Genomic DNA, 142,630 nt, shown 5'->3' with positions numbered 1-142,630 from the left:
AGGATGGATTGCAGTGCCAGATTGCTCTCTTCACTGAAAAACATATAACGATCTTCTTTTTTTCAGTGGGAAGGTCTGTCTTTAGAGTGGAATTTCAAAGTGAGGTCCCCTTTCCTTGCAATTGGCATCTGTTTTAAAATAAGTAGAGGTTAGGCAGCTTACAGTTAATAGTACAAGTACAGTATTTTATTTACTACATGAACCGCAATAAGATTAATTAATTTTAATTATTTTGACATAACTATGAGTGCATGACACTGTTTTTTTTCCTCTTAAGCTTAGAAATAATAATAATCCCTCACCAAGCTGCCCTTTTACAATGGTAATTCCTCCTCTTTTCACCGAGGTGTCAAACCCTTGGGAAATCTGTGTTGTACGCAGAGGAAAAGGTACTTTCACTTGTTTAATTTTCAAACTCAAGTTAACAAAATGACAGTCTTGTGAGTGCATTCTGATTCTCAGAGCAATCCAGCAGCTTTGTGTTAGTGTACAGGTTTTTCTCAAGACAGTGACTACTTTCTGAAGTTCTGCATCAGCACAAAGTGGTTGATGCATGCCTGAGCTAACTGCCTTTTGGGGCAAGTTTTATTTTGAAGTAGAGTGAAAGTTTAAGAGGCTCTTAAGCACAAACAACAGAAAATCATTTCATGCAGGCAATTCTAGAAGACCTTTACTTCAATAATTTCATATTAAAACTGCTCTAATAAATGAGCATTTCTACTGCTCGTCCTTTTAATTTTCCTTAGCTGATTATCTGCTTCGTGTCTTCCCACACTCTTCAGTGTGATCTTCAGAAATTCTGGTCTGTCCTGCTGGATGAAAACATGGAATGCAGTTGTTAGCAGGATCTGGTATACACACGGAAGAGGCTGTTGGAAACCTGAGGGTTTAAGCACTAGGCACTCTTTCAGCAGTGCCTAGGCATTGTGCTACCTCAGAAAGCATCGTACTAAGGATTTAACTTAGAGGAAATTCTTCATGGGGTTTAGAAGCTGCTCAGTCATGAAGCTTCAGCCAGCTCCTGAATACAGAGCAAGCTGACTTTGGGTACAACCCCTTGGTGGGAGGTCACAAGAGGGACGTACTGAAGAACCGTGATAGCCTTGCCAGAAGATATGTTAGGAACCAGTATCTGGAAAGAGCCAAAAAGAGCATGAGGCAGGTCAGCGTTTGATACCTCGTGAGCTAGAGCTGACAGACCAATTTAATACTTACTCTTGGGAACATCTGCTGTGACAAAAAACTCTGAAGTTATTCTGCTGATGCTTTTTTGTCCCCCTAATATGCAGTGGATGTATCCATATAAGTTGGCAGCCTGAAGGGAGATACCAACTATGACAAGAGCCTGTGGACAGACAAAACAAAGAAATGAATACAGTGCCACATTTGTAGATTGTGTGCATGGAAAATATATGCATACATGTTATCAAAAAGGAATGTCCTTTCAAATAATGAATGACGTTAAAAGAAATGTGTTCATATTAAATACAGTCATCTCTAAAAAGTGACTATGAAAAGCATTATAATCATTTTTTTTCTGGCTAAAGTTATTCTGCATCTTGAAACATTTAAGTTTGCATTAAAAAAAGAAAAAAAAGCACCTATCCAACTGATACCCAACTTCTTTTAAGCTTGATTTGTATCTAAAAGCTTCATAAGTAGATACACAGCAGGCCTGCAGAAGTTTGCTGACAAATGCCTCAGTAGACAAGTGAGATCCTGTAGCTTGCAGATTTGCAAAGAGAATGTATCAATAGAAATGAATGAATATCCATCATTAGCAGGCAGTAAAATAAGCAGAACCGTGGGTGGTGCTGTAGGCTCAGAGTAACTTAAGTTTCCTGGAAGCTATTGCATTTTCATTTGTGGAACTTGGTTTCCCGATATAGGAGTGACATGCATCTTCATTGCTAGTCTGGGTCCCTGCTCCACCTAGCTCTTTGATCAGCAAACAATAACTGGTTTTCAAAACTAAAGGTGGAGAAAGGCTGCTAGTTTAATTTTAACTGTTGTTTCTTTAATGATGCCATTCGAGCCACTATAAAGCAGTTAATTATTTGCTCATATCTATAGATTAATTTCTTATTCTATTAAGTAATAAAATGTGATCTCAGATATTATTTGTTACGTAGCAGTATGTGTGCAAGGGCAAACACTTCATAGAAAAGCTTAAAGGGGAAAACACGAAGATCTCATAAAGTCCCTTAGCATAATGCAACATATGGGGTACATATACTGGGGAAAATAAAGCTGCTGCAGCTAAAAGCAAGACTACAATACTGCCAGCCTTTTATGATGCTCTAGGGAAATAGCTGACAGCTGATAACATAGTAAAGCCAGGCTGAAAGTTCCATTCCTGAGCTGAGGGCTTGATTGCAGAAAACTCTTCTGATTTCAAGCTCTTAATGGGATTTTTGTAATGTTGGAGATCTCAGTCCAAAGATTTTTGCAAAACTACAGATCTGGGTTTTCCCTCAGCTAACACTGCTTGTCAGCTGTCATTCATTCTGTAACCCCAGACTTACCAGCCATTTCATCTTCAGGGAAAACAAGGTGCTGAAGAAAAACACTATCCAAATTACTGGGCAGATAATGAGGCCAAGCCAAAAGATTCGAGCTTCAGCTTCAGTTGAGGCAGCTATTGTAGGCACCTACAAAGGAAGTGATGAAACTCAGTCACAAAAACAAAACCCACAATAAATAACAAACAAATGAGGATGAAATGACAAGTTACTTCTTTACATCAATTTATTACATTTAAGTTCAGTTTGGCAATGGATTCCTACTAAGGCCTGAGAAAAGTGTGAAACAGAAGACAGTGTTCCAAACAGAGCTTTCCATAGGTGTACCCATAATTACCCACAGAGTACCCAGCAGTGATGCTGCACCAGCACTCACTATTCAGGGGAAATACAAGCTGAGAATTCCACACCTGGAAGACCTAAAAGGCTGCAGCTCTCTAAAGAAAAGGGCGGGCAGCTGTGATGTTCAGAATGGTTACTGTCTTCCAGCACACTTCAGCTGCTGGTAGGATTTCTAGGTTGAATTCTGTCCCAGCAGCAGCAATGCACCAGGTATTGGTTGCTGGTTGGTCTGGGTGACTTGTAATATTTCTAAGCAAGCCCACACCACAGAGATCTTAAAAAGCCACCAGAGGACTGGCAAGAGAGGGAGCTCTGGACTGCATACTCCAGGACTGTGCCATGATAAAGGAGTTATCATCAGTAAACCATGACAAAAATACAATCTGCCCTAGTTATACCTTCCTTCCTCTGCTATTGTGATTCTTGTGTTAATCAAACTGTTTGCCAGAAGTTTTTGAAGGCTTGAACCTACAGAGGTGAGTTGACTGTGTACTTGTAGGCTGACTGACGACCTGCAGTAAGTGAAGTAGGCAATGCACTTCTTCATTTTATGGTAACATTAAGTGCCAAGAATGCTCTTGCTGCCTTTGTCTGCTCCACAAAACTGTGATACATTGGAGGTCTTCCAGCTTCTCTGCTTTTTTTTTCCCCTGCTTTCCTGCAGAGTTGCTTGCATTCCAGATTTCACTTAAATCACTGGCAGAAGGCCGACGTCTGTTACCTTACTGCCACACTGCGGGCTGCACGCCTGCCAGTACACACCCCAACCGTACGCAGGGCTGCTAGGGGGCACTCCGGTCCTGCATGCATGGTGTGCATGCATGAAAGCGATGTCCTGCTGAGCAGCACTCGGGTGTTGTTCAACCCTACTCTGGTGTGGTTGCAGTGTTGAACACTGTCAGGAAACAAGTGTGGAACTGGCAGTCTCAACTCTTAGCAGCAATGCCAAATGCCATTTGATGCCGTTTCTTTGCTCAGCACTAGCAGTGTTAGAACAGCCCAGAATCTGGGTGATACTGCCCATGAGCGTGATTAAAAGGTAGTAACTTTAAAGAAATGAATTTGAACTATTCAGCCTTGCTTTCAACATAGTTCTGTCCTGAAGATAATTCTGTTTTGTAAATAACTATGGGAAGACATTCATTGTAAGTTGTTCTCATTAGAAAATAAAATAGTAGTACTAACATAAATGTGTCATAGGTAGAGAACTACGGTATGAATATTTATTCTGCCAATGCCTATGATGAAAATGTTTGCAAGATCAATTTCCTGCTGATTGCCAGGATCTGACACTCTGGTGTGATTGCAGCCAAATACTTACAATGTCTTATAAAGCACCTGGATAAAAAGGAACAGTTAAAAGATGCTCTATTTGATCCTTTTTTTTTTTTTTTTTTAATTAGTATGGATATTACAAGATTTCTCATGCATTCTGTTTGTTGTGTGCCTTTTATTATCATTCTTACCTTTTTTGCTTCAAATACCCAGTGACTTCTTCCATCTTCATCAATCTGGTTCCACCAATGTAAACCAACCAAGAGTCTCCCTGTCACATTCTAGTGACAGAAACAATTGTTTGCATTAACCAGCTGCATCATTCATCAGAAAACATTTAAAATAAAGACAAGCATATCTGAAAATGGTATTTCTTATCGAATACTAAACTTGCTTCTAAAGGCTATGTCAGTTTGTGCACAACAGTCACTAAGGACAGATGAGTTAATAGAAATGGAGAGGCCCATTCTCATAATCTGATCATTAGCACAATCATATTAAATTAGATAAGAAATAATAGGGTGCATCTTTCCTAAGTCGGTTACTTGGATAAGACTGATTAATTCTTACTGAGAGAACCCCAACCAAAAAACAAAAACAAAAACAAAAACAAAAGGTTATAAGCAAGTGAGCTGCTTGGAACCAAGCAAACAACTACATTAAGGAAGTATTTTTGAGCCTGGATCAATATTATAATTTTTCAGTATGCTGGAGACACATCAGTGCTTCTCTTAGGATTAAAACCTTGTTCTTCATTGCCCCCCTGGGGACGCTGAGTTGACCCCACCAACATAACTGTGCCATCACAGGGCACTGGTGCCGTGGCTGGGCACCCTGAGGGCTGCGAGGCACAGCTGCAGCTGTAGACACCCACAGGGTCCTTTGCCATCCTCACTCAAAACTGATCTCTATTTTTTCCTAGGAATATACAAAGTATACAAACAAATCGCTTGTGGCAAGGCTACTTTCTTACCATGTTAGTAACTTGCCTCAGTGACTAAGATGTGTTGAAGTCTTGAATAAAATGGGCTAGACCCATTTACTAAATTATCAGATCACAATGTTTGTCTCCATTTCAGTACATATCTTCTCTTTTTATTAATGGTATATATATATATATATATGTGTATATATATATTTAATGGCATAACAGTACTTTCAAAGGTAACTACTGTTCAGGGTCTTCTTACCTTAACTGACCAGAAGTCAAAGGATAGGAGAAGGAGAATAGTGACAAAACAGGCAACAAAGCTGTTGCTGAACCAGTCACAGAACAAGTAGGTAATAATAGCACTCACTCGGAAAAACAGGTGGAAAAAGGTAGCCAGTGGGTGCCTGGGAAAGCAACACAGAGCACTTAGGAAGTTATAGGACAAGAAGGAAAGTTAGTGCAGTTAGTGCATATGTGAGCAGCGTAGTACAACTATTCCTGGTCTACAGTGTCATCTCAGTTTGCAGCTGTTATCTCGGATGTTGATGAAGTATCAAAGTGATGATACTTCCGATAGCCAACCTCCACTCTACAGTTAAAAGATGGCAAGTGTTGTGTGTAGTAATGCTTCCTCAAGGAACAAAGAACAAATGCTGCACTTCCATGAGCTGCGGTACTGTGTGGAGGAATCTAGTGGTTGTATTCAGCACTGCACTCCCAGCTTCTCAATTCGTGTCACAGAGCACGAAGGAATTAATCCAGATAGATCTTGCATCTTTGAGAAGTGCTCTGAAATCAAGACCAGCAACTCTCTGGAGTTACACTGATATAAAATAACTGAATGAACCTTCTTATGCAAATTTGCTCTACAACAAAATTGAGGGAAATTTCAGTAGAAGAACTAACTGTACAGAACTGCACATTGGTCTGTATAGGAAGATACAGGTTTGGGGGAATGCTATAGTATGCACAACCAATTTTCAGGGTAATATGCCATGTGCAAAACTTTATTCTGTACAGTTGTTTCTGTGAGTTTAAAATGACAATTAAAAGCCATTCCACGTGAGTAACTTCTTGAAATTATAATGATTTTTTTTCCCAAATATTTCTATATATGATTGTTTCATTAAGCCTTCGTACCTCTTTAAGCAACTAACAGTAGTATGGCCCAAACCTTCATTAACTATCTATTTTATTTCTTATATTTTTTTATTCAATTATGTATAAATTTAAATGCGATCTAAATTATAATCGTTACTGTGTATTTCTTTATTGTAATACTATTACTCTGTACCTATTTATTGTAGAAATCAACTATTATCTAATGGAAATACTGTGCTTGTAGTAAGCACGCTTGACTGGAGAAGCAAGAATGGCACGCAGCTGAAGCTTATATTTACTCCTATGGTTGCACTAACCACAAACTTTCCAAAAGCCTCTGACTTACAGATAAACTTGTGACACGTGAAATGAAAGGGCTTTTTTTTCTTACACAGGCGGAAGGAATACTGAGAGCTGCCAAAAGCAGATCCTGCCTTGGTATTTCTTGTTCAACGTGATGTAAGAGTTCAGCTGCACAAATAGTGCACTGTAGTAATAAAGGCTGTTTGTAGACCGCAGCCCCGGAGACCATCGGGGCAGACAGCTTTTGTAGTTATGCTGGTGGAACTCTGGTGGAGAAGTTACAGTGCTTTATTTTGGAAGTGTGACAATGCATTACTGCTCTGATGACTGACTTTGTATGGTGTTTCCTGACAACCAGTACGTGAGGAGGAGGCACCCGTTTGTTACAGCCCTAAGTGCTTTTTATGGGGACTACAGATTCAAACCCCTCATGAAGATAAAGCTGCTCAGCCCAAAGACAGACCTGAAGTTCTAGGGGAGGAAGAGGTAAGCTTCTCAGCAGTGGCATGTTGTTCTCTGGATTGCTCCCTCAGCTACAGAAAGCGTGCACAGATTTATGCTAATAAAAACATTCTGAAACTAAACGAATCCAGTTCATACCATTCGCTTCCTTATCTAGCAGAAAAAACATGTGTTTCCCTAATTCATAGCCACCAGAAGAAGCACAGAGCTTCTACCATATAGGAACAAAATTTTAACAAATAATCCAAGATAAAGTAAACTGTTCAAGCATGAAGGTAAATCCTCTGCATGCTTTTTGACATAAACTATACAGCTCTGAGTGAATACACTTTCAACTGTACTTTATACACCTTTTAAAATACAGTTTCCAGGATGAGAATAGCAATTAAGAAATTGTATGAACTAACATGATTTCTTGTACTAATGGAAGACAGTGTAGGCTTCAAAAGCACACCAACTTCTCATGAGACTAAATTATCACCAGTTATATTATTAATGACTTTGTTCCATTTGTGAAGATGATGCCTATTAGGATAGAAATGTACTCCTACAGATTTAGTTGGATCCTGTATTAACGGATCATCTGGGCCAACCTGAAACAGAAGTGAGCATGTGCTCCTACTCGATCCTGATCAAATATTTTAATACTGCACAGAGCTGCAGAGGTTGTGCAAATGAACCCTCTCTTTCCAACAGAAGCAGCCACTGACTGCACCATTATCTGTGCACCTTTTGTTTCTAAAGGGCACTTGCACACACCCTGGAGAATCACAAATTCACAACTTGTCATGGCTTGTGGAAGCTCTAACCAAGATCAAGGTGTATGAAAGTGGGATAAAATTAAATAAAAGCAAATGACTGGAGTATGTCATTATGCCTTCTTATAGGCAGTGAAGTTCTGCAGCACATGGGTGTGTACCAGGCTTATCTGCACATGACTGCTCACATAGAAGTTTGTATTTCTGAAGAATCTGAGCAGTTTCATTTCTGCATTCTACATCACAAAATATTTCAGTCAGAGGTTATCCTTTAGCATTGTCCTAATGAGGGGAAGAAAGAAGAGCAGTCTCAAGTGAAATAAGCATCTAAACAGAGCCCACTGTGCTATGGTTATTGGAGAGCATGAACCTGCAGAACAGAGCTCTACAGCACAGTGCTGGTGCCACAGGCCTGAAACAAGTGCTTCAGCACAGTTCCACTTCCCACCAGACTCCAGTTTGTTCCACAGTGAAGCTGTGCCTGCCACATACAAGACTTGGAAGTTTTAGTTCCCAGCTTAGTCACCTCCATTCAAGCCACACGCTCCAGGACTGCACCATAATACAAAACAGAATACAAACCTTCCTCAAACCTGCTGCTAAGGCAGAGAACACAGAACAGTTCTGGGAATGCTAATACTGTGTCATGGCTGCTCAGCACGGAGCCGGATTGCTGCACTTCTGGTGCAGTGGAAGGGCTGAGATGCCCCACCAGACACTAGTAAAGCTGAGCAATTGTACTGTAAACCTGCATGACTGTTTGTGTGCCTCAGACAAGCTGTGCAAGCTTAGTGTCCCTTATTTTACTTTATTTATGCCTACAAGACATGTTAATGTTGCAGTGTATCACAGACATCTGGGGATAGTGGAAGAGAGCAGAAACAACTGAAGGGGGTTATACGCAGTGCATGTGTATGTGCAATTCCCTTTGACAGCTGTGGAAGCAGGTCCAGAGGAGGGTCATGAGGATGATCAGAGGGCTGGAGCACCTCTCCTGTGAAGACAGGGGCTGAAGAAGTTGGGCTTACTTAGCTTGGAGAAATGAAGGTTCCGGAGAGTCCTCATTGCAGCCTTCAGAGGATCTTATAAGCAGGAGGGGGAGTGACTTTTTACACAATCTAATAGTGACAGGACAGGAGGGAATGGCTTTAAATTAAAAGAGGGAAAAAATAGGTTAGACTTTAGGAAAAAAAAAATCTTTATTCAGAGGGTGGTGATGCACTGGCATAGGTTATAGGTTACCCAGAGACGTTCTGGGGGTGCCCCAGGCCAGGCTGCGTGGGGCCCAGGGCAGCCTGATCTGTTGGGCGGCAGCCGGCCCACGGCAGAGGTTGTTTTTTAGGTCCCTTCCGACCCATCTGTGATACACCTCATCCTGTGACAGCCTTTTGGCGGCCGTGTTTCCGCGGTACTGGCGGCAGGCGGCCACGCAGGGCGCTGGGTCGGGGCCTGTGCCACCCGCGGCCGCCCCATGGGGCCCGCTCCCCGTTACCTGATTTTGGCTTTCTGCAGCGCCAGCTCCTCCTCGGTGCCGAAATCCAGAGACACATCCTCGGTGTCGTCCATCAGCGCCTGCGGCGGGGACCCCCACATCCCTCCCGTCAGCGCTGAGGGGCGGGGAGGCCGCGCCGCCGCCGCCCACCGCAGCCCTCCCGCGCCTCTACCTGCTTCATGCCGGGTGGTTGCCGGCGGCCGGAGGTGTCAGAGGGAGAAGGATCCCGCCGGACCCGGGCGCGGCCCGCTCAGGGCTGAGGCGCGGCGGAGCTTCGCTGCGTTGCCTGGGGGAGGGCGGGAACGCGGGGTCGCGGGCTCCTCCGCTCCCACAGCCGTCCCCCCCACCCCCGAGGGCGGCCCGGCCTGCAGCGCGGCGGCGGCACTGAGAGCCCAGTGCAGGGGGTTCCGTCCTTTAGCGAAAGGGTTTTATTGACGGCGGCTCAGCTGTAAGGCGGCAGCGCGGAGGAAGGAGGCGGCTGCCGAATATGGGAAGGGGAAACAAAGCGTGTGGGGGCTCCAACCGCCCCCTGTGCAGCTGTGCCACTGCCTCATTGCTCCTTCTGAGAAGAAATTCCTAATATTCATCCTGAACCTCCCTGGTGCAATGTGAGGCCATCACGTCTCACCCTTTTGTGGGAGCAGAGGCCGACCCCCAGCCGATCACAGCCTCCTTTCTGGAGCTGTAAGAACCTTAAGGTCTCCCCAAACCCCTTACTCTCCAGACTAATATCCAAATGAAACACTGTAAGTCCAGAAGCTGAAAAGGTAAACATTTAAATAGCATTAATTGGAAAGTAGTTCTGTGCAATCCCCAGTATTAGTACAGTTCTTGACAACTAATGTATTGGAAGATCTGGTAGGGCTATTCTCAGTAGAATTTCCAATTAACACAGGTTACAGAGAGATAGGTGAATTCTACAAGTGATAACATTAATGTGGTAGTTGCTTTTTTTTATTTTTTTTTTTTACCTTGGTATGGTTAAATCGGCACTTCCTAATGTCGCAGTAAGCACACCAGAATTGCATTAAATATTTTAACAGAGCATGTAATGGGATTAATTATAGCTATATATTAGCCTATGACATATATAGCCTATGCATAGCCTATAGACATGGGAATAACTGGGAACAATTCCACTCCCAAGGAAGAGAGAGAGAATCTCTGTGGCCTATCATCAGGTACAGTTACTAAATAATTCTATGCGTGCCTGAAGTTGACGCATGCATTATTACTGTACCAACAGGCACTGTGTCTTACAAGAAAGGTGCTGCAAATAAATTAAATAGTGCTGGCTTCTAACACTGAAGTAGTTCCAGAATTGTGGTAGCAAAGATATTAAGTAGTGAAGGTCTCCCCTCTCTCTGACTGCCAGCTTGGTTATCTAAGCTTCTGTATCAGCTCTTCCTTCACGTGTCACACAGAATTGCTGAACTGTTGGGGTTGGAAGGGACCTTTAGAGATGGAGCCCAACCCCCATGCACAGTTCTGCCAGTAAGCTGAATTGTTTGAATTTAGTGACTCAGTAATCTTGCTGTATTGCCTGAGTCATTTAATTTTTATTCCAGAGCCAAAGAAAATATCACATTAGGTTCCTTTTCAGGAAAAACAGTACTTCTATGGGAGAGGTGAGGATTAGCCAGTTACATTAGATATCTGATTTACTACTGTTACCGCTATTTGACTTCAGTAGTAGCAATGGAATGATACAACTGAAAATAAGAAACAGAACCCATGGTTCGGACTGTTCTTTTAATCTTAAAATGGATAAATGGCTCTTTACTTTTCCCTCCTTCCAGTTCTTGTCCCAGTGACTCACTACAGGGGTTATCTGTTTTCCTGACAAACTCTGTTTGATAATGCCTCAGATGACTGTCATTATATCATGCGAGTGACTGTATTGAAATTCTCTTTAAAGGTATGTCAAAATATGTTCTGTGATTATTGGAGGCATTGTATGGGTTATCATCTTCTTTTAAAGTAAGTTAGAAGCTAGAAAGAATCCTTGGTCACTAGAGGAACTATTGGACAAATGACTTCTTCAGGCTTAGAAGTGGTCTGCAGTTTACTGCTATAAAGTAATTCATTTGGGAATTATTAGAAGATTTCATCTAATTGCTAAGATATATAGCATGAAACGGTTCACAACTGTATCACTTGCTGCTGTGAATTTGCCATTAATCAATGGGCAATTCTCACCCAGACCAAATAATGGCCTTCCTATTGTAGAGCATTATCAGTGCTACAGACTGTGGGATTCTCCTGTAAAGGCATGCTGGAAAAAGGGTGAAGGGTGGAAAAGATCTGGTAAGATCTAACAGATCTAGAAGATCTGGTAGCAGTTTTCTGCCTGGTCATCTTATTTACCTTTTCAGCGCATAGTCTGTGTCAGTTGTGTTGCTGGCAGAACTGATAAACCTGACTCTCCTCCCAGTCACGGCCAAAACTAGTATCAAGAGCCTGACCCAGCAATTTCTGCCTGAATGTAGTACCGCTCTGTTCTTGTGTTGTTTCATGTGAAAGTGGTGCTGCACCAAGACAGAAACATGGCTCAGCACTCACAGATGTGGTTCCATGGCTCTAGGCTGAAATCAAAGATGTGTAGCTGTAGGGCAGATAATTCAAAAGGATGGAATCCAGAGGAGATATCACAGAGGACGGTATATTTCCATAAGAATTTACATAGATGGCACACAGACTACTGGTAAGTAAAGGATAGCTCACCTTTTACAATGGTTGAGGCTCACCAATGACTCCACACAGGAGGGATCTCCAACAAGAGATCCTTCCCTGGTGGTGGTCAGCCCTTAAATGGGGTCTGGGAGAGGTGGAGCCAGACTCCACCCCTTCCAATCACACAGGTACATTGCCTTCACCTGTGACCCTGTGGCTGACTCAGTGCTCACCTCAGGTGATCAATCAGTGGTTTAGGCCATGATTCAACAGTTCCCATACAATGGACAAATACAATGGACTCCTGCAGACCCAGGGGAGGCCTTCTTTGCTTTCTCATGAAGCAGATTGTGCATAGCTTGTCTGACAAATCCCATACAGAAGAAGCAGCATGTACTGTAGCAATGAAAAAACAATATCAGCAGAGACCAGACATTATCAGAATATAAAAGTAGTGCAGGGACCACTATTGAGTGGGATCCCTTCTCAGCTATACTGAGACCTCCACACCACACCCACTGATGTCTGGGCTGACCATCAAACATCAGACTGCATTACCCTTCCCAACAATCCCTTCCATGTTATTTGTTGTATGCTTTGCTAAAACCATTTGTTTGGGGAGTATATGTTTGGAATTGCTATCTGCTGAGCCTTTGCTGACTGAGACTGTAATTGCTTCAGGACACTGTATTAAATAAATGTATGGGTAACCACCTGATTGTGGTCAGTGAAGTGTGTTAACTGAACTCTGTGCGACAACACTGACAATAAGGCAGGGAATGGAGCATGATAGAAAATCTGTGGGACACCACTGACATAGACCGGATAAGAATCTCTGATGTTCTTTTAAGTCCTTTCATGTACAGTAAATACAACCTGCTCTAAATGATAATCTGATGTTTTGTTGACTCGGATAACTGAAGTCAGCTGGTTTCTTGTAATGCTTTGGAGTATTGCCTGGAATCTACACTGGCATAGATTCAGAGTCTTGCCCTTTAAACTGCATAAGGAAGTTTAGAGTAACTCTGTGGTAGTAACTGTAGCTTAAGTATCTCAGTTACAGCTTAATACTCAGAGGAAGCGAATGCTTGAAGATACTGCTTATTTAAGAATGACTCTTACCTCGCTTGTGTTAGATACACAAGTCCAGTTTGATGTGGGATAGGTAAAATGCTTACTTTTTGAGGAGATAGATTGGCCAAATTGCAGAAAATGTTGAATAGATAAATTTCTATTAGTGCATAGTTCTGTTTAGATGCAGACATGCTTGCTAGACAGTTATTCAACCACAGCTTTTAATGGCAAAGTCTACTTCATCTTTTGTTGTAGACGCCGTGGTTAAGTGGCTTTTGCTATGTTTGCTTGTTCTTGTTCTTATTTTTTCCAAATTTGTAGTTTTGAAAGGGAGAAATAATCTTTCTCAGGAAAAAGAAGAATATAGGGGAAAAAAAAAACATTAAAAAAGAGAAGTGAAAAAGAGTTCCTAATCCACTAATGCAGTGGAAGGAGAAATCTCTATTTACAATTCTTAATTCATTTCACATGCAAATTTCTGTGAATCAGACTAGTACCAACTTCTGTAGTGTTTCTGTTCAATAGTAGGTTTTCTTAATTTGTTAATCTTTTTCTGGTTCATTGGATAGCTTCAGCTCCCTAAAATTCCTTGTACTCAGTCACAGAGAACTTGACAAGGTATCCAAGGGATCTGTGCTGTTTCTATAAGCCTATGTCACACGCAGAGGTGGAAGCACTCAGGATTGTTCAGTCCCTGAGATAAGCCATAGAAACACTGTTTTGGAGCGAGGTCCAGCACTCTGACTTGCACATTCTTTTCAAGATACACCAGATGCTACTGGAGGTGACTTACCCTACATGCAGTGCACAGCTCTGAGCATCTTCTGGGGACAGTGGCCCAGACTGTTGAAGCAGAAACAAAAGCATGGTGCATCTCTGTCAGCAGTGAGCTATGAGCTCCTTCTCAATGGAATCTGTGCTCAGGGAGAGACCACAATTTCCTCTGCTGCCCCAAAGATGCCAACATTCAGCCTCATGGCTCAGGAGAGAAGGAAGCTTGAGGCCCCCTCAGCTGTTCCCATGAAAGCTCTTCTGCCTGACTCACAAACTGGAGGCTGAGGAATCTGCTTCTCCTATGGATGGGTCTGAATTCATGATCCACAGATTAATTTATTTATTAAATCAGAATCTGAAAATAATCTCCAAATAAAGTTATTGAAATACATCTTTGAATAAAGGCAAGAACCCAATCCTGCTTGTTTCTCTGAAGGAGTTAACTTCTGATTTCATCCTCTGAGCAGGATAGAACAACTTCAAAAGAACACTTTGAGAGCTCCGTGTCCCTCTCAGCCAAGTAGCCCTGAGGTCACACTGCAGAGCTGTAGAAACATGAATCTGAAGCTCCTGAAGAAGAATGCTGTGTGACTCCATGATCATCAGATTCACCGCCTGCAGTTACAAGAAAAGGAGCGCAGCTACTGGAATGAAAGTAGCAGTAAGGGCTTTTTTTTACAAGTGGCTAAAGATAGAGCTACTGTGACTGATGTGTATTGTAGTGTCTTTTGTGTCTAAAATGTGCTGGCTGACAAAAATCAGAAACGCTGCAGGGAAGCCCCTAAAATATATGATTTTGCCAACTGTCAGTGGAGTGGTTTTGCCCAGTTTTCTCATCTCCATCATTGTGAAACTTGACACAGAGCTGTGGTTTTGAACATGTGCTTTTTCTTGTTGGTGTGGGTTTGCACTTGAGTCCTGTTTCCCATTCTTGCTCTATTTTATTTCAATGTAAAGAGGAATTACAGTTTTCATCACCTGCTCAATGTTCTAGTGTACTGGACTGATTATGCCAAATCCAAGTGATGGTGATAGAAGGAGTATTATCTCCCTTTTTCATCTTTTTCTTCAATTTTTGTAATTGCTCTCAGCTATAGAAGACATTTTATAACAAGATAATAATTTAGATAACATTTCTTTAACTACATTAATACTGCTGTACACTGTTTATCCCAAAACTACCAACAAGAGATTTACACAGTTGCATGACCCTTGCAGACTCCTTGAAAACCAAGAAAAGAATAAGAGCTCCTTCCTGTCTCTTCCTCCTGTAGGCCAGGAGGCAGCTGGATGCTGCCACAGGTCCTGGTACTCACAGTGTGTTTGCGGAGCATGCAGCTGCAGGCAGCTGCTACCAAAAATGCTATGCACTCCATGGCATGCTGACAAATACTGTGTCCTTAAGCTATTACTTTTCCTGCATGTGACAGATGTTATCTTCTGTTCCTAAGACATGTAGGAAAGGTACCTCTGAACTTACAGTGGTGGCTTCCCTACCCTCAGAAGTGTCACAGTTTCTTCCTCAGCCATCGTGGCTATACTGTTCCTGTGGAAAATTTTCCTGAAAGTCCCCTGAAATTTCTCACCTTATCTCTACCTCTTCCAGGTAAAAACATCAATGCCACTTGCACAGCTATTCTTAATTGTGATGATTGCAATGATGATGCTTGCAGTGGGGAACAAGACAGATCTGTAACATCTTCCTAAGAATGAGGACAAGTCATTTCAGGAATGTTCCCCACATGTTACTGTTCCTACAGTGCAAGTGTGAAAAGCTACACTTACCCTTCTGGAACTGCCATACGTAGGCAGGACTGGTTATCCAAGAGGTGAGAACATAAGGCTGTGAACAAACATCAGGCAGCTTTTAAAACAAAGCATCTCTGAAAGAGAATACCAAAGGAAGAAAGTTTTTGCCTGGGGGAACCACGAATTAAGGAGTAGGTGGACAGTTTATTTGTGAACTCAAGTAAGTCATGTAATGTAACTAAAATGATGTTCTCTAGGAAGTATTCCCTGGCTCTACAAGTGAGGAGGCTATTGAGGATCAAATACTGATAATCCTTTCAGGACATCCTTACATTTCACTTTCCCAGTCACTTGTCTAAGGATGTGGAGAAGTCCATGAGAAATGACAGTGCCACTCTGCAATCAGCTCCGGAGCTCCACTCAGACAGCACAGATGACTTGGAACAGGTACCAAATCTGCCGACACTTACATCATAGAGGTCCAGCACCAGTATAAATCACCAGTATGAATTGCAAGATAGGATAACAGTGTGCATATAAACGTTTAGTGCTTGTTTTGAACACCAGCAAATTTTTGTTAATTTAGTTTTCAATTCTTGTTTCACAGATATTCACAGTCTGATCTTTGCACATGCTAGACTGGAAGTTTCCCATCTTCTGAGTTCTTAACCTCAGACCTCAGTTTAGAGAATTATATTCTGGGGAAGCGATCAGTATGAGCAGCAGTGCCATAGAGGGCTCCATACAGAACCTGCAGTGCACCCAGTACAGTCCTGCAGCCCAACATAGTAGTGTCTGGGAAGCAATATGTTAGGTAATGTTAGAGCCATTGGTACTGGAGGATTCTGAAGGACTTCTGCATGTCAGTGGAGGCTCAGTGGTTTCTGAGGTGAAAGTGGGGTTGTAGAGAAAAGATTTGATATTTTTTATAAATAACCTCCGGGGAAGAATAACAAATTAAAATATCTTCCACAATATCACATCTGTACTTCCATACTAGAAGTAATTTTCTTAATAGACATAAAAAAATAAATTAAGAGCTGCAAATCTTGGAAGATTTACTTAGGAAATTCTGCGTGCATGTGCATGATAAAAAATACAATAGCAACCAAAGTCTCCATTCTAATACTCACTCAAAGTTTCCACAGACCAGCTCTGCACAGTGTAGCAAAATGTGAGGAGATGCCAGCAACTAGATAATTGAGAGAGCATTCTTGGATGCTGATGGATGCTGCTGCAAAGTCCTGACTGATTTCAGTGGATACTCAAAAATTCCTCTAATGTAGTCTGAGCTGTTGTCTATGGTTTTTCAATCAGCTAGTGACTCTGGCATCTCTGGCCATAAAAAGGATTCAATACCAGGATTTTCGTTTCAGATTCTTCTATGCAGACTGAATAGCACAGACAGACTGTTGGTTGAGCAATTTTTCATAGCCTGAAAAGTCCATTTAGCAATTTTCCTTCTTTTCTGACTGCAGCGATTCAAGCTGCACAGTGCAGTGGTATCAGCACGTCAGTACTTTGTATCACAGACTAATGTGTTTATTCATCACACAGCATCCCTGCTGAAGGATTCTCATTAACTAACACATACATTAAAGTAAGTAAGTGATGTGACATAGTCAGGGTATCTCTTTTTAAGGATCACAATGGTAGTCTTCTCTGAAAGTCCAAAGGAAAGGAAATCTAAAAAGGAAATCTAAACATTGGCAACGTGAGAAGCAACGAATAGCAAAAATGTATAGCCTGGGTTAGTTCTCCTTTTTCATACACATTGTTTGTGTTATGATACATTTTAAAGAGGAAAGTTAGTTAGAAAGGAGAACTTGTGCTTTTGGTTTCTGTGTTGAGAGGAAGTATCACTTCTAAGTAAATATTAATCTTCAGCTAATTTTGAAATCCAAACAGCCATAGCAAAATATTGGCAATTAATTCCACTATTTTTCCTAGGTGCAGTGAAGCAGCTGGAATGTACCAATGTAGGCTAGCTTATGGCCTTTGGTACCTGGCATTGCAGTGTGTCATGAGCCTCAGCACATTTTACCTGCATCAAAATGGTAAGAGAATGATCTGAATTTACAAATTCAAAAACAAAAACAAAAATAGAAATCACATATTTTGTTAAAATAGCAAATTAGTAGTGCTAGAAGTTGAGTCAAGTTTTCAAAGCTTAATGCCACTGTAGTCCCCTTCCCCTCATTTTGCTCATAGCTACTACAAGGTAATCAGTTTTAAAGTCAAATGCAGAGAGAAATTCTATCGCATGATTTGCTTGATATCTTTTCCTACAGCCCAGCAAAAGCTGGGGATGTTTCTATAGAAAACATGCTTCCCACCAGGTAATGATCTTGAAGATACTTTTGGAAAACAGGAATCCTGAAAATGCATGGGAAGAGTAAAACAGGGATCAGTTATAATCCCTATACTCAAATACCTGTGCAAAGGCGATCCTACTTTTGATCTGTCACACATGCAGCTTAAAATAAAAAAATAAAAAAACACAATATTGCATTTGGGTTGAACAGCCTATAATCACCTCTTTTTGCTGGGCTTTCTCTGGGTATATTTGCAGGGAGAAACTGCTGCAGATGTGAAACAAAATATCTGCTTTCCTTGTGCTTAAGTGACAACCTCAGTGGTGTATCACAAACTATTTGCTTTCTTGCTTGTCTGCATCTGGAGGGAACTATCCCATGGACAGGCGTTCTTTGCCCATAAAAAGGAGTCCACCCACACAGGTTTTCTGTATCTAAGTTTTGCAGAAGGTGAGGTGCTTCAAGTCAAAGATTTGAAGAGACAGGCAGAGAATTACAGTTTAAATTCACTTTCTTCTTTTAATACATGGCTTCCTGTGTTCCTCCCATCCGGGAGAATTCTTAGTCATGAGTGCTGCCAAGAAAGGCCTTGAATATGACTGATGATGCCAAAAAACCTTTCTGAAAACCTCTACGTCCAAATAATGGAGACATTACTTTTTCTTTTTTTTTTTTTTTTTTTTCCTTTAATCTATCACACCCATTCAAGAGCACAGATGTCAGGAGCAGTTGAGATTGGGGCTACCTCTCTTCCCCATGCTGCAAGACACTCACTGATATTTGCTGTGACAGTAAGCCTTTCCCAGCTTTCTGGAGGGCAGACCTTCAGCACAGGCTGTGCTCCACAAGATGGTAATGTACAAATGTAGACAACTGATTCAGTACAGTTCTGTGCTGATAGGTGATTTTTTTCAGTGAAACTGAGGAGCAAATAAAGAGAAGAATATTTGGTACTTGAATCCTTATTCCATACTTGGCCTGCATGCTTGTTTAGCAGTCACATAGTAGACTGGATGTTAAAGATCCTGTCTATAAGCCTTCAAACAGCCCTAGAAATTTTGCTCCAGAAGCTGTACATTTAGCTATAACAAACAGACACTTAAAAACAACGTAGAAAAAAATATATCTATAGCATAAACAGACTTGTCAGTAATAAGTAATTGTTTATTTAGCCACTGCCATCTCTATAACTCCTTTTACTTGTATTCTAAAATATAAACAACACTTAAAAATAAGCTGCTGCAATAGTATATATAGATCAGTAAATAAAAACTTCTAAGTGAAGTTAAGAAAAATGAATCAGCTTTAAGAAGCTCTTACTCTGGGCTACATTAGGCAAAGTATTGCCAGCAGACAGAGGGAGGTGATCCTTCCCCTTTGCTTGGCACTACTGAAGAAGCACCTGGAGTGCTGTGTCCAGTGCTGTGCCCACCAGTATAGGAGAGACCTGGACATACTGGAAAGAATCCCAACATAGGGCCATAAAATTATGAAGGCATTGGAGTTGATAGAACCAGGGCTGTTCAGACTGGAGAAGGCTCAGGGCAGTCTTATCGATGTCCATAAGTATCTGAATGGAGAGGGTCTCTGGGTTTTGCCCATTGCTTCTTGTCTGGGCACAGCACCACTGAGCCAAGGCTTTCTATCCTGGTTCTAATTCATTTGGCTTTCCTGAAAGAGGAATTTATTCACAACCTAATCTCTAATTCTGAATTAGAATCTCCACATTTTAAGTCTATCACTTATGCAAGGGTATGTTTGAAGCTTTTGTACTGTTGTGATTTAGCTGTGACTTTGGTGGGCCTACTAGTGTGCCCACACTCCACCTTTACTGGGAGACACAGATACTGCTATAGTAGTCCTCTTTAATGAGACAAACATTTTTGATACATTTTTTTTCTTTCAAGTTTCTGTGTTGCTGATTTGGAAAATTATCTTTTATTAATACTTTTAGAATAAGTTATTTGTTCTTGGATGTGTTATTTAAAGGCTAACTCAAATGAGGAAACACCTCTGCTATTGCAGGCCAGAGTCTCTCAACTTTTTTTTTTAATTCATCTTTTTGATGATGACTGAGTGAATTTTTTATTTTAGTTGAAGTTCATATTTTGTTCAAACCTCCTTCGAACATCTTCAGATCCAGGTATAAGTCTTCTTGAGGAGATTCTGCCTAGAATAAGGAAGATTAGTTTGGGTGCTACAGCTCCTAATGACTGTTCATTACTTAAACCGATGCCAAAGGAAGATGTGATTCCCAAGGAGTATCCCCAGTCCTTGCTCCATGAAAAAGACAGAGAAGACCTTGCTGGGAAGATACTGCTGACATTTATGGGACAAATGAGATCTGTATTTGGACACTTTGGTTCCCCACTATTATTTAAACCTCTGTGGCAATAAACCTCAAAACATTACAAATAATGAGCCAACAGGAAACAAGTTCATATCTGGTAAATCAGATTTTTCATTTTGCATTGTTAAAGATTTACTTTCATTTATCGCATTGTGACATAGTACAAAGTGCATTAGTGGAGAGCAGGAGAGGAAGAGAACAGAATGTAACCAACAGCAACTAAAAACAGATCCGCCCATTCAGGGTATCTCTCCAATAGTCATTTACACAGTCAGACCATAATAAAACTTAATCTTTGATATCTTTGCAGGACAAGAAATGCAAAGTAGAGCAAGCAGACAGTGGTAAGGTCAGCTTTTGTCTACTGACATCTCAACCATTGATAGTCCCAGCAGCATTTGTTCATGACCCATCTGACAACTCATGGTGAGGATGTCACTCATCTTTTTCAAGCATGTGTGGGAAGAACATTCTCCATTGCAAATTTCAGCCACCTATATGTACCAAAATTACAATATCTATAAGAGGCTGCTGCTAATTTTAAGGAGAGGGAGTACTTAATTGCTTAAGAAGCTGGATTCAAATGTTCTGAGGCTTTTAATGGGCAGAAGGAGAAATAAAAATGTGAAGTCCTTATAATTGTGAGGTAATAAAATCACTTAATTTTTAAGTCTTACCCATTGGAAGATTAACACTGTATACAATGGAGAAAACAAGTAGTGCAGGGACAATCCTAACAGATTTCTTGGTGGACATGGTCTATCTATTGTGAAACAGAACAGTTTAATTGCATTACTCAGAATGACTTCTACAAAACAAAATAATTCTAAAAGGATAAAAAAGAATAATTAGTAGAATATACATAATACAGTAAAACTGATGGGAGGATGTTGGCTGCAGTGTAGGGCTATGTGTGAAGTTTTTCCTCTCCTATAATACAGTATTGGGCATCACTTTTCGGAGCATTGCTGAAAATACAAGAAGAAATGACAATGAAAAAAATAAGATAGTTCATTAGAGGGAAAATACTGAACTAGAAGGTTTTAGTGCTGTTCTTACATTCAAATTAATATCAAGAAGTCATATTTAAATGTAGAATATCTCAGCAAGTAGCATAGGGTAACATAAGCTGGGATTGTATATAGTCTGCTTTTAATTAAACCCCTGAAGTGCTTGTAAACACATTCACTGCTTCTCATTTTTGTAATGGTCTTCCTAAAATCTCCATTCAAAATTCATAATCCTGTTATGCTTGGCTCTATATCTCTGTCAAAAAACTTGGATTAATTTGAAACATGACAGAGGGAAACCAAAGTATATCAGAATGAGCATTAGTATTCACCCATCATGTATTCAACCTTGTCACTATTCTCTAGATTTTGTAATTAGGAATAGAGCTTAAAGAAGTAGCTTCAAAGAAATACGTTTGTCAGGAAATGACTCAAACTATTTGACTAATCTTCCTTTGAAGCATTTTTTTTTATTATTTTTTCCAGTCTGTTCATTTTCAGATATATGTTCAATGACTTTCACTTTGCAAAGACAGCACAGGTCAGGAACAGGCTGATGCCAGCAGGTCCAGAATAAGGCTCTTGAAAATTTCTGGTGAGAAAGTCTCAGGTTTCCTCCATTTTCAAAGTGCATCATTTACATCAGTTTTGGAGTGCTTCCAATAAACTTTTGGTACACTCTGCTTGTTCCTTTTGCTGTAGGGCAGCTTATCTTCATTTTGAATCAGCAAAAACTGAAGCACAGAAGCAGGTGCTCACCTAAGGAGTTTAGGCACTTCTCAGCTGTCTTACAGCCTCCTGTCTTCTTTACACTGTCTCTAAGGCCATCATTAGAGATTAGTTCATTAGATGAACCAGTACTCTGATTTACTCCAGCAATTCATAAATGTTCCTCTCCCTCACACCCCAGGCTGTGAGCTGGTCCTCTCCTCAGGCTTCCTCTAAACAAAAATAAAATCAAGCCATGGGGTGGAAGTGCTGGGAATCTGGGGAGTGAATTATCCTTTGCATCAGCAATTTTTGGAAATTGGGTCTGTCACAGAATGGGGAGTGGTGGAGAGCTGAAGGAGATGGCGGGCACTGCTAGGTGGTGGCACACAGCTGCTCATGAATGATCTCATCGTTTGGGGGAAAAGTAATAACGCTTTGGCTTTTTAGGTGGTATTCCACGTGGATGCTGAGCCTGAATAGAATTTCTGGGAAAACACCACATTTGAACACATAATGAGAAGATACACCTTAAACATGTCTTGAGTTCAGATTTATCTTTGGGCTGCAAGTTTCCTTCATCCCACTTTACAACTGATTTTGTAATTGTTTCTCACTTTTAGGGAGGGGAATCAATTATTTTTCACTGAATTCCCTCAAAAGCCTGTGTTGCCAGGAAGCAAGGTGGTTTTCATTACTCTTCAACCCAACGCCTACCCCAAGCAAGTGAGGATATCACTGAAGGCACAGCCCAGTGCCTGCAGGTTAGCCCCAGACATCAAGTATGTGCTTTGGAAACTGCAGGAAAATTCCTACCCTTTCAAAATCTGCCTACACATAAACCCCACATCTTGTAAACATGATCCCAAAGCATGGAAAAGAAGAAGTGCTGGAGAAGTATTTTGAGGCTGTGGACAGTGTACATCCTGGTCAGGATTCTGTTCATCTGGTCATTCTGACATCACTGCGGTTACAACTATAGCTGCAGCCTGCCAAGTGTTCATGCCCAGGAAGAGAACAGAAGGCTGCGGAGGGACTCGGCCAAGTGAATGGGGCAGTTTCTCAGCCAACAAGTTACAGGCACTCTGCTGAGTTCCCTGAGGAACAGAGGTTCCCGTGCTTCTTCTTGGTCTTGAACCTCAAGAGGAAACCATGGTATGAAATTCTTTTCTGCTGTTTCGAAGCAGCTACAGTTGTGCTCAAAGTGGGCAACCTTTTTACTGTAGTTATATGAATTGGAATTACAGCAAACAGCTGAACTCCTTTGTTCTCCAAACTTTCATTCTTGAAGCACGTTGATTACATCAGGGGATTACAGCCTCAGAAGCTGATGAAGTTTACCTACGGGACTGATAAAAGAGCTTGTGATTTGTGGGGTTGTGCTGCACGTTAGAAGAAGATTAACAATAATCCTTTTAACTGTTTGTAGGGGTTTTCCTTGAAATGACTTTATTAAAATCATCTGCTCCCAGGAAGGAAACAGCATTATCTCTTCTAGATGAACATGTTCCCACGGAACATAGTAGAAGTGGACCTAAAGGAAAAAGGCTTATACAGCTCAGCAGCTGCTTTGCTTATAGGACCTGCTGCTGCCTTGTGAGGAAGCTAACAGTTACCAAGCAGCTGAACAAAAACTTGCAAGTCCTGGATGCCAATAACATGATGAAATCTCACTGCCTTCCTTCCCCCTTCAAACTCTGGAACTTCATCATAAGCTATCATTTTTAAGAAGCATTTGCTCATTTGAGAATAAATTATCTTTTTTAAGCAATTTCTAACTTGTATAGGTCTTTGCACAATAATATATATATATAAATAGGAAACAGGGTTGCACTGCCACACAGAAGCAAGTATAGGCATTGTGGTATAAACAGTCATTAGGTAAGCTAGTTTTCATCTTTGTCCTATGCCAGATAGGCACCGTCAAGGCGTGACTCAGTCTGAGATTCATTAGATGAATAAACACTGTCTGCCAAATGTTGGTACCAGCAACCTCTGAATATCATGTGTAAGCCAGACAAGTTTTATGTTGTGTAGAGCACCGTTCTTGTCAGTTTGGACCAAAGGCAAAAACCACTTGCAGAAAGCACCAAATTAGCTTTGTTTTGGTAGTCTGTAACCATGTGAAGGATACTTTCACTTCTGTTTGAGCAAATGGAGCTGCAAGGTAAAAGTTCTTGCATGCAGCTTGCTTTATTCTTTCCAAGGGACTGCTTAACAGCATGACTTTGGGACAGATTTGAACTGAAAAAAAACCCAAAAAACAAAAAAAAATTGAGACTTCTGGGGAACATCGAACCTTGTTACGCCAACTCTCAACCAGTTTTGGTTTCCAAGTGGATAAATCGTTCCATTCCTACCAAGCAACAAGTGCGGAATCTTCCTAACTGTGGCATGCGACAGGTACCAGCGCTTATTGCATAGGGCTGCTGGAGGGAAGCTTCCTCTTAGTTTTCCTCTTTGGAATTCCCCTAAGCCTCTAACATCTCAGCTATGACTCGCCTGGCTCATTTCTTCCTTATTTCTATAGCCCTGAGCAGTGAGAGCAGCTCTCCTGATGTTCTGGTGCTGAATCCAGATTGGAGGAACAGGAACCACCTGCTTTCCTAAGGTCAGTTTTTCCTCAGTTCTCAAATGCTACGCTTTTGTCATAGTAAATTCATCTTATGTTACCTGCTGCACAGATCCGTAACTGATTTGTGTGTCAGTATCTGAATTTGTATTGATTGAAGTATTCTTAGGATGAAATCCAAATTTGAGGGGGTGAAATTTTTGAGAATTTTTAGTCATGTTAATTGCTTGAAAACGTGTAGTTTCAGGTTTTGAGAGGAACATGCTTGTTCTTTGTATAGATACTGTTTAAATGGAAAGTGAAACTGTGGAGTGTTGGAATAAACTAGCTTGTTTCCATTCTTCTGACTCCGACTAGAAAACGTTCAGGTTTAGGAGGGCAGAGGTTCTGAGTTGGAGGAGGTCTCCGAATATAAAGGTAGTTTGTCTGCTCAGAAATAAGCAAGGTGTCTGCTGTGCCACTTTGTATCACCTCCCTGCTGAGATGGGAGAGATGGGCACAGCTGTGACAGCAGAGGCACTGCTGGGTTCAGAAGGCAAATTCTGCTCTCAAAGATTTTCTCAACTCTGACACCTGCAGGACAGCACGCCATCAGCCTGCCCGCACTTAGCTAAGGCTGATAATGTTTTGGGGCTTGTTTTTCTAGTCTGTTATTTGTCACTAGACAATGAAGTTCACAGAAGGGCAGAAAATCCTTCTGGCTGACATCTATACTTTCTCAAATTTCTTTGAACTCATCTGAAGGAGACAAAGGAGAGTAAGGTAGGACATAGAGCAGGTTGTTTTCCAGTGTCATCTCAGTTCTTTCATTTTAAACCACTGCGTAGGTAAGAAGTCTTCTGTAGGTAGAAGTATTATCTTTTGTTAAATCTCATAATACAGCAGGAAAAGGTAATCAGGTTTTTGGACATATGCTTCTCACAGATTTGAAGTAGAACCCCGGACTTCCAATGCTAAATATACGCTGGGCACTATTATCCTTGGCTTCCTAGTCTAATATGAAAATTGAATTGTAGGGCAGGGTCCTTCTGCGCCTGAAATGACTTTTTCTTTTTAAATTTTCTTATCCTCTGTACTTGTGGGAAGATTGCTTTATTACCTGTCAGTCAAAAGAGTTCAGGAAAGAAAACCTCCTGACAGATCTTCTCAGAAACATCTTTCTCATTTTTGAAAAAAACCTTAACATTACTGCTTTTGTGTAAATCTTCTCTTTCCTCTTAACTACCACTTGGTTTTGGCTGGTAGCAGACTTCATTCCCTGGTGTCAATTGGTAAATCACAACTGTTCCCCTTATTTACAGAAATCTAAAATGCACCATCTAATTCATAAGACTCTTGTATGTGATTTAAGGGAGCACCTTCTGCTTCATTAATTGGATTCTTTGTCCTGGTACAGTGATGCTCACTATTTCTTCTACTGCTTTACATTTGTAATTCTTATTGCTTTGCTTGCACTGTAAAAGAGTGCTGAACAAAACCCACCAAGAGTCTTCCAAGTGAATCAAATGGCTATGCTGTATTTGAAGAAGACAGCACTAACATGGATGTACTCTGAGTCATCATAGAGTTAATACAAAGGGGGTACAGGGAATTTAGGGATGGAGTTAGAGTTAACAGGCTGCTAGGGAAATGAGGTGTTATTTCAAAATTAAAATTAAAAATAAAAATCAGTCTTCACAAGCACCCAATCAGCAAAGGATAGCACCTTCTGAAAGGCCTGGAAATACATTGGGAAGCACATCCTGTCTTCTTCACCTAGAACTTTTGTTCTGTGCAGAGGCCAAAAGCAAATATTAGTGCTGATGTCCTATGGGACTTTGGGCCACTGTCATCTTCCTCAGAGAGCTGGCTCCAGCATTCACAGCTCTAACACATGAATTTTGGTGAAACTTTTTAGTCCTCTGATGTGAAAGTATGCCAAATGCTCATTTTGGCAGCACCGTGCAGGACCCAGGGGACTGTATAATCAGTAAACTCATGTATGAAACAACCAGGAAAGTGACTGAGCAGTACATTCACCTACGGCCTCAGAGGGCTGCTGGATTCCATGGGATGCTGTGTGTAAAAAAGGGGAAGTCCTGGGAAAGCAATTGCTGTTGTAAACATGCTTAGTAATGTTGGGTTTCATTTTCTGTGCTTCTGTTAAAACATGCAGCCAAGCACTCACTACCCAGAGGCGTAAACCTGCTCGCCTATGGCACACCCTTCATATAGCAATCTTCCTCTTTCCAAAACTCCCTTCTTTTTCCCTGAAGCTTTAGGCAGAATGCTTTCCATGGTCTCACCATTACTTTAATGCAGTAGCACAACTGTTATTAAGGGTTTTTTAGTTCAGCAAAAGAAACCACAGCATCTGAAATCCAGTGTAGATAGTTGAAAGGCAGATTTGTGTAGATTTATGTCAGCCCAACGCAATGAAGAAAAAAAGGGTAAACTGATGAAAAGGATTGAGAAAGTTCTTCATTTTTGAAAATCTTAATTCTTCCCAAGGCAGAATGCTACATTTATGTTACTCTTGTACTCCTGGGTTGTAGCTCCTCTTACTTCTTTCTAGCTGGACTTTGCACTGGCAAGGCTTCTTCTTGTCTGCTTCTTGACAGCTTGACCTTGTAATGAAAAACACTGGGATAGCTGATGCTGGAAGGAGCTCAGCTGCTCCAACACTGCTGCTCAGGCAAGGCCACCCAGAGCACTCTGCCCAGGGCCATGGAACAGCAGCGCTTCTGCTGATTGTCTCTCTGTCTCTACCTATGATCCAATATAATTTTGGGGCTAATGTTTCAACAGCATTATTCACAGTGTGAGAAACCAATATTCTGTGAGGCTCGATTGTGTTTAGATTTCATGTTAATTCAACACGGAGTGTGACAACATGAAATGCAGCAATAATTTGAGAAATTAATGTGATATGTTTATAACCTTCTTCTTGGTTCTCATTAAGGTTTGTCAACTTCTGCTTTCCATTTATAGTCAGTCAATAACCTCAGCTCTTTGTAATGTTGATAATGTAATGAGGCCACACAGTATGAAAAAGGAGAAGTACCTGTTTGTAGGTCACTCCTACACATAGGGCCTTGCTATGTCCACCTGCTCTCCTAAGATTTGGCTATAGTGTCTTCAGTGAAAGAATGCAGAGAGGTACATTTCCAAGCTGCACAGTGGGACAACTTCACCCAGGGCTGGGAGGGAAATGAGGATTAGTTCATAACAGAATATCTTGCGGTTGTGTGACTGGTTCTGCTTGCTGCCTTCACCTCAAAATATGATTCTTGATGCCAGTCTGAAACTTCTCATGGTTGCAGTGTGTGAGTAGGTATTTTAACAGGGTGCAGACTGGAAATTTGCTGGTTGTCCATTCATGTTGGTATCTGAGTATTACGGTGGATTGAATGATTTGGACCAGCAACCCAGGGAGCATTCATATCAGAGATCTGTAAGCACTGAGAAGCCAATATTTGTTTTGGAAATAGTTTGATAAAGATGGTGAATAACCAACATGTACACTTATTCTACTGTCTGTGGAATGTTTGAGCTTATGGTGGTGCTTGCTGCACTAACTGGAAGCACATAGAAGGGATTTAAAATGAGGTGGAGGACAGATAAACTTTATATAAAGAAATGCAGAAACGAAGCATATCTCAGTTCATATAGAAACGTGGGATTATATTTTTCTATTATTTCCAGTGGTGAGGGAATGTCTCCTAGTGCTGTCCACAGGTCTCAGGAAATGGGATGTACCATCCCAACCAGAAGCTGCTGACCCTGAAAAGAATTGGACATAGCAGTGCAGAATGGGGTCCTTATTCCATTCTCTTCATTGCAGTCTTCTCGTTCCCTCAATAACTGCTGGATCTGTGCTTGCAGCACTTATATTCTGATGAAGTTATAGAAGTTGCAGTTGATTTAGTACTTGACAGGTTGTTTTGGCACAAGTGGTCAGACTGCAGTATCGTGCTCTCTTGACTGAAGTGAAAAATGGGCGAGGCTCACTGCAATCTGCATCTAGGTCTATAATTTTAAGTCAGTGTTATAACTTCACTTGAGATTTATCAAGCAGTACCACCTCCAGTGCCTTCTGTTTTCAATGCCTTGTGACGAACAGAAAGCCACACTAAAAGCTAGACTTTTACTCTTGGTTGACATTAATTGTCTCTGTCATAGCTAACTGTTTTGTGATCTGATTTCAGAAAACAAGAGACAAATCATGGATCCAGCATCTATGTCTGAAAATGGCTATCTTGATTTGCTGCTTTGTGATATTGATCCAGTGCATCTATTTACATTCTCAGATCCTAAGTCATCTGGAAATGAATGTGAATTCTTTGCAGGTTAGTAATACACTAAAAAGTACTTGAATAATTCATATATAAGTCATTGCCATCTCTTCAAGTTCAAGTGGCCATCCAGTAGCAGTTTGTTCTGGTGGTTGGACTAAATTCATTAGGTGCTTTGTTTTACAATATGATAATTTTTTCTGTATAAGTATATAATACAGTGACTGCTTCCAGAAACTACCTTGTATTTAAAGGCAGGTGCAAGGTGCTAAACCTGATCCAGAGCAATTCCAAACATCAGTGCCAACTGGAGAGTGAATGGATGGAGAGCCTATCTGAGCTGAAGGATTTGGGGGTATTAGTGGATTAAAAACTCAACGTGAGCTGACAATGAGCACTTGCAGCCCAGAATGTCAATCCTGATGTATCCTATGCTACATCAGAAGTGTGGTCAGAAGGGTGAGGGAGGTGACTCCACCCCTGTGAGACCTCATCAGATTTCTGAGTTAACTGTAAGATACCGAGAGTTCAGTTCTGTTCCTAGTTAGCCAACGTGCACCAAAAAGCAAAAGCCTTACGCTGAAATAATACATCTCCTTTTAAATCATGTCCTGTTTTCTGTTATTTTTCCTTGGCTATGGTATTAAGCCTTATTAAACCAATGGCAACTCCTTTTTCATTCTAGATCCTGAAGTTGATACCTGCAACTATGAACAACTCAGTAATATGGATTTCCTGTGTACAATGGAAAATGATGAAAATGGGGATGAGTTGTATCTTTCTTCCAGTGCCAGAGATGCTTATGCTAGAATAGGTATGAAAGCTTCTTCTTTTTTCTTTTTTTAAGCTCTTGGTATCTTAACATGACTATCCTTTTCTACAGATCTGATATTGCTATTTCTTACAATTTTCACTCTAATGCAGTGGGATATATTCTTGGGTCCTCATGCATAGTAAGTCTAACCATGGTATGGCTTATATTCAAGGGTCCTCATGCACAATAAATCTAACCATGGTACCTAAAACCGTGCATTGTGGGGAAACAGATGAACAGCAGTCTGTGGTTGTCAGGGGAAAATCGATCTATTAATGGCTCCTTCTGCTTCATACTTCCTGTCTCCACTTCTCCTTTCTCATGTTCTTTGTTTCCTGAGCAACAATTTACAAGAAAATCTTAATTTAACTCCTTTATTTCAGTTATACTTCAGAATTCTGTGAATGATAGTAAACAGTTTTTACTGTGAAACTTACTGTGGCATTACTGTTTTCCTGTCTGTTTTCTTCTTGGTAGCTGAATTAGCAGAATACGTGCTCAAGGATCAGCATGAGAAGCAGGTGGAAGATGCTTTTGGTAAGATTTGTATGGATGAGTTTTATCTTCTTCACGACAGTGTTCTGGATAACAACTTGTGCTGTACTTCATGCTCACAATTAGAACACTAGTAAGGTTTTTGTCATCAGGTATCCTCTTCCACCATCAGCTTGCTTTCACCCAGGAAAGTTGTCCAGATGAATTCTGAGGATATTTTTTTTTGTTGTTTTGCAGGATTTTCTCAGCTAGCAGTTATATCTGTGGCCAAACTGCTGATCACCTCACCATAGCAATAATGTAGGCTCTGCTCGACTGTCTAGTGCAGTATAACTATATATATCTATATATCTAGTGCAGTATAACTATAGTTCAGTATAGGCCTACAAGAAGCATCAGACTTACCAGCACTCGACACAGATGATTCATTAAGCCTGACACACCAAAAGGACTTATGTGTATAAATTCAGTTCATGCATCCTTATTTCTGTCTTAGGATGCACAAGGTTGCCTGAGAAACCATGTCAGATTTTGCTTCTCCCAGATCAACACAGCAAGGGTATAAAATATATGTAGACAATGATATCTTCATATCAGTACCTGACCTGAGATATTTGCTTGATATCTTGAACAAAATCATTGTGGCACAAATGTTTACTGTTTTAGAGAATCTATGTTAATGTGTGGCTGCTGAGAAATATGTAGATTCAGAAAGATTCAGAGTATCTGCACATCCTCTTTTATGCTTGGGGGAAGTAGTTTGGAATCACTTGATAAAGGTCATATAATATCCAGGACAATTAATTCTGGCTACAAGAGGCCAATGTTACTTTTAAAATCTTTTGTGCTGTTCCCTGGTGTATTTAGAATTTATAGTGAAGAGGTTGAACCTAATGGCAAAATTGGTACTGATCTTAGAGGAAATTAAATACAATATTAATATTTATGTATTTTTCTGTAGAAGAATGGTACAGACAGCTTCACAGTTTTATAACATGAAGATCAGTACCAATATAAACCAAAAATTTATAACATCTAAGATCAGTACCAATATAAACAGTTTAGAACCCTTTACTCTTCCACTAAAACAATCTTCTTCATATATATAATGAGTAAGTATCTTTACTGTTACAAGATCACACAAACTCTCTAATATAGCTATGATCCAGCTATGATGTTTAATTCTCTGCTCATAATTAGCAGTGTTTTGGTAGCCACTGAATTTGTCACAGTACATTGTCTTCACCCTGGAAACTAACATATGGTGACAAAATCTATGGTCAGAGTTCTGTAGGCTTTCTAAATCCTATAGATTTGGGTATGTTTTGCAGCATGTTTTATTTGGAGCATGTTTCATCATTGTAGTCTTCTCATGTCATTCTGCCACTTTTATATCCTCCTGTCACATTTCTAGGAGAACAAAGGTTGAGATTTGCAATATTTCATCTTTTTAGCAGGGAACCTTATTTTGGATGAAATGGCTCTTGAAAACACTGAGAAATTCACTGATGTAAAGATGCAGAAATGTCACAAAAGAAGTAAGTAAGAACAGTGAGAGCCTGAAAGGCTCTAGAGTTTGGATTCTAAGTTTGCATTACAGTACTTTGGTTCTATATGCAGCCTCAGTGCTTTTCTCACGTAGTTCTTCAGTTCTTCAGTGACACAAGCAGGTGTGCTTCCTCTGACTTTTCCTATCCTGTATGGACATTGAGTGAAAACTCAGCCCAGCACATGCTTGCCAATTTGCAGAATCTGTTTCTCTTTAACATGACATAAAGTATGTTATATTTCATCCCCCCCCAACTTTTTTTTTTGTCATCCATGTGAGAATGTTAACTTTGTTCTCAGTGTATCTACAGCTTAGCAAGCATCAGTTCAACTATTCCAGCTTTATCAGCAAGAAAAACAACAAAACTATTTTATTTCTGTCCAAAACCAAAATTTATAGCCTAATTCAAACTTCAGGATCACAGTAAATTAATACAAGTAAGAGTATTCACATTCATGTTTAATATATTGGCAGTTCTGAAGTAGATGAAATGAAACTGCTAGCATCTCTTTATACTTTAAATAATAATTTTATACAGTGGAAACTTAAAATCAACAAACTGAATTTTCTTTCTATCATTTACTGTCACCTTTCTTTCTTTCAGCCTTTTCAGGCTCTGCAGAGAGTTACTCTGATGCTTCAGAACCCAAATACAAGAAAACTGGTAAGATACAGGCTGAATAGGAAACGATTATTGACCATACATTGTCTCATGTTCCATAGTGCCTTCCTGGGTTAGATGTTGTAGGTCTGCCTTGTTGAGAAGATCATCTGTCATGGATTTAATGATTAGCACAGTGGTGCATTTTCATGCTTCAGTGCTTCCAGTAGTGTAGAAACTGCTGTAGGATCACATGCTTCTTATCATGCATCAGTCCAACTCATGATAGAAAAATGACTTTGTGTCTAGAGAGGCACAACTGAATTTTTCTAAACCCACTTGAGGGCAGAAAGCAGACCAGTCATGAACTGGAGCAGTAACAAACTTTGTAACTCCTCGTGTACACCTTTTATTTATGATGGGTGTGTGACTCTAAACAAGAGGATCAATACCAGGAAATGCCAAACTGTGGCTTAGTGTAACACTTCACAAAAATCCAGTGAAACATCCTAGTAAAAATAACAGCTCCTTGGCCCAGCCCGCATTCTACAGTTCTCTACGCCAAAGTAATCAGTCAAAAAGGCAACATTTCTAGATTGTCAGACCATCTACAAGATGTGGCCAGCAAGTGGCCAGCAAGCAGGCTGTAACTTGTTTCCAAGGGAAAAGCAGTGCTCAAGTTCTTACACAGCTGTAGGATAAATGTCCTCAGGCATAACTAATCCAGCAAAATATTCTTTCAGAATTTATGTGAAATCCATCACCTTTGGAGAAAACTACAGTCAGTTCTGAGAATAGGGTGTGGCAGAAACAAAGGAAGTCTGCAGGTCACTTCAAAAGAAATGAGAACATTTCATTTGATAAGAAACTTTTTATAAGCAAATGAAAGCATTCAATGCACTTGAGCCTCCCTGCCCATTTGTCCTCTTCTTGATTAAAAAAAGTGCTGTGGGCAAGTTGTAACTCTTATAACTCAAGCAAAGTAGAAGTTTCTTGGGTGTTTGACTGTTCTTTGAAAAAATCCTCTTACCACAGTCTTACAAGCTTCTAAGCACAGCATCAAAATCCTCTCTTTATTGTACCTAAACCTCTCTCATCTCATGCAGAGTGTGTGTCCTTGAAGCCAATTTAACACTTTGTTGTGCCATATCTGTCAGTCATTGATGTGTAGGACTGTTCACATCTAAACATATCTGAAGGTTTCTAGAAAGAAGACAGGCCAGGAAAGATAAAGAAAATGAAAAGTGTGAACTGCTGAAAATAAATAAATAAATAAATAAAAAAGTGAACTGCTGCAGAATTTCATTTACTCTTTAGGGTTTGCTGAATAAATTTTGGAACACTATTTATTATTTTTTTTCCACAACAGAACTGATATGACATCTATTATCTATTATTAATATCTATTATGATATCTATTGATCAATTTTAAGATGTCTACTGATACCTCTTCTATGTCCCCCTTAGCTTCTAGCAATGAAGTAACTTTTTCCTATTGTTGTTGTTGTTTTGTTGTTTGTTTCTTTTAATTGTTTAAGTGGATACCCCTACAGTACCAGCAGGGAATGGATGTTTCCTAACGATGTCTCTAGATGGGCATTCATCTAATTCCACCTCACTGACTCATCAGCACACGTCCTTTTCTGTTCCAACTATCAATGCATTGGGAAGCTTTGTAATTCCTGGTATGTACAGTACAGCTGTACACTCATACATTGGTTGTTTTGTTGTATCTTTTGAGTTTGATCATTGACCATGAACAGTAGTAGAGAAAACAATACGGCAGCCTCCTCAGTCTGAGACTTAAAACTGAGACACTCAGTAATAGAATGAAAATATTAAAGATAAATTGCAAGTATTTTACCCCTAATTGAATAGAATGAATCTTCTGTTTAACTGGAGAAGTGCAGATTAATAAAGAAGAGATCAGAATTAATTAATATAAGCTAATATAGAGAAATATGTATTGGCCTCAGAAGAATAGGGAATAATAAAATTTTCAGAGTGAGCTTGTGTTTAGTTCCAATTTCTTTCTCATCCATGTGTTTGTAAAGGGCTGCTAGATAATTATATTTGAAGTGATAGATGCTATTAGTGTATTTGCAACAGCAGGCCAAAATCTAGTGTGGAATTTTTTATCAAAAAGTGAATAATTATCCAAGAGATGGGCCGAGTTGTCACCTTGATTTGATCATGTTGTATATAGCAGAAGGTGTGCAGGCTGCACTGGCAAGAGATAATGACAAAGACAGTCTAATACCTCTTGCTGTTAAGACTATGCTGGAAATGAACCCAAAAGCTTTGTTTAAGTTGGAAGCCTGAAAGTATCGATGTGAATCTAGTTGAGACAGCACAAATTAGCAGAAGAAATTTTGTCACACCCACACAAATTCAGGGCTATGTATGATTGAGTTACAAACATTCCATCAACAAAAAATCCCTGGTTTAAGTTCAGAGGGAGAACGCTCACTAAGTGCTTGTACAGCAGTTCTGTGCAGAGGAGGGTAAACATTCATTCACATACGTAGTATCTATACATTTTCTCTCTTCTTGATCTGTGGTCTGTACATTTATGAATTTTGTCCTGAGTACTTTGGCTTAATGGTATTAGACTTTGTCTTTTGACTGTCAAAACACTGTGGTCACCAAACACTGGGTAATCCCTGTATTTCCCATTTATCGTAGCTTCTAAGAATTTATTCCGATGGGTTCTGCATCCCTCATGTGATCCATGTACTGTGAAAAAACATAAGGTCATAAAGTTTTGTTTCATAAAATCTCTGCTGGAAGTATTTGCCCAGAAAGTACAAGAAATGATAATTATCTCTGAGAAGGCTATTTGGTTTTTGTTTTTAGAAACTTTTTGGAACAAGAAGACTTTGAAAAAAAAGAAAGTAATGACTCTGCTGTTAGTTTCAGGGTCTTCGGTACCTTTGATTCCGGACTGTCTGCCACTTGGCATGAAAGACAACAGAGAGAACATAGACTTTGTGGATCCTGCTCAGCAGAAAATTAATTATTTTCTTGGAAATGGTACATCTAATGCTATTAAGTATCCGGGTAAGAACAGTAATCTTTTATCCACATAAATAGGCAGAAAGTACTGGAAAGTCATTGTTAACAAAGTACTGAACTCCCTCATTTCAGTCACTAATATCTGTGATACACTAAAAAGTGTCATTTGTTTCTTGCCAGCACTGACTTCCTCCACTGAATTAATGGTATCCCCAAGTTTTCAAGTTAATTTAAGTGGTAAGTATAACATCAGTTTGTATATGTACAGTACTTGGATTGTGGGAGGGAACACACTGCTTTGTATTCAAAGCCAGTTCACCACTGCTGGTTTACTGAAGTTGACCTTATTCAGGAAAGTAAAAAATAGTGGCATTTCCTCCTTTATACTGATCAGTGGCTGCTAAGTCTAGTCCCAAGTATGAGGCAGGTAGGGCTTGTAGAGCTCCAGGGTCAATTATAAAAAAATCAGTTTTCTACATAGGAAAATCTTACCTAGTTTAAACTATTACAAAAGCCCCATGTGTTTGAGCACCATCAGAACAGGAAGCTATGCCATTACTGTCTTTGCCTGAGCATCTTAAGTGCTCTGTGCTGGAACCCATACTGCAGTCAGCTTTTGTAAGACCTGTAAAAGCAAGGTTTTACTTAACTAAATGATACAGAAGCCCAATATACAGAAGGGCTTATTAAAAAGTTAAATAAATAAATCGGAGTCTTTTTCAGGCTGTAACAGTCCCACCTGGGGTAGCAGCCTCTCCTCTGCAATTGTCTTCCAACTGTCAGAGAGCAGGGAGATTTGTTTTCAGCAGTTCATCTCTACGAAATCTGGCCATTACAGCTGCTCGCAGTTTAGTACAAGTGCTTCGTTGCCCTCTGGTGGCTAACCCAGCACATAAAAGCACAATTTTGAAGGGATTAATAAGCAAGCGCTCCAAGGTATGGGAATAACACTAGTAAATGTTATATACTGCTTTTACTTTTGATGACATAAACCATTCCTATGTGTGAACGCGAATTTTTGCACGCTGACATTTGAAAAATAAGCAGTGGATGCCACCTTGGTATGGTACTACTTCTGCTTCACACTGTCAGAACAGCTGTCATCTTGTTGAGTGCCACACTGCCTTGGTTCAAATCAGCTGAAGTGTACTCCTGTGAGCCTTTCTTTCCCCTTTCTCATGTGAAACAAATGATAATATTTTCCTGACAGTACATGGTTTATGTTGCAATGAACTTGAACGCTTGGATTAATATTCTTATTAAAATTAGTAAAGCTGAATCAGTAACCATTTGATTATCTTTCTCAAGTATATTGTTGTATTTCTCCAGGCTTAGAAATGTTCAATGAAGTCCAAGTTCCTGTGCTTCTTTCTGAAAAAACTTCAAGAAGACCGAGTGAGTTTATACCCTTTGAACTTGAAACTTCCACAGTTTGCTGTATTTCCTTCCTTGCAGAATAGAAGCTTGCTTTAGGAATTATCATTATTAACAATTCATTAAGCTGTTCCAACTGTCTTCAGCTCAATACCTGCTTTTAAGATCTTAGACTTTTATGCCTTAGGACATCTGGCTACATTTCCTACCCAGGAGATTAGTGTCCTTAGCTGTTTTATCATATGCATGGATATATATCTCCAGAGTGACTCAGTTCTTAGCTGTAAAGGTATCTGTCATTCCTGCACTCTTAACTGAAGTAACTGGAGTTGGATAAATCCAAGCCTATATGCTTTATGGGAGCTGATGTATTTTGACCATATTACAATCATGTTCTTAAAGCATGCTGCAGCAATGTTGTCATTTTTGGTTTCTCCAGTTTGCATGTGTGTTTTTTTTCTCTAGGGTCAGTGGAAGCTTTCTGTACATCACTTATGGATTATTTCCGAGATGTATGCAAATCTGTGTCTGTGGAGCGTGAAATGTCTCTTGATCACATGTATATTGATGGTACACTTATGCAAAGCCAAATTGAAACCAAGCCTGGGAAGAACAGTGTAAAATCAGTGGAAAAGGATTTGGTAAATTATAGTCAGCAAGGAAAGGAAAAGGCAGTCCTCAAAAGAAGACAAATATTTGAAATACCAGGAGCTAAAGAGTTGGAGACTAAAGTGATTGTGGTGCTGGGAAAAGCAGGAATGGGAAAAAGCATTCTTGTTCAGAAGATCTGCCAGGACTGGTCCAATGGAGAGTTTCCTCAGTTTGAATTTGTCTTTTGGTTTGACTGCAAAGAAATAAGCTTGCCTGAGAAGTGGTACAGCTTGAAGGATCTACTTCTTGATTTTTTTGTAAAACCTCAGGAAGGAAGCAAAGAGATCTTTGAGTACATACTTCAAAATTCTACTAAAGTCCTTCTGGTTTTTGATGGTTTGGAAGAGTTGTGTGGCCATGAGAATTTTCCTCATTGCTCAGCCAGGCAGCCTAACAAAGACTTGTGCCGAGTGAAGGAGCTGCTTTCAGGACTCATCCAAAAGAAGATACTCAATGGCTGTACTTTGTTACTTACAGCAAGAACAAAAGACAAGGTGTGCCAGTATGTGTCCAAAGTGGATAAGCCTATTGAAATAGTAGGATTCTCCCCTTGGCAGAGAGAGCTGTACATAACCAAATACTTTGAAGGATTACCCTCATGCGATAATGCACTGAATTTAATCAAAGAGAGTGAGTACCTCTTCAGTCATTGTTACAGCCCTGTTATGTGTAGATTTGTTTGTTTTCTCTGTGAAACAGTACTTGAAATGGGAGACAAAGGCCTTCCTTCAACTCTTACTATGCTCTACCTGAAATTTGTTCAGCAAAAAATAATGCCTACAAGAACAGATGTTACAGATGTTACACTCATGCAAAATCAAGAGGATCTTGCTACACTAGCCTGCATTGCCTGGTACCTTGGAGAGAAGCACCAAAGTGCCATGAAAAGTGATCTTCTTCCATCTAAGAAAGTTAGAGAGTTTGCTCTGAAATATGGATTTTTCCTGCCGTTTGCATTCCCCAAACATTCAGGTACAGGAGAAGAAGAATTTGGGACCATGTTCTCTGATTTTGTCATACAGAATTTCTTGGGTGCACTTCACCTTATGTTAGCAGAAGGCATCAAGGACAAAAGTCTATTAAAGTACCTGTCTTTTCCATCCAAAAAGAAAAAGCCTTATAACTGGTTACACTTAGTGCCTCGATTTTTGGCTGGATTGTTGTTCCTCCAGGATGACACCTACTTCTTCTCCCTTTCAAACAAGGGTGTAAAAAAATCTACCAAGAAGCAGAAAATGCTCCTGAAGTACATTAAAAGGTTGCAAATAAACAACCTCTGTCCAGAGAGGTTACTTGAGCTTCTGCACTGTATTTATGAAACACAAAACAATTATCTCTTGCAGCATGTGGCCTTAAGGCTCAGAACAGACCTGTCTTTTCTGGGCATTGTTCTTACACCACCTGATGTCCACGTACTGTCCTCTACTTTAAAAAGGTCAAGAAAAGAATTTTCCTTGGATTTGCAAAACAGCAGTATTGACATGCATGGGCTAAAAGGCTTGGTCAGCCTGAAGAATGTGACATCATTCAGGTTGGTCATTCTCTGTAGATAGCAAGTGTCATTCATAAAGCTGTGTGTAGATGATGCTCCCATGAAGCAGCAGTCATATCCATTGATTCACATTTCATCACTTCACAGGGCCTCCCTCAGTGATACAATCAGGCTATGGAAATATTTAGAACAAACAAAAGACTACGAACTGCTGAGAGTGTCAACAGAAAAATTTGTTCTTGATCCCTTTAAGGCAAAGACGATGAAAGACATCAGTGACCTTTCTGACCTTGTGGAAATGCAGGAGATAATAATCAATTGGTAAGCTTATTTATGATCAAGATCCCTCTTAAATTCTTTTTAAAGCACTGTTTTGGTTATTAAAATGTTTATTGTGCTATATTCTACTGTGATTTATTTAGTGTGCAAGATGCATCTGGTTGCAGCAGCTATGAAATTCCTGCCATAAAAAACTTGAGAAAACTAGAATTTGCGTAAGTGAAATGCTTCTTTGTTGATTTTTATGTGATTACATTTAAGACTGAGTCATGAGGATTGTCTTTAGTGTGTCTTTAGTTCATGGTAAAACATAAAGTAAAACCCATTTATTTACATTTGCTCATCTTAACTACATTTAGTAATTTATGTCCAAATAAAAAAAGTGTAATTTCTGGATCCTGCAGTGATACAGATCAACGTTGTTCTATCAGTTTTGTTTGATTTTACCAAAATATAGCTTCTTATAATCAGATGCAGATCTCATGTCAGGTTGCAATATATGTTGATTGTGATCTAAATGCCTGGGTAATAGTTTTTCACCAGAAATATTCAACTATTCAATCTGACTCTTCTGACATCAATCTTCTGCCCCGTCTGAGCATAAGCTGTGAGAGGAAAAGGTCAGAGAATGCCTCCCAAATTAAATATGTAGTACAGTTTTCCTGGAAGGAAGGAGATTGACTTGGAAACATTGTCTTGAAAAATGATGTTTATTAACTGTAACTTTTTACAGACTGTAAAACAGCTTCCAAATGTAGATTTTTCTCCCTTCCACTGCTTAAAAGTATCCTGTCTTAGAGTGTTAGGTATTTTGGGAAGAATGTAAACCAGTGCAGTGGAGAATTCTCACCAGGTCTTCATCTCGTTCTTCGCATCTGACCTAATGCAGAACTATAATTCTGGGCCTCACTTCTGATTTTATGATTCTTTCTCTACTCAATTCCATCCCTACTTTAATTTTATTTTAAAATTCTGGTTAAAATTCCATGCCTTTTAATTAGGCAGATTTTGTTCTGATACAAAAGGAATTCTAAATGAGATTACCATCTGAGGGACAAATTTGATGAGCAAATGCCTGGAGCTGGAATACTATAGTTCCATTTGTGCTTTAAGCTGTAGTAGAATGTTGATCTTAAATTAGTTTGAATTGCCAATAATTGAAAGAAAAAAAAAGAGAATGTTTTTTCATTTCTGTTATCAAGATTATAATACTTAAAATGATAAATCTGCAAAAGTAGAAAAAGAGAGCAGAAACATATGAATTTTAAACCAAATGAGAGTAGTCTTGCAAAGAGCATTAAAATTGGCAAATGCAGGTACTGCTTCTGTGCAAACCACCTCTGTGCAAACAGCTTTGCTCTGTCTGACTTTGACTTTGTTGGTCCTCATCCAGAAGCTTCAGAGCAGAAACACTACTGCCGACTGTAGGGAATGGTTGTTTCTGAGGAAGGTGAACTATCTGCCATCTGGGGCTGCAGAGGAAGAATTTATCAAATTAATAACTTCTACTGTTTCTTTTTTGACCATGAAACAACTGCTGCATGTCGACATCTGTTTATTTTTCTCCAGTCTGGGTCCAGTGTGTGGCCTCCAAGGATTCCTAAAACTCGTGGAAATTCTTGCAGCATTTCCATCACTTCAGCATTTAGAGTGAGTAAAGCTGAAGATTAACCTTGCTAATGCTACTCCTCAGCAGCCCATGATGAAGAGGGAGGTTGTTTACCTAAGAAACACTTCATTTGCAACAGGACTGCTTATTCTGATGAACAAACTGAACAACAAAAACATTCAGTGAATACAACTGCAAAATGTGAACTAGGGCCCTTCAGCTCTATTAGGGCACTCAGTAGTGGCTCATTTGATAGCCCCTCTTTCACCTCCCTGTGTATTACCCAGTGATTAAAAGCCTATGAGGTTGCTTGCAGTGCCCCACTGCTTGCCCATGTGTTTTTTATTTCTCCTTACTGGTTCTGTAAAAGACATTAAAAAGACATACTCAGCTAGTATCTGGTTTCATTCTGCCCATGCATCTTCATGCTGTCTTTGTCCTTTTCTTTATCAGGAACAACTTATTAGAAATAGTTTTAAGAATTCCAGTTACTACTAACTCTCTTTTATGACAAACAAGTTATCTTCAAATTTTAAACTGCTTTACACTAGAAACAATGGTAGCTATAATAGCCAATATTTGGCATCCTGTCTGTGGGAAAATTACTGGGCTTTGAGAATGCCTTTAGTCAGTAGTTCAGCCCATGAGCCATTTCTCTTTATCAGTTCTTTGTGTGACATCTTAGGAAATCAACAGGGCTATGAAATTGAAACAAGCCCAATGTATCCTAGTGTTGTCTGTCAGATCAGAAGGTGAACCAATAGCTGAAATTGTGATTACTGAAAACTCTTTCCACCTGGATACCTGAATGAGGAAAGCTTCTAATGCTCCATACCTGGCAGAGTTGCTGTTTAGGTAGGGATATGTGGCTTCTGCTGCATTTTATCAGTTTTGTGTTTCCATGTGCACAGGAAATCTCATTTCAACATAGCTGGAACACAGCAATTTCATAACCATTTTAATAATCTTCAGCATATGGTAGAAGTAAGACATTAAGTGCTTCCATTTGCATATCAAAGGAAATGGGTCAAACCATTCAACTAGGCTGCACATCTGAAAAGCAGAAAGCTGCTTATTAGAGAAGCTGTGTGACGTTTCTTGCTGATTGAGGACACTGCTGAGAAGCAGGTACTCAAGACATACAGAATGGACTCTAAGGTGAAAAAACAAAAAAAAATATATTAAAAGGAAACCTAATTCTCTCATTTTGTCATCATCCAGCCTTGATGCTTTGAGTGAAAATGGCATAGGAGATGAAGGAGCGAAGAGTCTGTCTGAAGTCTTTCCAACACTGACATCACTGGAAACATTAAAGTAAGTTTCGAGGTTAGAAATTCAGATTTTTTTTTTTAAGAAGTAGATTTAACCCAAAGAGCATAGGAAACTGTCTGTTAACAATTACAGGCAAGATACACATGGCATGATACAGCAATTAATCTATGGACACATTTAATCTGTATATTCATTAGAGAAATACTTTAACACCGTGGCAATTACTCATTTCCTTCCAAGGTTTATAATTTGTCTTTTTCCCTGCATTTGCTCTGAACAGAATGTGTAAACTGCATTAGAAAATAAAAGATAGGATGCATATGAATTATTGAAATGTTCTGTCAGAGCTTCCTCAACAATTAAAACAATGCAGGGAAGAGCAACAAGAGCCAGGCCAAGGCAGAAACATGGTTAGGGCCACAAATATCAAAAGGCGAGAGGAAATAAAGGAAGTGAAGTGAAGTTGAGATTCAAGGAGTGTTCACCTAGCTGCTTCTGACTTTAATGAGGGAGTGGGAGAGAATCACATTGCCAGCACCAATCACCACCTCATACAATGAAGATTTTCCTCTGCTGATGCTACAGGGGACTGAATTTTTCAGTGGAAATTGCAGTTTGCTGTTGTCTTTTCTTCCCTTTCAACTTCTGCTCTAGAAACCATCCAATTTCACATTCCTCTGAGGCCATTAGTCTACCCACTGTAAATGCGTGGGTTTTCTTCCTCTTTTCCTTTTTTTCTTTATTTTTATTTTTATTTTTACTGCTCTCCATTTTTCAGAAACTTGCCAAATTTAACCAAGAGGATAATCTTGTTTATAGGAAAAAATTCTTAAAATTCAGCCTTGTTCCCTTGTTTCGAAGCAAAGGTTTCAGGGTAACTTAAGGCTTTATCATATTGCATTGTAGCATCAAATTTGTAGCTATAAACTCTAAAAATCAATTTGTTATATATTGTAATCAATTACAATAAATGTACTCAGCTAACAAAGCCATCCCATTTACTGTAGCTTGTCACAGAATAAGATAACAGATGTGGGTGCAGAGAAATTAGCTACAGCTCTTCCCTCCTTGTCTTCATTAACGACACTAAGGTAAGTGGTTGTGTCCTGTTGGGTTGTTTAATACAACATTCCTCGCTGTATCCATCAGAAATTACTGTAAAGAGAATAAATTTGCAATAGACAGGCTTTTGATTTCATTCTTGCACAAAGTTTGTAGGGATAAGGTAAATGTTTGACTCAGTGAAAACATACAGAAATAATCTTAGGAAAATAACAAGGGCTATGCTGGTATTTAAATCCAATTCACAGCACTCATTGATCAGTAAAAAATACAAATATATACAAATATACACCCAGGATCATGGTCTATTACAAGCTTATGCAGAGCTTGCAAAGCCAGCAATGATAGTACATCTTTGCAGATAGCTTACTAATGGTCCATCCCACAAAGTATTTGGCACAGGCATGAATGAAGTGCCACAGGGCAATGCAGGGAAACCAGTCTGCAGTTCTGGAATAGTTTGTTCTTGTGGAAATCTTTTGAATGTAGCGTGCCAAAGCTTTAATCCTCATTTTCTTGCAGACTTTTAATTCACTCTGATGTGTCTGGAATTTCTCATTATTCATTAAAAATCATCGACCTGTTCTTGCTGTAGCTGTGTATGCTGGAGGATATATATGGCCATGTGCCTTGATATAGAAAATATGAAACTGTTTTAAAGATTAACTGCAATTAGGTAAGGATAACCACAGAGGTTATGGAGTCTCTTTCTCTGGAGATGTTCAAGACCCACCTGGACGCCTACCTGTACAACCTGGTCTAGGGAGCTGCTTTGGCAGGGGGGGTTGGACTAGATGACCTCTAGAAGTCCTTTCCAACCCCTACAAGTCTGTGATTTTGTGATATCTGTAACTCTTTGATCTAATAGTGAGTCTGTTTACAATGTCCATTATTCAATTGTAACTATATTGGTTTTGTTGTCTGCAGCTTGTACAATAACAGCATTTGTGATTTTGGAGCAGAAAACCTTGCAAAAGTTCTCCCTGCAATGGCTTCTTTGAGAGTGCTAGAGTGAGTATGGAATCTATTGAAATGGCCCAGGAGAGATGATCTGTGCAGATGTTGAAAATTCAGACCTTCAAGCTATAGGCAAAGGAGACAGAAAAACTTTTTTAGTGTGGTTATGCAATGCATAGAGGCTGACATTTGTTGAGACAGAAAATTATGGGAAGATTATGCGGTGATCCTTGATCTGCATTTGCCTGAAATTCTGGAGTGCAGCAGAAAATTCTTGAGAGGACTGATGTGATTCTAGGAAATGCTCAAGACTTGTCTTGGTGCTGCCTATCCTTATAGGGCAGCTGTGCTTCATTCCCAGCCTCATGTGAAAGGGAAATGTGCTTATTTGGAGTACAGATAGTCAGGGTTTAATGAGCAGTTCACCGTAGATGCTGTGGAACCACTTGAGGCCACCACAAGAGAAGTAACTTTCTAGTTTTTTAAATACTTGGTAATAAATGATTTGGGTTTGTTTTTTTGAAACATGGATCTATTTTCTTCTTTTTTTTCCCTCATCCACAGATACACTCCTATGTTATTTTTGCTTTTGAATGAAATGTCTGATGGCACTGCCACGTGACCTGATCTGGATTAACAAGGTGTTTGGTTTTTCCCCCCTCAGCGTTCAGTATAACAAAATAACAGGTGTTGGAGCCCAGCAGCTGACTGACAGCCTAAGAAAATGCCCCCATATAAAAAATCTGGTGTAAGTCTCTTGCTATATTGTTTGCTGTATCTTAAGTCTGATTAGTCAGATTTACAAGAGGCAATAAAAGAAATCTCCAAAATACAGAAGTATTCACACGAATGTTAAAAATGTACTGCTGGTTTCAGCAGCTTTAATTCCCCATTGCCGCAGGCAAGCAAGCTTGTTCAGCTTTAAGGTCAGTTTGCACGCCACCGTTTATCTTCTGCTTTCCCAGTGTAGCTGGTATCTGTGCTGCAGGACTTGTATTTGAAGGATAGACAGTGAGCAGCCATCATTACAGGCTAAATAGACTGAAGCTGCCAGTGCATGTTTAAAGAATGGGAGTTTGATAGGAAACTAAAGAACAGTTATGGAGACAGAACTGTAGTGTGTCCTATAATCAGAATCAGGCATTTTATGGGGGAGTGGACTTCTTTGGAAGGAAAATGTATTTTCCTTTGTTTCGTAGCTTAAATAATGACTGGAGGGAGGGTGGGGAAGAAAAGCCAAAGGAAAACTCCATTATCTCTAACAACAACAACAAATACATATATATATATATATAATTATATATAATTATATAATATAATAAATATATTAAATATGTTAATATATAATAATGATATATAAAAATAATAATTATAATATATATATACCAAAAAACAAAACAAAACAAAACAAAAAAAACCACAAAACAAAACAAAAAGCAGAACCCCCCCAAAAAAAACTATGGAATGAATTGTGTTTTAATTTTTTTTTTCTGAACTTGCTCTTACAGGATGTGGAATCCTACAATTCCATATGGAGTTCTTGAACACCTTCAGCAGCTGGACTCTAGGATCAGTGTGTAGTTCAGATGATCCTACCTACAAAGGTAATGTAAATCCTGGCTCCTTGAGACAGCCAGATTTGGTTTGTGGTAGATTCTCGTAGGTCTGACTGGCAGCAGGAACAGCAGCAGCATCTATGTGGCTACATAAACAGATGCTGGCATATCTCTTTATCACACCCTTTTCCCCCATTCATCTCGATCCCCTATTTCCCTAATGCCAGCACGAGCAGACTGCAAGAGCTGTGAGGATAAGAGTGAATTTCATCAAGAGCTCCTGGTTCAGACCAGTTTGGTGCCTGGCAGCAGGCCTGCTAACCTGCTATCTTTTGTTGCACAAAACTAAATAGCTCTGCATTCTTCTCATGAGTTCTGTACTCTTCAGAGGTTGTTTTGTGCTGTTTTTCACTGAAGTCTTTTAATTTCTCCTTTGTTTAATACAAATCCACCACAACTGTTTTGTCTCCCTATGAACCTGTGCCTGTACTGTATTCAGAGCAAACCATTAGTTTCTATATTCCTCTTTGTCAGTACATTTTGTGGTTTGCCCACTCCACTGGCTGCCACTTTCACTTCATTGATTCTGCCTGCGCAGTCTCAAGGAACCTTGAAATAAATGCCTCCTTAGCAAAGAATACTTTGCTGATGATCACCAGGATTGGACCGCCTTGACATCACTGGTCTGACAAACTGCAGCAGGCAGTTATAGGAAGTTATGATTTCATTTAATATTTCTACTCCCAGTTTTCTGCTACGTGCTTTCTCTTGCTCTTGTAAAATAATAATAATAATGCAGGATGAATCAGTGAGATGATCTCTGCAAGGATGAAGAAGTCAGTCAGATCAGACAGCAGAGACTCTCCAGCTTTCCTTCAATTGGCCAACATCACGCTGCAGTGATTGCAAGGCTGCAGCTGTTCTGAATAGTCCTTCAGTTGTCTTTGGCTCCCAAAGCCATGCAGGAGCACCAAGGTTTTGTATGACTATTGCTCTCAGTGCACTAATCACCACATGCAGATTTAGTTATTTTTATAGCTCTCGTCAGACTACAGGTTTTGGAGGGCTCAGGTGCCTTGCCAGCTTCACAAACTAGCTTTATACAGCAGAACAGAAAAGCTGTAGTGATGATTAATAGCTGACAGCACAATAAATTACCAACTCCTTGTCATGGTGAAAAATATACCTACCTGGGAGAGAAGATGTTAAGGATCACAGCACTGCTGGGAAGCCTCATAAAGGCAAAGTTTCCTCTAACTCCTTGCATCTTCCACAACCATTCTCTTGTGTCTGCAGTGCCTTTTTGTGGTACAGGTTGCCATGTCAGTGTAGTACCTGAGCATGTGAGAAAGCCTTTATCTTCATTACCACTGAGGATTGGTAGCATCAGGAAGTCTGGATCCTGTTTCCCATCTGGAAACATCCAGCACCCACAGACAACTGTCATGTTTCTTCAGAGCACGTATCTGTAGTCTTGGCGATGTTAATGGCGATTAGCTGATGTGCTTGCATCTGACGTACTGTTTCCATTGTTTCACAGGTAACATAGAGAAGAGGGGAAGGTCTCTTCTGTGTTTTCCTATCTCACCACTTTATGAAACAGGAATTAAATGCCAATTTTTATGACGGTGGAAACATTAAAAAAAAAAAAAGTCACAATGAACCTTCTTGGTCATGCTTGAAGTGGGTGAATGATGGTTCAAATTTTTAAGGTCATTTAAAATGCTTTTTCAAAACTCAGTTGTGTTTCCACTGCATTGTTGAACAGTTAAGTAATATCATTTCACAGAAGAACATCTGGATAATTTTCAAATTTAAAAGTGAAGAGGAGTCACCTGGTCATTGGCAGTTGAAAATTCTATTGACTCTTTGAAGTGTATGCTGCAAGCTACTGCACCTGCAACATCTGAAGTAGTGAGAGATGAAAACTAATTGTTTTGTGGTGCCACTGATAAATGCATTTAAGTTTGTTTTGATTATGGACCACAAAAGTTGGAGTTTTCTCCTAAATCCAGATTAAATGGAAGTGTTTGGGTCAGAAGCATAAGAAAAAAACAGTCTAGAAAACAGTCTGAAATTGTAATGTTATCCTTGGGAATCTAGAAGTGGTTCTTTTCTTCATGCTCATTACTTATGCTGCCTTAAAGGTATTTTTTATCAAATACTGTCTTGTTACAAAGAGTCAAAAAGACTGGAGGGAGAAAAGAGAGAAAACAAAACTGAAAAACTATCAGGGATTTTTCTGATGATGTGACAGAAATCCAATTATACACTAATAGCCCAGTACACAAAAATCCTCAGAGTGACGTTCCTTAAAGGTTCCTACTCTGTCACGACTTTGCAAATGTGAGCGTTTTTTTCTATTTTTGAGTGAAATAATTTCACTCAGTATGACATTCTGGGTTGTAAAGTGTCAGCTAAAGTATTTGTTTATAGAATTCTGAGAAGCTGAAAATAAAAGTTGTACTTCTGAAACCAATTCTTCTTCTCATTCATATACCTAAACTGAGAGACAACAAAATGCACAAGCATCTACTTTATACTTGAAAATGAAATCACTACCTTGTGTTCTTGATGTGGTCTGCTTCTACAGAGTTATGAAGAATTGGGCAATGATAGGAAATCACTTATTTCAAATAATTATCATGGATCTTCTCTGCTGGCTTCAGTGTTATTTGAGCCAAATCCTGGTCCTGATGAAAGCAATAGCAAAACAGTAGTCTCCTTTCTTTTTCTTTTCTTGCGCTTCAGCCTTCTGAACACAGAAAAAAATATTATAATTGTACAGAGGCAACTGTGAGGACTAGCACTCTGGTCGCATGTCTTTGCAAGCTGGAGATGGGAAAACAAAGTAGGATGGTAGAAGTTAGCATACGCTGTGCTACAGATTGGCTGTGTACCTCATTTTGTTAGCTTGGGGTTAGATCAACAATCTCATTTAAGTCTCTTTTGCTAGGAAGCACTGAAAACATTGACCAAGAATCTTTGCAAATGAGCATCTCTCAACTCACCTTCCAAATATTCTGCTACTTGGATTAAAAACATCCCCAATTTAAACAGTTCAAAACCTCAATCTTAAGTCTTTCCAGCAAATTACGTTTCCACTAACATTTCTGCATCTGCAGAATCCTGACAATTTAAAGAAAGAAGGAAGGTCTTCTAATTTGTTGCTTTTGTTCATAGAAGTCAGGATCCAGACCTAGTATGTGGAGGCAATAGTACAAGAGAGCAAAGTGAAAAACACTATGGAGAATACAGTTCTCACGAGAAAATTATATTTTCCTTCATCATCTGCTTCAGTCTTCCAGTTCTAGCCAGAAATGTGGAAAAATCTCATTTATGTCCCTCTCTTTAAGCTGCTTGAACGGGAAGTAGCTTGAGCTAAATTCGGTGTGACATTCCCATCAGCCTACAACACTCCAGCCACGCAGAGCTACGGGTGACCCTCCTCCTGGCTTCCTTGAACGACACTTTGGATGACAAATGCCCCTGTAGGGATATATTCTGCAGACAGGCTTCACTGTGACTGAATCTAAGAATATGCTAACTGTTATGGAGGCAGCTGAATGTTACAGCACTCTGCACTGCTAAAATGGTGTTGGGAATACTACTGTTCTCTTAGTGAGATATGTATGCTTTTAATGTAGATTGTAAATTGTGATGCAGTGTTTCAGTCATTTTTATACACATTTTTGGAAGTATTAATAAAAGTGAGTATTCTTTTTTACAGTAGCTTGCAATACTCGTCAAAAATCATTTTGGTTTTTCTCTTTGAAACATTGGGAAACCACTGCTGATTTCTGAACATGATGACAAGCTGAGGGCTCCTTTATTCCATGCTAATGGCAAGCAGCGTGCAAGGGAGGCAGTGTGGCCTCTAAGTGTGCTAGCACTTACCAGTTCAGTCATCTGGAAATGGATAAATAATGCTTTCTGAACAGGCCACAAGATCTCGCAATGCCAACTTGTAGACTGTGCACCCAGAGGTATAAGGTATAAAAGTGAACTGACTGAAGTTGCCTGCTAATAACAGAAAAAAATCATAGAATCATAGAACGGTTTTGGTCAGAAGGGACCCCAAGGATCACCAAACTCCAACACATTTGGGACTTTTTGCAGTTACAAGTTTTTAAATCAATCAAGGTTCAGTGTCTGGATGCTCTTGTGTAACAAAGCTCATGGAAAAAAAGGCTTTCAACTGTTCAGTGCCTTGTGTGTGGAGGACCAAACTGACTGGCTACCCTAAAAAAGCTACTTCGATCAAATCTGTGTTCCAAAATATCCTTTTAGGACAAGATGAATGCTTATTTTGTCTCTTCGGTCCCAAATTCTTTTTCTTACATCTGAAGCCTTGCTAAAATGCTCGGGCTTGTTTTATGATGGCAATCAGATCTACTTCCAATCTGTGCGCTTTCTCCATCGTAGAAATATCTAAAGTCGAGCTGTTCTGAGAAATCAGAAGTCTTGATCTTCAATTCAGAATCACCAAAGTGAATTACTTGGTGGAAGTCATATTCCTTATCCTGCACATCATGCGGCATAAACCCACTGCAGAGAATGATTACAAGCAGCAGATGCTATGTAAGTACTAAACCACGTCCTTACAATGGCATACGTGCGACCCTGAATAACTGGTGTAAGCTATTTCTGAGTAGTATGAAAGTCAAACTATACAGCCAGCAGGCATGCTGCCTTCAGTAGCAAACTTCAGTACTTCTTGAGTTAGTCTCGAATGGGCACTCAAACACAAACTTAAGTCTTCAGACTGGTCTGTTCTTTACACAAGTGCATACATGAAAATTCAGAAATGTTCTTGATACATCACTTTGGCTTAGTAAATACACTGATATGAAAACTTGGCTTTGAAAGATGTGTACTAAGGCAGAACCTGTACAATACCTTTTTTTTCCCCCTATACATTATATGGTTCCTGATATTTCAATTCTTGTCTATTTTTTAAATGTTTTCCATGTAGAAGGACTTTCTGTGTGCTGGTCATCTCAATAATCAGGAACTACATTCAGCATGGAAAGCATATTTACATTATTTTCGGTTCAAATGGAAAAAGAACCACTCCAACAAATGACTGTTCACTCTTTCATGGAAAAGGTCAGTCTTTATTGTATTGCTTTCAGATCTGTACATAGGAACATGAACTTAATCTGCAAATTATCTTGTTAGATAATGAATCCACCTAACAAAATCCAGTCTCTGATCTGTTTCAAAGCTCACAATTTAAAGTCTCATACTAGTGCAGTTCTTGTCATAATACTGCCCTGAACAGAACCTTGCAGCACTCCTGGATATGTTCCCCTGAGAGGCCACAGATGTGGAACTACAATGTGTGAATGTAAAACTTGCTTAAGCAGCATGAACAGTGTGTCCATTCAGGTGAAATGGTACTTATTGAAAAGTTTATCAAATCTGAGTAATATCTTGATTTTCTGTTATAAGAGAACATAGCTTATACCATTTGTTCACACAGTCCATCCCCAAATTACCTATGGAAGCCCAGTACTGTACACGAGTCACAGAAGGTAGTGCACACTCAAGAGGCAATGGTCATGGGGAAAAAGTCACAGCTGACAAGGTCTGATAACAACTCTTCACGTTGTCCCCTTGTCCTTCTTTTCACCTCTATGTTTCAGAGTATAGTTTCTTTCCATTACTTGATCCATTAACCTGGTCATAATCCATTTCAGCTGTTTAATGAATCTGTTTAAAAAAGAACACATTAGAAATACAGGGTAACCCTCCAGACCCACGCTGAACAAAGAAGTCACTGTGTGTTAGATACAGCACCATGCCATCTGTTTCTTTCAAAAGTAAATAAATAAATCGTTCAACTTTTTAAGGTATTCAGGTGCTGCACTGACAGCAAAGAATCCCAGAAGGACCTCATAACATAGAGTGGGCAAAAAAAGGGCAGGTGACCTTAGATGATGTAGTATAATGCCATCTAACTAAGACAGGGGAGATTTAGGTTAGATATTAGGAAGAAGTTTTTCATACAGAGGGTGGTAAAGCACTGGAACAGGTTGCCCAGAGACGCTGTGGTTGCCCCATCTCTGCAGGCATTCAAGGCAAGGCTGGATGTGGCTCTGGGCAGCCTGGTCTAGTGGTTGGTGACTGCCCATGGCAGGGAGGTTGAAGCTCGATGATCTCTGAGGTTCTTTTCAACCCAGGCCATTCTAAGATTCTATGAATGCAGTTACAGAGAAATAATCTACACTTGCCTATGTGACCCTGGGGTTGGAGCTGACAACTACAACTAGGCATCACCACCACCAACTCCCTGAGCTCAATATCTCAGCCATGGCACCCAAAAAAGCCAAGAAAACTTTGGACATCATCATGAAGAAGATAGCAAGAAGAAGATGGCAAGTACCATAAAGACCACTGTGTGCCTACATTGTGAGTGCTATGTGCACTTCTGGTTTCCACATTTCAAGAAGATCATAGAGCAGCAAAGAATGTAGAGAAGATCCGCAGAACTGTAAAGATCCAAGGGAAGGAGCAGCTCATTTCAGGTTTGAGAGGCAGCATTTCCCATGTTCCTCTGTGCCATTTAGTAGATGCTAAGCCAGGAGCGAAAAGCACTTCCGTGGTCAGTGAGGTCATTTTCTCAAATGCTTAACACTACAGTACCCTGCTAACAGCAGTCATATGCTCAATATCCTGGCTCTCAAACTAAGGGGAATAGCAGTTCTAGCAGGTTACAAATGTGACGGTTATCTGAACAAACACAGCAGGTAGTTCTGAGAGATGGTTGGTCTGCGCTGCAGATCAAATCCCCAGCTGACTTAAAAACAGCACAGCAAAATGCACCAGCCTTCCAAAGCAAAGCATAAAGCTGTTGAACAAATGTTTCAAATACAGCTGCAGGGCTGCTAGACCAAGACTTGTGGTGCCAGATATTAAATGCAACGTGAATGATAAAATTGACCTGGATATTTAATCTTATGTTTCTATTCAGCCAATTATTTCTGTCTTTCAAATTTAACAGAAAACTAAAAAAAAAAACCCCACAAAAAAAAAAAAAACCTGGAAAATCCAAAGATAACACGCTTTTCAAATCTCAGAACCAGCCATCCAACAGCCTGAAAATACCTGCCAGCATGTAATAGCACAGCTGGAATAGCACGACTTTAGCATGAGAAGAAGAAATGCAGTCACAGTATTTTTGTTAATTCCATGTATGAAGTCATTGCTCATGACTGGGGCTGCACCAAAGGAAAGGCAGTGATTGTGCTCTGCATCCTGGCACTCTTTACTTTCTGTTTCACAGCTTTCTAAAAGTTTTTCAGATACCATGGCATATTTGGGCCATGCTCTCTGAGGAAGCCTCAGCTACATTTTCCTGGCCCTTCAAAGAGCAGCCTTCAGTCAGTCACCTGCTTCATACAGCGATACAACATTTGCTATGTGCTGTTATTATCCATTATACCCTCATTTGTTATATATGGGTCCCATTAGCCTTTGCCTTTTTTATTACAGTTGTATGGACCATACAATTCTCACAGAAGAATGTGCCTATCTCCCTGCAGAACAGAGCATGAGGAGCCACAACCCCTTTTCCAATTGCTTTGACAAAGGGGAAAATTGCTGTCTAGCAGTTGGGAAACAACACCCTTTGCAGGCTGAAGGGAAGTTCAGCACTGCATTCCCCACAGCAGATCACAAAACTGATGCCCCTCAGCACCCATCTGCAGCTGCACCATCTTATTTCCACTGATTTTATTCCACCCCAAACCCTCCCCACCAGGCCTTGAAAGGGACAATTTTTAAACCCCTTAATACCAGCAGATGGTGGAGCTTCTGCAGATACTTAAGGAATTATTGACAGAATGTTCAACCTCTTAAATTCAGCCATTTCTGCATACAATTCCTTGGGACGTTTGTACTCCATATAAATTAGTGTTATTAAGAGGGAAGAAAGACAAAGAGTTGGATGAGTCAAATATACATCCTAAATTTCTCTAAACAAATTATTCTTCTATTTTAGGACTGCTAAGTTGTCATCTGAAACAAAGCGTTGTTCTGACCGCTCTCAAGAGAAAACAAACATGAAGAATGAAACTGAACTCATTCCTTAACTCCTCTGACAGCCTGAAACTGCTACGTGGGTACTGACACCTGCTATTAAGTTGATCAGAGTCAACTTCATTTTGTAGGGAAGAACCACAGAAAGGAGATTTAAAAAAAAAATTCAACATCACCTGTGGTCGGGGCTTTCAACAAATTGAACACTGACCTTAAGTATTTCTACCCTAAATTAATTGTCTCTTAATTTCATCCATGTTGTTAACAGCAGCTCTTGGAAAATTTTAAAAAGAAGAAAATCTGCTTCTTTTCTTGCATAGTAGAAATGAAGGCACGTGGCAGAAAAGAAAATCCCTTAGGACTGTGCCAAGCTGTGGTCAGCGATGTTGAACTGACAGTTCAATGCTCAGCCACGATTTGTCTTCTTTCCATCTAGGACAGAACTCCTGCAAAGAACCACTGCAGTGTAACAGTCTCCTTACAGCAGAGCTGCCAGGGGAGTTCGAGCATTCAACTTCTAATAATTTTAGTAACACGTAAGAGTTCACAGCTCCGAAAATTCCAGCTGTCATTACATTTATGTTGTCATTACTATAACTAATAACAAAATAGACACATATCATGGAGTCAACGACTCACATTTCTTTTTCTTTAGCAAGGAGACTCCTACAAATAAGGGAAGAGCACAAAAATGAGAAGGTAGAAGAAAAGTATAGATCACTCTGCTCATCATTTCTACAATTCCAAGTCAAGGAGAGTTCTAATGCATTTATGTGCATCTTGGCATGGCTGGTGGACACATTCTTCTGATCCGCTCAGTTTCTGAGATGGAAGAGAGGCACAGCTGAGGTAAGCTCACAGAAGCTGCCAGTGGCAGACCCAGGATGGGGCATAGTATGCTTATTTCCCTTCCCCACTAGACCACATTGCTTCCTGCAGACAGTGAGCCCTCAGCTCTAACTGGCACTACTTTGATAAGCTGATGAGTACAGATATTTCTTTGACTGATTCAGGATTTACATGCTGGCAAATAGCAGAAGTGCTGAGTCACAAGCTTTTGGATGCTGGATTCTGCTAACTGAAGACATACACAGTAATTCATTTTGAAAAAAAACACAGGTAACACTTCTAAGATTACATAAACCCAATATTTCCAATTTGTTTTTCATTATCAATTGCTCATTATCCCTCTAAGTACTTTATGATGAGTCACATCTGATTATACGGCAGCACAAAGACAACAATCACATCACCTTATTCCAGAGGACTTAAAATATAAGGAAGAATCTGGCATGCCCAAGGGAAAAGGGTAGGTGCCATGAGTCAGCTCAATCTTGCCCAGCTCACACAGATGGATTTTTCCAGTTGAGTAGGACAGGAGGCTTCTTTGAGCTCTGTCACCTGTTTTCAACCTCTGCCATCACTTAAGGTTAGAAACCTAAACATAATTCTGCTCTTGTTGAGCAGCTGAGGTTTTCAGTGCAACAGAGAACATAGCTCTTCTGATCCACGTGCTCTTTTACACTGAAAAAAGCTTTTCCACATTGTGCAGAACAGTCTCTTGGGATTTCCTCCCTTTGTACTCCTGTTCACACATGCCACTCATCTTCTGCATGGCAGGCAACACTTTTTAAATGCAAGGAACACACCTGCAAGGCTTTAGCTGAGGCTAATCACTGCTTTTCAGTTGCTCTCAGTAATCGCTGGTGAGTCACATGAAGAGCACTCCTCTTATCCTTTATGCAAAGAGCAATGCTCCTACCATTCCATCCCTGTTGGTAAAGCTTAGACCGCTCCTCCTGCATTGCCTGCTGAATCCTCAGCATGGCGGTTCCAAGTGAGTGTCCCTGTGCCCTGCTCTGTGAAGAACCCCACAAGTGGGATCTGAGCACAAATCCCTTCTCATGGTGACACGCTGAGCGTTGGCCTGGCAGCTGAATAGCTAGGCAATTTGCAGCCCAGTTGCTGAACATATCATTAAATATATAAATAGACGAAGCGCAGTAATGCTTTGCTCTCTAGTAATTGAGCTTTGAAGATTTGTGATTTGTTTCTCAGTGGAAACAACAATGTAAGATGACAGCTGCCAAATGACAGGGAAGGGCACAGCTGGCTGTGAGCTGAGCAGGCCAGGCATTTCTACGTATGTTGTAAGACAACGTCACCTCCAAAGTACCAAGTACTTTGCAGAGCTTCTTAACCTACTGATATAAAGGAAAATGTTAAGAAGACCATTTACTGACACTGAACGGAATGGTGCTGAAATCCTATGCTCCATTAAACGATGTGCTCATGTAGTAGGAAGAATCAGCCACGTACGCTGATGTGGCTGGTGTTCTCCACAGGTCTCCCTGAAAACCAGAACTCTTTGTAACAGATCCTATCAGCAAAAAGTCTTCCACCATCACCTCATACAAGGATTAGTAGACATCTGTTTTCTTAATCCCTTTACTAGATGATGTTGGAGTAGTAAGATCTGGAGTTTGGGGAATCATGTTTCTGAGAAGTGAAGGGTTAGGACTTTCTGCACCCAAGAGTTTGCCAGTAATTATTACGAATTTCTTTCCCGGAAGGCAGGAGATACCAGTCTGAAGAATTCTTACAAAGGCTTTTGATTCATGCACCCTGTATTCTAACCGTGTGCGTTGTTTGCCCAACCGAAAAGGGCTGCGGGCAGCCACAGGAAGCAGGCAGCAGCACGGCGTGGGCAGTTCAGCTCTGCTACAGATCTGTGCCAGCAAAAGGGATTCTGACCCTTGTGGTCCTGCTTGGGATGCACCAAACAGATGTTTGAATGTACCCAGACATACGTAGTGGAATCCCTCCAGTAGCAAGAGATATCTGTGTCTCCAGTGTCACACTTCTGTGCTCCCACGTGCCTTTGTCCAAGCCTTGCTCAGCCGTGTTGGCGCTATCCATATTTACCCAACACCAGCAATTCCCATTTCATCTAGATTATTGACCAAAACCTGTCACTACTGCTTCATATGGAACCTTTAAGGAAATAATAGGGAGAGTTTCAACCTGTACGCAGGTCTGCATTGTAGAGATATGTTTTCGCTTTTATGGTAATTTTTTTCAGGTGGAAGACACTAAAATAGCAGTGACAGGCAGCACTCGTGCGACATGTTCACCAAGGTCACATCTGTGACCTTACAACAGAAACCCCTACATGCACATTTTCAGATAGAACTTGAAAGGCATTCTAACCTGATTTTCAGGCACACAGGCAATATTCTGCTAAAACATTCTGCTGGCAGATCTGGGAACACAGTTTATACCGCAAATGCTTTTGTTAGCATACACTTGGCACAGAACGTCCTCGCTGGAAATAGTGGTTCTCTCCCCAACTGCAGTTCAGCATTACAAAACGCTGAATCCTTACATTTCCACCGCGGTAGCGTCACTGACAGCTACAGCAGTAACTAAACGTTTGATCAAACAAACCCTCGTGCTCCGATCGATGTGACAACAGCGGGAAACGTCGGCTGCCGCCGGCAACGGCTCGCATCATCTTCGAGCCCCGCTCAGCGCAGCCCCGACAGCCGCACCCGCTCGGAGCGGAGCTCGGCACCCCCTCCCCTCGCTGTGCCCGCGCCCCGCCGGTCCCTCCCCGCCGTCCCGAAGGCTGCGGGCCCCCGGCAGCGACTTACTTCTGCGGCCCCTCCGCGGCCCGGCCCGGCCCGGCGGCAGCGCGATCCGGGACCGCCGTGAGGGGAGAGGCGGCGCGGACATCCCGGGCCCGCGCCGGGACGGCGTCACTCCAAGTAAGTGCCGAAGACGTCCAGCTCGCTGTCGGTCTCGTACAGCGCGGAGCCGGGGTCGGAGAGCACCCCCAGGTCCACCAGCGCCTGGTCCATGTCCTCGGGCAGGAAGACGATGCCCACGTTGAGGACGATGTACTCCATGAGGAAAGCGTAGTACAGGATCAGCACGTTGACGAAGAACAAGCCCACGTAGAACATATAGGGCAGCACCAGCAGCGCATGGAAGGCCCAGGACTCCAGCGAATCCAGCCGTGCCGACACCGCGGCGGGCATGCAGCCGGGGCGGCGGGGTTCGGCCCTCGGGGCGCAGAGAGAGGACGAGGACGGAGCCGGAGCGGACCCGCGGGGAGAGGCGGCACCGCCGAGCTGCGGGCGGACCGCTCGGCTCCGGCTGCCGCAGCCCCGCCGCCGGCAGAAGGCGCTCCGCGGTGCCCCGGTCGCCGCAGCCCCGCCGCCTCCCGGCCTCCTCCCGCACGCAAACTCGGCGGAACGACCCCGCGGGCGCGCTCCCGCATCGGGGCCGAGCACCTGCCCGGCGCGCTCCGCTCCGCCCCGCCGCGCTGTTTACCTCCGCATCTCCTGGCCCCGCGCCGCAAGGCCCCGCACCCGGGCGCGGTCAGCGCGGCGCGGATCGGCCCGGAGGGGGAAGGGGGGGCGCGCCCGCCCCGTGCGTCCGTCGTCGCCTCCGCAGCGCTGCGCGGGGCTCGGGCCTGCGGGGTGGGCTGTCCCGCGGGGCTGCGGAACCCTCTGCGGCATTCCCTCACCGCGCGCAGAAGCCAGTGCGCGGCTGTAAACCTTTTTTCTTTTTTCGACACGGGTTTGATCTCGGTTCCGTCCCTTTAGGCGCCCGAAGCGAACCAACGGAGCTCCGACCGCTCGTGGCTGCGCTCGGGGTCGGCCCTCTGCCCCGTAACGGGGTACGCGGAATGAGCGCGCGCTGCGGCTGCCTTTGGTCGTTTATATTCTTCCCACCCACCCACGGAGCCCCGAAGGTTGGCTGCGGCCCGCCTCGTGCCCGGAACGAAGCACCCGCCGCGCAACGCAGCGCAGCTCAGCAGCCCCACATCCCGGCACGGCGGCACAGCACAGCGCGCTGCCCGCTGGGAGCTGTAGTCCGCTCCGAGCTGCGCTTCCCGGCGTGCCCCGGCCGCGCATGCGCTCAGGTGTCGGTGCGTCCGGTAAGCGTCGGCTCCGCTGTCTGTTCCTGTGGGGCTATGAGGCGGTAGAGCCCGCCGTTCGCCGCCAGCATGTTCGGCCGCTCCCGGAGCTGGGTGGGCGGCGGGCATGGGAAGGCCGCCCGCAGCATTCACTCCTTGGATCACCTCAAGTGAGCGGGGGCCGCCGGAGCTCGGGGGGGCGGCGGGCGGGAGCGGTGCTGCGGCAGCGCGGCGGCGCGGGGCCGTGCCGTGCCGTGCCGTACTGTACTGTACTGAGGGGCTCGGCTTCCCGGCCCTCTACCTCCCGTTCTCCCCGTGCCGGCTCCCCTCGGCCGGGCAGTGTTGCTGTCCCATAGCTCGGTTCCCCCGTGGGGCAGCGGCCGCGTCTGCTCGCCCCGAAACAGCCCCGGGGCAGACGCGCTTCCGTGAGGTGGTGCCGCGGCTTCTAACGTGTAACAGCGTCACGGCTTCGTCCTGGGAAGCGGAGCGATAGGAACAAGAAAAAGGCTTGCTGTATCACGCTGATTTATGGCTTCTGGTCCTTACCTAAACTAGAGAAATGTTTAAAACCCGAAAAGACCGAACTGCAGTGTGAGATAGGGAAACCAAGTCCGTGAAAGCAAGCTGGAGCACAGCGGGTGAGGCAGCGGTGCTGCAGGCAGTGATCCTGGATGGTCAGGCTGAGCGTCTAGGTGTGCGGCACTGCAGGGAAAAGCTGCGCCCAGATAAAACAGTGTTCTCATAGCGAGGGGTAGTCCTTCTGGACCGCTCAATGCTTGTGGAGCTTTAGAGCTGCCTGGTTTTGGTATTACACTTGCAGACAGAGCACGTCAAAATTTGAAGAAACTGAGTTCAAGTTTAGAAGGAAAAGGCTGGTGACAAGGGGTGGCCGTCTCTGAGTCATGTTCCCTTGTAGCCACAGAGGGTAGAGCAAGTGATATCCTGCTGGATTTGCAGAGATGGGGAATTGGGCTGTGTTCGCTATGGCTCGTGTTTGACTTCTTACCTGAGAGCTGAAGTGCGTATTTCTCTGCTATAATACCAGATTGTATTGGGTTTGCTGTGTGTATAAGGGACGTGGCACTCTGCCCTGATGAGCATGCCTGCCCACGAGCTGTCCGTGCTCTTGTCTTTTCAACTCCAGCAAAATCCCACCTTGTATTCCTCAGCAAAGAGCTGTGCAGAGCTCACTGACCTTACTATTAAAAATTAGCTTAGCGAATAGAAGGTGTATTATGGTAGGTTATGGGAGCAGAATTAACCCGGACTGTCCCTTAGGGAGTACTTATTTTAATGTTCATGAAGTTAGGAGTTCTACCTGAGTTATAAACATGACACCTGTTTAGTGGGAGTTACTGCCTTTTATCAGCGAGTGTTGGAACTTCCATTTCTGTTAGTTCTAATACAGTTTGAGACTTGCTTGAACAGATTGACTAAAGGCAAATTGAGGTTGTTTGAGTGTTGGTTTCATTGCTAAGTGATCATAGTTGCAGTTTAATCTGGTTTTCTAATGGTGAAATGGGATCAAGGTAGGCTGTGAGACTGTGTTATGCACTGTCAGTGTTTCTGGTGGGCTTTTTGAAACACTTGACACTTTGGTACTGTTAGTAGCTGGGGTGTCAGGGATGGAAGAGGAGGAAGCCTTAGTACGCTGCAGGCAGGAACACTGACAGTGGCTGCTTGTGAGAATGGTCTGAGAAGGCCATTGCTTACCTCGCCCTGAGCCCTGAAGGTGGGCTGGAATCTGCTCCGTAGGGTGCTGTTTCTGAAGAGTTTGACAGAACATACCCTGTGCTTTCCAGCTTAGGTGGAAGGCTTCAGAACTTAAGCTTGTTATCTTCATTTCTAAATGCAAAGAACAACATTTCCTCCCACTTGCCTGTTGTTACCTCCAGTGTGTTTCCTGTTGTTGCTGCTATGCTTGGTATTTTCATCGTTTCCTGGTTGCACACAGTTCTTTTTGCCATTGGAGCTGCGTGCTGAACGTTTCTCCTGGCTTGGTCACATGCACTGCCTTCAGCCCTGTGCCTGGAGGCTTCCCTCATAGCTGATTCATTTCCTGAAGCATTATCCATGCTATATGTTTTTTCCTCTATGTGAACAATAAATAACTACACAGCATAAAGAAGCAAATACGGTTAAATCTGTTGGAGTTTTCTTTCAGTTTCTGAGTGCTTGACTTCTTAAACTCTTATCTGTCAGTGTATCTTTTTAAGTCATAAATAGAAAAGCCATTAAAACTTCATGTATGTTTTAGTGTGCTATTGCTCTGAACATCGTTTCTAAGCAGAAGAACATTCAGAATCTTGCCTGTTATGCTGAGCTGCTGGCAAAACCCTTCATCCTTCTGGTCCCGTCATCAGTGGTACTGTGACAATTCCTGGTGGGTTTTTGCTTCATTTCCAAGTCCTCAGCAGAGCGACAGAGCTGATGTAGTTCCTCAGAGGGTTTGGTGTTTCAGAGCGTTGACTTAGCTCATCTAAAATCAGTGCATTGGCTTTAAGTATTTATGAAGATATGAAAAACCCTGCTTCTGTGCAGTACTTGTACTGTCATGATACAGTATGTGTTACCTCCTGCAGGAGGAGCAGGTCGTTCATTTCCAAGAGACGGATAACAGAATAGCTTGGAAGCAAGGGCTGTGTTGTATCTCGGTGCACCATTGTGTTAGCAAACCAAGGGATCTATGGAGATATTATAGCAAGTAAATTAATTTGGTGTAGTCCATTCCTCACTACCAAACCAGTCTGGCTTTTTCAGAAGGGTCTGTAATGCTCTGTGATCCATGGCCATGGCTGTGATAATGGCACATAAATATTCCCATTGCACATGCTGATCACAGCTCTGCAGTGATGTGACTTACTGGTGAGAAATACGTCATCACAGTTATGAGCATTTGACTTGGAGTAAACAGGCTAAGGTAGCTGTAGTGTCATACTGCTTTTAAAATTACACTGTCAGGCTCAAACTCTCCCATCTTCACTATGTCTTGTTGCACTGTCAGTCCCCACAGAAGGAGCCTTAAACTGTGATCTACGCATTAACTGCAGAGGATTTGTAGGTGCTCTCTGACGTTCTGTTCTGTGGCTTCTGTTTTGGTGCAGCATGTGGCCTGGAGTTGGCACTGCAGGTGTTTGTGGGTCAGCTTGGGCTTGAATGGTTTCAGCCTGAGCAGCATATGCTTCTGCATTCAGAAAACAAATAGTGGTTTATGGGAGGGAAAATATGCCCGTGGTCTGTACTTGGTAATCTAAGCTCTTGCAGTTTTAAAGTGATGTGAAATGTCTCCAATTTGTTTATATTTTTAATATATGGTGTGTGTGTGTGTATGTATGTATATATATATATATATACACATTTATTTCATTACTTTGATAACTGTCAAACTCTCTTATATCCATCCTTTTTCTTTATTATTATTGTAGAAATGCATTAAAAAAAATTGGAGGGAGGAAGGGAGTATCTCTTGTGCTTTTGTTTACCTCTCCTTTTTACGATTAAAGGGAGATGATCTTTGGTGTATGTTATTTTGAAGAAGAAAAAGGCTTGCTTGACCAAGCAAAATTTGGAGACATAACACAAGCTTTTCAATTTTCTGTAGTCTTCTGTCACCTGTTGTAATCTGTACTTTTATTTTTAGTCTTCATTAAACAGCCTTAAAACCTTGCACAGTACGACAGTAAAGCTGTAATTAGCCACCTTTGTGACCAGTATTTCTGTGCTTGAGTGGGCATAAACCTGATTAAACATGGCCTGGATGAATGAGTAGTGTTTGGCAGTCCTGACTGTTGACCAGCGAACTCACTGCCACCAATTGAAGGGCTGCTTCCTGATGAGTCTCTTTCCAGAATTACTTCCCAACACCTGCTGCTGCACACTTACCTGCTGCTTCTGTTTGCTGCTTTTTGCTCCTTGCACTATTGACTTTAAAGGTGCTTCCTAGGAAATTCCCTTAGTTGCCATGAGAAGCACCGAGAGGTAAATGCTGCATAGTTTCCCTTCCTGTGTTAGCATATGCATGAGCATTCCTAACTCACTTGGCTGCTGAGGAGATAGTTCTGCTTGTCTCATTCTGTTTAACAGTTATTTTCGCTCTGCTTCAGGATTAAAAGGAAATTTGGGTGGTTTAAAATTGTACAGCGATTAGAAATATTGCTGTATGTGTCTGTGTTAAGTTAGTGGCCAAAGACAGCTGCGGTGCCTGCGGCAGTGGCAGGCAGTGTGCTAATTGTACTCCTTCCTTCTTTTAGGTATATGTATCACATCTTGACTAAAAACACAACAGTGACAGACCACAACCGCAATCTCCTGGTGGAGACTATTCGTTCCATAACAGAGATCCTTATATGGGGGGACCAGAATGACAGTTCGGTGTTTGAGTAAGTACTTCCAGGCAGCTTTAGCTCTGGCTATGAAGAGTGATGAGTTGCACAGAAGTCTGCTTTTCAGAGGTGAACTTTTCTAAGGCAGTTTCTTACTGATATTTGTGAAAATACCCTGTCCTGTTGTAGAGAGCTGAGCAGGATCACGTTCTTGTGTTATGAAGCAGAATTTGCTTGTGTTGATGAGGGTTCCAACTTCAGAGCTCCTTTTACATACCGTATTTGTTTGACTTGCAACTTTTGACATAGGTACAAAATCAAACCTATTAGTGCTCAGATATACTCACTACCTCTGTTAAATGATGTTCATTTGTTCATCCTAGTTTTTATGATGCTCCTAATGGATATCTTGTTCTAACTATGATGTACAATGTTTTTGTTTAGATATTATTTTAGTCCTTGTGAAACAGTGTGGTAGAAAAAATAACATAAGAAGGGAGGTAGGTAATTGCTGGTCTGACTGAATGCCTGCCACTGGGCTCTTTGCTTTGAGACCCATAGCCTTGTATTATGGCAAGTTGTGATTAAGTTGGGACTAATGAGTTTTATTTCTGTAAGGTGACCTTAACATGATTGGGTTACAATGTGAACAAAGACAATTGTACTCATTCTTCCTATCTGAACCATAGCTTCATCACATTTCTCCCTGCATTCTCTGCTTGAGGGAATTTTAGAGATAAGAGGTTTATCCTGCTTTTAATGTAAATAAAAGCTTAACAACAAACTAACCAACAAACCTTCCTGTTTGATCACACATTTAATCTGATGCTAAATACAGACAGTTGAAAGTAGTGGTTTGAGGGTGATACCAGAAACTGCAGCTTAATCAATGTGGGATAGAAGCCCAAGGTCTTCTTGGAAGACAAAAAATAAAACACCAGAAAACTCATAATCAATCAGAAGTCAAATCCACAATGCTGAAGACAAAATATATTAGCTTAGTAGTGGTGAGTATTAAATAGAACAGCCTTTGTTTAGAAGCTTTCCCTTTCAAAACTGTGATTGCAACTTAAGGAAGCTATCTGGTAAGTTGGTTGTATGTAAATAAAATAAAATAACCCCAATGTTTTCACAGTGTTTTACTGCATAATTTGACTGTGTCCTAGGTTCCAAGGTTTTTGAAGATCAAGGTTTGCACCACACTTCTGCATAAATACAGAATGTGCTCTTTGTCCAACTTGCTTAGAATCATCTCTGATGTTTGTGAAATCTTGTTCTTGTCAAATACAGCAAGTGACTTTATGACACCTCTTTATTTTAGCTTCTTCTTGGAGAAGAATATGTTTGTTTTCTTCTTGAACATCTTGCGTCAGAAGTCTGGCCATTACGTGTGTGTGCAGCTGCTGCAGACTCTGAACATCCTTTTTGAGAATATCAGTCATGAAACATCACTGTGTAAGGGCACACTTTGGAACTGTTCAGGATTAAATGATCAAAATCTGCCTTCGTACACTTTAATACAGTTTAGTCCTAGTGCCTGTTCAGAACAGTCTATTAATAATAGTCTTTTTAGTTAAAAACTAAAAAATGTTGTGATTTGACTCTAAACTTGCCTTTTAATGTAAATTTTCATTAATATATTGGTCGTTGTTTGTTACTACTGAAACATTTTGTATATTTCAAGGTGTTCTTTAAGTCAGCAAATTAGTCGTGGTCTGAAATGTTTGCCTTGATGCTACAGATTAAGCAGCAGAACTGTCCTTTGATTTGCACTGGAACTGTTTCACATCACTGGGATGGGCATTCAGTGCACTGTTTACTTTGATATTTTCAGAAACAAAGAGAAGAGAAAATTAATTGTTGGTTTAAAGTATTCCCTGACTAGCAAGAATAGGAAGTCATATGAAGGCCTTTGAAAGTATATAACCGGGGGGAAAGAATTCTGTATGAATGTTGTTGAAAGTGCTATTTAGTACTAAACTGGAGAGGAATAGTCTCTTAGTTAACTGATGTTCTTTGTAGTGAAGGCATCTGCAGGGGAGCAGTAAATTGCTGTCCCTGCATGCAGCCCTCACTTGTGTTGTTTAGTTTCTTTGTTATCTTGAAGCATTGGATAGCATGTTGCTAGCTGGTGTATTAAATACAGCTAGTGTTATAGTGATTTCTTTTGATTAATTTCTGTAACATCTCTTGCTTTTCAGACTACTTGCTGTCTAACAACTATGTGAATTCTATTATTGTCCACAAATTTGACTTTTCTGATGAGGAGATTATGGCATATTACATATCATTTTTGAAAACTCTTTCCCTGAAACTCAACAATCATACTGTGCATTTCTTTTACAATGAGGTAAGTAAGAAAAGAAGTCGCAATGTAAGAATGAGAGGACTTTAATAATTAAAAAAACCAAACAAACCCAAACATAAACCTGAAGACAAATTGGCACATATTTTGTTTAGTCTCTTGTCTAAACTTTTCCAACTTGCTTAGAATCATCTCTGATCATAGTAAAATCATGTGCTTGTTAAATACAGCAAGTGACTTTGACACCTCTTTATTTTATTGTTTTCTTGGAGAAAAATGTTTGTTTTTTCTTAAACATGTTGTGTCCAGAGTCTAAGCTTGTCTAATGAATTATTTGTCCTGAATTCATTTTAGTCTCAATCATTGAGAGTTAAGTTGTGAGGATCTCTGCAGAAGCATAGCAAAGGTTTCTAAGATCTGTAACATAGCATTAAACTGAACTGCTTGAGCAGTTCTGAAGACTGCTTCATTGAGAATTCGACTTGTTTATATCTTGTTTTCTGTGCCTCCACTCGACTTTAAGAGGCTTAGTCCAAGTCTGAAAAAAACTGATTAACCAAAGGCCAAAGATGAAATAAGCTTATCTTTGCTCTGTGTCACTTTTTGCCAGAAGAGGGCACTAAAGCTCTGAAAGTGTGCAGAGCTAACATGAAAACCTCTTGATGCTCAAAGCAGTTTATTTTAATTCAGAGCTGCAGATCCAATTGAGTGTGCATTATAAAATAATTTCAGTTACTTAAGTAGAGAGTAGAAGTACTTGAGTAACGCGTGGAAAACGTTCTTTATACAGAATTCCAACAAATATATTGTACCCATTTTGGTTAATTCATGATGCTTTCTTTCTTGCTGCAGCACACAAATGACTTCGCTTTGTACACAGAAGCCATTAAATTTTTTAACCATCCAGAAAGCATGGTCAGGATTGCTGTTAGGACTATAACTTTAAATGTCTACAAAGGTATGCTTTCTATATCTAAAGAAAATGCATGTGTACAAAAAAACTTTATTGTCATTTAAGTCATCTAAGGGGTTTTGTTTGTTTTGTGAGATTGGAAACTTTATCATGTTGATGTACTTCAGGTACGTACACATTTTGATTTTTTTGAAGCAGAGCCCTAAAGCTGAAGTGTGTTCTTGTAAGTAGTACTATCTCCTCCTGTGTGAAACTCATTTAAAACCTGTAGAGAGAGAGTATCAAGCTTACATGTGGAGCTTTCATTTACCTTCCAGTACAAATGGTGATATGGCTGAATTTAAAAACAAACAAAAGAAAATTGAGAATATAAAGTATGTTGTGTTTTTTAAATTTTTAATTTACTTATGAACATGAGCTTTATGGTACACGAAGCAGTGACCTTACTGGCAGTATCACTTCCTTTAGAGGCACATCAGAATATGACTGTAGAATTCCTAGGTACTGCGGCCACTCTGCTGTGAAGGAGCAGACATGTGCTATGTCCAGAGGTGCCTATTGAAAGCCAGGATGCTGCAGGAGCAAATTACTGTACTGGGCATTCCAATAGGGCGTAAGGAAAAATAATTGCATTGTGAGAATGGATAAACACTGCAGCAAGTTTTCCTGAGATGATGATTAATCTGTATTGCTTCAGATCTTAAGAAATCAACGAGGTCCTTAGCAGCCTGGTTCAAATGAGAAGTTAGCTCTGCTTTGAGAATGGGTTCAAACTACCCAACCTCCAGATGTCACTTCTCACTACATTTTTCTCAGAATCTGTGAACTCTTTGAGAGACTGAAAAGAAGTGATTTCTGCGGGGAAAATGTCAGTGATTTTTGTAGAAAAATTGGTGTATATTTGTACTTTCCACTTCTGGAAGCAACATGCTGTATATGTAATAATGTGAATTATGAAATATGTTTGTACAGTGTTTACTACTTTTTAATACATTTTTAATTAAACTGCATTTTGAATTTAAACAACTTTCAAGTAATGATTTGATGATGGTTTTCATCAGAGTATAAGATCTCTTAGAATTATGAACAATTTACTTTGCAAATGGCATCTGTTACAGGCTGATTCTTTGTAGTGTTGACTGCTAGGGACAGTTTTTCTTTTGCACACTGAGAAAGAGGTACTTGGAACTTGTTTCCTACCTATATCAGCTGTAAAGCCATCATCTGTAAAACCAAGCTTGTCTTCACAGAGCAAAGTACAGGTTTTGTGTCCTATTAGTGCATGTTTACATGACTGGATGCTTTTATGGCAAAAAATGTACTTCTCCAGATGTTGTGGCAGTATAAAGGTTAGAGTAGGAAAACAGCTCAGATATTCAGGTTCATAATTTTCTGACTATCCCTTTGCATATGTTCTGATCTATCACCTACTGTGTCATTTAGTTTAGATGCTTTGTGCTTTAGCTTCTTAAACCCTTTTGAAGGATGTCACTATCCCAGATCCTAATCCTGTTAACTGTTGTCTGTTTCTTTTGCCCTTCCTTCACTGGTGATTCCTGTGTTCCTTAATGCAGTGTCATGTAAGTCTAACTAGCTTGACTTTCAGCATTACTGCTTTATTCTTCCGCGTTTTTTTCCTCTTCTTTTTAATAAGGAATGTGCTAAAAACCCTTTCTGAATTCCACTACATTTGTTTGTCTTCAGACATGTAAATATATCAATATTATGCTCTTTCAAGCCAATTAAGAATTGATATGATGCTTCTGTAGATGTCCATTTCATGCGTAAGATCATCTCAGGTATATATTCATGTGAAAAGCTGGCATGTAATCAAAATTTACTTTAAAAAATTCTTAAAAATAAAGAATTGAATCTAATTTCTCTCTTTTACAATTTCTCTGCAGTGGATAACCAACCTATGCTGCATTACATTAGGGATAAAACTGCTGTCCCTTATTTCTCCAACCTTGTCTGGTTTATTGGAAGCCACGTGATTGAACTGGATAACTGTGTGCAGACTGATGAAGAGTAAGCTTTTAAAAATGTTGTTTATTGAATGGAAATGCTTTTCCCAGACATTGATGCTCACCTCACTTTGACTGCAGTGGTCCACCTCAGCTCCTGAGTGTGCTCCATCGCAGACAGTTGGAGCTTTTTCTTTTCACAGGATTATTCTATCAGTGCTCCGCATTAAGTGGTTAGTGATGTCCTGTCTGTACCAGTGTCAGTACAAGTTAATCATTGTTTAACAACGTGCCCTTTCTTCATTCATGTTTTTGTTTTGCAAATTTAGTAGGAATTCAAAAGACGCAGAAGTTATTTTGTACTTGTTAGTTTCAATAACTTTTTTGTTTGTTTCTATTCTCTGTACTATCCCAGCAGAGCAGCTCTCAGAAAAAGGTACTCTAGGAGGAAAAATAAAGAAAAAGGCTGGAAAAATAAACTTTATTTAATATGTGAACTGTAAGCAATGAAATTCCCATGCACTATTCGTGCACTACTATCATCTGTGGAAATATTTTGTTACTTCAGGTTAAATAACCAGAGGTAAACCAAGGTTGCTTGGTTTACTATGTGCTCACAGTGGGTGGTTTTCATACTTTGTTAAAGTGAAAAGGTAGAAGTTTAATAAAAGAGATGTCTTTTGTTTTTGGAAAGAAAGCCTTTATTATGATTGGTTTCTGAGAAGATTGTGGCAGCAGGAAGCAAAGTTTTTTAAAAGTACTACTTCTGAAAACTCGGGGAAAAACTTTTGATGTGTATCCTAAAGACAGTATGTGCCTGAATGCTGTTTAGTTGCTGCTTTAGTGCATTGGTATGAAAGCATCTGCTTTAGGCAGTCAGTCTGCACGAGACAATTGAGAGAAAGGATGCACATGAATTATGAGAAGTCATTAAGTTAAAAAAAAAATTACATATCTGAGATTTTTATCTGCTCTGTTTTTCAGGCACAGGAATAGGGGCAAGCTGAGTGACCTGGTAGCAGAACATCTTGATCATTTGCACTACCTTAATGATATACTTATCATTAACTGTGAATTTTTAAATGACGTGTTGACGGACCACCTACTTAATAGGCTCTTTCTTCCCCTCTATGTGTGTTCGTTAGTAAATCAGGATAAGGTAAGTGAATACATGCAAATTTCTAAGTTGTAAAGGAGTTATCTGCTTTCAGTATGTGTAGCCATTTGTTAAACTGATGTATTCCTTGGTAGGGGTTATACTGTTGATGCCTATGTTTGTATGTTGAAACAAATAAGATGACTGTAGGGGGAGGATATAGGTTATATTTTGAATGCTTTTGTTCATCATTATTTAGTTGATTTATTAAAATGTCTGTCAGTGTTTTTTATTTATAGATAATACTTCATTGTTTCTAAATAGCTAATTCTTTAATGAATGTTATCAGAAAAAAAACTTGTGAAGGAATGGTTGAGTAGGGAATACCAACTTACTTCTGGGGTACTTATCTGTTGCAGTGTTTTGAAAGGGGCTGTGACTGGCATCAATCAGAGGGCATTTTTAAGCTTGTAGACTGTGAGGTATTCTTAATTGAAGAGTATTCATTTGAAATTGTTTACCAAAAAGTAAATTTTAAAGAGTACCATCACCAGTGAATATTTTGTGATAGAAAATGAAACAATACAATGTTAAAAGTTGTATTAAATGAAATTTTAATTTGTGCAAATGCTTTAATTTTGTGGAAATAAACCCTCAGTTTCTATAACTTCTTTCCCATAGGATGGAGAGCGTCCAAAAATAAGTCTCCAAGTTTCTCTCTATCTTCTTTCTCAAGTACGTATTTGAATTATTGTGTCCTATTTCAGAATCTGTTTTGTAGTTGTGTTATAATTTGTAATATTAATTACCATGTTTTGATCTATTTTTGACAAAACCATTGAAGAAAACTTTGACAAAGACTGTTGAAAATTTTCCAGTTTTCTTATTAAAAATAAAACCAAATGCTCATTTTTCCTTAAGGCAGAATAAGTAGCTTCTTCAGTCGATATTCCTCTGAGGGTCCTGTAGCACATGATAGCTTTTGGAGCATACATTCCAGTTTATGCACAATAGTGTGCAGTCAGTAGAGCTGTGCAACATTTCAGGATGCAATTTGTAAAATTACAGATGAGGTTCTCCTAGACATTGTGTTGAAGTTTGAATCTATCTGAATCTGGAATGTTCTCTTTGGAAACAGGGGGCAATGATCTGTCTTATGCCTTGCATTTTTCTTTCTTGCATTTTGTTTTAAAATGAAAGAAACAAAAAAAAAACAACTTGGCCTCACACACACGCTTTGTCACAAGATAAATTTTGTTATATGTATAGCATAAAAGTACCCATTATTTCTTATTCCCACCACTTGTTTTTATATCTGGAACTTTTCCAAATTAAGAGTTCTGAAGTTTATTCTTTTGATTGTAGAAAATGTCAAATCATATCGTCTCCTTTTCTTCTGTACATTGCTATGAGACCATTTTTTAGTCGTGTTCTCTGAAAACAGTTTTGATTTGTATTTCAGAAAACCTGTAGAGACCATATTAACTGATCAGGAAAGTATTTGGAGACTTTTCAGCTAGCACCATTGTTTTAAGGACCGAGCTCTGATATTCCTATGAAGAGAATGGATATAAGCTGCCTTAAGGCCATTGCAGCTGGGCCTGCAGTGGTTCTGTCCAGAATCCTGTTGTTTGCTTTTGGCCCAACTTTGTAAGCTTTGCCTCAAAACAGAGTGTTTGGTGTAAGTAGAGAACTGTGGCAGGGCAGCCAAGCGTTTCTGGGTGTTTAGCTGTTATAGCCACTGCAGCCCTTATTCCTCTGGTACATATCTGCTTTGAGTTTAATTTGGGTCCTTTGCTGGAGTATCACACAATGTTCATCTCAAAGTTGGTGGCAGAATTTCTGTATCTCAGATGGAGAAGAATTTGAAGAATTATTAAAACGAGGTAGTTTAACATGTAGGGAAAGAGCAAATATCATCAGAGAGACTTATGCTCTACTGTGTTTTGAAGCAGATATCATGAACTGTTAGTGTTAACTATTTAATGTTACTGCATATGTCAAGTGAAGATACCAGTGTTCAACAAGGACATAAATAAAATTATGTTCAGTGACTGCAATAGAGAAACTGTGTCACGCAATGCATGTCTCATATTTCTTTCCACCTTTGTTTTGATAGGTTTTTCTTATTATACATTATGCCCCTTTGGTGAACTCATTGGCTGAGGTTATACTTAATGGTGACCTGTCAGTGTTTTCTTCTAAAGTTGAGCAAGATATTCAGAAAAACTCAGTAAGTGGTCAAATAATCTTTGTATATTTTCCTTCTGTTTAGCAGCAAATGTTCTGTTTGAAATACCAATAATACCTGGAAAGTAGCTAGAAATGCCAGTATGTTGAAACTGGTAACTTAAGGTGATTGTGTTGAGGAGATGAGAGTAGAAAAACTGTTAAATGTGGCTGCAGAAACTGCTCTGTATGACTTGCAACGTGACGTTCTTACTTGCCCACGTTACTCTCTTTATTCCATCATGGTGAGACACTGCAAAGTCTTCCAGTACTTTTATAATGCAGCCTATACTCAGTTGTGGTTTTGGACATTTTTCCGGTGGAGCTGACTGAATGCTTTGAGATAAACCAATCTCTTATTTGTGTTAGGAAATGTCTGACCTTCTGCTAGTTGCATGCTGACTGTTGTGTGTTACTTGTGCAGAAAAGCTTTGTTACTAGGAAACCTGTGGCAGAAGGGTGAGGTAGCATATGTTGTAGAAGTGAGGGTTTTTTCTGTTGCATTTGCTGTGCAGAGTTGCAAAATACCTGTAGTGTGTTTTTGTGTGCTTACATTAATGAGAGGAACGTTAGGGGTTTCCTTTAAATGTCTGTTCATCTGCTCTCGTATTAATAATGTTGTTCTAGATTGCTGCTTCTTTCTCGTCCTGTGACCTCATGGTACACACACTGTGAGTTGTCACATGTGAATAGCTACCAAATAGGAGGCAACTGACTTTCTAGGATAGACACTTAGCAAAATTGTACTGGAGGTGGAGCTTTGTTGCCAAGCAGAGTGGTTCTGTGAGAGAAACTGTATATTTGTGTAAATTCAGCCTTATTGCTCAATGACCATAAAAAGGGGGAACGTGAACCTACTTTCTCCTTCCCATAAGAAGTTGTTAGTAATTATTTTACTAGCACACATTGCAGAAGATAAACTATAATTGAAAATAAGATAGAAAGACACCTTTAAAAATATGAAAAAACAGTATCTCTGAATGTATAAGCAAACCACATACAATGTAAACTAACTCTTATTTTTATTTTTTTAATTGTTTCATTTATATAGCTTTGTTATTTTTGAAGCACGGGGTGGCATTCTTATTTGCAGTGGACCAGACCACAATTCAGTGCTTATAGCTCATCACTGTCAAATGGTCTCTTCAGCTATTTTGCTCATATGACAAACAGCAGCCTATAATACAAGGATATTAAGTACCTGCATTTTTCAAGAAGTAGTCAAATTATTCTAGGAAACTGTTGTAAGAAGTAAATGCAGGGAGGGGAAAATCTAAGGGCTTCTTGCAATTTACATATGTCATTTTTTTCCATACAGGATGGGAATTAACATGTCCTTCCCCTTTTCTTAGGACTTTTCTGACCAGTACTCATCAATAAAAAGTAATTTGGTTGTAACTCCAATTATTTTACAAACTGCCCAAATTGCGGCTTGATATATCTAAAAGTATATCAGAAATTACAGAGTGGAGATGTGCAGTAAGTTTCACACTGTGGGCTGAGTTGTTTGTTTTAGTGTTGTGAAAGAGTCCTTTTACTATGTAGCTTATTTCAGTGCAAAGTGTAAGAAGACGTGCAGGATTTCTGTAAAACCTCATAATTCAGAGGATTCAGGTACACATTTTGGCCTTTTGCCATGTACTAGGCTCCATCCTAGTATATTCATTACTAATGTCTTTTTTTTTTCTTCTTTTTCCCCCCACACTCCAATGTATTCCTTACTAATTGGAGTGAGGGTTTTTTTTCTCAACTTTTTTTCTGAGGTATTTTTGAGCTCTTCATCTTCAGTGCTTGAGTCATGTGGGGCAAGGAATGGACCCCCAGTTTATATATTTAGTCTCATTTCTTTTCTATTGCTTGCCCTTCAGTTTTGAATGGTTTAGCCATTGTCAGCTGAATGTGATTGAAGTATCAAGATCTCAAAAGCAGTGACATTTCTGTAAGAGTTTTGTTCTGCTTAAGCCTGTGCTGGGGAAGCCCCCAGTCTGTTTCACTTCCCAGTAGCTGAGAAATTTGGCTGACTGGTGTTTGCCTAGCTCGGGGTAAAAGGCAGAGTGTTTGCTGATAATCCAGGTGCCAGGCCAAGCAAATGTGAAGGGAGTTCAAAGCATCGCAGCTCAGAAACAATCTGCAAAAGACTAGGATGCCAAACTTAATCTTGCTGGCCATTGAATTTCTTGTAGCATTTCATCTCCCTGTAAGAGTGCATTGTTTGCTATTGGTAGGATGAGATTTGCTCTCAGAGATGTCATCTTCATTTTCTTGATATATAAATAGATTATCAGGAAAATTAGGTATTGATTGAATACTGTTATCTTTCTTGTCTGTGTATTTCATATTCATGCATTGCTGTCAGTAGACACTTCTGATTTTGTTGCCCTTAACCTATTTGGTCTTTTAATTTTATTTGTGCTAACTGCCTCACCTGTTAAACAAAATTCGAAGAAGGGAAATACAACTTTAAGACCCCTTCATTGTTAAGCTGATAACTTTTCTTTCTTCTTTTTTCAAAACGGCATCCTTAATGACAAGCCTTTAGGTTATGCTGCCTTGGGTACAGATTTCCTGGCTTGGTGCAGTTTGTCTAAGGTCTGCTTTCTTGTATTTTGAAACTCGTCTGAAATTTAAGGTTTTAGTTTCAAGACTTCATGTGAACTGAAGTTTCTTTTACAACGTTAAAAATGCCTTGCTTGTAGCTCAATGTAAACTCTTAATGTTTGTAGGCAAAGTCAAGTATCAGATGTTTCATAAAACCGACAGAAACACTTGAGAGGTCTCTTGAAATTAATAAACAGAAGGGGAAGAAGAGAGTGCAGAAAAGACCCAACTATAAAAATGTTGGTGAAGAAGACGAAGAGGAGAGACAATCTGAAGATACCCAGGATGACTTGGATAAAACTAAAAGTACAGAAGCAAGTTCAAAGGGTAGCAGAGCAAGCAGAGAAAATGAAGGTGTGTATATTAGCAAATCAAAATGGTACACAGTAAATGTAAGTAACCAAATTGTAAGCACATCTAATTTTGATCAATTGTATGGCTCGTTCTCCTGTTACACGTGTTAACATGGAAACACTGATTTATTCCAATCTCTCTGGCTGTGTTTTTTTCTCTTGTTAAGTCATTCTATTGGGAGATGTACATTTAGTCTGATTGAAAACCGTAAAAATGCATCTTCCTGCTGTCTTTATTCCTTTGATTATGGAGAGCTTTATAAATAGACCTTGTAACTTTGCCAGTTTTTTTTACACAGTAAGGCGTGTTGTGCAAAACAGTCAGGAGTATTCTGTGCATGTTTCAGTGATCCAAGTATGCTAAAATCCTAAAATTGATAATACTTTTTAGAAAACATTTATTTGCTCAGAATTGTAGAAAACATCTTAAGCTTAGATTATTTTATTGCTTGTTTTCAGGATTTTTGATCTAATAACTAGCCTTAAGAAGAACTGGTTCTATATGATGAGTGGCTTTGTAGCACATCATAACTGTTTATTTTAGTAGCTAGTAACTAATAGACAAACATACATCAGAAAGTAGTCTTTACTTTAGACATATATAAGAAAACTTATATATTAGAAAACTTGGAGACTGGTATACAAGGAGTGGAAAACAAGACTTTTTTTTTTTAGACAGTTCTGTCCAGACATGGTTGCCTTTTTGGTAAGATTTTTCAGGTTCTTTATTTTCCTTAAATTACATCAAATAGCTGATGATATATTGTCTACCATAATTTTCAGCATGACATAGTCAGCTAGTGCATTTATTAGTTGTCTTTGTCCAGGTTCCTAAGCAAAAGCTAGTACTACCAAAAAGTCTGGAGCATTTGGGTCTCGAAACCTGGCTGCTGTAACAGTGGAAAGCCATTTACACCTTCTGGGGTACAACATTTCCCCTGTTAGCACTCACCAATGTTTTCATGTGGTTTTTCTTTTTTTTTTTTTCCCCAGAAGATGTTCTGTGTGTTTCATTCCTGTGATTTAGAGGAGAAGGGGATTACTGCTATTTATTTACTTATTGAACAGAACAATTTGCATATTTTCTTTCATGTGTATATGTAAATTTCTTATAGCATTACATTCCATACAGGGATGTAAGCAAGCATTTTTTTCTATCATGAAGAAAAATTTGTCTACAATCAGCTATTCATTAAACTTTTTGAGATTGTGTTTATACCTCTTGTAGTTGCATCAGTGGCTTCTAATGTAAAGTAGAATCACAGAATTGCAGAGGTTGGAAAGGTCTTCTAGAAATCAAGCTTACAGAAACTGTTACAAATATAAATTTTTATTTTACAGAAATAGAGATGGTAATCATGGAGCGATGCAAACTGTCAGAGTTGTCCATCTCTGCTGTCACAGAACAGAATACAACAGATGAAGAAAAGAGTGCTGCTGCCTCTGGAAGTGAGATAACAAACTGGAACAGGTATAAAAACTGTGACATCTTGCTGAATTACTTCCTTACTTGACTTTTCTGATCTGTTAAGGGGTAGAGGTGAACAATGAATTTGCCACTGTCTTTAGGTTCCTACATGCATATCGTAGATCACTACTGCTTAAACCTAGGGGAGCAAAACTCTTCTGCAATCCAAAGCTTTAACTTTTCCAATCAAATAATCTTCATTTTCATTCTTTTTCTCCTTTAGCCGGTTGAGTGTTCAGTTCTTGTCAGCTAGTTTTAGGATAGCCTACCTTCTTCCAACTGTTAGTGAAGTTGGTGAAAATTTCCTTCTTTCTGTAGTAATAGTAAATGCTTTTCAACTCTGCTTAGAGCTTGAATTTTAGGATAGGCTTTTTTTCTTTTGTAATGTGACAGTGATCACAGCTTCTTGAACTTAATTGTGTAAATATGCTGTATAATGTACAATGCTGTACAATGCTTCTGCATATGTATTAAATGTGCTGCAAACAAACACATTAAATGAATAAGCACTTCTCAGAGAAGTGTTATGAAACAATTCCTGTAAAAATGTTTAATGTCAGAATGTAGCATGAGACAATACTGTAATCTGAGTACTTTCAAACAAGTGATCTTTGTTTTAGTGCCTGAAAATGTGCATTACCGTGGACTTCTTTCATTAGCTATGTGTAGAATAGGATAGTTATTGATATTCCTGTAATTGTTGTCTTTTCCTTGACCATTTCAAAGCTTTTCCTTTCCGCAGGCCTTTTCTTGATGTGGTCTATAATGCACTGGACTGTGCTGAAGATGATTACTATGCCCTCTTTGTGCTCTGTCTTCTGTATGCGATGTCACACAATAAAGGTAAGCCATTTTTCTAGAGAAAATAAATGAAACGTAGTTTTAGGTAGAAGCAATCTGCTTGTAGTTTGTTTCTTCAAGTATTAAACAGTGAAAAAGTATGCTGTAAGGGGAAAGAAAGTTGCTAAGATTTTCCTTTTTAGGTTTAGAAAAATTTCTGGTCACCAGGTTAATTTTTCTGTTAGTTTCTTGGAATTGGAATAAGATTGTGCTTAATTTTCAATCTTAATTTCAGATGAAGCCCATAACGTTCAATCTGAGTAGATGTGGAATTTGATTTTTTTTTCCCTGCTTTGCAAGTGTACATCTGCTTCAAGTATAAAATGTAAACATGTCCTCATGTTTAAAGTACATGAAGAATTATTATTTGCACATCTATATAAAGCAAAAGGACTGACAGTTGGATCTGACTGTGATGGTCAGCTATTTCCTATTCAGCTTTTTCAGTGATTCTTTTTGTGCTGTGCAATTCCTCCACAAGCTCCTCATCCACTGTGTGGTGTCTTAACAAGACATAATTGATTGAAGGCTCACTTTGTTGTATTAGGTTATAGAACACTGACATCCTGTAAGTGTCCTAAGGAGCTTGGGCTGTTCTATAAACTCACAGAACTGTTACAAGTGTAGTTTGTTATAATTCACATTGCTTGGAAATATGTCATCTTTTCCAAAGAATGACGTTCATGATTTCTTGTGATTGAATGTAACACAAGATTGTCTTATCTGCTCTCTACAGGAAGATGAGTTGAGAATACTATATTTCAATGTGCTATAAAGAAGATTAAGGTTGTAACAGGCCATGTTTTTTTTTTTTTGTTTGTTTTAAATATTTTTATGAAATGTTATTTAAAAGCACCTTTCTTTTGCAAAGGTCAAACTAGTTCTTTAATAAGCTGTTAGATTTTGGTGAATGTTAATAATATTCTGTTAATTGCCCTCATTCCTTAAGTGTTTCCTTTTTCCCTCTTTTCTTAGTATGACAGAAATCTAGAGTTAACTGAAAGTGCAAGGTTGGAAGAAACTATAAATTGCGATATTCTGAGACATGTCAGATGCACCAAAAATAGTTTGGATGTCACCAACCACTTAAAGATTTGAGTACCTTCACCCATTAAGTCTTGTGGATTTTTGTTTTTCTTTCAGTGATGGATTGACAGATGTGATTTAATCTTTTTGTTGTTCTTCCTTTTCCTTGTGATAACTTTGCAAGTTGGTTTTGAATTTCTTTGTTTTGCTAATTACACTCTTTCAAGAAAACTGTTGTTTATTAATTGCTTTCCTTGAGGCATAGTCCTGTTTCCTAATTTACTTCATTTTCTTCCCTGCAAAGGCATTGACCCAGTCAAGCTGGAGAGAATTCAACTTTCTGCTCAACATGGTGAAGAGAGAAATTCATATAACCATGTACTTGCAGAAAGGCTCATCAGAATAATGAATTATGCTGCACAGCCAGGTATCACATTTATCATATTTGTTTTCTTTACAAGCTGGAAAGCTACTTAGCTTCTCATGTATGAGATGAAAATGTCTGTGTAATATACTCTCTGCTGAACAGTAAGTAAATATGGGCTGTGAAAGACAAATAATAATTTTTCTCAGTTGTTGAGTAACCAGGAGGTCTGCATTTCTGCTGAATAGTCATTTTTATGCTCAGGATGGAAGAGGGGTCTGTTGTCTTAACTGTCCTTCTTTCCACTTTTTTGAATAAATAAAGCATCAAGTAATGTATAGTGATTTCAGCTTAATGTACAGTTTCATCCTGAAAATATGGTCTTGTCAATGGTTTACAGGCTGTCATAAAACCATGACAGGTCTATGGCACCTTGGCTTGTAACAATAGTTTCAATGGAGAAGTTGTCTTCAAAAACATACACAAGAAATAACTGGCACCATTTGTTTATAGCTGTCCTTTGTTTCTGGAGGTTAATAGCAAGCATGATTTCTTTTAATTACAGATTGTGTTTTCAGTTCTGAAGTGTTTTGCAGAAAACATTTTTTTCTTAACTTCAGCTTTTTTGTAAAATAAGGGATAGAAGGCTTAGTGAACTGTTCCATGGAAATACAACTCTTGTTTAATCCATAGCTCTTCTTGCCTATGCTTCCCCTATTGCAACTTTAAATGAGTGGGACCAGTTTCCCCTGCAACTGATGCACTGTCAACTTACTGACTGCCTGCACAATGAAATCTAGTGCTCGTTTTGCACACTGTGGGAGCTCTCCAGTTTCTGCAGCTTTCTTCAGTCCGTATCGTCCTGCTGTGATATGGAGCTGTTCATGGTCTGTACTGTAGATATCTGCTCTGACATGGCTCTCCATGAGCTGCAGTGGAACAGCATGCTTCATTAAAAGTCTTTTTCATGGGCTGCAGTGCCTGGAGCACCTTGTCTGCCTATCTTCTCTCCCATTTTTTCTCAAATGCTGTGTTTCTAACTTTTTAATAATTCTACTGAAAACATAAATTCTCAATATGTTCTTTCCTTTTGATCTCTCTGGATTTTTGCATCTGGGCTTTGCTTAAATCTTCTGGATGTGAGGAAGACCCATGCTTTACTAGCGTGCTGTATACAAAGCGTCACTTGATCTTATAACTTTATTCATGCCAGCCATCTATGATTCTCCTCTGATGTTAGTGTAATTCAATCTGTATTTCCAGTTAACTAAGATGTTTGATTTCAATGGCTTTTGTAATGCAGTACATCTTTATTATATTCTTGTTGTGTGGTTCTGTTTCTTCCCAGTAACTCTTGCAGTTCTCTTACAGTAATCCACACTATAGGAAAGCATCAGCATCTATTCTTGTCAGACAGGTTATGTGTGACAGATGCTATTGTTTTATATATTGAAATTCTCTTCTCATAGATGGAAGAATCCGTTTGGCAACTCTAGAACTTGGCTGTCTGTTGCTGAAGCAGCTTGTGTTTTCTAAAAATGGTAGCATAGTAAAAGATGTTCATCTTGAATGCCTTGAGGTTGGTATTTTTCTTTCACATTGCCAGTTTCAGCATTACTTCTTTACATCTTGTTGTATAGTTGCACAGATGTTTCATTTTTGATTGTAATAAGCTTAATGTGAAACTCAAGCCTCTAGAACATCTTCCATTGCTGATGCCATGCAGTGAAAGATGCAATACTCTGTATTCAATTCCCAAATCTGTTCTTACCTTGCTAATTAACTCTGAAAAGTTAGTTTGTTTCATTTTTCTCTCTGAAGATTGTATGTTAACCATTTCAGCAGTGTGAAGAGAAGCACTTCTGGAGCAAACAAGCTCAGCTGTGCTGTAAATCTGTGTCTAATTCTGAGCTGAAGGCTGTAAGGATATTAGTAGTTTTCTCTGCAAGAGGTTCTGGGCGTATTTTTTTTAAATGCGACTTTTGATTAAATGGTATTTTTACTCCTTAAAACAGTTATTTTCTCTTTCTAGGGTGCAAGGGAAGAAAGCATTCATCTCCTTCGACGTTTCTATAAGGTATATATGCAGAGTGCTGTAAGAAAAAAATCTTTACATGTGGATTTAAAATAAATTCTGTAGACCACTCTCGTTCCCCACAATAGTACTTCATAATTGTTACAGAGAAGGAAGTGTTTCATTAGATGGTTACTCTCCATTCCTACGTTTTCCATTGATATACTTCACAAAAGGGATCCAAGAGGTCCCATGGGCTCTGCATTGGAGATCCAATGAGTAGTCATGCTTTTGTTGCAACTGCTGTGTATCTGGTGGCGCAGAGCCATGCCATTAGAAAGTTTCTTGGATTTTACTAATGACACTAATATTGAAGGTGCCTCTTTTTGACATTACTTTTTTTTTTGTATCTCATCCAAAATGATGATCTTAAATTTTATTCAGTCTACGTAGAATCTACATCTACATCCTTCTGCTTTATTTTTTTTGTGTGTGTGTGTTGTAAACAATAAGCCATAGGCATTAACTTTTCTGTAAAGGCCAGTAAATTTGTAACTAAGAAGTGTCTCTCCAAGTGAACTCTCCACAAACTGTTTTCTTCAGGACATGGCTACCTGCTGTGCTACTGCAGCATGGACAGCTGCTCCAGTATGGTCTCTATAGGCTGTATATGGGAATCTGCTCCTGATCCAGAAGCACCTCCTTTCTTCTGACCTTGATGTTGCAGGGCTGTTTCACTCCCTTTGCCCACCCCTACCCAACCACCTTTTTTTCCTCTCCCTTGCTCTTGGACAGCGTTGCTCTTCCTTAACTCTGTTTTGCAGAGGCACAGCTGATGTTGCTGTGGGGCCTGGCTGTGGGGGGGGCTCTTGGAGCACTGGCCAGTCCAGTTTCTTCCTGAAGTCACCCCTGCTGCTTACCCCTTGCCACCTATACCCACCACACAATTAAACAAAAACAAATATGTCTCTTTAACTGTGTTTGTGGATTCATGATGTCTTCCTTTGTGGTGTGCTCGTATTCTTTGTTTTTCTTTTTCAAAGGGGGAAGAAATTTTTCTGGATATGTTTGAAGATGAATATCGGAGTATGACAGTAAGTGTATAAGTCCCTCCTTGTCCCCCAAAAAATCTTCCAAACCAGTTGCAAGGCAGAAACAAGTATTTATTGAAAACTGTCAAACATATCTATTATATCTAGCAGTAGAATAGCAAAAATTTTGAGTTCCTCTGAGAAATTGTCTACGCTTTCATAAATCATTTGTGTGAAACTTCACAGCTCTTTATTAAATAAAAAGCAGTGTCAGTTTTTGAAAGCAGGAATACAAAAGTTTATTCATCTTAGGGAACGATTTATTTATTTATTTCAGTTAGGAAGATTATGACTTTGTTTAATATGTCTATTTGAAGCTCTGAAAGGTTTCAAGTTTAAGTGGAGCCACTTTACTTACCAGCAGAGGATGAGGGGCTTTGTCCCCTCAAGGAGAAGAACTGCTGGCACCACAGCACTAATTGTGGAGCGCTGCTGTGGACATTTTAGTAAACTGACTTGAATATCAGTTAATATTTAAGCTGTAAATGCTTTTAAAGAATAGCTACCTGTTTTATGTTCTTGGTTAGTGTTTGGATAAAAATTGAGTTGTCAAAGTTAACTTTTGTCAACGGTTTACGGGCAGGTTCGGCCCGGTTCCGTGACGATTGGTGCGGGGGACCCACGGACCCACGCCCCAGGAAAGGGGAAGGGGGAAAGGGAGAAGGGAAAAGGGAGATGGGCCTAGGAACAAAACAGCGGCAACGATCTGAGGAGGAAAGCTAATTTACTAAATAAGATATCAGAAAGCAAAATAACACAATATAATACAATATAATTGGAATTAAAGCTAATAAATCAAATAAAATGAGCAAGAGAGAGAGTGTCCGATAAACCGAAGGCCTTACGCTAACGCTGAAGGCGGACGGCAGCGAGCACCCACTGCTGAGTCGATCCCAAAGGAAAGAGAGAGTCCCGTGACCACAGACAGTTTTTATCTTTCCCTCTGAGCGTAAACACGTAAGAACGCAAAGCATCGCAAAGTCCTCTGGGGAATGGAGTTCTTCTTCTCTTCTGAGACAGGTATACCTGGAACTATCGATGATCCGCGGAGCTGGAGCATTAACTCTTTAACTCTAAATGCACTACATGATGTTATGATGTGGAATACCAGTACCAAAAATCATAAAACCATGACAACTTTCTTTTCCTAGAGCAGTGTTACAGACATTTCATTATCAGTCACTTTGACTTTTTGTAAAAGCACAGTCTACAGTTGTTGTATTGCAACATGTCTTTTAATATGGGAAGCATCCTGCTGTATCTTACCAGCTTAAATAGTAGAAGTATTTAATCAGTACCACTTTTTTTTTTTAATCGTTCAGCGCTGATGTGCTCTAGTTTGAAAACTGGCACCAAAGTTAGCACTACTGTCATGTTTCAAGTTAGTCTGCGTAGGTTTATCTGTCATACAAGTATAGCAGTGTCTGAAACTGCAGGGTTTTTTTAATCATTTACTGCAAAAGACAGAGCTATACCCTGGAAGTTTAACTTTGTTTTCCTTGAAGCATATTTGTTTATCCTGTTAAAAAATGATATGCAGAGCAAATATGAGTGCTGAGTGACTACTGATGTAGTCTTACTGGTTGAAGTCTGCATATAACATGGCATGAAGCTTCTGTGAGACAGAAGTGTATTGAGTCCGAATGACAAAGGAAAAAGTTGTCTTCATTGACAACAGTAGTTGACAGTACAGATGAGCAAGTAAGCTGAACAAAATATCCTTGCATTTTTGTTTTTAACGAGGAGTTTTTTTCACGTTCTTCACCTTTATGAAGTAAAACACTGTTTAAATGACTATACAGTCATGCAAATTGCATCAGATGTAGTTGTACTCATTTACTTGTCAGAAATTTTAGTTCTGTGTTTTCATTTGTCTCACATGTTCAGATTTCTGTATTTTTCTACACGTTAATTTGATTTGTTAATCCAGTGCTTTAGACACTGAAGATGAAGACACCGAAGATGAATTTTCTGAGAGAATGATTGGATTGAGACTATTTCTGTGCTTGTATGTGTGGAAGGCAGCAGTTCAAGTCTGTGCAGTGAAAATTCTGGATTTTGTTTTAGTCTGCTGGTACTATGATACGCAATCATGGCCAAGTGAGCAGGAGTGCATCCCTTTCCTATTGGCTGCTTTAGAATGCCTACATAAATGCACTTTTCTTCTCCATGCAATATCATACAAGCTCTGGGAAGTGGATTTCTGGCGATTCCATGTGTTTCTCTATCAAAAAGAAGCTCAAGTCTCCTATACGTGTTTAATAGACATTAGATGAAATTGCCCAAAACTGCAGAAGAATTGATGTTTCAAACATCATTTAACCATGAAAATATGCAATTGTGTAAGGCAGAGATTGTTAATGGCAATATGGAAGGAAATGCAAAATCTCCAAGCTATTGCACTGTTAGATGCTAGAGAAGATTTTTTTCAGGGGAGAGGTTGTTATGGGAAACTTTTTCTTTTGGTATTGAAATAGTTACAACTTGAGTCAAAACTTGAAATCAAACGTGACAGACCTTGCTTTTTAGTACTCTAGTAATGGCTTTTCTACTCTAATCATTCAGGGTTCTTTTTGCTGTGGTTTTTCAATGTGGAAACTTCAACAGTGTGTTAGGGAACAATGAATAAATTTAGAATTTAGAATGCAGATTGCAAGTAAGGAGCTTAAAATAACATGGATGGTATCAGAAATTCTCTGAACTCTGTAACAGCACCTTCCTCTCAATCTATGTGATCATGAATTGTATTTGAAAGTAAAAATGTAAACCTTCACTTTCTGTATACTAATCAATGTTAAAATACTTTTACAGATTAAGCCCATGAATGTGGAGTACTTGATGATGGATGCCTCAATTCTGTTGCCTCCAACAGGAACACCACTGACTGGTATTGATTTTGTGAAAAGATTGCCTTGTGGAGATGTGGAAAGAACACGAAGAGTAAGTAGGACTCGTTCATGACGTATTATTGCCAAGGACTTGGAAAAATTTTGGAAGTACAGGTGTTTTTCCCTGAAATCTGCTTGATTGGAAGCTTTCCCTATAACATTACAGAAACTTAATGACAGACTTGCATAAAGCATATAGCATTTACCTGTCTCAATGGAGAAGCCTTTTTTCTAATTTCTTGTACTTGGTCCCTTCAGTATGATCTTGTGCTGGGATTTTCATTTTTAAACAATAGTGAAGAAATTTACATTCAGTGACATTCATTAATACATTATTCATTCGTTTGTGATCTGATATCTCAGTCTTTGGAAGCCTGGTTTGCTTCATGCTAAAATAATATAACCAGTGGTTGTGTTTCTTGACATAGCAAAACATATAGTTCTATACAGGAACATTCATCTTGCCCAAATTAATTCAGTATAGAGATATTGAGAATGAGGAGGAGGAGTCAAAATATGAAGTATTTTGCTATGATGTGATTTGTGGATGTGATACTGACATGAATAACCACATCATTATCTATTTTCTTTCAATAATCACTTTTGGCCTGCATCTGACAGTGTCCTTTAAGCCCTGTAGCGCTGATATATCTTAACACTGCATTACTGCAAAATAATACTGTTTGAAAATTACTATTCTATATGAGGAGTTTTGCATTTGTCTATTCACAATTATATTCAAATTCTGTTGAAGAAAAAAACCAGATTTCCAGTAATCTTTCAAAAATTTTTCTTTCAGTGCTATTTATAAGCCATATAACTGTTGTTACCCCAGTAACTTTTTTGATGGAGTACAGTAAATTATCTTGAAAAGTATTCTTAGAATGCAAGGATATTTTCTTAGAATACTTTTTGTGAGGTATTAAACAGGATGGTATCTAGAAATGCTTTCTGATGGAAACTACTGCATACTTTTTATGTAATAAATAAGAGTAAATTTTAATTAGTGGAAACTCAAAGCATAAATGTTCCTGTAAATTATTTGCAGTGAAAGAGCCTTTTTTATCAGCAGAAATTCCCAGAATTGTCCTTTCTTGTCAGTGCTCCTTCCCAGAATTTCTCAGAATTCCTATTCCAGCTACTTCTTGTTAAGCTTTGCTTTATCTCTCCTACTGCTGCTGAATTGCAGTGCCAGTAAGCTGAATTTCTGGAGCATCTTGTGACAAGCTGCTGGTGCTTAACCTACTAGAGTTCTTTTTTGCTGGCAGTTTCAAATGGATAGTGATTCAATTCTGAGCATCCTGTGGCATGATTCCAAAAACACTGTCAATCTTCGTTTTGTTAACAAGTAAAGAAGTCCCATACTTTGACCATATCATGAGCTCTTAGCTTGGAAATCAGATCTTTTTGTATTTTCACTTATTCTTTCTTTCTTTCTGTAGAAAGTTCCTATAAGTGTCAATTAATTTTCTTTCAACGGCTTCAGGAGGGGCTGCATTTCTTGCTTCTGACTTCTATAGTCATAAGGACAGTACTGCTTACATACACTAATGCAAACACATTTACGTGCCTGCTTGGGAAATAATGAAGAGTATGTGTGTTGAACTCTGTGTTTTGGGGTACACAGCCTGCAGAAACATTTGAGAGAAGCTTTTGAACTACCTCTGAGTGAGGATGCTATTGTGGGAGTATAATAAAATATGTCTCCCTGTGCACTGGTAGTCTTTTCCATAAGGTATGCATATTTAAATGAAAGAATCAGCACAGAATTTACCGTATTATGTATAATAGTTTATGGTAGATAGCTCTTAATGTTTGTTTCTAACTGCCTCTGAAAACAGAGGTCAATTGAAACAAAATTATAGGCCTCTGAACTGTTCTGCTGGCACGTTGAGATCTAATAAAGTTAGTTACTAAATCAGATCTCATGCTTTATGGTTTATATTGATATTGAGAGCAGATTTGGAGCCATAACTGTTGTAAGACTCACATTGTAGTTGCTTTTCATCTGCCATTCCTGAATTCCTTGATGCTTGCAAAGGCTCAAGTTTATTTTCTACTTCTGTAGATTATTCTACAGAAAATACAATTGCATGTTTGAGGTGAGTGACAGCAATTCTATGGGGAATGCATACATGGATAATTAACACTGTGTAGGAGGGAAAGAGGGTTGTGGTGAAAGTAAGTGAAAGGCTGAATGATGGCTGCCCTCTGAATTAAGTTGCTTCAAGAGATAAAAAGCCCTGATTGCATGACTTTGGGGTTAAAAAAAATGCAAGGATGATGCTGGTTTTGATTGAATATGGAAGCTTGTAATCTCAGTACAATTAATTGTTGTTGAAGCATCTGGTAGTAAAACTATGTTGTATTAATCCTATCTAATTTCAGCAAGTTCACAGTACCCTTGAATGCAATCTTCCCAAATTGGAGAGATTATCTCCTATTATAAACTGACTCTGCTCTTAACACTATCTTATAAGATAGTGTTCACTTTTTTTTTTTGTTTTACCAGATATAGTTCTTGCTCCAGAATAATCACATTCCCCTACCAGATTTCAACAGCATATAAAATTTATCTGTTGTCACATCATGTGAGTCAGATACATGACTTCTCTCTCTTCATCTCTGTTCTGCCAGAAGTTTCTGAAAGCACTGCCAATATGACAGCTGGCCAAGCTTGCTTCTGGCTCACAAGATGCATGGCTGTGTTGCCTTTAAAAAAATACAAAGGTGAAGCGTTTTTCCGCTAAGCAGTTTCAGCAGGATTTTGTAATGCTTGCTGGAAGCTCGGAGTTCTTAGGCACTGCAGTTTGTGAATTCAGTGCTTTTACCGTAAGGCAGCAGCCACTTTACTGTGTGCCACGGGATTCCTATGTAGGGAGTTATTTCTTAAAAAAAGAAAAGACAAAAAACAACCTAAAAACTGTAGTGTTAAATACTTATATGTTATACTGAAAAAAACAGTTCTTCTAGTAGAGGAAGTGCCTTTCAGAATGTGTCTTAATAAAATCAAGGTTATTCTTTGCTGCTTTATCTAGTCTTTGCATACCATATGTCATTAATTTATAAATCAAAACAAGAATATCAGTTTCACAGAGTAGATGTTGAAAGCTCCTTGGGGACAGTGTGGCTTTCAGAATGCTTTGCCCTGATGTCAACCTTCTGGGAATATAGAAGTTTCTGAGAATGCTCTCTTACAAGTGGTTGGTGTGTATGAGCACTGTGAATTAAAACTTGGGAATCCCCACTGTTTTCTCTCAAACTTGTTGGAATTTGCAACTTGAATCACTCTAGTTATTCTGCTGTTTTAGATTTAAATTGTGAGCATCTGTGAAGATTGATTGCTTGTCTAGAGAATATTTTGTAAACAAAATCAGTTTTCAAATGATTTTTTTTAAATGGCAAAACTTTTCAGCCTTCGCTTAAGCAACACTTGTGATCATATGCCTGTCACTGTGCATAAGTGTGCCAGTGGGTAAAAGCTTGGTTGCTTCTAAAAATAAACAACATGATGACTTCTATATATATATTTATATTATACTTCTGTATATGTTTTTAATTGACTTTTAAATTATATTATGTTTTGTTAATTTAAAAAGTAGACATACTGCATGGTAACAAACTCGGGGTTGCGAAAGTGTATCTTTGTAAGGTTCTGCTAAAATATATAGTACTGAGTGCAGCAATATTTTAATTGTCTTTTTGATTTCTCAAGGCAATCAGAGTTTTCTTTATGCTTCGTTCATTAACATTGCACTTGCATGGTGAGCCAGAAACTCAGTTACCACTGACGAGGGAGGAAGATCTGATAAAGACAGATGATGTTCTTGACTTGAGTAAGTAGTCTCTCAGTTTCCCACATTGATCCCTTTTGGTCTTTATTTTTATAATATACCCAGCATTTTCATAATCGATGGGAATTTGTTTACATACTTAGTAACAAAATGGTAGAGCAATTTAAATAGCAAATCATACAGTGCTTGCATAATTTGCTACCATTGCAGACAACAGTGTTGTCAAAAGCAGTTTTTTAAATCTGTCCTTTAAGATAATAAAGTTTAAAGAGTTTGAATTTTTGCTTTTTAAATGTCCACTTTTGACTCAAACTTTTCTCTTACACAAACTTTGAAATCCTTTTCCTGTCTGAAAGTTTTAGTTCTAGTTTTGAAACTTCTATTACTGCTTATTTTGAAAGGAGCACAAGTTCCCCAAAAAAACTTTCCAGAAAAAAGTGAATAGTACACTATAGTGTTTATAGCATTTCTCAGTTGTTAGATTAAAAAAACAAAGTTGTCCAAACGTACATTAGTGTTGAATTGCTGAAGGATTACTAGAATAGAATGAACTCAGTTTCCTGTTTCAGATGAGTTAGGTATTTGTTGTAATGTTGACTCGCTTCCAAAGGATGAGGGTAAAATAATGAATCAGCTTCTACTGAAAAAACTGTGTTCTCAAATTAACTGGAAGCAGTTTTCACAGGATACAAGCTATTATTGATACATGTGTGTATGCACTCACTTGTATATACATAAGTGTGCAACTGAAATAAGAAAAATGGATTGTTGCCCTATCAGTGTGACATGCATTCTGCTGCTCTAAAGATTGTTAAAAAAAAATTTGGCTAGAGAGCATGTACAGATCAGTCAGAGGACCTGGGTAAAGTTTAAAATTGCTTTCAGAGTTCCCTGGGAGTGTGCTGTAGCTCTGTCAAGGATGATGTACTCCTATATAAAACCATTTGGTCAAATTGCAGAACTTTTAACTCCAGAGTTCCCTGTAGTTAGTCTAGTGCAGTAATTAGGGAAACAGCATATCTTACCAAAAAGGCTACATGCTTTTTGAAAACGTTTTTGTTTTTTTTTGTCTAGCAGGGAAGCTGTGTTAGCTGTCTCCAACTTGCCAGCTGGGGCTCACGCCCATCTTGGGCTGCCAGCTAAAAACATACAGTGTGCTAAATATCTTCTGTGGGATTTGTCCAGTCTCTGCAGAGGATTTATAGAGTTGTGCTGTCTGTAACTCATGAAATCATTTCACTTTATGCTATGAGGGAAGCCAGATCTGTTTAGACCATTTCTTAAAAGTAGCTGTCATGCTCTTGAAAACTTCAGGTAACATCTTTCCAGGTAAAGTTGTGTTCATGCAGTATTTCCACATAGTTTATATTTTCTTTGCTGCAAACAGCTGAAATCTTAGAACTCTCCTTCCTAGGCAGTATTTCCTAAAAGCTTGTATTTTCCTTGAGTGGAACCCAGAGAGCTGCGTCTATAATCCAGAATCTTGGAGGTGTAGCATCCAAACTGTTTGGAAGCCTCATTTTACAGCATTTCTGTTAATAATCTCAGAAACGATACTATGTTCTCAGGTTAGGTCACTGGAAATGTATTTAATGGCACTTTCTGTTTCAGTCATTTATGATAACTGTAGCATATGGTCCTTCAGCAGCCTTAAACTGCAAACAATAGTGTAAGTGAGGTGTGTTTTGATTGCTGAAAGATTTAGTGGGCCTCAGGGTTTCTTAACACTGATAACCCTTTGTTCTTGTTAATAAAATGGTTTCAGAAAAGTTACCAGTTACAAGAACTTAAACAATACATAAGATAAGCTGTATAGTAAACACACCTTTGCTTTTTATTACAGAATGTTCCAGGTTTACAGCTAATGTTAGCATTCCTGATCTGGGAAAACTGTGGCCAGATGAAAATGCAGGTATCAGCTGAGATAACCCATAGGAGTTCAGTACAGTACAGTAACTTTAATGTTCGGAGAGTGCTCAAGAAAGTTTGGTGTGTTCTGTGTTTCACAAAGAATTGTTCATTAGGCTTTCTTTGCTAAAATGCAACTAAGCAACTTTTGGAGGAGCTTGTTTTGTGTCATTATTGTAGTTTGACAGTGGGTAAAGTACAGAATCCTCTAAGCTCTTCAATGCAACTGGCCTTAGTTTCAAAGCAAAACCTTATGTTAAATTCCTTGCTCATTAAAACTTAAGTAATCTGATACCAGTTTTGGTTTTATAATGCTATCTCTTTCATTCCATAGAATGAGGCATGTCCGTAGCATTTAGAGGAAATATGATTGGCTTTTTAAAGGTGATGTCTGTTATCTGCTGTCTTTCTGAAACTTCCCCACCCCAATTCATTTTTAATGTGAACTTACATTTTCTTAAAAAAGGTATTTACTGTTCCTCTGAAAACTCCGCATATCTGGACAGTGAGAGAACTCCAGGGGGGTTCTAGGTCACCAAGTTTCCTTAACTTTTACGTCTTGTCAACCTCACTCCCTTCATTTACTTGTATCTGAAGAGTAAATATACTATTTGTCTGTTATCACATTATTCTTTTTTGTTGAAAAATAGGGAGTTTATTTTATTCTGTTTCTGTGGCTTTGAAGGAGCGTGGCATGTATCCTGTGCATTAAGTACTCCTTCCCTGAAACTAGTTCTCTTTGAACTGGAGTGTAGTTCCTAGAAAAACATCCATTCTTGATTAGAAACTTTGTTCTATGAAGGAACAGAGTATGGATATTGTAGTTCCATCAATTTTTCCTATGAAACTGCTGCTGTTTGTAGTTTCAATGTGTTACACTTAGCCTCAGATTTAATTTTTATTCCTTCTGTACTGTTTGTGTATGAAATTAAATTTCCGTCAATTACTCTTCAAATTACATTGAACTGTTAAGCTTTTAGCTAGAAAACAAAAGTATTTAATAGTTTGCTGTGGTTCAGCCTGCTTTAAAATTGTGTGTACTCAAATTAACATGGTTTCACAGTAATGAATGAGTATCCTACCTGGTTGTGTGTGCTGTGAGGTCATGTTTGTCATTTTGTTGTGGAAAGACATTAACTGTGGTATCAGCCATGACTCCAAGTCTATTTCAGAGAACTTAAGTACTGGCTACACTGCATTCTACTTAGCAGAGAATGAAAAGCAAAAATCTGTTTTATAAGTTTCAAAACAGTGAAATGTGTTTTTTGCTTTTGCTTAGATTCATAGGCTGGGTCAGTGTAAGTGACATTTCCATTACCCCATTCTCCCATGATTTAGAAACTCTGATGGTAACTTCAAGCTTTCTAGTCATAAATGAAGGAATGGAATAACACAGGTATTACAAAGCTCTCTCAAAGAGAGAGCTATACTTCTACTGCTTACCTGATGCGTATGTAGGAAATCTATTGACATACAAACACATCCTTGGATCAAAAATATGAGTGCTTTTGATTCATTTAATAAATATTTTATTCAGATGATAGGTGCAATAACTAGCCTTCACATGCAAGGGCAAGTGTGGAGATACTGCTGTAAGAAATGCTGAATTCTGTGTATCAGGAAGCTCACGAGATATAAATAATCTGAAAAAGAAGACAACCTTTCCAAAAAATACTTATCTTGCTGTAAGTAATACTGGGTATCAAAATGACTTAAGTACATATGGCACTAAAATACACTATCCTTAAAAACAGTATGTGTATGTGGAATAGAAAAAAGTAGTCTTGGACATTTGAACAGTAAATTGATACCTGTAGCATTAAGCTCTCCTTTTAGGAAAGGCTGAGTGACCAAACCCACATTGCTCCATCTAGCAGTGCCTTGGCAGCTCTAAGGAATGAGGTGGTAAGGGTGGGATGAAAACCTGTGGCTGCCATAAAAGCAAGATGTGGAACTCATTGCTTTCAAGTCAAGTGGTCTCTATAGTAATAGTGTGTATGTGTGGAAGTACATATATTATTGCAGGGAATAGTTAAAATACTGCATCTTGGCTGTTGAGCCCATCCAGTCATGGAGAATACCAATAGAATTGCAAAACAAATGAACTTAGCATGCACGCAGGCTGTCCTACTCATAGGGTCTTTTACTTTCTGTAAACCATGGTATTAGAGGTGAGAGAGAAGAAAAAAAATAATCCCAAGTGTAATGAATAATATAAATGAAAGTATAAATCTTATGAAATAAAGAAAAATCATATCCAGATTAGCAAAGGTTTGCTTGTATGGGAACTGCTGAATCACAGCCTGAACCACTGATTGGTCACCTGAGGTGAGCACCGAGTCAGCCATGGGCCCACAGGTGGAGGTGATGTACCTGTGTGAGTGGAAGGGGTGGAGCCTGGCTGCACCTCTCCCAAACCCCATTTAAGGGCTGACCACCACCAGGGAAGGATCTCTTCTTGGAGATCCCTCCCACGTGGAGTCCCATGTGAGCCTTGTCATCCTGAAGGTGAGCCATCTTCTCTTTTGTATTATTTGTATACTGTCTATATAGAACTACTCAAAAAATACCATCATCTATACTATTTCTTTGTGAAGTACCATCCTTGGGAGTTATTTACCCCACAGCTATGAAGTATCAGTGCCAGTTTATGGGGCTCTCAGAAGACTTCATCTGGTGCAAAGAGTATCATTTGGTCTCTGAGGAATGATAGGTTGGAACTGGAATACATACTGTGAGGTTTGGAAAGGATCAGGGAAGGGAAGTACTTTGTTTGTTTCTGAGCTCTGCAGTTTGAAGGGGTTTTTAGTGTGATGGCTAAAAGAGGTTTTGATTATTCAATATAAATAAATAATGCGGGTGGGAAAAGGAAAAGATGTAACGTGATTTAATAAATAACAGCAAAAATGTACAATTTATAATGAGAGTCCATGAATCTTGTAAGCTGGAAGTCTTCCAGCAGTCAGTTGAGCCAGGTTTTGGGGTTCTAGAACTGTAAATCGTGTTGGACTGGAGCCTAAGTTTAGAAGGAAGAAGCAGGTGTAGGGTTTTTCAGCAGGACTTGAGACTTCCATTTAGTGATTGAAATCAGCAGTGGTGCAGTGCACCACTGAAATAAAATGATCTTTTATATGAAAAGGGGATGATGGCGATTGGGGGGGGGAGGAAGTGCATTATAATATGTAACTTATAATACACGTTAAGTGTTTGGAGTTGCTTATAAGGTACGAGACTCAGAACCAGAGCAGCCTGCCGTAGGTGGCTCTGCTTGAGCAGCAGGGTTAGTCCAGATGACCTGCAGAGGTCCTTCCAACCTCAACTATTCTTTGCTTTTGTGCTGACATTGTGTTAACATAAAACAACCAAAGCAGAGTCCTGAAATTCAGTAGCTGTGTAACTTTTTTCCTTCTTTCAGATAACAGTGATCTGATTGCTTGTACAGTCATAACAAAGGATGGAGGTCAAGTTCAAAGGTTCCTGGCTGTGGATATTTACCAGATGAGTCTGGTTGAGCCAGATGTTGCCAGACTTGGCTGGGGAGTAGTTAAGTTTGCAGGCCTTTTACAGGTAAGAGGCTTTAATCTGGTTATTCTGCATTTTTCTCAGCTTAAAATCACAGTTATGAATATGATAATTTCTCCAGTATATTTTGGGGTATGTCACTTTGAACACTGAAGTCATACGGGACTAGACTGAGTTCCAGATGCTTTCCTTAAATGACGCAGTAATGAACTTTCCCAGAGTTCTGACATTTATACAAGAGTAGAGAAGGTGGCAGGGTGCAAATTCGGAGTCAATTGTGCTTACCTAATTGATTTCAAAAACTTTAAATGTTTTGTTATTTATGTCTCTTACTTTAGCCAATATTAATGTATTTCTGCAAATTCTCTAATGTCCAGGTAACTTGATTGCATTTTAAACTGACTTTACCTCTAGGAGTACAAATTTCTCTAGAACTGAATCCAGGACTGCCAACTTGCATAGTCCTTTTTAACCCAGAAACTGTTATAAAACATACATTAGCTACTTACCCTCTCTTTCTTATTAGGATATGCAGGTGACAGGAGTGGAAGATGATAGTAGAGCTCTGAACATTGTCATTCATAAACCTGCCTCGAGTCCTCATTCTAAGCCCTTTCCTATCCTTCAAGCTACGCTTGTTTTTTCTGATCACATTCGCTGCATTATTGCGAAGCAGCGTCTTGCTAAAGGTCGTATCCAAGCTCGGCGAATGAAAATGCAGAGAATAGCAGGTAAGTTTTCAGAGTCATTTCAAAATAAAAAGCAACACTTACATCACAGAGTCATCTGCTATGACGTATAAGTATAGAAAACTCTAAAGTGGGCACAGAGAACTGTAAACCAGTATTAAGCTGCCAAGCAAATTTTTTACTGGGGTAAAATATGCTTTGATGTTTAATGAAATAAAAGATGAAAAAGAAGGAATTGCATATAATGGTGTTAATGATACACTGTATGCTTGGATGTGGTAATGATGAGCATTCCAAGATGTAAGATGGAATGTTAGCAGCTAGATGTCTGTGTTTGGAGGAAATGCTTGAGAAGAGAGTTAATTTGAATGAACAGCAAACTGTGATTGAAGTATTGCTTGAGTGTTAAATGAATGAAGCATACATTGAAGCTTAAGTCAGCTGAACAAAATAGTATGAAAACAGAAACTCCAAAATACAGAACGGGAAATAGGTGGGCAAATGAAAAAGGATACTAGCTACCAGAGTTACTTGGATTTTCCAAGGGCTATAATGAATCAGTGTTAGGAAAACTAAATAACAGCTGCTGAAAAGAGTAATGAGTTGTCCAGATAATTATTCTGATTATAGATGGCTTGAGGCTATTTCAGTGTTCTGTGGCTTATTTAGCAAGCTAACTAAAATGAGTTTTATGCTCTGATTTTATGAAATTGGTGTGTCAAAAACTTATGTCTTCCATCGTGTTAAATCTTTAAAAGCATGTTTGGTTAATACAAGTCTATTTTGATATCTACAATTCTAGGTTGAGGGGCCATGCAAGGGCATTTTTTTGCCAGTTTAAAGCAGATGCACTCTTTAAATGTCTTTCTGCAGTGCTTACTTGTAACTATGGATGACTTTATCCATACAGGAAAAACCTTAAGTTATTAAATAATAACTCCTTGCATTATAGAAGACATACTTGTTTCTCCTCTGTTGTATTCCAAGACTTCCTTAATGTGACTGTGGTGTGACAATGAAAAAAAAGTCTGTCAGAAATCTTGTCTCCTTTTCCCGTGCATTTGCAAATGCAATTAAGAGGTAAATGCAAGCAAGCTATGTTAATCAGTCTGTTGTAGTCTTAAGATTCTGAGCAAGCTATATCACTTTATTTTCATCTACTAATACCTCTCTGTATTTGTAAGTAACAATCATCAATTGTGATTAATCACAGCTCTCCTGGATCTTCCCATTCAACCTACAACTGAAGTTATGGGTTTTGGACACAGCTCTGCAGCTGCATCCCAGCACCTTCCATTTCGATTTTATGATCATGCACGACATGGTAGCAGTGATCCTACAGTGCAGCGTACTGCTTTTGCATCTGTTGACAAAGTACCAGGTAATTGATATTAATTATCTAGCAACTTCTGCTGTGTTTCACATAGTTAAGACAAGAATTGCACTTCGAAAATTCTAACTAGATTCCTTTTGAAGTTTCATACTTGCTGAAAGCTATATATCACAGAATGAAACCAGTTTGTTTTCATGTGTCATATAATCTTGACAAACAATATTTTAAATGAGACTGTTTTACATGATCAGTACTTATTTAAAAAAAATCTTAGTGTTAGCAGTGTGAACATTTAGAAATGCTCTGACAGCTACCCATTAAATAGAGGTTATCTATGATTAGTGTGGTAAGTTGGACTGCTTATTTTAATACTTGCATTCTGCCTTATAGATGCAAATATGAGTTTGTAACTCATGGTCATGTGGTATAGCCTTATCATATGCTTTCAATTTTCTCTTGGGAGTCATGTAATTATTCCAAGTCCACTATTAAAAAGTTTGGTTTTAATCTTGACTGTCTTACTTCTGAAGTAGCAATTTAGCTGTGGTTGAATACTTCTGTTCAGAGAGCAAAGATGGATCTGTTTTAGTGTTGAAATGTTTAATGTTATCCAACCTTTGAATTCCCTGACACATATGTTCCTAAGCAGAAAGCTTTCTGAGGCCTCAAAGCAGGATTCTGTAATAATGGTTGATAAATACAATATTTTCTGCAGCTGTGGTATAAGATATTTACCAAAAAGATAGAGCTTCTGCCTGTATTTTGAAAGAAAAAAAATAATTCCTCAGGTCTATAGAAGGCACTTCCATTCACAAAGCTTCATATCCAAAGGCATACAAATATTAAGATCTGTAGGGATGTGTTTAGGTGTTACAGGGTGTGTGTAGACAGAGGAAGACTCACTGTAACGTTTGTAATCAGCGTTTAGTTCCAGTTAATTATCTGGATTATGACTTATTTATGAAAAATACAAGTAATTAATAAATACAAATTCAGTGATTCTTCCTGTTTCATTCAGCTGTTTGAAACCTCGAACTTTGAGGTTTTGAAGTACATGTATCAGGTCAGACCATTAAGAACAGCTGAAGGAGCATGTAGTGAATATAAACAACACAGATAAATGACACATTTCCAAGGTATTACATTCCATTCAGATATTGAGAATTCAGGAAGATACTAAAATTACTTCTGAAAAATGCCCTAACAGTAAATTGTGATTTATATCTGCAGAGGCTAAACTGTAATTTATATAAACAACGACAAGTTTACTGTGTTGCATTTCTGAACATTCAACTCCAGGATGAGGCTGATGGGGAAAAATTACCCCTAGAAAAACAAGTGATATCTAGAAAACAAGTGATATCTAGGTTTGTGTTCCAGGTATGTTGTGAGCAATACGTCCATGGCAGTTTCTCCTAATACACTGGAAGCATCTTAATGTGTTGTCATCCTTTGCAAATACAGTTAGCTTAATTCATCATGTTCTGCATACTCCCTGCTTATGCAATACATCTCTCAGTTGTACATGACACAATCTTGATTGTCTCACCAGTTTTGTCTCACCAGTTTGTAAAAAAGAGCAGTGCACAGTATGCCAGTTCATCTGCCTTAGAGCTTAAAAAAAAAAACAAAGCTTAAAAAAAAAAGCAACCAACAGCCATAACTAGCTACTGATCATTTCACAAAACATTTCTTTTGAAACATGATTCACAGATTAAAAAATAAATACATGAAAATGCGCTACTTAGAATGCAGATGTTCTCCTGCTGTATGACTAACTCAGAGCTCAGCTTACCTGAGTCTTGGGCATACAGGAGAGAAATCATGAAAGCTTTCCAATTGCTGCTCAGATTTTACAAGACATATGTATGTTGTATGATAGAAATGTATTTCCTTATTTGAAATAAGGCTTTCATGGAAAAGGCGTGGTAGAAAAGGTGCCAGCATTACTGTTTCAGAATTAGCCTTCCCTAACAGCAGTGTACGTGTAGCTGTGATAAGTGCCCTCTGTATGTTATGGCAACCAAACCTTCAGGCAGTGCTCAAGGTGAGGCCGTACCAATGCAGAACAGAGGTGGACAATCCCTTCTGTCAACGGTTTATGGTCAGGTTTGGCCCGGTTCCGTGATGATTGGTGCAGGGGACCCACACCCCAGGAAGAGGGAAAGGGAAAAGGGAGATGGGCCTAGGAACAAAACAGCAGCAACGATATGAGGAGGAAAGCTAATTTACTAAATAGATATCGGAAAGCCAAATAACACAATGTAATACAATATAATTGGAATTAAAGCTAATAAATCAAATAAAATGAGCAAGAGAGAGAGTGTCCGATAAACCGAAGGCCTTACGCTAACGCTGAAGGCGGACGGCAGCGAGCACCCACTGCTGAGTCGATCCCAAAGGAAAGAGAGAGTCCCGTGACCACAGACAGTTTTTATCTTTCCCTCTGAGCGTAAACACGTAAGAACGCAAAGCATCGCAAAGTCCTCTGGGGAATGGAGTTCTTCTTCTCTTCTGAGACAGGTATACCTGGAACTATCGATGATCCACGGAGCTGGAGCATTAACTCTTTAACTTTAAATGCACTACATGATGTTATGATGTGGAATACCAGTACCAAAAATCATAAAACCATGACATTCCACCCCTTATTCCACATCACTACATCATGCTTGATAGAGAGAGATATATGGAAGAACAATGATTAACATGCATTAAATACACACACAACATATATATGTATATACATGGAATTACTGACTGCACTCTCCCAACATCAAATTCCCTTGTGGTACACATTGAACATCCCCATTTTTCTGCCTTACCCACCAAGTGCACCCAGGTCCCTGAGCAAAGACTTCCACGGAGTGGTTTGCCCTGCTGGAAGGACCCAAACTGCTTTTCCCAACATGTTCTTTACATGTACTACAGGGACCTTATCTCCCTCTACAGTAGATAGAGAGCTGGATTGGGCAGGACCATCACGATTGATGGATGCTCGAGTGTTGACCAACCAGGTGGCTTCTGACAAATGCTTCTCCCAGTGTGTAAACGTTCTGCCACCCATTGCTTTCAACATGGTTTTTAGCAGCCCATTGTATCTTTCAGTTTTACCAGAAGCTGGTGCGTGATAGGGGATATGATAAATCCATTCAATGCCATGATCTTTGGCCCAAGTATTTACAAGAGAATTTTTGAAATGAGTCCCATTATCTGACTCAATCCTTACTGGAGTGCAATGTCGCCATAGGACTTGTTTCTCGAGCCCTAAGATGGTGTTTCGGGTGGTAGCATGGGGTACTGCATATGTTTCAAGCCACCCAGTGGTTGCTTCCACCATGGTGAGCACATAACGCTTACCATTGTGAGATCGTGGCAAGGTGATATAATCAAACTGCTATGCCTTCCCATATTTATACTTTTGCCATCGTCCTTCCCCCCAAAGAGGTTTCATCCTCTTGGCTTGTTTAATTGTGGTGCATATATCACAGTCATGGATAACCTGTGCAATAGCATCCATAGTTAAGTCCAGCCCTCATTCTCTAGCCCACTTATATATTGCATTTCTTCCTTGATGGCCCGAGGTCTCATGTGCCCACCGAACTAGAAGTAATTCACTCTTGTGTTGCCAGTCCAAGTCTGCTTGAGCCACCTTAACTTTGGCAGCTCAATCTACCTGATGGTTATTTTGTTGTTCCTCAGTTGCCTGGCTCTTAGGAACATGAGCATCAACATGGTGCACCTTTACAACCATATTCTTTATTCAGGCAGCAGTGCCTCTCCACAGTTCAGCAGCACAAATAGGTTTACTCATCCGTTGCCAGCCATTTTGTTCCCATTGCGGTAACCACCCCCATAAAGCATTTGCCACCATCCATGAGTCAGTGTAAAGATAAAGCACTGGCCACGTCTCTCGTTCAGCAATATCTAAGGCCAGCTGGACAGCCTTTACCTCTGCAAATTGACTGGATTCTCCTTTTCCTTCAGTAGCCTCTGCAACTCGTCGTGTGGGGCTCCACACAGCAGATTTCCATCTGCGGTGCTTACCCACAATGCGACAGGATCCATCTGTGAACAGGGCGTATCTCTTTTCGTTGTCTGGTAGTTCATTATATGGTGGGTCCTCTTTGGCACGTGACACCTCCTCTGCTGGTGTTGTTCCAAACTCTTTACCTTCAGGCCAGTCCATGATCACTTCTAGGATTCCTGGATGACTGAGGTTCCCCATCCGAGCTCGCTGTGTAATCAGTGCAGTCCACTTACTCCAGGTGGTATCAGTAGCATGATGGGTAGAGGGAGCTGTCCCTTTGAACATCCAGCTCAGCAGTGGCAGTCGAGGTGCCAGGAGGAGCAGTGTTTCCGTACCGATTACTTCGGAAGCAGCTCGAACCCCCTCGTACGCAGCTACGATCTCCTTCTCAGTTGGAGTGTAGCGCTCCTCAGACCCCCTGTACGCTCAACTCCAGAATCCAAGGGGTCGGCCTCGGGTCTCTCCAGGAGCTTTTTGCCACAAACTCCAAGTGGGACCTTCCTTTCCAGCAGCAGTGTAGAGGATGTTCTTTACATCCTGTACCATCCGCACTGGCCCCAGGGCCATGGCATGGGCTATCTCCTGCTTAATTTGCTCGAAAGCCTGCTGCTGCTCAGGACCCTATATAAAATCATTCTTCTTCTGCGTCACCCAAAAGAGAGGGCTCACAATGAGACTGTAGTTTGGAACATGCATTCTCCAAAAGCCCACTACACCCAAAAAAGTTTGGGTCTCTGTCTTACTCATGGGTGGAGACATGGCAGTGATTTTGTTAATCACATCTGTAGGGATGTGACGACGTCCATCTTGCCACTTTATACTTAGGAACTGAATTTCCTGTGCAGGCCCTTTCACTTTGTTCCGTTTGATAGCAAAGCCAGCTCGCAGAAGGATCTGGATTATTCTCTCTCCTTTCTCAAAAACTTGCCCTGCTGTATTGCCCCACACAATGATATCATCAATGTATTGTTAAGTGCTCAGGAGCACCGCTCTGTTCCAGTGCAGTTTGGATCAACCCATGGCAAATGGTTGGGCTGTGCTTCCACCCCTGGGGCAAACGGTTCCAGGTGTACTGAACGCCCCTCCTGGTGAAAGCAAACTGTGGCCTGCACTCTGTGGCCAGAGGAATAGAAAAGAAGGCATTAGCAATGTCAGTGGTGGCATACCACTTGGCTGCTTTTGACTCCAGTTCGTACTGGAGTTGTAGCATGTCTGGCACAGCAGCACTCAGTGGGGGTGTGACTTCATTCAGGCCACGGTAATCTACTATCAGCCTCCATTCTCCACTGGCTTTACACACTGCATATATAGGGCTGTTAAAAATGAGTGAGTTTTGATAATCACTCCCTGGCTCTCTAGCTGACGGATCAAGTTATGAATGGGGAGCAAGGAATCCCTGTTGGTGCAGTACTGCCGTCTGTGCACCGTTTTTGCAGCAGTCGGTACCTGTTGCTCCTCCACTTGGAGCAACCCCACAACAGACAGATCATCTGACAGGCCAGGCAAAGCAGACAGCTGCTTAACGTTGTCTGCGTCCACAGCAGCTATTCCAAAGGCCCATCGATACCCTTTGGGATCCTTAAAATATCCCCTTTTGAGGTAATCAATACCAAGTATACATGGAGCTCCTGGGCCAGTCACAATAGAATGTTTTTGCCCGTCTTTACCAATGAGGCTTATTTCTGCCTCCAACATGGTTAACTCTTGGGAACCCCTAGTCACCCCAGAAATATAGATTAATTCTGTCCCTTGGTGACTTGAGGGCATTAGAGTGCACTGAGCACCAGTGTCCACCAGTGCCTTATATTTTTGTGGTTCTGATGTGCCAGGCCATCGAATCCCCACAGTCCAATACACTCTATTATCCCTTCCCCGTCCTGGCTGGGGGCAGGGCCCCTCTATTTGTTATCTCTGTTACTTTTACGGCTACTGCTGTGTCCGGCAGTCACTGGAGCAGTCACCTTCTCAGAGAAGTTCACCCTGATGGTTGATCTATTTCGTAACTCTTTTACCCGTGCCTGAAGTGTAGAAGTGAGTTTTTTATGCCACTTCTTCATATCTTCCCGCTGGGCTCGTAGGTAATGCCACAAGGCAATACGTCTTACTGGTGTCACTTCCTCAAGCAGGAGAACGTCCTCTTTTGATAGCTGAGACGTTACTGTTTTGGGAATCCTGGTTCCCATCAGATCCGTCAGTTTTGTCAGAATCAAGCACAGTAGTCAGTTCGTCCATTATATCTTCTTGATTGCTCTCTAGTCTGTCCACTCTTTCAGTTACCTTTACCAAGGCTGAAACATAAGCTCGTAGAGGGGTTAAATGTAACTCAATGTCTTGAAGTTTGTTAATCAGGTCATTTATAAGGGGTCTTCTTTGTCTTCTGCCATACATTGCTGCTAATGTACTGGCATACCTGTCTGGTGCAGTCCTCATGAATATACGCCACATAATTGGTGTACACCTGATTCTCTCAGGGTCATGCTCTTGGTTTGGTTCATCATGAATGAATGCAGGGTCATGTAACATTTCCAACACAGCATATTCTCTCAAATAATGTATGCCCTTTTCCATATCAGACCATTTCTTCTTCTCAGGCAACAGATCATCTGTGAAGGGCTATTTTTCTTTCACAGCTATCAGCATCCACTTCCAGAGAGTAAAGGGTCTATTGTGGCATGTACTAATGCCTCTATCAATGGCAGAGTCCCTGGCAATGCTACCCAATTGGTGAGCTTCGTTACCATCTAGCCACGCACTGTTGGCCCCACTATTCCAACAGTGTAGTAACCATGTTCACTTGCATGGCGTGTAAAGTCTTTTCTCAAACTTCGAATTTCATTCATTTTCAGAGGTCGAGTAACATTGGTAAAAATTTCTCTTTCATCTCCTACTCTATCAGGACTCATTGCCCTTCTAGGTGTTGGTAACCGTGATCTTTTTGGGTGACTCAGCCCTCCTACCGGAAAATCTAGAGTTCTGAACCTCCTCTGGACCTCCTTTCTCCTCTTCTCTTACAGTGTCTGATTCCTCTACTTTCTCTTCTCTTTCAGAGTCTGCTTCTTCCACTCTCAGCTCCTCCTCTTCTTTTCAAAGGGAGTTGAGGCTTTTTCCATTCTCCGTCCTCTTACAGGGGCAACTGACATCGATTCTGGTGTCACCTGTGGTTGATCATATTGATAGTATTAATGATCATTCTCTCTAGCTCAGCTCGAAGTTCATCTCACTGAGCTATGAGGGAATTTAGTTCACCTTGGAGCTTGTCTTGTTGAGCCCGAACATGGGTCAGTTCATTTTCGTAATGGAATAATGTACCTTGGCAGGAAAGATACTCAGCTTTGAGGAGTTTTCGGTCAGATTGGAGGGCATCTCACTGGGACCGGAAAGCATCCATGTTGGATCAGAAAGCATCTCGTTGAAACCAGAGGGCATCTCCTCTTTCAGATTGGAGGATGGGAGGTAACTCCCAAGGATGGTACTACACAAAGAAATAGTATAGATGATGGTATATTTTGAGTAGTTCTATATAGACAGTATACAAATAATACAAAAGAGAGGATGGCTCACCTTCAGGATGACAAGGCTCACAGGGGACTCCAAGTGGGAGGGATCTCCAAGAAGAGATCCTTCCCTGGTGGTGGTCAGCCCTTAAATGGGGTTAGGGAAAGGTGGAGCCAGGCTCCACCCCTTCCAATCACACAGGTATATCACCTCCACCTGTGCCCCCATGGCTGACTTGGTGCTCACCTCAGGTAACTAATCAGTGGTTCAGGCCGTGATTCAGCAGTTCCCATGCACTCCACCCCTTCACAACATGAACCATTGATCAAGCAACCATAAGGTGAGCCCCCCTTGATACAGAGACATAATACATCATGACACTCACATAATTGCCAGTCACGACACATATTGATGTAATCTGAGATGAGTGATGATTGACATATCAGTCGAACTCTTCTTTGGGCCAGTGCTTGGTGGTATCTACTGGAAGCATGTAATCACACAGTGCAGGTCCATCTTATGCTTCATCAGTCCCAGTTAGACCATCACCAGATGCCGCACATTGTCTTATGGCAACTCTGGATCACTTCAGCATTGTTTGGTTCCTTCTGGCGACTCATTGACTTATGGGGAGTAATATAAGTGTTTTAAAGGTACCAAGAGGGGAAGGTCCACTCTCCAGGGTAAGATACAGGCCGTATTCCTGTCTTGGGTTAACACTTCAGCTTGTACAGGGGCATGCCCTGGCTGCCTGCCAAACCCTTTGACCCGATGTCTGGCTGTACGACTATATCAGGCACCAAAGGGGGTGTCGTGATCTGCCACAGAGACATGATAGGGGTCCCCTTAGCAATAAAGGCTGTAGTGTTGACCAAAATCTCAGTAGGCCATGTACCAATTACCGGAGGGACTACTGAACCCCCCACCTCCAATAATCTCCCCCAAGGTGCAAGTAGGCCGCACCATTGTGGTCCCACCTGCACCTTCCAGGGCTATTTTATTTTATTGGTACCTGGTTTTAGGTCCTCAGGGGTAGGGAGCAGAAGATTCACGGCCAATCTGAGGTCTCACCTCATTATCAGTGCCCGTAATTTGGATCCTAAGTGGGGAGGCCCATGTTGTCTGTAACATTTTCAAGGCACTGGGTCTGCCATCTCTAGGTCTTCCATTCAGGTCCCGCAGGGTCTCGTGGAGTCTCTTTGTCCACCCCTGCAGGGACTGAGAGTCTGTCTTCGGGGCAGCCTTGAGAATACCATTGTAACGTTCGATAAGGCCTGCTCCCGTTGGATTATATGGCAGGTGGAATCGCCACTCAATATTATTTTCTTCTGCCCAGCGTTGTATCACTGCACCCGTGAAATGACTTCCTTGGTCGCTCTCGATGACTTGCAGTGTCCCGTAGGCAGCCATCAGCCTTGTGAGTGCCTTTATAGTGTATGCCTGGTTGGCTTTTGGTACTGGATAGGCCTGCATTAGCCCACTCGCGGTGTCGACACAGGTTAGGGCATATCTCGCCCCCTCAGACCGAGGGAGGGGCCCAATATAATCAACCTGCCACCTCTGTAGAGGATTGTGTCCTCTAACAAGATGGGCTGCAGTTTCAGGCAACGACCTCGGTCTTATCTTAGAGCAGGCGTCACAGTCTCGGCATGCTTGAGCGATGTCCGATAGTTGTACAGGCAGTCCTGTCACGGTGTTGTCCGTGACAGTGACCCAAAGGAAACCGAGAAGGGAGAGGGGAGAGAAAAAAAAACTGCATCAGTGGCCGCGCGGCCGCCCGAGCAGAGCCGCGCTCCGGGAGGGGGAGGGGGAAACAGCGGGAAGAGATGGGTCTACAAGAAAACAACGGCACGATCTGAGAAGGAACGGTAACTTTACTAAATCTAATAAAATTGAACAATTGAGAGAGAGATAAAAATTTCTGAACCAAAAGCTGTGAGCTTACGTTAAGGAGGACCTGCAGGGGAAGCACACGTGCTGAACCTCCACGGCAGCCCACAGCAACGCGCCCAGACGTGCGGAGCTCCGCCCCTCCCCTCTGCTGCTCCCCCAGCATTAACTCCTTCACTGCTGCGTGATGCTCTGATGTGGAATACCGGCATCAAAAACACAAAACCACAACATTCCACCCCTTATTCCACATCATCACATCATGCTTAACACACATCTATACGTAACCAAACAGTAATAACATAAGTTACATAGAAACATAGTTACATAGAAACATATATATATATACATACATACACACGTAATTACAGACTGCATTCCCCCAGCATCAAATTCCCTTGTGGGACACACTGGACGTCCCCATTTTTATCCATTACCCACCAGGTGCACCCAGGTCCCTGCGCAAAAACGGTTCCACGGAGGGGTTTGCCCTTTCCAGAGGCTGGAAGGACCCACACCGCTTTTCCCAACATGCTCCTCACATGTACCACAGGGACCTTATCTCCCTCTATGATCTGTAGGGAGCTGGACTGTGTAGGACCCTCTCGGTTGACTGATCCCCTAGTGTTGACCAGCCAGGTGGCTTCTGCTAGATGCTTCTCCCAGTGCTTGAATGTCCCGCCACCCATTGCTCTCAACGTGGTTTTTAACAACCCGTTGTAGCGCTCGATCTTACCAGCAGCTGGTGCATGGTAGGGGATATGGTAGATCCATTCAATGCCGTGTTCTTTGGCCCAGATATCCACAAGAGAATTTTTGAAATGAGTCCCATTATCGGACTCAATTCTCTCTGGAGTGCCATGTCGCCATAGGACTTGTCTCTCAAGCCCTAAGATGGTGTTTCGGGCGGTAGCATGGGGTACTGCGTATGTCTCAAGCCACCCAGTGGTCGCCTCCACCATGGTGAGCACGTAACGCTTACCATCGCAAGTTCGTGGCAAGGTGATATAATCAACCTGCCACGCCTCCGCATATTTATACTTTTCCCATCGCCCTTCCTGCCAGAGGGGTTTCATCCTCTTGGTCTGTTTAATTATGGCACATGTGTCACAGTCATGGATAACCTGTGCAACGGCATCCATAGTTAAGTCCACCCCTCAGTCTCTAGCCCACTTATAGGTCGCATCCCTTCCTTGATGGCCTGAGGTCTCATGGGCCCACCGAGCTAAAAATAGCTCTCCTTTGTTCTGCCAGTCCAAATCGATCTGAGACACCTCAATTCTGGCAGCTCGATCTACCTGATGGTTATTTCTCTGCTCTTCAGTAGCTCGAGTCTTGGGCACATGAGCATCTACATGGCGCACCTTTACACCCAACCTTTTTGTTCGGGCAGCAATGTCTTTTCACAGTTCAGCAGCCCAAATAGGTTTACCCTTCCGTTGCCACTTGTTTTGTTCCCACTGCTGCAACCACTCCCATAAAGCATTTGCCACCATCCAGGAGTCAGTATAAAGATATAGCATGGGCCACCTCTCCCGTTCAGCCACATCTAAGGCCAGCTGGACAGCCTTTACCTCCGCAAATTGGCTTGACTCTCCTTCTCCTTCGGTGGCCTCTGCAACTCGTCGTGTGGGGCTCCACACAGCAGCCTTCCATCTGCGATGCTTCCCAACAATACGACACGATCCATCAGTGAAGAGGGCATACGTCTTTTCATTCTCTGGTAGTTTGTTATATGGTGGGGCCTCTTTAGCACGTGGTATCTCCTCTGATGGGGATGTTCCAAGTTTCTTGCCTTCAGGCCAGTCCATGATCACCTCCAGGATTCCTGGACGGTTGAGGTTCCCCATCCGAGCTCGCTGTGTAATCAGTGCAATCCACTTACTCCAGGTGGCATCGGTAGCATGATGGGTGGGGGGAACCTTTCCTTTGAACATCCAATTCAGCACTGGCAGTCGTGGTGCCAGGAGGAGCTGTGTCTCAGTACCAATTACTTCAGAGGCAGCCCGAACCCCCTCGTATGCGGCCAAAATCTCCTTCTCAGTTGGAGTGTAGCACTCCTCTGAACCCCTGTACGCTCTGCTCCAAAATCCAAGGGGTCGGCCTCGGGTCTCCCCAGAGGCTCTTTGCCACAGACTCCAAGTGGGACCTTTCTCTCCAGCAGCAGTGTAGAGGATGTTTTTCACATCCTGTCCCAACCGAACTGGCCCCAGGGCCACAGCACGGGCTATCTCCTGCTTGATTTGCTCAAAGGCCTGCTGCTGTTCAGGACCCCATGCAAAATTATTCTTTTTCCGAGTCACTTGATAGAGGGGGCTTACTATGAGGCTGTAGTTTGGGATGTGCATCCTCCAAAAACCTACTACACCCAGAAAAGATTGTGTCTCTTTCTTGCTAGTGGGTGGTGACATACTGGTGATTTTGTCAATCACATCTCCTGGAATGTGACGACGTCCATCTTGCCATTTTACTCCTAGGAATTGAATTTCTTGGGCAGGTCCCTTCACTTTGTTCCGTTTAATAGCAAAACCAGCACCCAGAAGAATTTGGATTATTCGCTCTCCTTTTTTAAAAACTTCCTCTGCTGTATCACCCCACACAACAATGTCATCAATATACTGGAGGTGCTCAGGTGCCCCACCCTGTTCCAGTGTGGTTTGAATCAGCCCATGGCAAATGGTTGGGCTGTGTTTCCACCCCTGGGGCAAACGGTTCCAGGTGTACTGAACGCCCCTCCAGGTGAAAGCAAACTGTGGTCTGCACTCTGTGGCCAAAGGAATAGAAAAGAATGCATTGGCAATGTCAATAGTGGCATACCACTTGGCTGCTTTTGACTCCAGTTCATACTGCAGCTCCAACATATCTGGCACAGCAGCACTCAGTGGGGGTGTGACTTCATTCAGGCCACGGTAATCTACCGTCAGCCTCCATTCTCCACTGGCTTTACGCACCGGCCATATGGGGCTGTTAAAAGGTGAGTGAGTTTTGCTGATCACTCCCTGGCTCTCTAGCTGACGGATCAAGTTATGAATGGGGAGCAAGGAATCCCTGTTGGTGCGGTACTGCCGTCTGTGCACTGTTTTTATAGCAGTAGGTACCTGCTGCTCTTTCACTTTCAGTACCCCCCACAACAGATGGATCTTCTGACAGGCCAGGTAAAACAGACAGCTGCTGAATGTTGTCTGCATCTACAGCAGCTATTCCAAAAGCCCATCGGTACCCCTTGGGATCCTTGAAATGTCCCCTTCTGAGATAGTCAATACCGAGTATGCATGGAGCCCCCTGTCCAGTCACTATGGGATGCTTCTGCCAGGTTTTACCGGTGAGGCTTATTTCTGCCTCCAGCACAGACAGTTCCTGAGAACCCCCAGTCACTCCAGAAATATGAATCAATTCTGTCCCTTTATAACTCGAGGGCATCAGAGTGCACTGTGCACCAGTGTCCACCAGTGCCTTATATCTTTGTGGCTCTAATGTGCCAGGCCATCTAATCCACACAGTCCAATACACTCTATTATCCCTCTCCCTCCCCTGGCTGAGGGCAGGGCCCCTCTATTGGTTACCTGCAGTGACAGGAGCAATTTCATTGGTGGCTGATCTCTGCTGTAGTTCTCTCACCCGTGCTCGCAGTGCAGGAGTGGGTTTTTTATGCCACTTCCTCATGTCCTCTCCGTTTTCTCGTAGGAAGCTCCACATGGCCACACGTGACATGATGTTACTGCCGTCATTTGCTCGTGCAGAGAGGCGGTTGCCTTTGGTGGCCGAGACTTTCAACAGTTTGATCAAATGCTTCATCAGATTCTTTGGGTCATGCTCGTCTTCATCAGGTGTTTCCAATACTGACACAGGTTCATCCCTATTCATCAGTAATGACAGTTCCTCCAGTATAGTTTCCTGTGTCTTCTTCATCTCACCTACTTCTTCTGCTACTATAGCTGCAATGGAAGCACGTGATGGTGGAAACTGTTGTTCAAAGTTTTGGAGTGTAATAGTTAATTCATAAACTGGGAGTCTTCTGTCTTGACCCTCGAATCTATGGAACATTGCTACCAGTGTACTTGCGTACCTCTCTGGTGCTGTTTTTGATAGCTTGCGATATACATCAGGTGTGCACCTTACTCTATCAGGATCACGGTCCTGGTGTGGATTGTTAGGGACGAAATTGGGATCATACAGCATCTCTACTACGGCTGTTTCTCTCAAAAATTGGATGCCTTTCTCCACGGTGTTCCATCTTTCCACCTTAGGCTCCAGATCATCTTTGTAAGGGTATCTATCCTTTACAGCCACTAGTACACGTTCCCAGAGGGTAGCGACTCCATTCAGACATCTGCCAATTCCTCTGTCGATAGCTGGGTCACGAGCAATGCTTCCCAGTTGGCGGGATTCGCTGCCATCTAGGGACACGCTGCTGGCACCGCTGTCCCAACACCGCAGCAACCAGGTGACAATAGATTCACCCGAGCGCCGTACAAACTCCTTTCTTGAACCTTGTATTTCAGTCATCTTTAGAGGCCGACGAGTAGTGGTAACAGTGACTCCATCATCATCGCTGTCTTCTCCATGTCTCTCACTTTTCTTAGTGGACTTTTTAGGTGGTGGTGGTGCTGGTGCTGAGGAGGGCCCCTCGCCTGGATCTTCCTTTTTTTTCTCTGCTTCTTCTTCTTTCCGTTCTAGGCGCGAAGACGGCCGTGTCCATTTCTGGCCTTCCACAGGGGCAACCGACACTGATACCGGTGCTTCCTGTGATTGGTCAGGTCTAACTTCGAGGTTTTCATTTTTGCTTTGGACCTTGGTTTGGAAACCATTTCTCTCCAGAATATCAATTATGGCTCGATAAGCACAAGCCAGACCCCAAACAATACATTCCTTCTCAGATCGTCCTGAGTCACATGGCTCCTTACCTAAACACTCACTGAATTTCTCAGGGTCCCACAGGTGCTCAAGATCAAAATTGCATAACACCGGGGGTCCCCACGCTTCTAATTTCTTTCCTAATTTTTTCTACCTTCCCTGCCATTCAACACTCTCTGGTTTTGAGGAAAGCTTCCTCCACATGATGTAAATTACTATTGCAGAGAATGCATTCAGAAAAACAGATAACAGTTGCCGGGCTGACATCCTGAATATAGGGAAAGACCTGAAAAGAGTAAGTGGAAACCGTTCCAAATGCCGCATAATCTGTCACGTTAGCCAGGGTGTTTAGGTAGGAGGCATGTAACCCCCTCAGCACACTAAAGTAGCTGTATATCCACATTACTCCGGTGCTGAACGCAAGGAGCTTAAAAAGACGCCAGCACGCTGTAAGGTACATGAAAAACCTTAGTCCACTCTGCACCAGATTTACAATGGAGAGCCAATACTGCACTGCCCGCATTCTCCACCAATAATTGTCACGGTGTTGTCCGTGACAGTGACCCAAGGGAAAACCGAGAAGGGAGAGGGGAGAGAAAAAGAAACTGCGTCAGTGGCCGCGCGGCCGCCCGAGCAGAGCCGCGCTCCGGGAGGGGGAGGGGGAAACAGCGGGAAGAGATGGGTCTACAAGAAAACAACGGCACGATCTGAGAAGGAACGGTAACTTTACTAAATCTAATAAAATTGAACAATTGAGAGAGAGATAACAATTTCCGACCCAAAAGCTGTGAGCTTACGTTAAGGAGGACCTGCAGGGGAAGCACACGTGCTGAACCTCCACGGCAGCCCCGAGCAATGCGCCCAGACCGAGCGCCGCCTGCATCCGGTGCGGAGCTCCGCCCCTCTGCTGCTCCCCCAGCATTAACTCCTTCACTGCTGCATGATGCTCTGATGTGGAATACCGGCATCAAAAACACAAAACCACAACAAGTCCCCACACTTTAGCGGCTGCCCACATGGTCTTCTGCCCAGCATGCTGCAGCTTTTGATGTAACCAGTGAGCGATATTCTCAGATGGCGAGTTCTCAACCCATCTAACTCGGGCCAGTGTGTCAGCTTCATCATTTCCTGGTGACTGTAGGGGTTGATGACCAGAAACATGGTAGACACGTACAGTTCTGTGTTTGACTGCATTCCATATGTCTAACCACATATCTTTGCCCCAGACTGGTCAGGAGTGGATAGTCCAATCCTGGGTGGCCCACTGTGCGATCCAAAGAGTGAGCCCCCGATACACAGCCCAACTATCTGTGCAAATATAAAGGATACCATCACCAGGTTCTTTGGTTATAACCATCCACACCGCCCACAGCTCTGCCCACTGGCTGCTTTGACCATCCCCCTCTTCGAACCATATTGTGTCTGTGGCAGGATGGTACGCTACTGCTCTCCACTTACTTGGGTTGCCCTTGCTGGACCCATCCGTGTAACAGGCATCTTCAGGGATAGGATATTTTCCTTCCTGGACAGGACTCTTCCGTGGTGGAGCAACCGAAGTTTCTTTTGGTGTATCACTGTGATACATTACTGGGCCTAGAATCTTCTGGAGCTCTTCTTTCAACGGTGAGGAAGACAGACTACTCCTCTGACTGAGATAGGCGACCCATCGTGCCACTGTCTGTGCCTGGGCCACCCCCGTCTTAGGAAGGTGGGTCAGATCTCTTACCCACCCCTGAACTGATAAAGTGGTCTTAACTATAACTTTGTCCGTCTGGGTTATTGGCTCTACCACTTGTAATGCAGAATAGGCAGCCAAGAACTGTTTTCAATCATACAATATCTTTCCTCTGCTCCATGCTACACCTGAAACCAAAATCTAATGGGGTTCTGAACAGAACTCTGACATTGCCACAGGCCCCAGCCAAAGCCATCTTGAGTTACGTGAACATGTAGCTCAGCTGGGAGGGTAGGATCAAATATACCCAGTGCCTGGGCTTGTTTAACCACCTGTTTTACTTGTTGAAAAGCATCCTGTTCTGTTCTCCCCCAATCCCATAATTGGCCCTTTTTGGTAAGTCTATATAAAGGTCTCAGCAGCTGCACCAAATGAGGTATAAAGGAACACCAATATCCCAATATACCTAGGAATTCCTGCAGCTGCTTTGCTGTTGTAGGGACTGGAAATGCTTGAACCTTATCTATGATGGCATCAGGTAACACTTTGGTCTTTCCTGACCAGACTACCCCTAGAAATTTTATGGACAGTCCTGGACCTTGCAGTTTTTGAGGATTGATAGCCCATCCTCTTTCACTTAGGTAGGCAGTTAATGAATCTGCTGCCTCCCCTACTGCTTCCAGTGAGTCAGATGTTAACAGGAGGTCGTCAATATAGCGGTATAGGTTCACATTGTTTGGTTTTCTCCAATCAGCCAGGTCATGTGCCAACACATTATGACAGTATGTTGGTGAGTGCACATACCCCTGTGGCAGGACCTGAAAGGTCCACTGCCTGCCTCCCCACGTAATTACAAATTGATCCTGTGATTCTTTAGCAATAGGTATGCTAAAAAATGCATTTGCAGAATCCAGGACACAATGGTAGGTTTTAATTTCCCTACTAAGAGTGTCCATTAAGGAGGCAATATTGGGTACGGCCGCATGGATGGGCGGCGTGACCTTATTTAGTTCCCTATAATCCACTGTCATTCTCCATGTTCCCTCCGGCTTCCGTACTGGCCATATGGGGGAATTATATGGGCTGTGTGCAGGTCTTATAATACCTACTTTCTCTAATTCCTGCACTGTCTTAGATATTTCTTCTTGCCCACCCGGGAGTCTGTACTGTCTTACATTAGTAATCCAGCGTGGTTTTGGCAAACAAATTGGCTCATGTTTCGCATGGCCCCTCAATATTGTCTGTATTGCCCGGATACTAATGTACCTCTGCCGTAGTCTGAACTCTCTCACAGTCGTCTGGAGAGCCAGACCCCATAGAATGTCTATGCCCAGGATATATTCTGGAATTGGGGCAATCGACACTTTATACTCCCGGGGCAGGAGACGCCCAACCCCCAATTTCAACCATGTTTGGGTGACTGGAATAGTCTGTCCCCCAAACCCACCAATCTTCACTCTATTACCCTTAAATTTTGTTTGGTCTCCATATATAATTGATGTTTCTGCGCCGGTATCCACTAGAGCCATCACCTTCTGCAAATTTGTCTTAGACCAGAATATTGTCAGTTCTACACAGGGCCTCCGGTCACATCTGGAGGCCCTATGGGGACCAGTGTTTTTCATTAATCCATGAACTTTGCCAGATCCAAATCTTTTGCCACAGGTGGCTCAGGCACTGTAGCCCGCGACACCTGCAGATGTTTTTTCCTTCTGTTTGGTATTGTGAAGTCAGCCAGATTCCAGGTTGTTGTCGGTGTTTCTTGTATAATTCGTACTCCCAATTTTCTGGAAACACTCTGAAATTTTTGATCATTTTTAATGCTTCCACAGCTGTAACAAAACACGGTTGGGTTGCCCATCAATTTTGGTAAATGCAACCCCAGCCCGTATGAGGTCATTAAACATAGTCTTCTGGGATACCCTTACGGGGCCTGATCGGGGTATCTGTGGAGCAGGCTTTCTAGTTTTAATAGGGAAGGCCTCAGCATCTTCCACTACACAAACATTGCGCCTGGTTCTTACGCGCTCCGTCTCCCCTAAGTCTGCCACTAACTGGGCTGCCTGCTGTATGATGGCCTCTGGTGCCACCAATGGATTTAATATGGAAACTAATGTCCTGTAAAGGTGGGAGGGGGCCTGCTGCAGTATGAGATCTCGCATGCCCGCTGTAAATTTCTCTGTATTGGGGCTTTCAAAAGTGTCTGCGTACATAGCCTCCCTCATACCTAATTCTCGGATGTGTGTCTGGAGGTCCTCCATAGAGGACCACAAACCAGTGTTGAGGGGAACATCAGTTTTGTTAGGCGGCATGCTGCCATCAACCAATCTATAATAGAATGGTTTTCATAATTGTAGTGGACAGCTGCATATAACCTTTGCCTCAAGGCCGGATTTATTGTTATGGACGCTTATTTTGACATTTCTGTCCCATTCACTAAGACACTTTCAGCTCCTGCATCCCATAACCTTAGGAGCCATGATGGTATGCTTTCCCTTGGTTTTTGATGGAACCGCTGTACTAGGTCCATCAACTCATTAGCTGTATATGGACGAGCTGTCACATGGAGGCAGGTTTCAGTAGGGGGCCTTTGGTCAGGAGGCACCCCTGCTGGTCTATCTTGTACCTTTTTTGTTTTTGAGTTATAATAGGCCAAATCTCGAATGGGTCCACCATAGATGGAGTTTTGAGATCTGCCTCGGAGATCTTTTTTTCTGCAATGTCTAAGTCTGCCTCCTCTGATTTTTGGATGTCCTCTACCGATATACTCCGTATTTGTCTTGTGGGGACATTTAGGCCAGGCTTTTTGGTTGTTAATGTACCCAGCTGTTGCTCAAGTTTCTCAATACGCTCTCTTAATAATTAGTTTTCAGTTTCCATGTTAATATTAGCAGCATCTAATTTAAGTATGGCCATTACTAGAGGCCAGGCCACTGCAGAGGCAGCTAGCCGCTGCTCCTTGGTAATGAGTATGTCCTTATCTAATCCTAGAAAGTAGTCAGTCAAATAAGATGGGGAGGGAGAGGCAGTCCCTGGAACCCGCAGGGGTCCCCATTTCTCAATAATGGATGCCAACCCATAGTAGGGTGACCCCATGAAGCCTGGAATTAGACCAGGGATTGTTTGGTCTAGGGGGGTAATGTTCTCCCCCTGGCCCATTTAAGCATATTCCAAATAAAGGACACATTGGGTAAGTATGAATTATTATCACTAGGTCTGCCTGGCTCACCAAGTATGGGGTAAATAGCTCCCAAGGATGGTACTTCACAAAGAAATAGTATAGATGATGGTATATCTTAAGTAGTTCTACATAGATAGTATACAAATAATACAAAAGAGAGGATGGCTCACCTTCAGGATGACAAGGCTCACAGGGGACTCCATGTGGGAGGGATCTCCAAGAAGAGATCCTTCCCTGGTGGTGGTCAGCCCTTAAATGGGGTTTGGGAGAGGTGGAGCCAGGCTCCACCCCTTCCAATCACACAGGTATATCACCTCCACCTGTGCCCCCATGGCTGACTTGGTGCTCATCTCAGGCAACCAGTCAGTGGTTCAGGCCATGATTCAGCAGTCCCCACACAGAGGGCACCTCCATCCCCGGAATGGCGGGCATCTAGATTGGACTGGAGAGTCTGACGATCAGCTAAAAGGCTCTCTTTCTGGATCAGGAGACTGTCCCTTTCCGATTGGAGACTCTCTCACTCTATTTCAAAAACTCTGTCTCTCTGGGATAGTATTGAGTAAGGCCTGGTAAGCATAAGCCAGATCCCAAATAATTTGGGCCTCCTCAGATCTGTTTTAGCCGCAACATCCCTGTCTAGGCTGTGCATCTAGATCTTTTATAAAGTACTAAAGAGAACTGGCCCTGAAATGGGAAGGGACCTCTTCTCAGTAATATCTTAGTCATAAACAGTGTGTTCTGTTGAATCAAAAATATGACTATCAGAAAGGAAACAATTATGTTTTTAATTATGTTTTTACAATCTTTGTCATAGCTTGAGAGCCACGAAGGAGTGAGAAAGGCACCTCCAGAAGCCTTTGAGCATCATTTTGCTTCCTAGAACTGTGATTAATTCTGCAGGCTTCTCCTGAAGGACTTTCCTGGTTAGAATATTTGTTCTTGTTCAGTAGTGCACACTTACAATATTTTGAATGAAAGACTTACCTCCCCCTCCCAACAAAGGGACCTTATTCTAGCACACTGATCCTTTATCTGCAGTTGTATTTTATGGCATAAATGTCTTCCCATGACCACACCCAGTGTTTTGTTGTGACTTGATGTATTTCATCTTAGCTTTTTGCTGGATGTTCTTTCTGTTGTGTCCTGTGCTGAGGTACTCCTATTAGACTCTAGTGCTTTCCTTCCATATAATAAGGAAAGTAACAAGATTTTTTTTGTTGCTCTCACAAAATGATCTTTGTGGTACTTAATATTTCAGTCCCAAGAGTTACAAGAAAAAAATGTGACTTGGAAAAACAAAAAAAGTCTGACACATTGCAAGGTAAATAATCCCCAAAGATGGAATTAAAAAAAAAAACAGTATAGAAGATGGTATATTTAAGTAGGCTATATAGATGGTACACAAATAGTAATGCAAGAGAAAATGGCTCACCTTTAGGATGATAAAGGCTCACTGCAGACTCCACATGGGAGGGATCTCCAAGAAAAGATCCTTCCCTGGTGGTGGTCAGCCCTTAAATGGGGTTTGGGAGAGGTGGAACCAGGCTCCACCCCTTCCACTCACACAGGTATATCACCTCCACCTGTGGCCCTTGTGGCTGACTCGGTGCTCACCTCAGGTGACCAATCAGTGGTTCAGGCTGTGATTCAACAGTTCCCATACACGCTTTTAGACAGCTTTGGATAAAATCTTAATGCCTTCTCAAGGTATTGGCAAAGCTATTTGAGCACGTTTCACCCTTTGGTTATTCACTCCTTATCCCTTGCTGACACACAGCTTTATTTAAAAAGATGCACTGTGACATATAATTGTGTGGGCTTTTCACGTTTAAACTGTATAGAATATTCACGTAGGTAAATATGTGGCCACCCACTATGAATCTGTTAGAAAGCCTCATCGTATTGGTGTGTGGCAGCTAAGATAGAATTATTCTCCTGCTTCTATTCACATAAAGCAAACTGAAGCCTGGAAGTTCCTTGCAGTTCAGTGCAGAGAGCTCAACATGCTGATTTAAAGGGAAGTCTAACATGATAGCCTGTTGGGTATTTCATATGAGGGAAGCTGGCTTTTAGAAGGATGATGTAGTAAAACTTCTGCTCTTTGTCTTTAATGGCAGCGTCTGTTCTACCTTGAGAATTAAAGAAGTCATAAACATTAATTATTATAAAGCACAGATTTGTGGTTTATTTTTCATTTTTCCTATTGCTCATGATGTTATAGGAAAGGAAGAATTCTGAGTAAGAGGTGCTATAAATCTGGTTGTTCTGGGGAAATTATCAGCAAAATGATCTGAAGAAGGAAAGTAATGTTCCCAAAATAATACTAAAATAGCAAAATCTTTTGGACTAACTTGTTTTGCTTTTTGTTGTAGTGGCCAGAAGTTTATTATTGAGTTTCTTCCTGAAAGACCACAATGAAACTCAGTAGTTTTTCAAAGAGCCTTTTATGGGAAATGATTGAATAGGCACAGAAGATGAGGATAATGATATTGTTGAAAATTCTATCCAGTCTGAACAGATTTTCAGAAACAACTGCAGGCAGTTGTGGCATTGTTGCTTTTTTTTTTCTTTCCATTCTGTTCCCTAACATTATGCAATATTTCTGCTACTGCAAACTCCTTATCTAAAGCCATGAAGAATGAGTTGGGATCGATACATTCACATAAAATAACTTCTGTTTGTGAAACTGTTAAATGTTTCTGGGATTGTTTGTTTTGTTCTTCTGCACTTGGTAAAGAGTGGTCTTGCTTGTTCCTTTCAACCTTATGCAGAGAGCTGTTACATTGTACCTTACAGAAACTATTTGTTTCTGGTCTGCCCTCCCAATTACAATTTTTAGGAAGTGAATTTTGTAATTTGGAAAATAGAAAGTTAAATATGCATTCGACATTCACAAAATCTCAGCACTAAGAATTTTTCTTTTTGAAACAGAGCAGAATTAGAAAACTGCTTTCACAAGCATAGGTATGTTTTTTCCTTCAAAAGTCACCAATGTGGAGATTGGAATACTCACTCGGGGTCATAAGTTTCTCTTTTACATCACTAAAAACAATTGCAACAAACAGGGATCTCTTTGCAGCCTCTCCTGGATATGTAGTTCATTTAGTGTTAAAAGTTCACTGGGTGTTTAGGCTGTTAACAAGCAACTCTGAACAATTTTATGGCAGTCAGAAAATCTTGCCAGTTTGTAAGCAGTTATGTGGAGCTTGAGCACAGTCTTTGCGGTGACTGAGTTCAGTCATCTGCAACTGAAATTATGGAAAACTTTCTCTGAGAATGCAGAAAAAGTATCTTGCCGAATTTGTCTTAAACTGATCCCTATAATAGGGCTGCTATGGGCTTAGCATCTTCCTCTCAGCTTTGAAGTAATAAAATATGCTGAACTGCTATTTTGTTGTCATAGGTGTAGGATTAAATTAAATTTATTTGTGCTTGAAATAATGAAAAATGAATATTCATGCAGTGCATGCTTAAGGGCATGCTAAATCTGTTGTTTTGGGATTCCCTATCTTCAGCAGGTGAGTAGATTTAAATTTCAGTTTTCTGCTCAGCTGCCTTCCACAACAGCCACTCATTAAACTGTTGCCCACTGACCCACTGGTTAATTCAGTGCAAGTGGTTTTAGGTTGAATTTCAATGTTGCTGTCTTTGGAGAAAGATGATTTCCTGCTGTATTCTTCATGGTAATCCACTTATCAAAACAATTGAGCCATAGATGGTACAGGAAACACAACTAAGAGTGTTATATGAGCACAGGATAGAAAAGGGTTGGAAAATGCCCAAGATGCATAGTGCCAAAGAAAGCGTACTACTTAGCTATACCTGTGTCTGCTAGTTTGTTTTCCCATAAAAGGCACTTTGAAAAGCCATTGAGTTTCATTATGGTCTTTCAGAAGGAAACTTGATAATCTTGTGGCAAGCAAAGCAGACAGTGGTATGGGCCGCTGCAAGACCTAGGGCCATGGGTTGAGGCAGCTGAGTTTCTTTTGGATGTTAATCTGTTCTGAGTTCTGGTCAGCCTATGGTAGTGTATAAGGACAACTTCTCTGGAAAAAGATAACCATTTATTTCAAGTAGTTGAATACTCAAATGGAGCTGTGTGCAGAAGCTTACGCAAGCTGTTGCCTAAATAGAGTTGAGGGAAGTTCTGGATCTAGTGCTGTAGGATACAGTCTTGTTTACTGTTTTGCTAAATGTATTTAATGCAGTTTAAAATGAATAACGGTGTTTAACAATGGAGGAACACACGGAGCCTTCATGAGCTTGTTTTTTAGCTTCCCAGAAGAACTGTCTGCTTTGCATCTTGACCCACAACTTTAGAAGTTGTTTGTTTTTATTTTTAATGGAACTGTGAACAGTTCCGTCTGGATGTTGTTTTATGAAGGGCTGTCCATAGTACAGTTTTATTGTTCTTCCCAAATCAGCTGTAAGTTCAGAAAATATGTGATTTTCAGAGAGGGTGAGAAGTAGTGCTTAAATATTTCCATTCAGGAAACTCGTGCAAACATGCTAGGGCAGTTGCTAGGAAAGTTGTCTCTGACATGATAGTGCTTGAAGTGAAGCCTCTTGCTTTGTCTAGAGGGAATAATGAAGAAGGGAAAAGGTTGTTCTTTAATATTTTGAGCAGTTCAGTCTTTGTAAGACTTTGTGTTTATTGACTTCTTTTATCTGCAGAGAATTGTCTGAGTGAAACTCTACTTGAGTGCTTAAGATTTTGGTTAACTTTTGGCAGCCCATCTGGCGTTACTGGGTGTAACTTCAGTATTATAAAGCTAAAAGGTTGTAGAGTACCCATCAATTTTTCTGAAAATGAAGAGAATTATTTATATTCTTTATATTATATTATTATATATATTATTTATATTTATGGAATAATGACATCCTTACCAAACTATTTTAAATAAAGCAGGTGCCTCCTGGCACAGTTTTATAATTCTTTCAATTAGTGTTTTATCTTGGACTTGATGAATAGTAAGTTAAAGTAGGACAAAAGCTTGGTAAAATGTAATTCACCCATCTAAAATTATGATGCATGTACTACAGCAGTTCAGATAGCACTGTGTTTCTGCAAGGGGTTTTGAGACTAGGTCTTGAATATAAGTATGGGTATTACAGGGTAAGAAGTAGGACCACAAGTGAAGTTCAGTTATTATCACAATTAGTGTTATCAGCTTTGTCTGTGTGCATTCCTTTCTTCATCTATGTTGACTTTTTTCCTTATATTGCAGCCTGACAGTATGTGTTCTTAAAAGCCTTTTTCCTAATTTCTCATATCTGTATTTTAAAGCTTTCATACATTTCTTGTAATCATTTTCTTTCTTGTTTTTTTTTTATTATTTTTTTTTATTTATATTTAAATGGGGTTTTGCCTGGTTGCCTGCTGCAAATTCTGACCATCCTCCTACCACCATCCCAACCCACTAAGCTACTAAACCAAATCCCTTAGCACCTCATCTAAACGCTTCTTGAACAGCGATAGGGATGGTGCCTCACCCACCTCCCTAGGCAGGCCATTCCAGTGCTTGATGCTGTTGGCCTTCTTGGCCACCTGGGCACACTGCCGGCTCATGTTAAGTCGAGCATCAACCAACACCCCCAGGTCCTTTTCCTCTCTACATTCTTCAAGCCATTCTGCCCCAAGCCTATAGCATTGCATGGGATTATTGTGGCCAAAGTGCAGGACCTGGTACTTGGCCTTATTGAACCTCCTCCCATTTTGCTCAGCCCAGCTGTTCAGCCTATCCAAATCCCTCTGAAGGGCCTTCCTACCCTCAGGCAGATTGACACATCCTCCCAACTTGGTGTCATCTGCAAACTTACTGAGGGTACACTCAATCCCCTCGTCAAGTTCATCAGTAAAGATATTAAACAAGATGGGCCCCAATACCGACCCTTGGGGGACACCACTCGTAACAGGACGCCAGCTGGACTTAACTCCATTAACCACTACCCACTGGGCACGGCCCTCTAGCCAGTTCTTCACCCAGAGAAGAGTGAACCTGTCCACACCACGGGCTGCCAGTTTCCTCAGGAGAATACTGTGGGAGACCGTGTCAAAGGCCTTGCTGAAGTCCAGGTAGACTACATCAACAGCCTTTCCGTCATGAAAGATACAGTAAAGGGCAACTCATTGGTTTTACTCTCATGGTAGATATCCAGGACGAGAGGGAATGGCCACAAGTTGCGCCGGGGAAGATTTAGATTAGACCTGAGGAAACATTTTTTCTCTGAAAGAGTGGTCAGGCACTGGAATGGCCTGCCTAGGGAGGTGGTTGAGGCACCATCCCTAGCGCTGTTCAAGAAGTGTTTAGATGAGGTGTTAAGGGATTGGATTTAGTAGTTGGGTAGGGATAGTGATAGGAGGATGGTTGGACTAGATGGTCTTGTAGGTCCTTTCCCAATCTTATGAACCTATGAACCAGACTCATTCAAGCAGTCTGATCACAAGCAAGTTTGGAAGCTGTTGCAAATTGGGGGTCTTTAATGTATAGAGATTAACAAAGTGTATGAAGGACTTGAAGTTTGTCAGAACTGGAGTGTTTTCACTGTGAGAGCAAATCTTGTTGTCAAGCCTGGACATTCTGTCATTTTGCAGAGCAGCCTTCTTCTGATAAATCATTGTGAGAGGGTTGATACAAGAACTGAGTGCTCTTTCTTCAAAGCGTTCTGTAAGCCAGAGCACACTTAATTCTGTCCCAGCAGAAACAGGCTCATTTTGTTGTAAATAAGAGCATAAGCTTCCAGGTGATCTTTACAAGCTTTGGAAAATGCAATAGCTTCAATTGGCAAACAGACACATTTGTCATCTGTAACTGAATGTGTCTTAAGGAAATAAAATTACCCTGTTAAAGTCCCAGGCTTTGAAAACAAGTGGAGTTTGTTTTTTGTGGGTTTTTCTTTGCTTGCAGACCCCATCGTTCAGCTTCTCTCCTCAAATACAGTGTGTTCTTAAAAGACTGTATTGTAGAGTGTTTGAACTTTTCAAAGACGCTCATCTTTATGTTGAGCTGAAATCTTTCAAAGCCTTCAACATGTATAAACTTCAGATATCTAAGATGTGAGAATTACAAATTCAGTTTAGCGCTACAAGTATAACACATCAACCAGACGCAATGCCAGTCCACTACATTTTTTTCCACACAAGTTAAATGGCTTTAATCCTGCAGAAAATGGAATGGGAAAGGAAGCTTTTTGCTGACATTTTGGCAAGTTATGCATTACTACCAATAGAAAGGTGCCATGAGGCTGGGCTCTGTCATTTCTCCTGCCTGTCTGGGTGAGGATGGATGCCCGAAGTCCTGTGAGCCAGCTGGGAGCCCATCTCCTGATTTACCTCTTGTTGTATTTGGTAGCCAAGCAAAAGAAAAAACTGCTTGGTTGTGGGGCCTCCAACCAGTTTGTGTTGTTACCTGTGCCAAAGAAACCACTTGGCTTGCGCATTGGGAAGGAAATAGTTAACACTGTGTTAACAGTGGTGGAGGAACTGTTGTTTTCTGAACTGTTTTTGTTGAAAAAGTGGAGCATTTGGTGACAGATGATGAAATCATTCCTAAAGAACCTCTTGTACTGAAACAAAGTGGAAAATCTTGATCAGTGTCTGTGTAAAACTCGCCTAATAATATGAACTGCTTTGTCTGTAAGGCTGATGTTTTATTTCTCTGTGGAACAGCCAAAGCACAGCTCAAGGAGTGGTGGATTCCTGTCAGTACTCTTCATGTGTTACTGTCTGTAACTTCTTGTTGCTTCTGGTTGTCTTTAGGTTCTCGCAAAGGAAGCAGGTTTTACTACAGAATAGATGTTTTGGAAATTAATTTTTGAAGAGACACTAAAAATAGTGAAGAACGTTAAAATTCTGCAATTTCTATCCCCAAACTGTCCCTCTTTACTTTTGATAAACTGCTGATCTTTGACTGATAACATCTGCTTGGGTGCTCTAAACTATTTCTAGTAAGCTAGGGGAGCTGGGGGCTGGGGGAAGAAACTTTTGGAATAAATTAGGGTGCATTTTTGGCCTGTCACTGTCTGCCATTCCAACTACAGAGATAATAGCTGAAAGGGAAATAAGATCATCAGGCTACGCAAGTCCAGTGGCACACACTAATTCTTGGATTCTCATCACTTATAAAACTATAGTGACTACTGATAATGATTTGAAATGTATTTTAGATAGTTTGTTTTTTCAAATACTGAATGCTGCAGAAGGAATGTCGAAATCTACACGGATTCCTTTTGAAAAAAAAAAAAAGGAAAATAACCTCTGGTGAAAGAGTTGCAAGTTCTCAATGGTTTGTAAGCTACAGTATATTATTTATAGCAACGCATCATATTCTGTAGGGAAGCTAGCTGATTATCTGAATTAAATTCCATGTTCTACTTTGAAGTTTTGATACTAAGATTTCTTGCATAAAGTTTTTCTGCTTCATTCTCAGTTGAACACAGTAGCCTGTACCATGCAGATCGCTTCCTGCTCTGGATTTCTTAGAAACTAGTAGTATTCTGGGGATTTCTTTAGCAGTTGTTTTTAGAATACAAACATTCCTGAAAACTGACTGCTGCACACTTAGCAGAGGAGAGAATCTGTTAGATTATACAGCATGAATGTCAGAAAGCACCGTACGTGACTTGATGGGAATATGAGTTATAGTTTTGAGAAGACACTTAGACATTTTATTTTTTTTAATGAAATGATATGAGAGCCTAAGAAGAACATTCTACCATATCTGCTAACGTTTGCTGCTGCTTGGTGGCAAAATTATAATGGGCATATAACATAGACCTTTTTGCATTAGAAACCTGTAAAATAGAATTTTCTATGGATTTTCACTGTGAGAGAAGGAAGGAAGCTAAGAATCACTGGGAAAATGCTGTTTTCATTGCCCTCTGATTATCCCTAATCAGTTGATTTCAAGATAGAGAGCACAAGTGTTCATTTATGGAAGGAGACAATGCAGTGTGCTCCACAGAAGGCTGTAACTGGGTGGAATGTTGAGAGCTGGTTTCTTGCACAGGATTTTTATGCAAGAAACAATTGTCTTAAGATCTCCCTTAATTGTGGGTGCCCAAGGCCAATCAACAGTGTTGATATATCTAGAGTCTTAGCTAATGAAAATAAGGATTATAAATTGATAATGTCAACAGTTTTTAGTATAGTTTGTTTCTCACCCTTGATAAGAAGATCTTCTAGTTGCTTGCTACTACGAAGTGTTCAGCAGATGTTTGCAGTGCTGGTGGACATACCTGAGACATCTTTGGGGGCATTTTCTAGTAGACTTTGTCTGACTGACAAATATGTTCTCTGGTAACCAAAAGTGTAACTTTCAGTTATCTTTTGGCTCATTGCATAGTTCTGTGCAAATTCTTTTGCACTGCACATGTTGAATAGCTTGTTTACTTTTGGTTCAGCATAGTGTCTTGCAGTGAACGTAGATAGATTCCACGTGCTCTTGCTTCTCACTTTGGCTCTCACATTGGATTGCTATGAGATCTTTACCTAAATAAGAAAAATCAAATGCTGCAAAAGCACCTAGTCTGATTGTTCAGTGCTGAGATGCTGGGTTTGAGAACCAGGGATTTATGTTCCTTCCTTGCACTCCTTTCCCAGTTGCTTTCAGCATGCTGCACATCTTCATTAATTTCTGAAATTGCATCTTAAATGAGAAAGTGCATAAGATGTATGAGCAAGGAAAGGAAATGTATAAAATTAGGAAACAGAATGATTGAGCTGTTTTAAAATGTTTTACGTCATCTAACCTCTATATCCTTGTTCATTGATCTACATTTGTACATCTATGTTCTGAGTAAATTGTGTTCAGATTTTCAGGCATCTGCGATGAGGATGAGAAATACATCCTCTGAGTCACCAGACAGATTTAACATCACTGGATGCAGTATTCTCTTACTGTTTCTTGATTTCTTCATGTAGGTGAACTTTTATGAGCTAATTACTGATGGGTAACCTTTGTTGTTCTATCTTGCAGGCTTTGCTGTAGCCCAGTGTATAAATCAGCACCATCCATCCCCACTCTCATCACCGTCTCCATCCAGTGGCAGTGGGAGTACAGGGCACTGTGATTCAATGGCTGCGAGCTCAACTTCCACTCCTTCTGTTGCACGGAACCCATCAGGTATTAAATCACTATTTTCAGCCTGGGAACCAAGGGTTGTGGAGAATTATAGTTGTTTCTGTAAAATTTACTTCTGATGTTATTGAGTTAAACACAGGGTAGAGATTTATGGTAATTAGATCACTTGATCATTTACCTAAACTAGTTAAAGTAGACTGTGGTGCAAATTTTATTGATGCATTCAGATTTTTATATTGGATAAGGACTTAAATCTTTCAGTGATGATCTTAAGTACTGCTGAAATGATATCCTACTTGTCTGTCTCCTAGCATGTACAATTTGAAATGTTTTGGTTTTTCTGTCTATGTTTAAACAGAACTTTTGTTCTGCATAAATTCAGAGCAACAGTTGTTTACCCTAGTGAGTAGGTATCTCCACAGAAGCATTTTTTTTTTCGAAATGGGCTCTCTTTTTTGTGTGCATAGTGTATATGAAGAATCGTATGATGGTGTTTGTTTTGAAAACAAATAGCACGTGAGGTAGAGAACCTCCAGCTGAATGCTAAGCAAGAAGTAAATTCTGAAGAGTGCCAATTGGAATACTTTTACTTTAGAACTAACCCTACTCCAACTTTGTTTGAATATAAAAAAATAAATAAAAAATAGAAGTGACTTGATTCACAAGACCTTTTCAAACAGCCCCTTCCTCTTGACAGTCTGAAATGGTTGTTCTGGTTCCCTCAATTGAGACACACTCTTTTCCCTTCGTTTAAAAGTCTTATAAAAATAAAAGTAAACTTTTTTGCAGTCTTGTAGGAAATAATACAAACCATGTTAGGCATTTATTGTTTTACACATTGTGAAATACTTCAGTTTCACTGAATGCTGTCAGGAGAGCAGTGTACATTATTTGTCCAAAGTAGCTGTCCTTGCAAGAAGTGTCACTGGAGAAGCGTTAGGAAAAACTGCTTATCAAGTTAATGAGTAGTCTGTAAAGCATTCTAGAATCCAGACACTATATTAAAAAGCATTTATTACTGTGATAAGCTAACACACTGTCACGCTCCGATATAAAGGAGGGAGACGAGGTTCTTTATATGTATATGTATACTCGATGGCGAGATTAAGACACAGCGGGTCAATGTTAGCCCAACCAGTTTATTACAAATACTAGTTGCTTAGGGATATGGGGAAGGGAAGGTGGGCGATAGAAAAGAGATGAAAAGCAAGGAGACGTGGCAGAAAGGAAGAGAGAGAGACAGCATCACCACCGTGGATCCAGCGAGGTCCGTAGTCCGTTGATCTCAGGAACTGGTCTGGTCACCGCGGGGGATGGGAGAAAGCTGGGAAGCTTCGCAGCAAGCAGACACCGTGCCGGGGGGGGGAGGGGGTTCTTCCAAAGAGGTTTTTCCCTCAGGAAAGTCTCTTCTTCAAAGTCTTTGGTTTAGTGGTGATGAGAAAACCAACTGAGCAACTCGACACATCAGTGAGTTACATCAAGCAGATATTCCCCCCCCCCCCGTTACAGCGGTGGGTACATGCGGAATCGCTCCACCAAACATGCACACCAAAGAGAGAAACGAATACATATTTATAGGTATAGCACATGCATATTCATCACATTCCAAACTCTGGTTATCAAGGGGATTAAACCTAAGGGTCAGTTTTGCTGTAAATTTTCAAACCTTGAATGGGGAGAGCTCCTCATTATTCCTGAAGAGAGAGACATCTGTTTGGTTATCTTGTTGGGACAACAGGATGTCTGTCCTGCTTTCTTATCGACAAGTTTAGCTGCGTCCACGTTCTGGCACTAGTTTGATTTATGCCCACCCCCATTTCTAAGTTTTGTTCTCTGTTCGTGTAACACATCTGGCCCAACAGATAAATCAACAGGGAGTAGCACCTTTGGTGCCATGTACAAGTATTATCGTCCTTTGTGGTGATCAGCTTCTCCAAGCTGTACCCCGAAAAAGACTCCTTGCCCCTATTTCTGCTTATCTTTACAACCATAAACAGAGACATTGAGGCACCGCGACAACCACCTAGATGATTTGCAGTTGTCAATTAGAGTCTTATAGCCAGAAAGGCCTCGTGAATCAAGCTTTGAGACAACAAAAGTAAAAACAGTTTCTGTCCTTCACACACACAATCATGATATTCCTGCAATATGCACAACTCCAGAATAAAATTGGAGTCTCTTGCAATCTATTTGAAAACATTGGAAGGATCTTAATTTATTTTCTCTGCTAGCAAGTGATTGCTGTTATCTGGTCTTTGGAGGGCCTGGATAAGTATGTAAAGATCACACAGAGAAGCACTGCAATTTAGCAGAAGTCTCAATATAGATCAACATTAAAGACAAAGTGTTTCACTGCACAGTTCTCCCTAGCTGTGTGAAAAGTCTCAGCTATTATGTTCTTTATTGTATTTGAATCCCTTGTGATCGAGAATTAAAAAGGCATCCATGATTTTTAGTGACTAGGAGATAACAAATTAAATGAAAATTTAGAAAATCTAAATTCTTGTTGTTGCATTAAGCAACGTGTTCGTTCAGAGAAGTGTCAACTAAGACTGTGCTCCATAGTTCAGACAGAGGTCTTTCAAGTGCTTTCAAGACTTCTATGAAAAGCTGAGCAGATCTGGAGGATGTAATTCCTCATCTAGGAAAGGAATATCTCGTTATAGAATAGAATATAGTTATAAAAGTAAAATGTACTTAATATACTGTCAGTTGTATATCAAAAGTGTTTATTTTTGCTGCATTTTGAAAAGTGTGATAACAGGATGCAGTTCTAAACTAAATAATTAATAATCAAAGTTTGGAAATGCCTGATTTCCACCTGCACTTTACCAGTTCAGCTGCCAACATTTAGTATGACCTCTACATTGTGGCTTTGATGTAGCCTGTTTGAAATGCCGTGACATTCAGGAAAGCGGTGTTTGGGTGTGGGATTGTGTCATGCTCCAATATAAAGGAGTAAGACGAGGTTCTTTGATTATGTGTATACCCAATGGCGAGATTAAGACACAATGGGTCAAATGTTAGCCCAACCAGTTTATTACAAATACTAGTTGCTTAGGGATATGGGGAAGGTGGGCAATAGAAAAGAGATGAAAAGAAAGGAGACTTGACAGAAAGCAAGAGAGAGAGAGAGAGAGAGAGAGAGAGAGAGAGAGAGAGCATCACCACTGTGGATCCAGCCAATTTCTGTAGTCTGTTGATCTCAGGAACTCGTCAGGTCACTGCGGGGGATGGGAGATGGCAGCAAGCAGGCCTCAGAGTCCGTCCTAAGTCTCTTTGGGAGTGCTCCTCAAAGATTTTTTTCCTTTGGGAGTTCTTCTCCACAGTTCTTTTCTGAAAGTTCTTCTTCCCCCCGAAATCCTTAGTTCAGTGAAGGTCTTTTATCCCTCATTTCTCAGGTGTTTTTTCCTTTTCTCTTTGTTTGTGTGACATGTCTGGCCCAACAGATAAGCCAGCAGCGGACGTCACTTTCATTGCCATGCAGGAGCATTGTTGTCTTTTTGTGGTGGTCAGCTTCTCCAAGTCGTACCCCCCCAGAAAAGACTATTTGCACCTATTTCTGCTTATCTTTACAACCATAAGCAGAGACAGTGAGGCACCATAACACCCATCTAGATAACCAGCAGTTATCACTCAGAGTCTTGTCACCAGAAAAGGCCTTAGGAAGCAAGTTTTGCGACAAAAGAAAAGGAAAACAGTTTCTGTCTTTCACAGATGGCAGGTTTTTTGTTGGTTTTGGTGTGGGGTGTTTTGTGTTGGAGGTTGGTTTGTTTGTTTGCTTGCTTTTTTTGCATAGGATCTAGGGACAGTGATAGATGCTTTAGGAAACCTAGTTGTAATGATACTGTTCTGTGCCATATCACTATGGGATTGTAACCCTTAGCAAGGTCCATGAAAATTAATGTGAGAATTTGCTTCAGCTGCTTCAGTGCCAAGTCATCAACTTGCAGTGGTGTACTCCAGGGATGAACTCTGAGCAAAGCTCCTGGATTTTGTTCTGCTAACTCTACTCAGAGGGCCGTAATGAAGAAAGTGACTTTCTGTATACAAGTAGTTAACTCAGAGCAATGGGCCAATGAACAGTTGATTCTGAGGCCCACATATCAATTCTGCATGGGAGTTAGTGTTTTTGCTTCAGGTCTTCAAGGAGGAAGTAGCTAATTAGCAAGCAGTTACCAAGATCTGCTTTATGCTCTATGGTAGCACTTGGATGCTGCCACAGTCTGTCAGTCACATTACAGTCCCTCTCTCATTATCCATTTCATTCAAAATGCACGTGAAGATGTGTTCTTTCTCTGCTCCCATGTTTCTTCTACCAGTGAATTGGGTTGTTGACTGTGAAGAACACACAAGGTTGCTCAGGAGCTTCTAGCCAAGAAGGACAATCAACCAAAAATAAAAAAAAAGGGAGGAGAATACATGGATTTCAAGGAAACCACCTCGGCTATCTTCCTTAAGAACAACATCTTAAACCACAACAGCTGCTTCTGCTGTAGACTTGAGGTCATGCTGTCCCAGGATTGTTTATTGACAGATTTAAGATGTTGAAAGTTTGGACCTTGTAATCTACACAGGGAATAAGATTTAGAGCATAATACACTGACTTTTATGTAAAGCAGTGATAGATGAGAACAAAATAATGATGAGTTGCATGTGTGTTAGTTGAGAAAAACAAATGTTACAAGATAGTGTATATTAACAGGTAAGCAGGGCTTTTTTTGAAAATATATCACAGAAAATCGTGTGGGTTTTTTTGTTCTGTAAAAATATATTTTCCTTGATCCCTCCTACATCAAACAGCATCATACTGTCTTAATGTGAGAGGGAAGGTTAACTGAACTTACACAGAATCATTTGATTTAGTACGTTTCAGTTACCATGAGAGAGCAATATTTGCATTTATGACTTTGTCACGTGTAAAAGAAGCTTTTGTAATTGCTGAGTTCACCATTTATTGTCACAATATTCTGTGGCATAGTTTTTTTTTTTTGTTGTTGTTGTTTTTTGTTTTTTTTAAGTCTAGCAGCTCCTGCATTTACAGTATCTGGAAATTAAGCTTTGCCTTTTGCAAATTCTCTGTACCTTAAAACTGAAAAAGCAGAGTCCATCTCTTAAAGAAAGGAGAGCCCATGACAAGACAGAAAAGGTACAACTGGATTCTGCAAATGCTCTATCGGGTTAGGTGTTTTTCTTCATGTTTACAGTCTTTTTAAAATGAGCATGTCCATTGGAAGTGCTGCTGTGCCTACGGTAAAAATGTTCTCTTGCTAGGCAGATTTTTATCATTAAACTTCTGAGCTTAGAATACAGTATCAGCTGCATTTGCTGGAACCATGGATTTCTATAAAGTGCTTATTTTTATATGAGCCAAGGATTAAGATAAAGAAGCTTTTACCGTAAGTTAGCAGTCTTCTAGAGTTACAGATATGTAATGTCATCAGTGTTGTATTTTATCACTTTTAAATTTGCTTAAAGCTTTAAAGTTTAGTTGGCTTCATCACTTATGAAAATGTTTACATTGGAGGAATGGTTATTGAGGACTCCAGAAGGCATTGATCTTCTGTGCCATTTAAGTATTATTTCATATGTCTGGCAGATATTAATGGTAAATGGTCTAAAATAAGTATGAAGATCTGTCCCTTGTTGTAGAGAATAAGTTGGATAGCAGTCTGTAAAATAAAACGTAGATATTGCACAACTAGAGGATGCTTGATCAAGGATGGATAGCCTGTGAGAGCAGTGCCTGCTGCCTTACTGAAACCTTCCGTCTTTTTTCTCTATGCTCAGTAATGTGAATGTGGTAAGGTCTGTTCTCCAGTGCTAGTAATTTTCTAATTAGATGAGGAACTACTTTTGTTTCTTGAAAGTTTCTTCCTCAGAAACTTTCATGCACCAAGCATCATCATCTGAACTGGTGCTTTCTTTTGAAGTGCTGTATTTGCCTTTATTTCAATCCAGGTGTAATACTTCAGCTTCATGTCTTAGAGCAGTAGCGCTGGGTGGTCTGAAGTACTGTCATCTGCTAAGTAGAGCATCTCATATAATTTATTGCCAGTGGGAATCCAAATGCTATATTACTAGAATTTGTAATAGATAGCTTTTCTCAAGGTTTTTGTAGCATGTAAATAGGTTGTGATACAAAAGCCTAGCAGTCCTGCCTCTCTGTAATGCTGTCAGACCACAGGTAGTCCAAACCATATTATGTACATTTCCAGATAGGTAAGCGAACAATAATTCATTTATTTCTAAACAATGAATACTTCCAGCTGCAGAAGTATTTCCCAAACTTAAAACAACTCATTGAGGTCTCAAATTGTTTTGGAGATACCAGCAGTTATGGATGTGTCCTTGTCACTTTTCTTCTTGTTGCTGCTCTAACATTTATCCTTTGTCTTCCTTCCAGTTTCCCTTCCTTGTTTCACTGTTACAGCCTTGGTATGATCTATCGCTGTGTTTTTCTCTAGTAAGGTCTGGCAGGAAAGGACGACGGCGGGTGTTTAGTCTGTCGGAGGCTGACAGTCATGGTGGACACTGGGTTTAGGTCTTCAAGCAGCAGCTGCAACCGAAACTCGCACAATATCCATTCAGGCAGGTTCTTCCATAAGATTTCAAAAGCCCATTAAGTTAACGGAGTATACTTGGTTTCCGTGCTTGCAGTAGTGACAGTGAGGTAGGAAATGAAAGAAAGCATCATAAATATTTGACAGTACTGATTTGGGGGAGAATTGTGCAGCTACTTCTGAAAGTCTTACCTATACTTTCTCCCATATTTCATGACTGTCTTGCCAAAGACTGAAATACTGCAACCTCAGAATGATCTATCAAGCTTCCAGCTTCAAATCAGCCATGCCTTCATTTGCACAGGGGCAGCCATTTAGCAAGCACGGTGTCCAGAATGGACAGTAATGCAGGTATTTGCTAGCAGCAAGGAATCTGTTTATAATTCAGGCAAAACAGAGACACATTCAGTATAAGATTGTCCTCAGAATGTGATGCTTGCTTTTTTCTATCACCAAACTTGGGCAAATGGATTTATGGACTGCTTGTCTGCCGGAAGGGTTGGGGAAGGGAAGTGTAAACAAAAAAGGATGGAAGTAGGCTTTGGACTAGTTCTCAAATCCGTAACCTTTGTCGAGTTTAATTAATTTCTTTTTTCACCACTGCAGCATAAAAATATTTTACTCTTAATATTATAAAAACACAATTTTTCATTTATTAAACTTATTTTGTGTCTTTTTACTTAATGTACTATTATTTACATTTTTGTTTTCCTTTTATGGTATATTACTGTACAGCTCAAGATGCTTTTCTGTAGATTATATTCATTCTTACTTTTATCTGTTCTTTCCTATCTTTTTTTTCCCTAATAACCACTGTAACAGAAGATGATATAGCAGAAGTGGGGTGTTTTGTTTCTGTAATGAAATGATAACGTTGGTAACATTATAGGAGCGCTGAAAAAACTCTAAAGGTGCTGAATCCACCAAGGCACAGACAGCTGGTGATATCCAGTATCTTCAAAATTGCACCATGGTTTCTGATCTTTCCAGATCTGATGCTTTTGTGTCAGAACATCCCTGCTTAAATGCATGTGAGCTGGGGAGAGACAAATAGGCATTTTTTCCCATATTGGATGCTAACTTTATCACATTTAAGAGTACGTTTTAGTGACCGGATTTTATTCAGGTAAAAATTATTTTTGCTCTTTCCGTCCAAAAGTCAAATGTGAACTGGAACCAAATGTTAGGAGTTTGAGTTCTTTTGAAAGCTATCTAGTGCAGTGTAAACATAAGTTACAGGTAGAGAGTAGGGAACTGCTAGCAGAGCAGGTGCCTTGAGACTCCTGAATCAATGGCTTGCTAACTATCTAGTATTTAAAGACAGACATTTCTATAATAATCTGTTCATAATTTTTTTCCTGTTAGAGTACATCTTTTTTTTTTCCAATTGCTTAACCCAATTTCAGAGACAAACAGTTCAAATCATACATAAATGCATAGGGATTTATTTGGATCCTTTGCTGAATTGTACCAATTTAAAAATGGCTCTGAAATTATGAGCTTCCAAGGATTTCTTGTAATTATTGACCTGAAGTGATGTATTCAGTTAGTTGGGATGTGTTACATGTGAAAACTTTCTACATCAAGACAGCACTCTGTTCTTTTGAATTGCAATACCTCTTTATATTCCAGATTTTCATTCCAAGATGCTGGATCTCTCTGCACCACTTAGTACTTCATCAGCACTCTGGTCTTTTCTATCACTGCATCGAAAACATTTGGGAGATCATAATAATGATGAATGCAAATAGCATAAGCTTGCTGTATACCTGAAGCCACTGTGAGAGCTCAGTCCTGAAGATGCAGGTGCCAGTCTGGCAGATGGTCATCTCTAGCTGTTACAGCTGTGACTGCAGGGTCAGTTTTTCAGTTCAGAATCAGTCTAGAAGGAATAATAAGTTGCAAAATAGGACTGAGAGCTGTTGACCTTTCCCAGAATGTTAAAACTTTTTTTTTTCCTCTCTCATTCTGCGCTGATGTTTGCTCTCTGCCCCTCAGAGGTCTAAGTGCTGGTCACTCTCTGGGCATTTTGGCAGGGATGCTCTCTCTGCTGCCCTACAGTGCAGTGACAGGAGTGAAATTCTGACAGCGACCAATGGAAGACTGAAAGTAGACAAGAGTGACTTGCTGCTATCAATAATAAATAAAACCTTTCCCAAAATGCACAGATGAGCTCTGCTTTTGTCTTTTCTATTAATCTATCAATATTAATATTAATTCTATTAATATTAATTTTGTCTTGTCTATTAATCTATTAATATTAATTTTATTAATATTAATTTTGTCTTTTCTATTACAATACTACACGCTGAGTTTGTTCTGCTTATGTTTCCTGATACCTTCTCTTTGTCTTTTTTTCTGAATGCATTGATGGACAACCAAATAGAAAATACAGTGGCTTTTGACTCCAGATAATTGTTTCATGGTGTCCTTCCTAAATGTTTTTTTCTTATATTAAGAAGTGAGTCCCTTTAGCAGTCATTTAGATCTGCTGTGGAAGGATTAGGGACAGCGTAGTGTAATGAAATGCCAGGTTTACAGTGAATTAAAGTTATAAGGAAATCCGCTGATATTTTGTTGTGAGAGAGAGACAAAATATTTAAGACATGAACTCCAGAACCAGAAGTGAAATAGCAGAAGCACAATAGAGATGTGCTATGTTATACTATTCCTGACTGGAATACCATTGACTGATAATATTTTATTTGCCGTAATTTCTCACGCTTGACTCTTGAATTTTGGTGAATTCTTACTATTAAAAAAAAAAAAAAGTCTTGGAAAAGTGTTTAATGTTTTAAAAAAAAAAAAAGCATTGCAGAGAGACTCCATATTTTTTTTAATATTTAAGTGTTAGCATTTATTTTGGAAATCAGAGGAATGAAGCTTTTTTTTTTTCTTTAATTTAGTGGTTCAATTTCCATGCAAGCCTTGCATCACTTCTGTAATTAATCACCAATGTTGTGACTGAAGCTTCATGACATATAAGAATAATCTGCAGAGTTACTTTGGATCTGTCCTTAAGAATAGCTAGTAATGGCCTTTATGTTTCCAAGACTGTTCTTTTAAATCTAAATTTTGTTTTCCTTAAAGCAAGAAGCTTTAGCTACAGATTCAGGAAAAGTAAAATTGAAAGATTTTCTAAGTGAGAATACACCTTTGTTTGGAGAAATGTAAAATAATAATAACCAACAAAATTGTCTTACTGCTATCTCCCTGATACCTTACTGATACTCATTCCATTCTAAGCTTTGTTTTTCTTTGTTGATGTAATTTTTTGTTTGTATTTTTTTTCTCCCTTATGTTCACATTTTCTGTTTTATTTTTACAGAAATAATTGGAATCATATTGAAAGTGAAATATTTTAAGGTTACTGTGTATTAAAACCAGAATTTAATTCTTAGCCTCTGTACTCACACTACATTGCCCTGCAGCCTTTTCTGCAGATACCTGTACACTTGAACACATGCTGTTTTTTAACAGAAACTCTAAATGGTCTGTCTTGAAGCTGGATACCTGTTACTTTAATGGCATCTATTACTCTAGTCTGAAAAGAAAATAAATAAATCTGTGGGCATACTTGCTCATACAAGACTGTACCCCCTGATCTGATACATTTGCTATCTGTCTCAGTCAAAGGAACAGTTTACCTTGCCAGTTAATAGGATTTTAAGAGAAAAAAAGACAAGGAAATGTTAATGTTTTATTTCATTGTGAAGGAAGTTCCAGCAGCATATCTGTTTTCTGTAGGATGTTATGGCTCATTCCCAATTTTATCCATGTTGTATGCTCCAGTTGTGAGCACAAAATTTCATCTAAAAGCCTATATAAAAACAAGCTTATTTTGCAGTACTTTTGTTACCATAAGCACATAATCCTCCTTTTTGTCTTTTCACAGTTGTAGTTTCTGTGACTGAGATGTCATTTTAATTGAATCTGGAGAATGGAATGAGAGAACAACTTCTAAACCTTTGTTTTTTAAAAAATAAATAGGTATCCTTGTGGGCAGATTGGTTATACAAGGGTTCTTTCCTAATTCTAAAGAGCTTCCTGGTATGGGGCACTTAATTTTGTTTAGACTTGGCTAAATTCTGGGGACGCTTCCTTATTTTTCCCCTCTATTTCCTCTCTTTAGGAATATATATGATATTGCTGTATAGTTTAAGATCTGTGAATGTTCTAGTTTCTAATGTGAACAGTTTAGTGCTATTTAGTGCTACAATGGCTAATACATGCCACTGTATTTTATGTGTTGTTTCTAATTACTAAAAAGCAAATTTTTAAGCACAATGCTTCATAGTGCTACATTTTTCACCCAAGTATTCTTAAATACTCATGAAGGGTAGTGCACTGTTTGGCTTAGTGAATGATGTACATGCTAAGTTGAATTTTAGATTGATTCTTGTTATTGATTCTTTCTTGATGTTTTCTTTAATAGATGACTCTTCAGCTCCAGAACAGCCCCGCACAACCGTTTCTGGTCAGATGATGTTGACTGATGAATCTCTTCCAGCTGTCTCAAAGTCTAGCAAGAATGCCGTAAAAAACAGTGACATAGAAACAGCAACCCTGTCCCCTAGCCTGATTCCTGCACAGCAGCCCACAATATCATTAATATCAGATGACAATACAGATACACTAAGTGTAGAGTCACTTACACTGGTCCCTCCAGTTGATTCACACAGTATTCGTTCGTTCAGCTGCATTCCTCAGCCGTCCTTACACCCTGAGCTTGAAGTTTGTGAGGTAGAAGAGACAGAAGAAGAATGTTCTGATTAAATCTACTCACAGACATTAATAAAAAGTGACTCAAATTAACCAAATTCTTCATTGTTTTTCTTTTTTTCTTCGGGAGCACAAGATACTTCCTGAAGCATCAGGAACATCTGGTCTGCAAGAAGAGACCCAGTGATAAAAGAATGTGGGCAGCTTTTAGAATAAGCATCAGATGTTTGGCATATTTCAACTAGGGGAAAAAAAGAAACTGGATTGGATATTTCCCTACCTATTTCTGTTATACTAGAACACCTACTTTCTTCCTATTATCAAATTAAGCTCCAGCTGCAGTAACATAATTGTAAAAGACCTACAGTGTTATGGTAAAGCGAAGACATTTTTGGATACCTGACTTCGAGATGTTGTATTGCGAATTCTTTGAAAAAGAAGAAGCAACGTTCGCCAGGAAAAAGTGTAAATTATAGTACAAAGATTCCACTCCCATTTGTTTCATTGTTGTTTTTCACTCTGATCTCATTCAGGTTTTGGAGGTCTGTATGATACCAGCAGGCTCATCTCCTTTCTGTGTTGTATTCACAGGACTCCAGAGTTCAGTGCTTCATTTTCCATGTGCAATAGTTATTTCCAATTGTGATTCAAAGCAAGTTGCATCTAAAAAATTTTTTTTTCATAAGGTAAAACTCTGAAATTTAATATGACAAATGCTTAGTCATGTTATTGCAAGAAATTTTTGAAATGTTTTTAGTCTTTGCATAACCAGCTACAAAGATATGAAATATTTTAATATCTACTGCTTGTTTGCTCACTTCTGACTGTCAAATTGCTGCACCTCTGAGGAATGATGGTGTGACGATACCCTTTCTACTGAAGGACAAATAGAAGGCGACAGGGGCAGTTATACTCTTAAGAGGTCTGGAGGGTTTTGTTATTGGTGATTTTTCTTGTTGGTTTCTTTAGTGTGTTTTTTTCTGTCTGTCTGTTTATCATCTTTGTGTAGGAATAATTCCAGTAATTTCTTTGAAAGTCTGAAAATGAAAGGGAAAGGTTTTTCTTTTTGGTTTTCCTATTTAAGAGAGTTTCACCAAAGGAAATTACAGCATAAAAGTGATTCTGAGCTTTTTGCCTTACTTTGCCTCATAAATCCCAAATATGAGTTGATGGTAAGCACTGAAGAAATGTGGATTAAAGTTTGGAATGCTCTTTGCTGATTTTATACATAATTTACCATGAATGGTAAATTTAAGCTTTTTGATCAATTTCTATGCATATTAATTTAAGCTAGTAGAAAAAAAAGAGGAGTGTTATTACTGGTCTGTGTATGACACTGTGTGCTCTCTAGCTGTTAAGCATTGAAGTCTACTATAAACTTGCTGCTGTGATTTCCATCAACACTGCAACCTGTTTCCTGGTTCTGCCTCTAACACTGATTTTTTATCAAGTCGGCGAATTTGAAAAGTTCTTGCCTACTTTCCTGTCTTTAATGTTCCTCTTCCTTGGTGTCAGGTAGAATACTTGAATTTATTTGTATATTATATTGATGAGAGTTAATCCATAAGTGTATCTTTACACACTTTTCCATCTTTTCCTTTATGTAATACTTTAAACTTTGTAAAACATGTATACAAGATGCCTGCTATTGAAAAACAGCATTTTTTAATTCCCTTATTAGCTTTTGCATGCAGTTATATTGATTTCTAGTTTTCTCCGGCTTATATTGTGTCTCAAATTGAATCAGCAAATATTCTGATCATTCCAGAATGGCACAAACTCTAAAATGAAATCTGAGAATTTGATGTTCTTAACACTGCTATGGGTGTATGATGGTGAGAATTTGGCCTTGCTGGATTAAGAGGCCATAGTTTTGGATTTGGCTTTTTTCCACGTGCTTAGGGTGAGTTTATACTGCAGTCACTGTTGTAGCTGATGTACGTGTATCTGAATTATAGCAATTTGGGCAGGACCACATAAATAAATTATTAGCTGTATTTCCTGCAGTCGAGACTTCCTCCAGCATGTTGCAGCATTACACTGTAGCCCCAGTAATATTCTAAAGATCATTATAAAAAATGATGCCTTAATTGGAAAGCATTTTATGTTAGCTGTTAACCTGAATTCTTGACCTGGATTACAGAAAATGCCACTGCATGGGCTGAGTTCCCCTAAATAGTATTAATTCTAGTCAGGAAAGCCTTGATCTTTATTTATCTAATTCAAAATTCAGTTCTAGCAAGATTAGGGCCATGCACAGAGGGGCTTTTAACAGGCATGCATAATCTCACCCTTGAGCCACGCTGCACAAGAAGTTACGATTAAAGGAAAAGGTGACTTTATGGTTTTCATTGCCTTGGAGTGACTGCTCAGTCCCACAACCATTTGTGTCCTGTGAAGCTCTCAGTAGACAACTGAAGCACTGTTATTAGGAAAATATTACAGCATATTTGTATACAGTTTGTCTGTGCTTCGTGCTGCATTACAGGACTGGAGATGCTGAAATACGCCATCTGGCGATCTTATCTCCACAAGTGTGTTGTTACTGATCTACAATTCCTTGAAGAGTATCAAATCTGTCTAAGGAATTAGAAGTTTTCTAAGGAAACTCAAAGGCTGTTTCCTTATCCTCATTTCACTGTAAAAAGGAAACTTGACCAAGACAGCATTAGCACATCAGCCACAAATAACGTTTTCTTCTAAAATGAAAGTTGATGCGAGTCAGTGTAGCATTGCTCAGCTTAACCAAATCCAAACACAGTGAGAGCAGCAGCTAAACCATTAACTAGACCATTCTAAAGGCTTGCTCTTTCTGTGCAATACTGCGTGTAAAAGGGGAGAAAACAAGAAAAAATATGAAATGTTGTGAGGTGAGAAATGCTCAGTGTGTTTTGTAGAGGCTGTGACTATCATGAGCCACATTCTGATAACATAAAACAGCTCTGTTGTTCTTTTCATTTTTGAGAAGAGACACCAAAGACACCAAGGCATGCTGAATGTTGCTTTATTATGTTATGGTCTGTGTCTCGTATTAAATTTTAGCTGGGTACCAGCTGCTTAATCTGTGTTGCTGTCACTGGGCAAGTCTCCAGCTTTTTCCTTTGTGTATAGCAGTGGCAGTGTGCATTTGGAAAAGTGATCAGTTTCATGTCTGCCTCACTAGTGGGTGATACCTCTAGTGTAAGACTTGTGTACCTTTTTTTCTTTTTTCCTGAAATTCTTGGATAAAGGAGGAAGCCAAACATTTACCTTTCTGCCCTGTTTTTCACAAGCTATATATGGGTTAAAACAAATTCACTGGAAGTGCAGGCATACCTATTGATACTGGAAGCTGTCTTTCATGTCATGAAGTCATGAATTATGCTGTAAAGACTGAGATGGTTTGTATTCTTAACAGCTAACTCATAAAGTGATTCTATAAATTCATGATGAACTAAAATTCTGACTTCCATTCCTTAAGCTGATCTTATAAAGTTACACTTCTTAAAGAAACTCCTTAATGTTCTTCACTTTACAACACGGATGGAATTTTCTTTGAAGTCATTTGTTGAGAAAAAAATCAGTAATGTCTTCCAGAATTGATTTGCTCTTCTGAAATATTTTTGCTAAAGTATGGCCATGTGGCATTTAAAAACCCTCCTTCCTTCTCCAGAATGTAAGACTCTCAAATTTGTTGGTATTCAGAGCTTAAGTCCGTGTGCAGTAATTCATAGAAACCCTTTGCCCTGTACTGACAGAATACGGGGGGGAAATAATGTTCTTCTGTGGATTTAAGGTATTCTTCTGTGCAAAATTTTAAAATAGACTGATAAAATAGTCTATAGCAACATGAGCAATTGTTAGACTTGAAGTTACTGTGATTTTTTTTTTTTTTGCTATTAAGCAGGAAGACATGAGTAGCTGTAATTGTTATGCTTACAGCCAGGAACCTCAGATGCTTACTGATTACAGAGCTCAATAATTGCCCTGCAGCTAAGTGTCATCTTTACTAGCAGGAAATAGGTTTCTTTTTCTCCAGAAGCATAAAATTCTCTGCTTGAAGGCATAGGGAAGCTGTAAGACGAGCAGGTTGAGCTTTACATGTAAGTGTGAAGCCACTTTGTGAAAGTGAACACAAGACTTGAATCTCATGGTGCTGTTGGTGCCCTAGTGTAACTGGTCACTCTTTTGCTGCACAGGTGTTAGAGGTCAACACAGAATAGAGTAGTGAGTAATTTTCTAAAGCGTGTCCTACCCTTGCAAAAGAAAAAGAAAAAGAAAAAGAAAAAGAAAAATCATGCCAAGCATTCAGACACTGTTCTTGCTATCCAGCTCAAGTCTTTGCTAGGCAGGTAGAGCTGTGCTTTTAAAAGGACATTGTGCTAACTGGTGTCATCTAGGAAACTTCACTCTTTAGCTGTAGGACTGAATGAAAGATTTTGGAAAGAGACGTCAGATCAGGGTATCTTGGAGATCTGGGTATTTTCCCTCCAAAGTGATAGCTCTCCTTGATAAGGTTCCTACCCATTTTCAGGCAGCCTGACCTTAGGCATCTGATGTGTGTGGGAAGTTCTGAACTGTTGTTGTCACTGACCCACTGCAGGACATGGTTCCCCTGGGCTCTGCTCTTCTATTATCTGTTATATTTTGGAGTGACTTCCTGTGCTTGTGTGCTCTGGTGCTCTGATCTTTCCTGAAGTTTGCAGCATGAATGACAAACATATGTAACTCTGTCTGCCTCCTATCAGCTCCAGCAAAGAAGACGGTGATCCAACCAGAGCTTGCTGGGGTAGAGGTGTCAGAGGAGGTGGGGAGGGGGGGAATACATGTGAGTTTTTTCTGCCATTCTGGATTTTTTGAGCAGCAACAGTAATGTGGGAGATGAAGTTTTGGACTTCTGTGGATGTTGTCTCAAACAGAAGGTTATTTTATATAGAAAAATATTTTTATATTACATTTGTACAGAATTTTGCCTATTTTGGTCTCCCAAAATTTTTAAGGATTTGCACATTGCTTGAACTTGATTTGTTTTGCAGAATGTTTTAAAATATGTGTTATGTTTGCTAATGTATTGCAAATGTAAAGCTGAATTTTGCATGTCTAATAAACATGCACTGTGGCAGTACATGTTTCGTTTGGCTAACTTGAAGTCTTTGCTTCTTAATGAATATGAAAGGAAACTTAAGTCATTGTTGTGACCTCTCTTGAGCATAAATGAATGTGTGGAGTGTGTTTATTTAAAAAGGGCTTAACTAAGTAATGACAAGGAGTAGTTGTTGATGACAAAGGTTACAGTTAAATAAAGTTCAGCTTAGTTTGTGGTGTTCTCAGGATTATGATTTTTTGCCATCTTTTGGTTTATGGGCACTCATACTGGTATAAAATGGGCTTAAAGCGTGGTATTGGCAATTCGATTCTTAGGTCTCTGTGAGATGAGAGTTTTGAGTTTTTGTGTAGGAATGTATTTAAAAATTTTTGCCACAATTGGTTCTTAGAACGAACGTAAGGATAGCTTTGAAAAGGACATCAAAAGCTTTGAAAATAGCTTCAAGCTTCTACATTTATGGACTACTAGAATTAGTAGGAGCTTTGTTTTACCTGTGGTGGCACTGAAGAACAGATGGCTCCATCGGTAGGGGACCTGCTGGGAGTGTTTCAAGCTTTAGGGGTTAGCTTTAGGCATCTCCACTTGTGAATGTGTGTTGGTGTTTTGTTGCAAACTTATTGCTTCTTTTTTTTGAGCTGTTTTGCAAGTTGGATTGTTTCAGGTGCAAATGGAAATGTATTTTTCTAGAAGAATGAATGTATCTGGGCTTTGTATACTACATAAAGCATTTAATGAACATGAAAGTCTGTCCTCCTATGAAATATATTTCGAAAATATCTGAAATATGCTTCATTGAAAAAAAAAGTGCCGAATGTGCACTCAGGTATTTAAAAGGGAAAAAGTCCAAACATGAGGTGAATGGAATTTCAAAATGTCTTTTTTACAGGCAATAAGTATTAATTATTTAATGGGAGCTATGTAGACATTTGGAGTAATTGTGATGATAGCTTACGTTAATTTAAAGAAAAATGTATATAAGTGGGAGGGGACTGAAATTAGAAAGCATTGTTGTATATCTCTGAAATCCAGATTTCTATAGCTGAGTCTGTATTTGCTGGCACTGATCATGGCCTGGCTGTCCAAAACCTGGATGAGAGTGAACAATAGACCTTTCTTTGTAAATGGAACTTGACAATAAAGATGGTGTTACTGAGAACTTTCTTTCCTTTCATGTTCTGTTGCTAGATTAGATGCACAAGGACGTTCAGTGACAGTGAAATGCACAACTTGCAGAAGCGTGCTCTTGTTAAGAAGAATGGTGCACAAGAGTTGGGCGTATTAATCTTCAAAGCTGAAAACTGAAATAGCCAAGGTAATTTTGTGTTGTGTATGCAGGATACACAGCGTGCACAAGGGAGAGAGAAGAACCCATTGGGGTGGTGGAAAGCAAACAAGATCCAGGACTGAGAGAGGCTGGGCAGCATCTAACATGGCTGTGAACTGCTTTGGATGTGTTGCCTGTCGTGTAATTTCTTCCACACATATATCCACACACCGTCTGCCTCTTTCCCTGGTGCATGTTGCCAGTTCAGGACGTGGATTAAATCCAACTGAGTTATTAGTTGGATTCTTGTTAATTAGACTCTCTATCTATGGGAATTAATTACAGTCAATATATGTTCCTTGTGAGACATTATTTTGCAAACTAGGCATTGCTCCAGAAGCTTTTGTGGATAGAAATTAGATCTCAATGTACCATGAAATGAGCAAGCTAGATAGCATAGATAGGAGACAATAGTGTGACTTACTGTAAGTTGCAAATATTAAAATGTGCTGTATGGGGGGAGGGGGGGGAGATGAGCTTTTTTAATTGCTACTGGCAGTTACATTTCTGATGTTGTGCCAATAGTACTTCCTAATTCATGGCCTCCCTCCATTTGGAGCAGTTTGGGGCTTCCTGTAACCTGCTTATAGCTCAGGACATCTGCAGCATTCTGTCTTGTAATATTTCTTCTGC

At 40.3% G+C, this 142,630-nt stretch overlaps 4 protein-coding genes across 13 annotated transcripts; 2 read left to right on the top strand and 2 right to left on the bottom strand.

Annotated features, from left to right (window-relative positions):
- Window positions 1-597: 597 nt before the first annotated feature.
- TVP23A (trans-golgi network vesicle protein 23 homolog A) lies at window positions 598-9,375 on the bottom strand. 5 transcript variants are annotated; one of them, XR_010621961.1, is made up of 7 exons: window positions 9,187-9,348; window positions 5,330-5,474; window positions 4,331-4,420; window positions 2,526-2,651; window positions 1,216-1,345; window positions 934-1,132; window positions 598-812 (listed from the first exon to the last, which is right to left on the bottom strand). XR_010621961.1 is itself a non-coding variant. In XM_065732332.1 (6 exons), exons 1-6 carry the CDS (start codon window positions 9,285-9,287, stop codon window positions 751-753), a joined length of 654 nt encoding a protein of 217 aa, XP_065588404.1. In that variant the 5' UTR covers window positions 9,288-9,375; the 3' UTR covers window positions 598-750. The 5 variants fall into 5 exon arrangements, 3 of the variants coding, with proteins under 3 accessions (XP_065588404.1, XP_065588402.1, XP_065588403.1); XR_010621962.1 differs by having other exon boundaries at window positions 598-809; XM_065732332.1 differs by lacking the exon at window positions 934-1,132 and having other exon boundaries at window positions 9,187-9,375.
- Window positions 9,376-25,101: 15,726 nt separating this feature from the next.
- On the top strand, window positions 25,102-47,192 carry CIITA (class II major histocompatibility complex transactivator). The gene is made up of 20 exons (XM_065732313.1): window positions 25,102-25,173; window positions 28,599-28,739; window positions 29,371-29,499; window positions 29,977-30,036; window positions 31,449-31,532; window positions 32,148-32,207; window positions 33,683-33,829; window positions 35,058-35,204; window positions 35,340-35,396; window positions 36,489-36,554; window positions 36,999-38,715; window positions 38,824-38,997; window positions 39,099-39,170; window positions 40,525-40,605; window positions 41,786-41,878; window positions 42,844-42,927; window positions 43,826-43,909; window positions 44,520-44,603; window positions 45,364-45,459; window positions 46,952-47,192. The coding sequence occupies exons 2-19, from the start codon at window positions 28,616-28,618 to the stop codon at window positions 45,434-45,436; spliced, it is 3,336 nt and encodes a 1,111-aa protein (XP_065588385.1). The 5' UTR covers window positions 25,102-25,173; window positions 28,599-28,615; the 3' UTR covers window positions 45,437-45,459; window positions 46,952-47,192.
- Window positions 47,193-57,129: 9,937 nt separating this feature from the next.
- DEXI (Dexi homolog) lies at window positions 57,130-57,561 on the bottom strand. Its single transcript, XM_065733008.1, has one exon. The coding sequence runs from the start codon at window positions 57,492-57,494 to the stop codon at window positions 57,213-57,215; it is 282 nt and encodes a 93-aa protein (XP_065589080.1). The 5' UTR covers window positions 57,495-57,561; the 3' UTR covers window positions 57,130-57,212.
- An 841-nt stretch (window positions 57,562-58,402) lies between these two features.
- Window positions 58,403-137,033, top strand: CLEC16A (C-type lectin domain containing 16A). 6 transcript variants are annotated; one of them, XM_065732322.1, is made up of 24 exons: window positions 58,403-58,548; window positions 62,629-62,757; window positions 64,022-64,155; window positions 64,902-65,050; window positions 65,858-65,963; window positions 67,823-67,946; window positions 68,867-69,041; window positions 69,660-69,713; window positions 71,098-71,211; window positions 73,931-74,159; window positions 75,500-75,629; window positions 76,369-76,469; window positions 77,797-77,919; window positions 79,326-79,435; window positions 79,889-79,933; window positions 80,914-80,964; window positions 83,773-83,901; window positions 87,565-87,685; window positions 92,967-93,118; window positions 93,600-93,804; window positions 94,976-95,143; window positions 124,198-124,344; window positions 130,774-130,893; window positions 135,301-137,033. In XM_065732322.1, the coding sequence occupies exons 1-24, from the start codon at window positions 58,469-58,471 to the stop codon at window positions 135,639-135,641; spliced, it is 3,237 nt and encodes a 1,078-aa protein (XP_065588394.1). In that variant the 5' UTR covers window positions 58,403-58,468; the 3' UTR covers window positions 135,642-137,033. The 6 variants fall into 6 exon arrangements, with proteins under 6 accessions (XP_065588394.1, XP_065588390.1, XP_065588388.1 ...); XM_065732318.1 differs by lacking the exon at window positions 130,774-130,893 and having other exon boundaries at window positions 75,563-75,629; XM_065732316.1 differs by lacking the exon at window positions 130,774-130,893.
- Window positions 137,034-142,630: the final 5,597 nt, after the last annotated feature.

The sequence above is a fragment of the Cyrtonyx montezumae genome, unplaced genomic scaffold (assembly GCF_038088225.1).
Source record: "Cyrtonyx montezumae isolate F1298 unplaced genomic scaffold, pur_monq_1.0 scaffold_16, whole genome shotgun sequence".
Lineage (NCBI taxonomy): Eukaryota > Metazoa > Chordata > Aves > Galliformes > Odontophoridae > Cyrtonyx > Cyrtonyx montezumae.
Note: the sequence above shows the minus strand (reverse complement) of the source record. Positions and strands in the feature narration are given on the sequence as shown.

Excerpts from the sequence above, each read along its gene's own strand:
- TVP23A (XM_065732332.1), bottom strand. The coding sequence starts at position 9,287 with ATGTGGGGGTCCCCGCCGCAGGCGCTGATGGACGACACCGAGGATGTG. Across the intron at positions 5,475-9,186 it reads CTGCAGAAAGCCAAAATCAG|GCACCCACTGGCTACCTTTT; the intron begins GTAACGGGGAGC and ends TTGCTTTCCCAG. Across the intron at positions 2,652-4,330 it reads GGGTATTTGAAGCAAAAAAG|GTGCCTACAATAGCTGCCTC; the intron begins GTAAGAATGATA and ends CTTCCTTTGTAG.
- CIITA (XM_065732313.1), top strand. The coding sequence starts at position 28,616 with ATGGATCCAGCATCTATGTCTGAAAATGGCTATCTTGATTTGCTGCTT. Across the intron at positions 29,500-29,976 it reads AGATGCTTATGCTAGAATAG|CTGAATTAGCAGAATACGTG; the intron begins GTATGAAAGCTT and ends TCTTCTTGGTAG. Across the intron at positions 44,604-45,363 it reads CCCCATATAAAAAATCTGGT|GATGTGGAATCCTACAATTC; the intron begins GTAAGTCTCTTG and ends TTGCTCTTACAG.
- DEXI (XM_065733008.1), bottom strand. The coding sequence starts at position 57,494 with ATGCCCGCCGCGGTGTCGGCACGGCTGGATTCGCTGGAGTCCTGGGCC.
- CLEC16A (XM_065732322.1), top strand. The coding sequence starts at position 58,469 with ATGTTCGGCCGCTCCCGGAGCTGGGTGGGCGGCGGGCATGGGAAGGCC. Across the intron at positions 62,758-64,021 it reads AATGACAGTTCGGTGTTTGA|CTTCTTCTTGGAGAAGAATA; the intron begins GTAAGTACTTCC and ends TCTTTATTTTAG. Across the intron at positions 79,436-79,888 it reads TTCATCTTGAATGCCTTGAG|GGTGCAAGGGAAGAAAGCAT; the intron begins GTTGGTATTTTT and ends TTCTCTTTCTAG.